The 144,179-nt window shown below is 45.0% G+C and overlaps 4 protein-coding genes across 13 annotated transcripts; 3 read left to right on the top strand and 1 right to left on the bottom strand.

Annotated features, from left to right (window-relative positions):
- The first annotated feature begins 33,111 nt into the window (after positions 1-33,111).
- Positions 33,112-35,349, top strand: LOC133909955 (sugar transport protein MST8-like). The gene is made up of 4 exons (XM_062352479.1): positions 33,112-33,241; positions 33,340-33,662; positions 34,176-34,684; positions 35,049-35,349. Exons 1-4 carry the CDS (start codon positions 33,112-33,114, stop codon positions 35,347-35,349), a joined length of 1,263 nt encoding a protein of 420 aa, XP_062208463.1.
- Positions 35,350-48,597: 13,248 nt separating this feature from the next.
- On the top strand, positions 48,598-55,762 carry LOC133904885 (uncharacterized). 10 transcript variants are annotated; one of them, XR_009907522.1, is made up of 8 exons: positions 49,132-49,200; positions 53,000-53,069; positions 53,573-53,652; positions 53,807-53,871; positions 53,998-54,065; positions 54,398-54,473; positions 54,567-55,254; positions 55,395-55,762. XR_009907522.1 is itself a non-coding variant. In XM_062346527.1 (1 exon), exon 1 carries the CDS (start codon positions 48,761-48,763, stop codon positions 49,127-49,129), a length of 369 nt encoding a protein of 122 aa, XP_062202511.1. In that variant the 5' UTR covers positions 48,599-48,760; the 3' UTR covers positions 49,130-49,240. The 10 variants fall into 10 exon arrangements, 1 of the variants encoding a protein (XP_062202511.1); XR_009907525.1 differs by having other exon boundaries at positions 53,961-54,065; XR_009907526.1 differs by having other exon boundaries at positions 53,807-53,916.
- Positions 55,763-76,532: 20,770 nt separating this feature from the next.
- On the bottom strand, positions 76,533-78,085 carry LOC133904231 (uncharacterized). Its single transcript, XM_062345693.1, has 4 exons — positions 77,934-78,085; positions 77,303-77,861; positions 76,889-77,230; positions 76,533-76,634 (listed from the first exon to the last, which is right to left on the bottom strand). Exons 1-4 carry the CDS (start codon positions 78,083-78,085, stop codon positions 76,533-76,535), a joined length of 1,155 nt encoding a protein of 384 aa, XP_062201677.1.
- Positions 78,086-82,310: 4,225 nt separating this feature from the next.
- LOC133904854 (uncharacterized) lies at positions 82,311-93,469 on the top strand. The gene is made up of 10 exons (XM_062346470.1): positions 82,311-82,440; positions 89,311-89,471; positions 89,819-89,950; positions 90,043-90,093; positions 90,365-90,461; positions 91,193-91,239; positions 91,412-91,628; positions 92,100-92,229; positions 92,324-92,366; positions 93,243-93,469. Exons 1-10 carry the CDS (start codon positions 82,374-82,376, stop codon positions 93,315-93,317), a joined length of 1,020 nt encoding a protein of 339 aa, XP_062202454.1. The 5' UTR covers positions 82,311-82,373; the 3' UTR covers positions 93,318-93,469.
- Positions 93,470-144,179: the final 50,710 nt, after the last annotated feature.

The following is a 144,179-nucleotide window of genomic DNA, read 5'->3' as shown; positions in this document are numbered from 1 at the left end:
CACTAGCCGGCAGTGTTGCCATTTTCTAGAATATACCAATTTTCGCCGGACACTCAGTCCTCTACCAAATCTAGGGTTTCCTCCTCCTCAACCACCACCCCCTTCTATGTCGACGCGCCACCTCATCCTCCAAAAACCACTGAGACATCGGCCCCTCCATTGACCTCCGACGGCGTCGCCCCTTCCACCGATGCGCCACCCCAGGCTCATCCTCACTCCATCGATGCATCACCCTAGGACCCTCCTCCCAGCACTGATGCGCCGCCCCTCCTCCTCCACCACTGCAAGCTGACATGCCACCTTCTCCTCCACTCTAACGCGCACTGCCAACCGCTGATGCGCCACCCCCTTCTCTGACCTTCGACATGTCACTCCTTCACTGACGCACCACTCTGGGCTCATCCTTGCTCCATCAACACACCGGTCCCTCCACTGAGCTCCTATGTGTCGCCCTGGGATCCTCCTTCCAGCACTGACGCGCCGCCCGCCTCCTCCTCCACCACCAGCCAATGCTCCGCCTTCTCCTCGACTCCGACACGCACTACCAACTACCAACCGCTGACGCACCGCCCCCTCCTCCATCATCACCTCCACCTCAGGCTCCACCAGTGCCTCCTCCTCTTCCTATGTTAGGATGAATGTGGATGAATTATCTTGAATGCAAGTGCACTTTTCTAATACATCTCTAAAAAATGTGCATGCAAATAGATTTGCTAGGTTTTAATTATATGTCTATGTAGCTCTGACAAATGTCTAGCAAACAACCTTCATCACCGTCAACCGGGACAAGCACAACAACAACTAGCCGAGGTTCTAGAACTAGAAACTAGCTTCCGGATACCAAGTTGACTATCATAGAGGTTGACACAATGAGGTTCCCACTAGCTCCCAAGAAAACAACAAATTCATATAGGAACATCTGCGGCATCCTTGTGAGACAGTGGATCCATATCACTATAAGATCATGATCGAAAGTCCCAGACAACCAAAAAGATGATCTCGAGGTCCCAGAGGACATGAAGGAGGTCATGAAACACCATGCGTTGATGAAGATGGGCATACTCTGAAAAAGGTTCAAGTCAAAACTGGTCACCGAGTATGTACTTCCAAACGAAAGCCTTTTGAATGAATATATGTTCCTTATTCCTGAGGTGTGGGATGAATTTGTGTCCATGAAGACCACCGATGAGTTCAGGTGCTCTAGTCAAGCCCATAAAGAACGACAAAGTAGGAATGAGCATCCACACCAACTCAGCACAACCGGATGTGTGGGAAAAAGGCTGCAATGGGAACAGGAGGATGGAGAGGTGTGAAGAGCATATACTGCCCCACCATTTTCACACATTAACGATCCACGTTTCAGTAATTGGGCAAGAGCATGTGGATCTGTTAATTTAGATGGCACTATCAGTTTTAGGAATGAAGGAGATGCGAAGGTCGCACGCACCATGGTACCTTACAATCCTCTCTTCATTCCAACTTAAATGCATATGTTCGAACTAAAACTTCAAATGACTAATATTTTTCATCACCATGTTGGAAGAACTGAGTGCCGAGTCTTCACAAGGCGAGGTAGAATCAACATTTGCCTTCAATATCCTTACCAAGGCACTCAGAAACCCAGAACATCCTGGCTGGACTCGAGGGTATGGGGCTACTGTTCCTTGGAAGGTAGGGCTTACCTCTTACGCCTTTGAGTAAAGATGACCAAATGGGCCAATCGAGCCAGCCCGGCACGGCCCAGCTCAGCACGACCCAAAATCGGCACAGCCCGATTGGCCCATTTACTGTAACGGGCCGTGCCGTGCCAGCCCGCGTGCCGAGTCGGCGGCCAACGGCACAGCCCAGCTATCACCGTGCTATGCCGGGCTGGCCCACGGCACAGTCGGCATGATGGGCCCAGCCGCCACGATGGGCCCGTTCGGCACGACGGGCCCGTTCGGCACGACGGGCCCAGTCGGCACGGTGGAGGCATGACGGGCCCGTTTGGCACGATGGGTCCGACGGCACGGTGGAGGCACGATGGGCCAGGTCGGCACGGGAAGGCACGACGAGCCCGGCTGGCACGGTGGAGGCACGCTCGGCCCGTCAGCACTCTGAAAATAGGAAAAAAATAAAAAAAAAAATAGCTAAAAAATCCAAAAAAACAATAAAAATATAGAAAATAATACATAAGAGCTTTATTGATTGGTTGCCTCGTTAAAAACCTTTCTACTAGAAGGAAAAAAGAGTACAACCTATGATTATGCTCCGAAAATTACATGGTTTCATTAGAAACCCTAGAATTTTGCTTGCAATATTTAATATGCTTCCTCAAGTGTCCCATTCCATTTGGAGATCTGGCACCTAATTCTTTGCTGCATATATTACACTTAGCAAATCTTACCTGTTCCCCGTTAATTTCTCTAAAGACCTTTTCAAAATGTTGCCACACCCATAGCCATGCACGCGAGTTCTCGGCGTCTTGATCCATAAATTGAAATATGGAATTCGTTTCTTGATGTGAAGTGGCTACTGGCTACTTGGCTAGCAACTAGGAAAAGAGAGATGGGTGGCCGATGAGAATACATGAAGTTTAAGATGGTATTTATAGGCCAAGATGGGAGGAGAGGTGGGTGGGGGTGGGGCTGTGGGGGTTATTTAAAAAAAATAAACAAAAAACATGAATAAAATAAAAAAACTTAGAAATAATAGGGGCACATGATTAATTCTAAAATTGAGCTTTATTGATAGGTTGCCTCATTAAAAACCTTTCTAGCAAAGGAAAAAAGAGTACAACCTAGCTCAGAAAATTTGAAATTACACGTTCTCATCAGCATCTAGATACAAATTTTTGAATGATTCTTCAAGCTTAGTGTTTTCTGCAGTGTGTTGCATTCGTGCTTCAGCTTGTTCCCAATCCTTTACTATGGTGAGTATTTCAACCATCTCACTTGACAGATTTGTTCTTCTCTCTTCGATTATCCTTCCAGTAAGACTGAAGGCAGCCTCCGAAGAACCTGCACCAAATATTTTCCCCCACGTTATCGTCTTCTTACTTGTTGTGGGTGCTAGTGGAGGTCGTTGCAGGCGAACTCCGCCATACTTTGTTTTATATTTACTATAAACTTTGAATAACTTAGAATGAACATTAGTATAATAATTAGAATAATCGTGGCCAAGAGCATCACCTAGAATTGCGAGAACTCTACAGAAAGCTGCAATTTTAGCTCTAGGATCTAAAATCAAGGCAAAGGTGTACAACAAAGGAATTTCTTTCCAATACTTTAAGAATTTAGATTTCATAGCAACTACACAATCTCTTAGAAGATTGTCATTTTCATAGTTGTTTAAATGAGTAGCAATTTCAACAATATTATGCACTACTAAACAAGATGTTGGATAATAAACTCCTGATAAACTCACAGTTGAATCATAAAAAAATTCAAGAAACTCCAGTATCCTTTCAGCAACATACCAATGCGCTTCCGTGAGTAAAGTTTGACCCCCATGCTGATGGTAATGTGTATGAATAAACACACCAAATGTGCTCTTATATGGTATAATATTTTTAAGCATCAAGAAAGTAGAGTTCCATCTCACCGGCATGTCCAGAGCAAACTTACGTGGACGCACACCCATTGCAACACAATACTATTTATATGCTGTAATTTGTTGGTTAGAGGAGTTCACAAAAGATATTGCAATACGAAAATCATCTAAGTATTGTGACAACCTCTTCAAACCGGATTTTACTATAAGATTGATAATATGACAAGCACAACGTTGATGTAACAAGAAAGATTCAGCATAGGTACTAAACAACGGAGTAAGAATATCCATTGCTCTAGAATTTGCACCGGTATTATCTAAAGTGATAGAAAATATTTTATTCGTCAGACCAAAGTCTGCAACTACTTGAGATATTTTTTCAGCAATATTTTCACCGGTATGCGCGTTGTTAATCAAACAAAAACCTATTATTCTCTTTTCTAATTCCCAATCATTATTAACAAAATGAGCAACCACACTAAGATAATCCTCTCTAGCCCTACCTGCCCATATGTCCGAGGTCAAAGCAACTGAAAATGTACATGTTTGCAACATTTCTTTAAGCTTGTTACGACACGCATTGTAATATTTTACCATATCCCTACTAGTTGTCTGTCTAGAAATATGCGTAAACCTAGGATTATGAGCTTGCTTAACGTAATCTTCAAATGCAGCAGACTCACCAATATTGAGCGGTAGATCCGCTCTTGCAATGAAGTAACATAGCTCTTTTCGAGCATTGGCAGAGTCGTACTCCCAATGACGAACAGAGCCGTCGGGGTTGTACTGCAACACCGTCTGCTTCATGGCTGCTCCACTCTTTCGCTTGCAACTTGTGGCGTGCCTCTTGAAGTGCCCCGTTCCACCCGAGGGCTTTGCAGATAATTCATGTTTGCAAATATAACACCTAGAATACCTGACATTTACCCCATCTTCCTCTTTGTAGAACCTTTCAAAGTCTTGCCAAACTTCGGAAGTACCGGCTCTTGATCTTTTAGACCCGGTGCTTGCTAATGTGTGCGCACTTGTAGAGCCTGACGATGGAACTGCTACTGCATCACCTGCATGTGAACCAACCGGAGGTTCACCGTCGGGTCCATCATCACCTGCAGCACTAGTATCAAAGGGGTCATAGTCCCCTATGAGTCCTTGGAGAAAAAAAATTATGATCTATGGATGTATCATGATCACCGGCATCCATGATCAATGTCGAATGACACTATAAAAATTACAAATATTCAAAGTTAGAAATAATCAAGTAATAAAACTAATAATAAAATAAGACTCAACAACGATGCAAAAAAATCACCAAGATTTCTTTAACTTCAAGACAGCAAGTCAACAGGATGACGGTTTTGGAATTGCTCGGATTTTTTTGCAACAATTCAAACTAATTTTGCCAAATTATCGTAAATTCTCAGGAACTTTGAGACAAGAATGAGAGCAGGAAACAAGAGAGAAAATGGTGTTGCTGGTGTGGAATGGAAGGGCAGGGTGCTCCTCTATTTATAAGTGAAAAATGGTGATTTTTGCAATTTTTTTCAATTTTTTTGGAGCTCAAACGATCACAAAACGACTATAAAATTCAAAAATATCGGGTTAACGGGTTAAACGGGCTGTTCCCGGCCCGTCGGCCCGTTTAACCTGTTAACCCGCGTGCCCCCGCGTGCCCCCGCCGGCCCGTCGTGCCCCCACGTGCCGGCCAGGCCGTGCCCCGAGCGCTGGGCCGTGCCGTGGGCCGCCACGTGCCGAGCCGGCGCGGTGGGCCGTGCCATGCCGTGACGGGCCATCCGTGCAGTGCTGGGCCGTCCGTGCCCGGGCTGTGCCGTGCCGTGTGGGCCGCCGCGTGCCCGAGCCAGGCCGTGCCGTGCCGGGCCGTGCCCGTGCCGGCCTGGGCCGGGCCGGACCCGTGCCAACCCGACTCGGCCAGGCCGTGCCGTGCCGACCCACTGTGCCGCGCGCTCGGCCTAGGCACGGCCCGTGGCCTTGTGCCGTGCTGGCCCGGCCCATCTCGGCTAAGGCCGGGCCATGCCTGGGCTGTGCCTACAGTGCCGTGCCTCGGGCCGACCCAGTAGGCACGGTCCATTTGGACATCTTTACCTTTGAGTACAAGAAGCATAAGAAGAACAAGGCGGAACGAGAGGCACACTTGAAGGAAGAGTTGAAAGAAGAGGTTATAGGAGAGGTGCAGTTAGAACTTGAAGCGAAACTGTGTGAAGAGTTGTCACACATAAGGATAGAGACTCAACAACAGCAAACTGTGTCAAGCGTCTGTTGCTCCGATGGAAGCAAACCCTACACAATGTAGGAGCAATTGTGCATCAACAGAATGGAGCAAGTACAAAAGGATGATCCTTACAGCATCGACCACTTAGAGGCGGCAACATCGTGCATCCGACATGTTAGGTCGACCCTACATTCAGTGTGGATGCTACCACGGACCTGGCATTCCGTCCCACACCAGATACCCTAGTGCACAGAGCCCAGTTGCTCTATGGATATGCAAATGTATCAGTGGATCATGTTTGTGACAGCTTTGTTGGCTATCCTTTGGATGTGCCTCCCTTGGATGAAATTATGACGTTAGGTGCAGCACGTGGAAGTTCCATCCAATGGCTGAAGCACGATATCTTAATAAAACTAGTCCCTCATCCATCTCTTCCACCACCTCCAGCACCTGTCCATGACCAATTTGAAGTCTACTTCCTGGATTTTAATGATTCTCCTATTGATGAAGTACCACCACGACTGCCGCTAGTCAAAACCAAGGCTCAAACAGCTCCTATAACGAACACTATGATAAATACATGAGGAAAGGCAAAGGCCAAAAGCTCATTGGACCCGAAGAAGCTGCAACCAAGTAGTTTCTTGCTTGGTAGGCCATTGGTTGGTGATGATGAATTAAACATGATGGGTATAGCTTGCCAGTGCTTGCATGCATGGTACATGGAGATGATGAACTCCAAGAGATCCAATCGGCCAACAAGCATAGATTCCAAACACAGCTTCGAGCCTTTTCAAACACATACAACACTCATCTCTATTGGCTTCAATGATTTGTACAACCTATACAATTTGAATGCTTTGGACATGTCACTCCTCAAATGCTTTTGTATGTAAGTACCTTCTTCTATTATCTATACTCCAGTAATTAACGAAGAAAAATTCTTAAGAACAACTCTTGTCAATTTCATGGCTATGTTTATGGAAGCAAAACAGAATAAATACGCGGTCGGTTTCATGGACCCATGAATAGTGAACACGACAATGATAGCAGCTCATTCTAATAATATCGTGGAATACTTGAATCGCTACCTCACGAGCTATGACGATAGGTACTACATAATGCTACCTTACAATCAAGAGTAAGTGCTTGTAACTATTCACTATTCTTCTCTTATAATTCAAAATATGGTAATTAATCATAACTAATTACGTCCCTACATCAACCATTGAATCCTTGCAGTCATAGTACCTAAATGGAGCAAGGTTATATACCTTGACTCCCTTCAAACGAAAAAGCACGATTTCACTCGTCTTAGCGATGTAATCAACAGGGTGTGGGATCGTATGTTGCAAGTGGAGGCAAGCACAAGGATAATACGATCAATTTGTCACCTAGGTTTGATAACCCGTGCCCCCAACAACCTAGTTATAGCAACACATGTGCTTTCTTTGTTTGTCACCACATGAAAATTCTTATAAGTCACGTGATTCAATCTGATCCTGAGGTTTGTTAACTCACACTACTTATGAAATTTCCATCGCCAATACCATTGCGAATAACATGTACTTACAATACTCTTTTCTACGATTATCAGGTTGCATGAAAGATAGATAAGGTCGACCTGAGTGATATTAGAGGAAGGCTAGTCACTTTCATATTCTTAAGCGTCATCAACAAAAAAGGATCTTTTCACAACAGATGAAGCAAACTAATTATTACTGTGTTGTAAATATTTGCTTTGAATAGTTCACATAATTATAGTCGGTTCTTTACCTCTCAGTTTTGTACTTGCCACATCTTTTTTATGTGCACTACCCACTTTACCTTTTGTTATTATTAATTATTGCAGCTTTCAATTGAAGACTCAAAGTTCGTTGGCTGTGGCGGGCTGCAAGTGTTCACTTTGAAATTTTACTTGCATATTGTATTTTTTATGAACTTATTGTGAACTGTGATGTGCAATTATATGCACTGTGATATGTCGGTGATTATATGAATTGTGGTATATACGCAATTCTGTGAACTTGTGATGTTGAATTTTCTGAATGCATGTGATATGTATATGATCTGCCATTTTTCATAAGGCATAGCTAGCAAGACCTGAGGCTAGCCAATAAAACAAAAAAAATCAAAAGAAAAAACCTACATCTCTAAGGGTTCATCACGACAAACCATTAGAGATGAGGTCACCACAGTTATTGATAAGCCTCTTACCACCCATTACAGATATATCATCTGTAACGGTTCATAAAGCAAAGCCATGTATATGTAACGGTTCATAAAGCAAAGCCGTTAGAGATGACTGCATGACGCCATTGGCGGGGCACTCATCTGTAACGGTTCGTGATAAGATGACTACGTCACTATCGGTTGTTCACCCATTAGAGATAAGCCTTCCTCATCACTAACCAATTGTCTCTATCGGTTCGTCCTACCGTTAGAGATAGCCTTTACGATGAGGTGCTCGCTAGTAGTTGTTAAGGATGCGGGTTTCTATAATTATATGGGGGTAACCTCTTTATCTTGGGCTGTCGAAGGTTGCCATAAACATTGTGATCTTAGTATTTTGTGGTGGTGCTTCAGTTGCTAGTTTATGTGATAAATGCTTCTTCCCAATCATTATACTGCAATGCGCTAGGTAGTAGGGTAAGTTAGCCTTAGCTTTTAATTTGACTGGACCATTTTCAATATTCGCTGATAACTTGTTGACCCTCTGACTTGGTGTGAAGCGACGACAAGAAGATTGTGCGGGGACGTAGAGGTCCTTGTCTTTGTAACTGAAGCTCCAAAGTGAAGATAGCGCACAAGCGACTAGAAGATAGGTTAGTGGTGAGACATCGTCTTGTTAGTTTGGTGGCTCATCGTTTTTGAGATCTTATTTTGGGGACTTGGTATCTCAAGAGTCGTGACAGGAAGATACTTAACGACCATAAACATATCCTTTGTGAAACTCCAACGTGGGTTAGGAGTGACTAGTGTGCTACCGATACCACAAGATATAAATCCCTTGTGTCGAGTTTATCTCTTTATATTATTTACGTTTTCGTATTTACATTCTTACAATTTACCTTGCTAGAGTAGGATATAATTCTCTTGAGCGGTAGAGTGGATACTATGTGAATCTAGAACACATTTAGATATAATTTAAAATAAATTTATTTTCTGAATTTTTTTAGAGCTATTAATTTTTAAATATTCTAATTCGCTCCTCCTTTAAAACGTTACCATTCTTCACACCACGCTCGTGGAGTCTCGTGATACTTGATTTGCGGGGTGTTCGACTACTTTTCATTGATGATTCACCAAACATGATTCACCAACCACCTGCCTGTAGAGAGACGTGTATATCCACTTGCTATGTAGACAGAGAAGGGTCAGATTTAGAGCAAAGAACGAGCTCAACCACATTCTAAAGGAATGGAATAAATCAAACCTACACAAAAAGCCAAAAGAAAAAAGAGACGAATCATAGAGAGGAGAAGGGAAAAGATCTCACCGTGAGGACAGATCGCAACTAAGATTTCAACTATATATTCTCTGTATATACATCTCTTAGAGATTGATACTTTAAAGAATTATTGAATTCGCATCAAAATAGATCTAACTTCGAATCCATAAGAGATTTACAACATACAAAAATAGCAAAATTGCATGAAAAAGACCCTGTGACCAAGGTACTATAACGCAGGCGCACAAACACCAAAATAGCAGTTAAAAAAAACCACAAAACAGCAAACTTGCATGAAAAAAAGGTTGTGAGAAAACATGTGTAACGCAGGCGCATGGACACCAGTTGAGAGATCGGAAGCAACCTTATGAGACAGGCACAAACTCGAGATATGTACCCTTCAAATGAGTGCTCTTACAACTTGGAAGGACCCGACAAAGAATCTCCAGCTATATACTCTTTCAGTCCGGTGATATAATCTCCAGCTAAGTGCTCTTACAACTTGGAAGGACCCGACAAAGAATCTCCAGCTATATACTCTTTCAGTCCGGTGATATAATCTCCAGCTATATGCTCTTACAACACTGGCTTTACTGCCTAACTGATTAAACAGTCTATATGAAAATAGCACTATACCACTGTAGACAAAGTACAATATAGCTAGGCAAGCAAGCAAGGAAAGTCCTAACATAACAAAAAAACCATATTCCTTAATGAGATCTTACACAATTGGTTATACATGTGGCTAGCTGGGTGATATGCAAAAAATTGCAAGTGAAACAACATCTGAATTATTTGATATGGCTCTACAGACCAAACCTAACAGATCCGATTTCATTTTTTCTTAGATCCTATAACTGCCCAAATGCAAAAGCTGATGAAACAAATGGAAATACGATCGAATTGCTAAAACAATAACCAAATTCTCATGGATAACAAAACACTGGCAGGCACATAACCGTGTTAATATGAGCAGTGAAGTTGCTAAAACCAATAGACTTGCAAGCACTGATCATAAAATGAGATGGCAGCACAGCACAATCTTAAATAACCTGCATTCATACGCGTTACAGAGTGTACTATCTTGATCATAGTAAGTCAGCTGTAGATATTCTAAAAAAAACCTAAAATACAGTATTCTGGTGATATGTCATTATTACCTCATAATTTTAGGTAGAATTACAGCTGCACACACGCAGAAAATTACACGCAGGGGAATAATTACCTCATAATGCAATATGCTTAGCAAGCTTAGATCATCGGTAGAAATCGAGCAGTGGTCGGCTATCGTTCACGAGCTTAGAGCTTATTTAATTGTTCACAAAGATAATAACATTGTTGGGTTGTACGAGTGTGAGGATGAGATGAGATGTGGGTGCTAGGGGTAGGTCAGGAAAGAAGTTCCGGATGTCATAGACCGCTTGCATCGATTAAACACCATCTGTTATTGCAATTGACTCTAGCACTTTCTGTAGTTACCACATTTCAAGATAATGGTAAGATAAGCTAAATACATGTTGTAGTTGTGACATTTTGGCTTGTTGATCTATGGTGCCAGGGGCATAATAGGCTTGTAGAGGTCTCTAGTTTGCTTGAGAAGTAGTTCTAGTTACCTCCACACCTATAGGTGCATGTTCAAACGATCAGGGCTCAATTGGAAAAGGTTGTCACAAGTACTCTTGTGTGTACTTTAGCGGGTAGACAAGTCGAATGGTCCTCGTGTCGTGTAGGTAAAGCGGTACCCCTGTAAGATATAAGATCAATTCGAATTGCCATGCTCCCAATTATGAGCATGCTTCTATCCATTTGCATCAATCGTAGAGCTTCAATATCAGGATGTTGTAATGGAATGTTGGGAAATGGTAGCGAGGTCTGATGACAAAGTTAAGATGGTTTTCATGGCAGATATGATATGTTGGTAATCTCAGGATAGAAAGGTATTTTCAGCTAGGTTACAGAAGCTCACACTTGAGTCCAAATTGCTTTTGCATTATAAATTCATTTAACCTCTATGGCCGATTTCTTGCTACACATCCTCAAATGCGTTCTCCTTGGAGTCGGGTTATTATTAAGTACCCATTATAGATTAAGTCTTGCGAGTATCTTCGTACTCACGTTGCTTTGCTTTTCAGATGAGGAAGAGTTAGTGTTCGGCTACTTCACATCCTTTGTGCTATCTACTTGTGGGATGTCTTTTGGGTTGGTGCTTATGGGCACATAGCACTACACATCCTTTGTCGTTCATGTGCTATTTCCGCTACGTAGTGACTTTGACCTGTTCGGAGATAAAATTGTCTTTTATCCTCCTAGTGTTCGCTTATGTAAATTATTGTGAAATTGTAATCACTTAAAAAATAGTAATCTAATTTTATTACGTCTTAATATAGTGAATCATGTTGTAAAGGTATGTATTCCGATCTTGGATATAAAACACATACCAGGACTATCAGGATGGTATTCTGATTAATCATTGTAGTCGTGATTATGTAAATGATCGACTTAATGATTATTAGAATACTATTTGGATGGTTCCCCACATCATGGTACTAGAGCAAGGTTTAATGAAGTAGCCTAAAAATACTTATGATGGGTTAAGAAAGATTGTCAACCCTACTAAAACAACCCACTAAAGTTATCTTTGTATCCTAAGTGTTTGCTCTATTTTATTCCCTAACTTGTCTTAGAGCTTTCCATATCTACTTTGCTAAAAATATTTTTAATCTTGATCTCTAACTCATCTCTTTCTTAATGGGTTAAGGATGGCCGCTCTTGCATTGGTGATGCTACTCGTGCTGAGGGTGTGGAAGGTTTTTGCGCACTCCTTCGTGGGATGCTTTGGCATGCAAATTTCACCTATGCGCTAGAGTATGCGGTGTATGCTCGAAGAGTTGGGCCCGACTTGGTGGACTACTTGGCTACCACGGACATTCAGGCGTGAATCATTGAAGGCAGGACCAATCCCCACTACATTGAATCAATTGGAACTTCGAAAGAAATGGCCGTTCAAGCGGTGGCATACAAGGCGATGGCTACCCTTCATAGTGAGTTACTGGTTCTATGAGGATGGCCTTTCATCTACTTTCTCATCTAGGGCAACAACGTTAACATCTTTAAAGATGTTCCGAATGCGGCCCCATTGAATGAGCACCGCATGGTAGAGTTGGTTCGCTCCTTGGACCAATCCTACCATTGCGTGGTGGCTGAGCTGTGGGAGATGTGAAGGCGTTACAACCGACTGCAACACGAGATGGAGTTGCAAGTGCGCCACGTACTGATGAACTGTGGGGTGTTGTATGGAGAGGACCATATGACACCGTATGGTATGGTGCCTCAGACTCACCACTTTCCGATGGTACAAGGCACACGAGGTACCTCGTCCCCGTGGCCGAGGTGCGAGGGCATCTAATGGGTTGCAAGTGCCCCAATTCCACGATCGGGCGTTACAAGGGAAATGATGTTAGATGAATCACAACATCTCACGCACTCTGATGCCATTGATGATACAAGCTCTCCTCAATGTCATCTCTTGGATGAATTCTAGAAGACTTTGTTAGGGATCCTTACCATGAGTGTTTTTAAGTGTTCGAGTTAAGACTCGTGTAATAGGGTGTAGCTTCTTTTCTGTGAACTTCTGAATGATTAAGTTAGCTATGCTATACCCCTAAGTGTAACTATTGTTGTATGCTGCACTAAATTGTTTGGTTTTGCATTGTGTTGTTCCTTATTATAATGTCCTTGTGATTTATGTTGCATCGACACAATCGACGAAAATGTAAGAAGTAAGGAACGCATCCCGATGGTGATAAATATCGGGGGGCTCAACCAGTGCAAGGTAGGTGCCTCGTGTGTCACGTACGGTGATGGTATGGGAAATGAATACGGTAACGATAACGTATGAATATCTACCATGCTATTGGGGTCGTGGTCATCTACCATACGATGTTCATTATGGTCGTCTACCTATGTGGTGATTATATGGGGTGTCCCATAAGACGATAGTACGGGAAGTAAATACGTTGGCAACAATGTATGAAACGTCGCTTGTGTGGCAAGTTGCACAAGCACCGTTCGCACAAATACTATTTCTTTCTCATGCGAAGGGTGATTTTTAGTGGTCATAATTTTATAAATGCCTGTGATGATTGTGGTATTGATGCTTGTGGGCAGTGATGAACTAGAGGAAGATACGTGTATATAGGGATCGAGCATACTTTCATTCCTATCTATCATGATGCACGCATTACTTATCGTGGGCTTTAAGGAGCCCGACCGCATTCATGTCGTCCTAAATTCCTATTTGTTGTCTCTCTTGTCAAGATCTTGTTGTCACTAATTTTAGAATTTATGGTAGGATGAGGACCAGTAGCAATTTATTGGGTGATATTCCTGAGGGTTCCAACGAAAACAATCCTATGCCGCCTCCACCGCAGAGCATGACGGATGTCTTGATGCAAATTAAGCAAAACTGTCAAGCTCAGACCACTCTTCTTGAAGCTCTCGTGTGCAATACGGCCCCTAAATGAGGAGTTGGAGCAAAACGCCGTGATTACTACTCAGACTTTCTCCATACTAGTCCTTCCACCTTCACGCACGTCGAGGATCCTCTCGACATGAACCATTGGCTTCGTATCATCGAGCAAAAACTCACTCTCCTTCGGGGCGAGGACCATGAGAAGGCTCTGTTCTCTACCCACCAGCTTTAGGGTGATGCTGGCGCGTGGTGGACCAACCACTGTGTGACTTGGGCAGAGTTCGAACAAGCTTTCTCTGGCTATCACATTCCCAAGGGGATCATGAGAATCAAAAGGCGGGAATTCTTGGACCTCCAATAGGGAGGCAAATCTATTATGGAGTACATGTGAATGTTCAACCACTTGGGCCAATATGCACCAGAAGAAATCAACACTGACACAAGGAAGCAATATCGCTTTGTGAACGGTCTCACCTCCAAGATGCATGACCGTCTTTCAACTCATGAGTTTGCCAACTTTAACAAGTTGGTGAGCATCTCCCTCACAGTCGAGCACAATATGAAGAATCACAAGGAGAAGTAGAAGCGCAAGAAGGTTCCATTACCTTATGTGGGCGGGAACCCCCAACGCCCACGTACGGAGACTCAACCTCCTCCATCTCACATGTCAACTTCTGTTGCTCCATGACTAATGTGGGTACTGTGATGTTCATACTCCTCATCACAAAGATAGACTCCGAGACCTACCGGATCGCATGACTGGTGGCCCTGGAGGCCCATGCTACAAATGTGGGCGTGTTGGGCATTTCGCACGGGATTGCCATTTCACAAAGCCTGAAGTTGTGGTGACTACTCCAAGTTCACCACAATCAATGCAACCCCTTCAGCAAGCCTCCAAGGCTACGCAAATTCCCAAGCATGGCCGAGTGAACCACATCACCACCGAAGAAGCTCGAGAGGAAGACAATGTGCTCGTCGGTACGCTACTGGTGAATTCTCACCCTACCATTGCACTCTTTGATTCCGGAGCATCTCATTCATTCATCAAGGAGGGTTACGTCTTGCGTCACTATATGGTCACCGAGATCCTACCTTCTTCCTTCCACATTGATGCACCTAGTGCTGAGCTTCAAGCCAATCGAGTCATTCCTAAGGCCAAGATCCTCTTTGATGGGGTCTCATTCTCGGTGAACTTGATTGTTCTTGATAATAGGGGAGTTGATGTTATCCTGGGGATGAATTGGCTGACCAAATATAGTGCTCTTATTGATTGCTCTCGGAGGATCATCTCTCTCAAAAATTTGACTGGTGCCCGGATCCCACTGCACCTAAGAGAGGGGGTCCCCATCTTTATGCTTTGGAGGGTGCTGCAACCACATACCTCTTTAGTATCTCTGTGGTGTGTGAGTACCCAGATATTTTTTGGAGGAATTGCCGGGAATGCCACCCAACAAGGATATTGAGTTTGTCATCGAACTTGCGCCCGAAACAGCCCCGGTATCCAAACGACCCTATTGTATGCCTCCCAATGAATTAATGGAGTTAAAGAAACAATTGAAGAATTGCTTGATAAGGGTTCCATTCATCCGAGCTCCTCACCTTGGGGATGTTCGGCTATCTTTGTCAAGAAGAAAGATAACACCTTGAGCATATGCATTGATTATCGTCCTCTCAACACGGTCACCATCAAAAATAAATATCAACTTCCTCGTATCGACATCTTGTTTGATCAATTGACCGGTGCTTATTTCTTCCCCAAGATTGATCTAAGGTTGGGTTATCACCAAATAAAGATCCGATTGGAGGACGTTCCTAAAATGACTTTCTCTACCTGTTATGGACTATATGAGTATACTATCATGTCCTTTAGCCTGACAAATGCACCGGCATACTTCATGTATTTAATGAACACTATGTTCATGGAGGAGCTAGATTCCTTCGCCGTGATCTTCATCGATGATATCCTCATTTATTCCAAGACTGAAGCTGATCATGCCCAACATCTCCGAATCATTCTCGCAAGATCCCATAAACATCGTCTCTATGCCAAGTTTAGCAAATGCAAATTATGGCTCAAAGATGTTGCCTTCCTCAGTCATGTCCTTTCTAAAAATAGTGTCGCAGTCTACCCAAGCAAGGTTCAAGATGTGCTCAATTGGGTGTAATATCAAAGCGTCACCGATATCCGGAGTTTCCTTGGACTTGAAGGATACTACTGCTGGTTCATTGAGAACTTCTCCAAAATTGCCAAGCCCATTACTGAACTCTTGCAAAAGGGCGTAAAATTTACATGATCCAATGCTTGTGAACAAGCTTTCCAAAATTTGAAAAATCTTCTCACTACCGCTCCCCTCCTTGCTCAACCTAAAGTGAATAAGGGTTTCCACGTTTATTGTGATTCTTCCCGTATAGGTCCCGGTTGTGTTCTCATGCAAGAGAGCCGAGTCATCGTGTATGCTTCTCGCTAATAAAGCGTCATGAAGAAAATTATCCTACTAACGATTTAGAGCTTGCAACCGTTGTGCATACTCTAAAAATTTGGCATCACTACCTCCTTGCAAATCCTTGCAATATCTATACCGATCATAAGAGTCTCAAGTATATCTTCACTCAAGCCGATCTGAACAAGAGGCAAAGGAGATGGCTTGAATTGATAAAGGACTATGAATTGGAGGTTCATTATCATCCTGGCAAAGCGAACGCCGTTGCCGATGCCTTGGGAGAAAGGCTCGGTGCAATTGTCTTATAGTCAAGTCTAGAAATACCACACTTAGTGATGATTTTTGGAGACTTGGACTCGAGAGAGTGTCAGAGGAATTTCTCATGAATCTGGAAATTAAATCCACCCTCCTCAACCAAATTAAGCAAGCACAAAAAGAAGACACTGGTATGAAGAAAATCCATGACAGGATTGAGAAAGGGCAAGCTAGATGTTTTTCCGTGGAAAGTCAAGGTATTTTGTGGTTTGGAAAACTTCTTGTAGTTCCAAAGATTCCTGACCTAAGAAAGAAGATTTTAGATGAAGTTCATGATTCCTTGTTATCCATTCACCCAGGGAGTACCAAGATATACCAAGATCTCAAGCCAAGATTTTGGTGTACCCGTATGAAGCGTGAAATCGCTTGATAGGTCACTGTCAGTGACACAAGAACCAGGAGTCCCCGAGTCCTGAGGCCAGATCAGCAGTTCGCCACGTGGCGCCCTCCCGTGGGATCACCTCCGTGAGGTATGAGAAGACTAAGTCCCGGGAGAGGGTGCTCGGGGCCATAAATAGTGGTCCCCGAATACCCAAGTTCCCCAATGACCCGAGAAGACCAAGTGCCGAGAAGAGAGTGCTCGGGGCTGTGAACAATGGCCCCCGGGCACTCAAGTCCCCCGACGACCAGAAAAGCCAAGTGCTAGGAAGGGGGTGCTCGGGGCTGCGAATAGTGGCCCCCGAGCACCCGAGTACCCCGAAGATCCAAGGGAGTCAGTTCCGGGAGAGAGTGCTCGGGGCCTTGAACAGTGGCCCCCGAGCACTCAGTTCCCCCAGGACCCGAACATTCAGTTCCGGGAGAGAGTGCTCAGGGCCGTGAACAATGGCCCCCGAGCACTCGGTTCCCCGAGGACCAAGAAAGGGCATAGCCGGAAGAGAGTGCTCGGGGCTGTGAACAGTGATCCCCGAGCACTTGGTTCCCCGACGGCCTCAGAAGTCCTTCGCCGGTGGCCCCCACAGAGGTCCAGCGGTGAGGTGTCAACCAGTGAAAGGCCCGATGCTACATTTAAGAGGGCGCATGGCCTGTCACATCCAACTGCTCCCCCACGCTTGCTGACAGTCCCTGCCACGTTCTGGAAGGGGGCGTGGGGACATTTAATGCACGGGTCCCATCGTGGGACATCCAGCGCGCCTCGGGATAACATCACGAGACCCAAGGTGCCCCGCCTGCCGCCCTACTATGTCAGACTCACTCTGACCGGGCGGGCACGCTGGGCTGCTCGGTGGCTGCCCGGTGGGCCCTCCCTGCGGCGCTCGTTGAAGAACGGGATGATGACGAACAAGGCCGGATGGGGGCGCATTTTCAACCCTCCCCGTCACTTCGCGCAGCAGCCCATGATGGTTGCTTTCTATTTATGGCGCCTCGGAACTCGCGCCCTCCCTTTCTGGGCACACTACTGCTCGATGGGTATTTAAGGCGGGGCGGCCTCCCCGGAGAGGAAAAGTTAGAGACAGCCAAGTGAACGGAAGCTAGGCAAGACAGAAGCTCAGTACAAGCGCAGAAGCTCGGATCACCGAAGAACAAGGATCCCAAAGCTCTAGGCTAGACAAATATTCTTGTAACCAGCAATATCTCTGAGAGACATTCTCAGAGCATTTATAGCATACACACAAGAGTAGGGTGTTGCGCTCAGTGCGGCCTGAACCTGTCTAAAAACCTCCTGTGCATTTACTACTTCTGCATCCGATCATTCCATTCCATCTGCATCGCATTTACGCCCATTTATTTCATCTGCAAAACAGATTCAGAATCATCCCCCGAGCTGAATCTCAAAGGGGGTCCCTCCGGATCCCTGCTTGAGGAGTTCACCCTCCGACAGTCACCGAGTGTGATGTTTGCCAGAGAGTGAAAGCTGAACATCTCATGCAGGCTGGTACACTCCAATCTTTACTAATTCCCTCTTCGAAGTGAGAGGAAATCGATACGGATTTCATTACCAGACTACCTAAGACCCCTCAGGGGTATGACTCGATTTGGGTCATTGTGGACTCTTTAACCAAATTATCTCATTTCCTTCCTATCAAAACAACATTTTCTATCAAGCAATATGCGAAGCCATACCTCGCTCGAATTGTGTGCATTCATAGTGTTCCTCTGAAGATAGACTTTGACCGTGGTTCCATCTTTGTCTCTCACTTCTAGAAGAGCCTTCATGAAGTTATGGGAACTGAGCTTTTCCATAGCACCACCTACCATCCCCAAATCGATGATCAAACGGAGAGGATGAATCAAATACTTGAAGACATGTTGCAAGCTTGTGCTCTCATGTATGGAAATCAATGGGAGATTTGTTAGTCTTTTGCAGAGTGTTCCTACAGCAATAGCTACCAATCCAGTATTAAGATGTTGCCTTTCGAAGCTCTCTACGGAAGGAGATTCCAAACACCGTTAAATTGGTTCGAGTCTAGCGACAGAGCTTTTCTAGGCTCGGATTTGGTCAAAGAGACAAAAGAATATGTCCTGAGCATTCGTAAGTGTCTTCTCACCGCTCAATCTCATCAGAAAAGCTATACCAATCGTCGTCAACTTGAGCTTGTTTTCAAAATTGGATACTTCGTCTATCTCAATGTCTCACCTTTCAAGGGAATGCATCATTTCCAACTAAAAAGTTGGCGCCACATTATGTTGGCCCCTTCCAAATTATTGCCTTAACGGGCGAGGTGGCATATCAACTAGAGCTGTCTTCATCCCTCTCTGTCGTACACAACGTCTTCCATGTCTCTCAATTGAAGAAGTGTCTCCGTGTTCCAACCGAAGTTGTGATGATAGGTGACCAAGACCTTCAACCCGATCTTTCTTATTGCGAATACCTAATTCACATTCTTGATGAAGTTGAATGAAAGACGCAATGCAGATCAAGTAAATTCCTCAAGGTCCAATGGAGCAATCATACCAAAGATGAAGCAATGTGGGAACGTGAAGATCGACTTCGTGGAGATTATCTCGAGTTATTCTCCAACATATGAGTGTTACCTTCTATTCCTTACGGCGTGTTAGTCACGAAGCTCCTAGATTCACCATGCTCTCCCCTAAGCTCCCACGAATCTCAAGACGAGATTCTTTTAGGGGGGGGGGGGGGAGGGGAGGTTTGTCACATCCTAAATCTGTAAATATGTCATTAAGCATAATTGTGCATCATGAGCATCATGTTTAATTGTTAAGCATTTGAGGAGTGCTTGTTATTCTAATGTTGGATTAGTATTTGCTAAGTATTTTGAAAATACCCTACACTAGAGTTTTCATTTAGTTTAAGTCCCGCATAGGCGCGGCGGATAAATCCATTTAAAATGGGTTCATCTTGTTGTAATCGTTGTTCATAGTCTCAACGATTTTTTTTCGCAGCTGAATTTGGACTTGTCTCTCTAGCATGTGGGACCCACTAGCTGGCCCCACACCTCACCTCTCTCTCCCACTCGGCTGCACATCAGCAGCAGCCCCACTCCCTCTCCTCGCACCTCTCACTCTCACTCTCTCTTGCTCTCTCAACCAGCCAAGGAGCAAAAGAAAAGAATAGCTCTCCTTCCCTCTCTAGCTCTCATTCTCCCCCAAATATCTCCTTCAAGGGCAAGGATTTGAGGTACGCATGTCACACCATTCAAATCCCTAGCTCCTTAGCTACACATCCACCCAAGATTTTCTTGTATGCATAAAGTTTTGGGTGAGTTCCAATCAATTTCATCACCTTTGCTCCACTATATTTTTTTTTCAGCAGTTGTGTCCCCTCTTCCCCGAGCTTCTCCCATCGATTTATTCTTCAACCGGTGGTCACCAACCTCCAACAAGACCGTAGGTAAGTCCTTTAAGTTTTCCTAGGTGAGAATGCACGTTTGGTTTGGTTGGATTCGAGTTAGGAGCTGCGGTTGTCAAGTTGCATAGCATGCTCATTCTTGCTCTTTTATAGCTCGTAGGGAGATGTTTGATTGATCAAGAACTAGTGTTTATGTTTGTTCCAGTAGTAAACTAGGTTTAGAATCCATACTTTAGTTCCTTTACATGTTTGTGTGGTTTAGATTTCAACATGCAAGTCGAATCAATGGATGAATCGACGCAAAAATGTATCCTGTGGAACCCGAAAGTTTCAGATTTCAACCTAGAAGTTCCAAGTAACCCTAGCAGAAACCAACTGAGGAATCCTACCCAAAAGTTCTGGGTGTAACCCGGAAGTTCGGGGTTAAACCGAGCAAAGCCTAACCGAGAGCCCTCGTTCGGAGGAACACCAGAGGTTTTGACCATCCGGAAGTTCTGGCCTTAGCTTGGAAGTTCTGGATTAGTTTGATTTAGGATTTAACTGAGGACCATTGTCCGGAGGTTAAACTGGAAGTTCCAATACCTGGAAGTTCCGAGCTCAACCCAGAACTTCTGATTTCCTGTTAGAAGTTCTAATGTAGTTTAGATCTTAGAACTCGTTAGTCCTTTTGCGTGTCTTGTACTCTTAGCTTTGTACTTCATCCCCTTTTATTATGTATCTGAATACATCTTTGCACCTCATTCATGCTCATCGCATTGCGTGTGCTCTTCTTTAGAGAACGAAGGACCGGAGTGTGATGCGGGCATGCTCGGGGGTGATCAAGACTTTGTGGTTGTCAATTGTGAAGCCGAGCAGAAAGGCAAGCATCTAACGAAACTCCACTTATTACTTTGGATCATGTGATGTTAATGTGATAAATTATGCTTATGTATGTTTGCATGTTAGCGAGTTAATGTTGCTTTGTGGGTAGATCCTAACGTTGCATTGCCCTACCTTGACTTTGTTTATCCCTTGATCTATTGTAACCTGGCTGACTCTCATGTATTGGTCAAACATAAAATGAATATGATGTGCTTATCAAGCTTAGGTCATCGGTAGAAGTTGAGCGGTGGTTCGACCATAATTCGCGAGCTTAGGAATTATTTAATTATTCACAAAGATAATAATGATGTTGGGTTGTATGAGTGTGAGGATGAGACAAGATATGGACGGTGCTAGGGGTAGGTCGGGAACGGAGTCTCAGATGCCATAGACTATTGCATCGATTAAGCACCGTCCATTGTTGCAGTTGGCTCTAGCACTTTCCGTAGTTACCACATGTCGCTACATTGGAGGCGCAGACGGGGTCTGCGCACTCCGGAGCATTGCGCCTCTTCGGAACCTACCTTTGCCAGGGGGGGGGGGCTGTGGAGGACGCTGGGTGTATAGGTTCTCTGAAGGTGTAGGCTCGCCCGGGGCATCCCAAGTGTTGTCGAAGGAGATACCCTGGGACCAAGTCCAGGCGGGGACATTCTGGGGTTCGACCACCCAGAACCACTGAAAGGCAGCCTGCTTGGCTGTGACCTCAGCGCGACCTCTTCTGGTGCAACGAGATCTTCGCCATGTAGAGGTTGGAAGGGCTCCATGCCGTCTGGAGTTTCTGTACTGACCCAAGGTTCTGGGTCGGTCAAGACTGGAGGAGCGCCATCCCATATGGCAACAGGGCTAGAGGGTATACGTGATGCACACGACTGAGATGGCCACGCGTATGGTTGCATAGTTGTAACGGTGGATATGGAGGCTAGCATGTTGGTGGTTTTTCTGGTGGATTCCTACCTCTCTTAGCACTTCTGTGTCCGTGTCCCTACGGATGGCTCGCTATTTGACCAAGAGATCGTCTTGCCCCCATCAAGTACGACGAGAGTTTCTTCTAAGGAGGAGACTCAAGCTTGGAGATAATGTTTGAGAGGAAGGAACACCATGAATATATTGATCGTAAAAATATGGACTGGGCAAGAATGGAGTATCACAAGAAAACTTTGTGATTATGCTCCTTCGTGCTATGTTAAGCGTGTCCTTTTTTCTTGGCCCCTCTTCCAGGTGACCAAGACCCCCTATTTATAAGGCAATACGTAGCTTAGTATACAAGTTATCACGATGTACAAATATCTAGGACCTGATCGAATTACTAGGTCTTTTCCTGGATAACTACCTTTTACCCTACATACAAGATAAATATCTATCGTGGTAATTAAGTTGGTGCTTGCCCCCTGAGGGGTGAGTCGGCTGCCAATTACAGCCCGGTGCCACTCTGTCGGGGGTGTCAGGATGACTTGCATCGTGTTGGGGTGTCAGAATAAGCACCACTTGCACCGGTATTTATCACCCCGTTACCCCGCGTCAGGTCGACGGCAAAGATGGGGTGTCCTTTCTTCACCGATATTATCTTCGGAGGCCGTTTGCACCTTTAGGCTTCGAAAGGCCGCATGGGCACTGGAGGGGCGACCCGAAGGGTCCGCAGCCCCTAGGGATAAGGCCTCCTATTGAGTTCAAAGTCCGAAGGCTCCGGGGGTACTTGCTGTAGCTTTGAGTCTTCGAAAGGCCACGTACGAGCTAGAGAGGTGGCCCGCAGGGATTCGTAGCCTCCGGGGATGGGGCCTCCTATTGAGTCTGGAGGCCGAAGGCTCTGGAGGGACCTTTGATAGCGACTGCCAACCATTATCCTCAGGCTGGTCTATTTTCCCCCAACATGTACTGATCCCAAACCTCAACGCCTTCCGATCAGAGTTTCTTAAGGTCATCGACTAAAGGACTGAGGTACACATTGATATCATTGCCAGGTTATTTTGGTCCTGATATCAAGATCGACAATATAATGTATTTCTGATTGTTACAAAGTCAGGGTGGAATGTTGTAGATCGACAATACAACAGGCCAGATACTATGTGAGGTATTCGTATTACCAAATGAATTTATGCAATCTGTGCTCATAGCAAACCTAATATTTCTCAATTCTTCAGCGAACCAACCAAATGTGGAACCAACGATTCGCCACTGAGCGGAATCCACTAGATGCCGTATCATTACATCGTTGTGACGACCCTCCTTATGCCAACGCACCAATTAGGCCTCCTTTTTGTTGGCAAACAAAAGCTTCAAACAGAGAATTACATGAAAATACCACACCACATTCCTAGGAGATCATTTACTTTTATTGTCTCCGTCCCCATCACCACTGTCATTTCTACGCTTATATTGATGGGTTCCACACACGAAGCATTGATCCAACTCTGCATTCTCTCCACGAAACAAGATACAATTCTACTTACATGCATGTATTTTTTTCTATTTTCAGTCCTAAATGAAAAATACATACATGTAAGTAGAATTATATCTGAAAAATTATCTTCTTCGAGTCGTAGACGCCCTCGGCACCAAGTTTCCCTCCGGTAGCATGTCCCTTAGCAGATCCAGCAATGCTTCAAAACTCTTATCAGTCTAACCACGGGTTGACTTCAACTGTAGAAGCTTTAGGTTCCCAAATATCCGTGTGTACTTCTCTTTACAGTTAGGATAAAATAGCGTCTTGGAATCCTGTACAAATTCCTGAAATTTAGCAAACTCACCATTATTATACGCATCATGCCGCTCGATATCCCACACCATCTTGTCCACATTCTCCACAAAATCCTCGAGATCATTATCATTGAAGCCTAATATATTCATGTTCCTGAAATCATGATCCATATCATAAGGTTTAAGGGCTTGTTTGTTTGAGCTTCTGCTTTTGGTTTTTCGGAAAAGCTGGGCTTTTGGCTTTGCTAAAAAACTGCTTTTGGATTTTGTTTATTGGGTTTCACAATATTTTTTGACTTCTCAGCACACTACTTCTTAGAAAAGCTAGTCTTAGCTAGCTTCTCAGACTCTAGTTCATTTCCTTAGAAGCAGGCTTCTAACTTCTCCAAAAGCCACTTTTTAGCAAACCCGTTTATTTGGGCTTCTGGCTTCTAGACTTCTGACAGAAGCAGAAGCCAGAAGCAAGCTGAAACAAACAGGACCTAAGTCCTTGAGCCACATTGTCAGCATTGAGAGCTCGATCCGTCTCTCCCTCGTTAAGGCCTTCCTCGCCATGTTTGTTCCAACATGTATAATTCTCTTTAAATCCACGCATGACCAAGTGTGTATGGACATTGTCTGGTTTCAGGAATTTCTTATCATTCCTGCAATCGCGATATGGACAATACATTGTCGTTTTACCATGATCTTTCATATTCGCCTAAGCAGCACTCATGAAATACTTCACCCCGCTCAGGTACTCCGGACAAGTCTGGGTCTCAAGGTACATCCAACTTTTGTCTGCCATCTATAATGTAAAAACATTCATTATTCATTAACAATTACCTTAATTGGGTGATTAAAAATATGATTAAAAATTCTATACAATTACACTAGATATATGGCATGAAACGGTAGATCGGACAAACTTAGTATCAAATCTAAGATAAATGCAACTTACTTGTACTAAGATTTTGGATAAAGGTGCAAAATGGTCGATTACAACTTAAAGTAAAAAAAATCAAGATTAAATAGGGGTTAGGGGAGGACGAAAGTGGGAGATGCAAACCTTTAAAGACCTGGCAATAATTCAAACTTTAAATCAACAAAATATTGGAGAGTCTATGGAGAAACCGAACAAAATAGTCAGATCTATTGTGCGCACAGTACTATTGAGTCTGTTCTACGTGCACAATAGCTGGCCAGCTCTTATAATAAAGCTAAGTCATCGGTGACAGGTCGGAATACAACCCATCACATATACCAGTCATAAGTGATGGGTCGTAATATGACAATTCATTCATAACTCATGCAGGGAGACCCATCACTTCTGATCAGGTCATAAGCAACGGGTCGTAATATGACTGGTGTAGGGAGAACCGTTACTTATGACGAGGTTGTAAGTGACGGATCGTAACATGACGTGTCACTTATGACTGATATAGGGAGACCCGTCACTTAGGACCAGGTCAAAAGTGACGGTGTAGTTATGATCCATCACCTGTGATGAGTGACGGGTAATATTATAACCCACCACTGATGATCTATTTATCAGTGATGGGGCAATATCTGGTCTCGACCTAATGCTACATAAGTGACGGGTTGTATAATGATCTGTCAATAAATTATCTCATTTGTCTGTTTTTCACATAGTATTTACTCGATCCGACAAAGTTTGCAGACTTGCCTCTGCCTCCATGACATCTTCCTTTGTGAACCCCGCATCAATGTTTGTCTTCCTTTGTCGAGATGAGGCCATCGTTGTCTTGTTCATCCTCATCAGACCAAGTCTCATCGTCCAACAAAGGCCAGCGAGACTTGAGCTGAAGCCACAGACGTACTTCACCGGCGTTTTGGTCTCTAACACCGCCGCAGCAACCAATTTTGGACAACTCCTCCCCGCCACATCTTGCCATCTCCTCGGAAACAGTACGCTCCTCCGGGAGATCATGCTCCGCCAGAGATTGATATGCCTCATCGCGTCACTCCTTACTGTCCGACGTACGTCATCGATGTTAGGAAACCTAGCAAATTACGTATGGAAGTGAGCCCGTCTCGAATCCTAGTAGGATTGGAGTCCAACTCTTAGGGGTTTTTGATTCTTTATATACAGGGGGAGACCCCTCATTGTAAAACACAGAAAATAGATCGATAAAGAACAGATAGCTTTTCCCCTATGCCTGTGTCTCCTTTTTCAATTGTTCTCTCAGGGAACCATTGGACTACACTCGGTAGCAACAGTTCCTCAACACGTTATTAGCATGAAGCTCTGCCGGAGATCAAGCTAGCGAAACGAATCTGCCTACACCGATCTGCACTACATCGACATCATCGTCAAGCGGGCAGGTCTTTGGCCTAGCCTATATGCCCTACGCGACACGAATTATTCGCAAGAATGGAAAGGTACAATCGTTTTGGTACGTACCCTAGCCACTACTGTTTTGCGTCAAATAGATCTGAAATCGCAGCACATGAACCGTAGTGAATCGCATGAACAGTAGCAATTCTTCCCATCGAATAGATCGATTCGCAACAGTAGTCTTCGATCTAAATCTCATCGGCAACAGTATGCATACAGAAAAAGCCCCAAACAAGCAGCGGCCACGCCATAGAAAACTCATGTCCAGCGCTGTCTGCGGCGTCGCCGACCGCCCCCACCTGGCTCTCGCCCTCCCTACCACCACAAGAAAGCTTTTCTTCCGCTGCAGCGTCGCCTCCACCATGGACGCGGCGTCGGCAAGCTCCCCGGACGCCGAGAAGAAGACGACGACCGCCTTCATGGCAGGCTCGACAGGGCGCACCGGCAAGCGCGTCATGGAGAAGCTTCTGGCGAGAAGCCTGCCCCAGGACCCCAACCTTCAGCTCGTCAGAGCTGACGTGACAGAGAGCGTCGACAAGCTCGCCGAGGCGGTGCATGGCGTCAACACCGTCGTCTACGCGACGGGGTTCCGGCGGTCTTTTGACCCTAGCCGCCACCTTTTCCGTGTCGGCCGAAAGAAAAGAAAAAGTGCCCGGCCTGATGCTACAGTAACCGGCGGAATAAATTAAAAAAAAGGAAAAAGGGAGTTTTTGCATTTAAACCCTCAGATTTTTCAGTTTTTGAGCGCTTTTTTGGTTTTCTTTTGGGTAGTTCTGAAAATTGCCAAAAACCATGTTTTGCATAGAAAATCCCCCAGAATCCGAATTTAGTACTTATTTTAGTTTTTATGCAATACTTAATTCCTTTATTATGTTTTCTATGCTGTTAATTATTGTTTTACTGGTCAAAAATTGCCTGTTATGCATTTAAATTCAGTAAAATTCACATAATAGCATAGAAAATATCGAAAATTGCAGCACTTCAATTTAGCAACATGATGCAACTTTACTAGTAGTAATGTTTGCGTTATTAAAAAAAATGTAGATGGCTGGCATCACGAACAAGGAGTTCGTTGAGCTGAGTGCTGATGGCCGCAAGTGGGCATCGGATGTCCGGATCTTACTTGGAGCAAAGAGGCTCCGCGCTGCAATTGGTCTGGGAACAAGCAATACAACAGTTCCCACGGAGGATGAGAATGATCAAGCTCTTCATTTTCTCCGTTATCATCTCTCTCCCACTCTGAAGGATGAGTACATGGCAGTGACCAACGCTAAGGCACTATGGGACGCACTGAAGGAGCGTTTTGAGCACCTTAAGTACACCATCAAGCCTCTAGCAGAGCAAGAATGGGTCCGGCTCCGTTTCTGTGACTTTAAGCATGTCAGAGAGTACAACTCCACACTGCACCGTATATGCACACTACTGTGTCTCTGTGGGAAAGAGATCACAGAAGAGGAGAAAATTGAGAAGACTCTCTCCACTTTCTACCCGAATGCGGCAGAATCCGCAAGCAATCACCATCAATTGAATTACAAGAAGTATTCAGAATTGATTGATGTGTTGTAACTCAATGAAGTTCATGACGAAGTCATAAACAAGAACTTATTATCCCAGCCGCAAGGAAGGAGTAGTGGACTAGAAGTCAATCAACTCTCTTTCAAAGCGCGCAAGATCCGCAATAAGAAGCGAGAGAAGGGAGGAAAGAAAGTGGTGACAGGCAAAGTCAAGCCTAGTGATAATAACGGCAAGACAAAGAAAAAAGTCAAGCCTTATGGTGAGCAAAATTAGACATGCTTTAAGTGCGGTGTTTGGGGCCATTGGTCCCGCATTTGCAAAGCACCTAAGCATGTTGTGGAAGCATACCAGAAGAAGAAGAAGGATCAACCAGAAGCACACCTCACCATAGCAGTGGGGATGGAAGTGGACAAAGCACCAGTCTCTGAAGAGAAAGCATATCTCATGGAAGTTGATAACACTTCAGAACTGGTAGTGGAAGACCTCCCAATGGATAATGCAGAGGCCTCCACTTTGCCCTCTTCAACTGCCATAGTAGATGCCGAAATGAATGAAGCGGAAAACAAAGCCATTGAAGATGAAGTGGCCAAATGTTTTGCAGACTCTATCTAGAATTAGAGTAATTAGCCATTTATTTAGTTAGTTACTGAATTTAGGAGGATTGAATAAATGTAAGCTCTAGAAGAGCGGAACTTAGCTGCAAATAATTTTTTGATAGTATATATATAAAGTATTTAGTCTTTGTGCTACTTTCTTGCATGTGAATGATTGAATGCTTTATTTATAGAATATGTGTGGCGCCCGCATGGAGGAAGTGTGTATCTTAAGAGAAAAGAAGTATTTCCATTCTATCAGAAATAGCTCTGGAAAAGTAATGACTGTCACTGGTAGTGACAAATGCATAGTTGGATCTGTAAGATCCACAGTCACACTACCTATGGGAACTACTTTGCACATTGAAGAAGCATTGCTGTACCCTGAATCTACAAGGAATCTCTTAAGTTTTAAAGACATTCGCGCTAACGGTTTCCATGTAGAAACTGGTGAAGAAAATGATAGGGAGTACCTATACATCACTAAGCGTGATAGTGAAGAAAGAATATTAGAAAAACTTCCCTCCATGAGCAGTGGCTTGTACTACACCCGTATTAGAGCACCTGAAGTGTTCACTACCTTAAAGACTGTATTCCGTAGTGCAGAATTATTCTCTCTATGGCATGATAGATTAGGTCACCCTGGTCTTAGAATGATGAGGAGCATAATTACTAACTCACAAGATCATGGCATAAATGTGAAGATTTTTCCGAATCATGAAGATTTTGTATGCCCTGCATGTGCTACCGGAAAATTAATAGTGAGACCATATGTCTTGAAGGTATAGGATGAAATCCCTGCATTCCTGGACAGAATCCAGGGGGATATTTGTGGTCCTATTCAGCTGCTTTCTGGCCCGTTTCGGTACTTTATGATGTTAATAGACGCGTCCTCAAAGTGGTCGCATGTATGTTTATTATCTACTCGTAACCACACCTTTGCAAAGTTGATCTCGTAGATCATACAAATCAGGAATAATTTTCCGGATCATCGAGTGAAGTCCATTAGAATGGACAATGCTAGAGAATTTACTTCGAAAGCGTTCGATGATTATTGCACTCGTATGGGGATTAAAGTTGAACATTCTGTACCGCATGTCCACACCCAGAATGGACTAGCCGAAGCACTGATCAAGAGAATAAAGTTCATTGCTAGACCGTTGTTGCAGCACTGTAATTTGCCTGCTACATGTTGGGGACATGCAATCTTGCATGCAGCTGCCCTCATTAATTACAGACCCTCCTCCTACAACATCCATTCACCTATGCAACTAGTGCAAGGGATGATCCCGAAGATTTCCCATTTACGCAAATTTGGATGTATGGTTTATGTGCCGATACCGCCGCCACAGTGGACTGCTATGGGGCCTTTGCGAAAAGTTGGAATCTATGTCGGTTATGAGACTACATCCATAATCCGATATTTAGAACCAGCAACTGGAAATCTGCATACGGCCCGCTTCGCTGACTGCATTTTTTATGAAAATAATTTTCGTCATTAGGGGGAGGAAATAAACCCTTAGATGAGAAATACCGGGAAATTATATGGCAGGCTGAAGGAATTGCGGCACATGATCCTCGCACTAGTGAAGCAAATGATGAAGTACAGAAAATCATCAACTTACAGAAATTAGCAAACAATCTGCCTGATCATTTTTGTGATTTGAAGAGCGTGACTAAGTCGCATGTGCCTGCACGCAATGCACCGGAGAGGGTGGAAGCACCAAAAGAAGGTACCCCTCATCTTGTCCTAGGAGCTCCGAAAAATAATAAAAGGACAAGAAATCTGGTTACTCAAGTCCCAAATAGCCGGAGACGTCTGGCGAAAGTGAGAAATGAGTGAGAGCTTACCACAGCCGATCACAAAAGTACCCCAAAGGAAAAAGAAGGGGAGCCAGTTGAGACCTGGCGATGGTATGGAACCTCAGAAAATAGGCATACCAGATTTGAATCTTCCCACGCAGGAAGAAACCAGCAAAAATGCGCGCGCTGAAATCAACGCTGGTAAACTGGTAAACTAAAGGCCCTTGCCCCAAATCATGAAGAGCAAGATGAAGAAGCACCTGAAAGTTTAGCCCATGATGAAATAGCAATAAACTATGTGAATTCAGGGGAATCCTGGAATAGAGCAACCACGATAGTCGACACATACTTTGCAAATAAAATTGCCACAGTCATAAATCATGACCCTGAGCCTGCATCGCTCGCTAAATGTAGAATGAGGTCAGATTGGGAAGACTGGCAGAAGGCAATAACAGCTTAACTGTTGTCCCTGAACAAAAGAGAGGTCTTTGGACCAGTATGCTGCACACCTCCCCCACATCAAACCAGTGGGATACAAGTGGGTTTTTGTTCGTAAGAGGAATGAAAGGAATGAAATTGTGAGGTACAAAGTATGAATAGTGGCACAAGGTTTCACTCAACGAACAGGCGTTGATTATGAAGAAACCTATTCCCCGGTGATGGGCGGAATTACCTTTAGATATTTAATCTCGATGGCAGTCAACCTAGAGTTGAAAATGAAGTTGATGGATGTTGTGACCACATATCTTTATGGGAGCCTAGATTCGGACATTTATATGAAGGTACCTGAAGGAATACCATTGCCGAATCAGGATAGAGGAAATTGACACCTTTATAGCGTACAATTGAAGAAGTCGTTGTATGGGTTGAAACAGTCAGGTAGAATATGGTACAATCGTTTGAGTGAATTTTTTGAAAAGCGAGGCTACACAAATAGCACGGATTGTCCCTGTGTGTTCATAAGAAGGTCCCAGAATGGATTTTTCATAATATCTGTATATGTAGATGATCTGAATATCATCGGTACAGAAGAAGATATTGAAGAAGCAAGTTCATACCTGAAGTCTGAATTCGAAATGAAAGATTTGGGTAAAACCAAATTCTGCTTGGGCCTGCAGCTAGAGCATATGGAAGATGGGATCTTTATACATCAGTCAAACTACACTCAGAAGGTGTTAGAGCGATTTGGTTTTGAAAAATCATTTCCAGCTAAAACCCCCATGGTCGGAAGATCATTACAAGCAGATCAAGATCCTTATAGACCTAGAGAAGAGGGGGAGGAAGTATTGGGACCGAAATTCCCATACTTAAGTGCAATAGATGCACTGATGTATCTGGCTAATTGCACTAGGCCAGATATAGCATTTGCAGTAAACCTACTTGCACGGTACAGTGCAGAGCCCACTAAAAGACACTGGAAGGGCTTGAAGGATATTCTGCGTTACTTGCAAGGTAGCAAAGATCTAGGCATGTTCTACAGAAAGAATCAGGATCTAAGTTTTGTTGGATACGCGGATGCTAGGTACTTGTCAGACCCGCATACAGCGAAATCACAGACTGGCTATATTTTCCTATGTGGTGGAACTGCAATTTCTTGAAAATCGTCAAAGCAGAGTCTTGTATCGACTTCGACGAACCACTTAGAAATAATAGCTCTATATGAAGCTGTACGAGAATGCGCATGGCTTAGAAGAGTGATCAATCACGTCCAGCAGACATATGGCTTGGACACTACTAACACCCCTACCATTATCTATAAAGATAATACTGCATGTGTCGCACAAGTGCAAACAAGATATATGAAAAGTAACTTAACGAAACATATCAACCCCAAGTTCTTTTATGCTCATGAATTGCATAAAATGAACGAAATAAAGGTAATGCATACCAAGTCGTGTGAGAATCTTGCAGATTTATTCACTAAGTCTCTCCCGGTATCTAGTTTTGAAAGATGTGTTTGTGGCATTGGGATGATGAGGCTTAGAGAGTTGCACAGTTCATGGGGGATATTTCACATAACACCGATAAGAAGAATTAAATCTTAGTCAAGAAGATTAAGTACCCAAGGTTAATCATGAAGATTACTTGAAGCATTTGGATGAATTGTACTCTTTTTCCCTTATATGAGTTTTCCTGAAGTTTCTCATGGCAAGGTTTTTAATGAGGCAATTCGTGTGACCATATCGCGAGCTATATACTCTTTCTCCTAATTTTTCCCACTGGGTTTTTGGGGAGTTTTGATGAGACATATGTATTCTGCAAGAAGTGCCCAAGGGAGAGTGTTAGGAAACCTAGCAGATTACGTATGGAAGTGGGCCCGTCTCGAATCCTAGTAGGATTGGAGTCCAACTCTTAGGGGTTTTTGGTTCTTTATATACAGGGGAAGACCCCTCATTGTAACACACAGAAAACAGATCAATAAAGAACAGACAGCTTTTCCCCTACGTTTGTGTCTCATTTTTCAATTGTTCTCTCGGAGAACCATTGGACTACACTCGGTAGCAACAGTTCTTCAACAACCGAAACTTTTTTTTTTCTTGGTGAGAACTGAAAAGACAAAAGACCGGACATTTAATTCGTGCATGTTTAGAACCAGCGATTCGTACTTAATTGCTTCGAATAGATTCAAACTAAACCCGCAAGCTACTGTGTGACCCGCAAAAAAAAAACAGCAAGCTGGGTAGCCGATCGACACGATCACTACTGTTTGACCCGCAGGCCGCATGCAGTCGAACTCGACCACGTTCGCACGTGTAGAGATTGACGACGATCCTATTTTTCTGCATGCATGCGTACGAGATGAGAGGGAGAAGCGGCGGTTTCTGATCTGAGGTTGTTATTACTACATTGTTATCGCGTAGGTCCGAGGGACTCGATCGGTCGGTTGTGACTTAGCGGCCGGCTCGGAGCGTAGGAAAACCGATCGAGCCGAAACATTAGATATCTTTATTTAATCGATTTACTTGTGGATTTATTGGATGATGATATAGGATGGATTGATAGGGCTCTATCTCTTACAGTAGCTCTTAAACTTCTTGTATAAATACGTACGTAGTACGCCCCCTAACTCATCCGCCTACTTTCTTCTCTTCCCCTTGTTGAGTTTGTTGTTGCAGTGCATCGATCATGGCGGGCGGCGGCAGCCTCAACGAGAAGCACAAGCAATACCCGGGGAAGATGACGATCTTCGTCTTCCTCGCCTGCCTCGTAGCCTCCTCCGGCGGGCTCATCTTCGGATACGACATCGGCATCTCCGGTACGTGCTGTGCGCATGCATGCATCAACCATGGGTCTGTTGAGCTCTACTCCGGCTGACATGCATCAGCTAACTAATTACGAAACGAACGCGTGCAGGTGGCGTGACGTCGATGGACCCGTTCCTGATCAGCTTCTTCCCGTCGGTGTACGCCAAGGAGCAGGAGGTGGTGGAGACGAACCAGTACTGCAAGTTCGACAGCGTGATGCTCACGCTCTTCACCTCCTCGCTCTACCTCGCCGCGCTCGTCGCCTCTCTCTTCGCCGGCTACATCACCAAGAAGTGCGGCCGCAGGGTGTCCATGCTCGGCGGAGGCATCATCTTCCTCTTAGGCGCCATCCTCAACGGACTGGCAAAGAACGTCGCGATGCTCATCATCGGCAGGATCTTCCTCGGCATCGGCGTTGGCTTCAGCAATCAGGTGACAATTATTTTTTTCTTTTTTTTTCTTTGCACGTAATGTTTAACCTGTATGCATCCCTGCGTAAGTCAGCCAGATCTGCCATAATTAAGATCGGATCTGATTGTTTGTAAATTAAAAAAATCGGATCTAACAGATAGCACAGTACAACTAGTTCGCATGTAAAGCTTCTGAACACATGCGCATGCATATGCACGCATGCTGGGAATGCAAAATTCATGTAGGGAAGGGAGTTGTTGACATGCATGCAGGTCAACTGGATACTTTGCGTCGTTTTCGAGATTAGGTTTATAGCATGAGTGCGTTGTGCGTAACTTAACTCCCGGTGTTCCGTTAAACGATCTGCTAGTCCTATATGATAGGATCTGATACGGATTGGATATGTATTTGACTTCATCAAAATCATGCATGTACATTGTACGCTTGCATGCATGCGAATAGGCCATTAATTTAGACAGGTTATTCGTATAGTATTCACGTGTGCGGCGTGCCCGTGTCAATGTTCCCGTGCAGTCTGTGCCGCTGTACCTGTCGGAGATGGCGCCAGCGAAGATGCGCGGCATGCTCAACATCAGCTTCCAGCTCATGATCACCATCGGCATCCTCGCCGCCAACTTCATCAACTACTTCACGGCAAAGATCTCCGGCGGCTGGGGCTGGCGCATCAGCCTCGGCCTCGCCGCCGTCCCGGCCGCGATCATGGCCGGTGGCTCCATCTTCCTCCCGGACACGCCCAACTCACTCGTCGCCCGCGGCAAGGAGCAGGAGGCCCGCGCCATGCTCCGCCGCATCCGCGGCACAGAGGACGTCGGCCTTGAGTTCGACGACCTCGTCGCGGCCAGTGAGGCCACCAAGGCCATCGAGAACCCGTGGAGTACCCTCCTGGAGCGCCGATACCGGCCGCAACTGGCGATGGCCTTCCTCATCCCGACGCTGCAGCAGCTCACCGGCATCAACGTGGTCATGTTCTATGCCCCGGTTCTCTTTAAGACCATCGGCTTTGGTGGCACCGCCTCGCTCATGTCTGCCGTCATCACCGGCGGCGTCAACATGATCGCCACCTTCGTTTCCATAGCCACCGTCGACCGCCTCGGCCGCCGCAAACTCCTTCTCCAGGGCGGCACCCAAATGATCATTGCTCAGGTACATACATACCTACAAAATTCATTATTTTACTAGCAGCAACAATGTCGAACACTGTGCCAATAACATGTCAATAAATAATGTGGTGCAGTTCGTGCTTGGGACGCTAATCGCGATCAAGTTCGGAACGAGCGGCGTGGCAGACATCTCGCGGTCGTACGCGATCTGGGTGGTGGTGTGCATCTGCGTGTTCGTGTCGGCGTTCGCGTGGTCGTGGGGGCCGCTGGGGTGGCTGGTGCCGAGCGAGATATTCCCGCTGGAGATCCGGTCGGCGGCACAGAGCGCGGTCGTCGTCTTCAATATGACCTTCACCTTCGTAATCGCGCAGATCTTCCTCATGCTGCTCTGCCGTCTCAAATTCGGCCTCTTCTACTTCTTCGGCACATGGGAGATCATCATGACGATCTTCGTCTACTTCTTCCTGCCGGAGACCAAGGGGATCCCCATCGAGGAGATGGACAGAATCTGGGGAAAGCACTGGTACTGGAAGCGGTTCGTCAATGACGGCAACGGGAAGGTCGAGTTGACATCCACGGCCGTATGACGGATGTGCATGCATGGAGCCAATCTTACTTTTTCCTAGTTTTTTATCTTGAAGGGAACTGCTAAACCTTCTGGGTGCTTACTATGGTTTTGCCTTCATTAGGGTTTAATTTCGGGAGGGATATGCTTTGATGAGCGTCTAGTGTCATACCTGTCCTGCTGGTAAATAATACGATTGTTGAAGAATGAAGAATGACTCAGTCTAAATGACTCCGTCCTAATTGTAATTAGTCTTGATTGTTAGAGGTTTACATGAAGCAGCCTCTAGGTTATGAAGATCCACAGTACGAGAATCATGTTTGCAAACTAAAGAAAGAATTATATGGGCTCAAACAGGCCCCTCGTGCTTGGTATGCTCGGCTCATCTCAAAATTGAAAGAATTGGTATTCAAGCCATCTCGTGTAGATACTTCACTATTTATTTTTCGCACACATGATATTACTTTGTTTGTGCTTATTTATGTGGATGACATAATAGTCACAGGTTCCTCAAATCATGATGTGACATGCTTCTTTAGAAACTCCAGCTGGACTTTGCCATGTAGAATCTTGGAGAACTACACTACTTCCTTAGTATTGAGATTCAAAAAACAACAAAAAGTCTTCTACTCCCTCAAACTAAGTACATTTCAGACTTACTGAAGAAGTTCAACGTGACTCATTGCAAACCGGTGACTTCACCAATGTCAACTTCAGAAAAGCTGATGAAGACAGAAGGGAAGTTGTTATTGCCTGAAGATGCTTAAAAGTATCGAAATATCATTAGGGCTATGCAATACCTTACTCTCACCATGCCAGATATCACGTTCTATGTGAACCGAGTCTACCATTTCCTTGCAGCTCTAACAGATATTCATTGGGGAGCTATGAAATGTATTCTTTGGTATACCCAGTTTACTTCCACAACAGGGCTCCCCATCAACAGGTTGACATCAGAAGCACCTTCATAGATACTAATTGGGTGGGGTGCCCGGATGATAAACGGTCCACAAGTAGTTTTGCTATTTATCTTGGCACTGATCTCATCTCATGGAGCTCTCGGAAACAAACTACAATATCCTGATCAAGTACGAAGTCAGAATACAACACTCTAGCGAATGCCACCGCCGAGATCATATGGGTTCAGTCACTTCTTGGTGAGCTTGGGTTATATCAAGGCAAGGCATCATGTCTTTGGTGAGACAAGTTGGGGGTGACTTATCTGTCGGCTAATCATGCGTTTCATGCTCATACTAAAAACATTGAGGTCGACTTTCATTTTGTGTGGGAGCGTGTGGCACAAAAATCTTTGGACATCTGGTTCATTCTAAACTCGGCTGAGATTGAGGGAGGCTGTTGAAGAATGAAGAATAACTCAGTCTAAATGACTCGGTCTTGATTGTTAGCGCGTTGGTCAGCACATTATTGTCATCGCCTAGATTGTAGATCATAACTGTATCATGCGTGACTCAGTAGATGTTAGAGCTAACTAATTCCTAAGTTGCAGCTATTATTGTTGCATATCCACCAATAGCTCTTGTGTCTATAAATACAGGCAGGGCCACACGGTTCATATGTGTGGATTTAGCATTTTCATCTCGATCTTCTTTAGACTTTCACAAGGATTCCAGTCATGTTGTTGAATCTGAAGAGTACCATGCGGCATTTACCACAAACGCAACAGAATGCTGCAAACTAAATAATCAAGTACCCACACGGCTGGTGTTTATAATAAAGAGCGAATCAAAATAATTCTATGTCTACCCCTAAAAAGTGTACACGGGACAACAAGCACTCTTAGATCATCTTATACATCCAAAACCCATATTTGATTGACGTCTACCACTGCAACCAATGGTCGAGATTGCATTGCCCCTCCCCCTCCCTACCCACACACACTTCACCCAATTACGTTGTGCACCCAATTAATTAGTCATCAATTAGGCCCCCAAACCACATCATTTAGTCATCACCGTTAGCTCGATTTCTATTCTAAATTAATGCGCAATTGATTTAGAATCCCTAATTAGATAGTCATCAATTTGGCTCAAAACCACCCAATTTCCCCTTCAAAATTAATGAGCGGTTAACTTAGAAACCATAATCAATTAGTCATCAATTAGACTACTCCCAATGTTTCAACATGGCTGGTTTTTAGATATTAATTAGGTGTTCACGTAAGCAAAAAGCTAATGTGATAAGTAATTTAAAAAGAAAAGAGAGATGGAGCTTGTTTCTTTGGAAGAAACCAACTCTTTGAGTAATTCTAGATGAATGTGAGATAATAAATTGCTTTAGGTGATCTCAAAAAATAAGCAACACACATTAATATATTGAAAGCTTATTTCTTAATCCCAATTTCTTACTCTCTCTCCTCTAAGATATTACTAAGAAACAAAATCTTAGGAGTGGTCTTAGGCTCAAAACCACCCAATCAATTAGGCCCCCAACCCACATTAATTAGTCCATTGTCTCGACCATCCACAACGGTCCATGGTGCTCTAATGGTGGTCCGGTTTAATATAGAAACCTCCAATCAATTTATCCATTAATTAGCCCCTAATCAAGTCACCACTAATGAACCCATCAGTAAATAGAGATAGCATTGCCCGGCCTAATCCCCTCGGTCTCCTCCCGCAAACCACACAGAAGCTCCTCCAGGCTCCGGCGGTGGCGGACGCGCTGTGTAGCAGTAGCTCAGCTACCGCGCCCCAGGCGACAAAGCGTCGTTTCCCACAGAACCCCGTGCTGCCGTGTATTTTTTTCCGTTTTGACCCTTTTTCGGACCGGCGGTAAAACTATTTTCAGTTTTGACCCCTCAGCTCCACGTCAGAGTCTCTGACGCGGATGTTAGCTATGTCCGCATCAGTAGTAATGGTGTGGATATTAGTGTCAGCGTGGCACGCTACGAGGAGCAATGCTGATAAAGATCTAACGTGGCTCATGCTCCGCGCCAAGAACTCCGACGCGGTCCTTTCATATCCCGCGCCACGAGATCTGGCACAGACCCCCCTACACATAAAGCCCCGCGCGGGCCCATCCTCCTTCCTCCAGTCTTCTTCCCTGATCGAACCGTAGACATGATGGCTTCCCCTCTCTCTCCCTCTTTGCCACCCCTCTCAAATCCGTATTTTTATTGGTTTTAACCGTGATTTATCATCGAAATCAGATTGTCAAGGTAAACTTGTCCATCTTCCTCCTCCGATTCTACCATATTCATGTGGGTTTGAGTGAAAACCCTAGATGTAATTTGTGGTACGAAATTGGTCGTTCTAGTCGATGAATTATGGTTTGGAATGGTTAGAAATGCAATGTAGGTTGCATATGATTGAATATTTATTCTGGAACAAAATTTGATACTACTTTTAAATGCTCGTATAATATGATGTTGTGATAGGTTACAATGTTGACATAGAATAAATTGATGAATTTGTGCAATGAATTTGCTCGTTGATGTAGTAGACAGTGAATTTGTGGGTTGAAGTTGTATGCAATGATTTTTTTAAAGAGGGTAACTAAGTTTATTACTAGGATTTGGTAGAGTTGAATGTAAAAATATTTAATTCATATCAAATTTATAATGGATTGATATTTATGCAGTTGTATGATATGATGAATAAAATGTGCAACTGTAATCATCTACTTTTGGGCTCATCTTGTTTTTCCGTATATGGGACTTGAGGTATAAACACGGGATATGCCAAGCATCACATTTCAATTTCCTATTTTACGTTTGATCAGCTAATTTGCCCAACTAGCTGATGTCAATGCCAGTTTAGCGCTCCCTTGAAGTTCTTTATAGGAAAAAAGTCAAATTACTCCCATGAACTATTCCTAGTATCCGGATAACTCCGACCATTAATCGTTTATTTAACTTCCTGAACTTTAAATACCGGATCACATAACCTTCTGGAGTGGTTTGTAACAACGGTTTTGATAATATGGATGTTACATCATCTGTTTTTACCATGTGGCTACCACGTCATCTCTCACGCGCATTTTGGAACCAAGTTAGCTCAAGCACTGGCAGAGCTTGACGCATATGGCATGAGTCGCCCGGCCCGAGAGAGAGGGAGGAGGATGGGAGGGAAGGAGAGGCCAGTGGGAGGGAGAGAAAGGCAGAGAGAAAGGCCGACTGGAGGGATGAGAGGCAGAGAGAGGCCAACTGGAGAGAGATGCTAGCAGGAGAGGGGTGAATAAGAAAAATATGATATATGGGTCTGCTTGTCACATGTGCACTGTCATATCAGCGAAAATGACATTGTGGCTATCACGTCAATGAAACCGTCGTCAGCAAAACCACTCAGAAAAATCACTCCAATAAGTTATGCGATCCAGTATTTAAAGTTCAAGAGCAGTTTTAAATTTAGAGTTATCTGGGAATAGTTTAGAGAAGTAATTTGGATTTTTTTTTCCTTCTTTATGATATTGCCCCTCTTGAAGTTCATTATAATATGAGAGTTCACATAATTGTACTGCTCAAAAAGCTCGAATAATTTGTCAAGTAAGATTTGTCTTACCAATTAGTCCACTAACTGTTTAACCAACGCTAGATTTTGTGTCATTGAACTTCACATTAAGTGATCCTCACCAGCCTCGAAGAGTCCGCGTGTAGAGTCGCTTCTATAATTAAGCCTATATGAACTTTATGTAGACCAGTAAAATTATTTCATTTCAGGTGATATGTATGCAACTTTTTGGAGCCTTGTACAGCCCACAAAAGAAAAAACGAACACTTCGCCTGAATATGTAATTATGACATCAGTTAATATATACCTTAAACGAAATTATAGTCTGCTTGCCTTGTAAGGACTGCTGGTTGGAGAAGACAGCAGAATGGATGCCAATCTCATTTGATTGAAGAAGAAAAGCAAAAAACAGTTCGTTTGAATAAGCATGACAGTGAGAGACATCTATTTACATAATTTGCCGAGCTAAAACAGTAAAACGCAACATCGCTTGGTGCTAACTAGAGAATGTACTCCTCTCTTAAAAAAAAAAACTAGAGAATGTACTGATGAATGCATCAGTTCCGTTTATGGCAGATGGGAGGATGATTTAGCTGACCAAATTCAATATGGTGCTGAGCTGCTGACACTATTCTCAAAACCGAGATTGCAAAAACATCTTTTTGTGCATAGATACTATAGTCAGGTGACGTGGCTATTGTCGTTCTTTGAAATAGTTTGAAATAAGTCTGTCTTCAACTACGATGACATGATATTGCTATTATTGATGGCATATAGTACCTTTGTAATTCATCGTTTGTGGTTAAAATTGAATATTGTGAAATAGTCATGTGGCTTCATTTTAAGTATGTATATACTCTCGAGATCATAGTATGATTATTGACACAATATTGTGAAATAGTTATGTGGCTTCATTTTAAGTAATGTGAAATAGCCATATGGCTTCATTTTAAAAGCATGCTCAATTTTCTTTCAGATAGCTGCATTATTTGTGTGTACAATTTCAGGGGTATCAAACATGCAAACGCGGAGCAAGAGATGACACGAAATGAGGCATTGCATTTTTTTCGAGTACATTGATATTTTGCCTCCTCAATAGTGTGTGATGGCCCCCGCGTCGCCGGGCGACTCGAGCGGACTCCTGAGCCCGCGCGCCGCCAACCCCCTCCCACCCCTTCTTCCACCTTGCCGTCACTTGAGCAAGACGCCAGAAGCCTATGCGGCTACAAGGACGGTGGCGGTGGGGCTACTTCCCCACCGTGGGCTTCGGGGGTGAACCCTAGCTGCCCAGATCTGGATGGTTGGTGGCGGTGACTGCAACGAAGGTGGTCCAAGGCGGCCTGGAGATTCCCGTTGAGTGGCCAGCTTTCAAGCGCAGTGGAGGTGGCGGAATCAACAGAAGGAAGGCAGGGGTGACGTCCTTGCTCGGCACCTCCAGATCTGGACATAATGGCGTATGGGTGTGGGGTCATTGGCTCAAGGAGGTGTGGCGATGCTGCCGTGAGTGAGCGAGGGCTAGAGTCGGTGTCAACATCAACGCACAAATCTGGCAGTGGTGAGCTAGGTGACATCCAGGACGCAGACCTCAAGCTTGCCTTGTCAGTGGCCTATGGTGGGTGAGAGGGCAGTGTCAAGAGGTGAAGAAGTGTGGGGGGCATCCGGATTTGCGCGTTTGAGCGGGCGACATTGTAGTGATGTCCCGTGCGGTGGTGTTGTGGCCATGCTGGTGGCTAGGAACGGCACGATGGTAATTGGTTTTGCTCACGTTGATCCGGATCCACGCAGCGATAGTGTAGTGGTGATGGTGCGTGCATGGTGTGGATCTTTGGCATTGTGGTGTGGTCGACAGGTGGAGTGTTGGACAACTAGTGGTGCTAGCAAGGACGATGGCAATGGAGGCCCTGGCAGCTCGGGTGAGGTTGCCAGGAATGAGGTGGCCATGAATAGCGGTTGAAGGTCATGGTGTGTCAGCATCCAAGAGCATTGGGGTTGTGATGACTGAGTCATGTGGAAGTACGATGGCTGGGTGGCGTGAGTCTCGCATGGTGATGGCCGCTCCGGTGCAGGCATGCCTTGTCTGACGGTTCAGGGCGAGCATTTTCTTGCATCCACGGTCCTGGGGCCAACGGTAGCGCAGCGGAGGTTGGGGCCACTTGCCGACGAGCAGTGCAATTGCCGACAGTAGGTGCTAGTGCGGTGGTGGTGGTCCTGCGGGGTGTGGTGGCTGCGTGACGTCTGGTCTTGCATGGCGGTGGCCAGTTCAATGAAGGGCAACTGTGATTGTGGCATCAGTCCTCCGTCGGGCGTGGCTTGTGCATTGCGACATGCAGGTGGCGGTCAGGTCGAGGTCGTGGGACAATGTGGCAAAGGGTGACCAAGGGGAATGGTGGCGCGTTGAAGGGAGGTTGGGCGTAGCTTGCAGGGCAGTGTCACGCATCCCCAATGGTGAGGCTCACTAGGTTCAATATGTGGTGTCCTACGGCGGGCGTGGGGTGGCGCACGCATGCAGTGATTGAGGCATCGAGTGGGCAGCGGCCTCAGAGGTGACCAGATATGGTGGTGCTCTAGGGCGGTGGTTTTGTGTGGTGCTGCAAAGGCACTGCGATGATGGGTCCTGCACAGTGGAGGCCTTCCCGGTGCAGTGTGGTGCGGTCTACTCCGCGGTGGCCTTCCGATGACTCACGGCCACGACCGGGGTTCGTCTTCAAGGTTAGGCTCCGGTTGGTTTTCAACACTCTTCTATGTTGTCGCAGTGACAGGGCAGTGGTTGGTCCCGTTTGGCGGTGGCTAGTGTGGCGTCCTGTCAAGGCATCCAAATCTGCATAGGGCCTAGGGCAGCGGTGACGGTTGGTCTTGCATTGCAACAACCAGTCCAATGCGGCAAGTGTTGAGTCGGTGGTGGTGCCGGTTCCTCGCGGCAATGGGCGGTGACACACTATGGTGGGAGTTGGGCTGTGGCGGCTTACCCTGCATGACGACAGTGAGTGCAGTGCGTCACAACTCACGCTTGTGTGCTGGCGATGGCGGTGGTGGGGAGGCCAATGTTGTAGCTGGTTTCTATGCTTTGGATGTGGTGAGGCTCAATGGCTCGATGACAGTCGATCACGCATAGCAACGGCTGATTTCGGCGCAAGGTGGTTGTGCTCTACGTTGCGGTAGGTCGTGGCATGGTGGTTCTCTTCAGTTGTCGGCACGTGTTGTGGATCTGTTGTCCATCTAGCTGAGTAGATAGTAGTTGTTATTTCTTGTTGCGGTTTAGCTTTTGCGTTTGTTGTTTTTCTTTCTTTTTCCTGATTATAGTCTGCCAGGGCTATACTTTGTATTTTTTTCTATATTAATAAAGCGCTGTCTGGTGCCGTTCGTTTAAAAAAAAACATGCAAACGCTAGGATTTTCATTAGTCTGATTTGACTCTGATTTCAAGTTTTATTTGGTGTTTGTTATTTTGTTATCAAACATGACTCTGACTTCAAACATGCGGTCAGGTTCTGTTTATATCTTCAAAATATTGCTTCTTTTAAGAAATGTGCAATCCACCAAGCTATGAACTGATTTATCTCTTTTTCTTTTTTTTGCCGAAGAATGGCTTGTTTCATATGATTGTCATGTATTAGTTAGTGTGATTTGAAACATGTATTGGTGTTTGTTATTTTGTTTTATTGAAGTTTGCGTGGACAAGTCACAAGGATGTGCGGCATACAATGTGTTGTTATTTTGCAACGTGCTTCACCCAGTAAACTATTTTATCTCGTGGAAATTTTTGGCTCCTATCACAACATTATTGAGTCCACGTGTGTTACACATGCACCGCCACCTCCCCTAGCCACCGACACAGACGATGTTAAGGTTGGAGTGGAACGGTGCCCCAAGGGGAGGGGCTACGTGCACGGCCATGTCGTCCCTATTGTTGCACGGAGAGTATCTCACCTGAATGGACTCCTTGGCCCTCTCGGCAGAGTGTTCGAGGAGGTCAGTGCGGACACGGTTGATCTTGATGAAGGTGTCCTGGAGAGTTTGAGGAGGTGGGGTAGAGGAAGTTGGCGATGCAGCAATTGGGTAGAGGTTAAGCGTATGGTAGCCCCCAGCACCAGTGGGTGTGGAGGGGGTGGGTGCTATGGGAGAAGAGGATGTCCATGTTCTTGGAGCAGCACGGGTAGTGGGCCTTAGTGCTTATGCAGCATATCTCGGGCTCATCGATAGAGGACGAGGACGATGAGCTGCCCCAGGAGCCAGAGGACTCTTACTTGCGCCACTCCTGCAAGCACAGGTGAGGTGAAGGCAGGGCAAAGGCGGTGGTGGCAGTGGCGAATGGGGAGCACTCGACGCTAGTTTGGGTGGAGGCGGTGCACGTGGTAGTACCTGTGAGGTGCCTCCACCGGAGGTGGCTGGACACGGCGGTGGCTGGTGGGTGGGTGCAGATTGATTCGAGAGAGGGAGGGGGAAGGGAGAGGGATTTTTTGTTAAACTTCCACTTCATCTTGTGAGCCGAATCTCTAAATCCTTCGAGTCCTGCAGACTCAAGTCACCTTTGGAATCAACTCCATTTGGGACCTTTCATGTTGATGATGATGTCATTAGGTACCTAAATAGTTGGATTTCACCCCCTGTCTTGCTCCAATCTTATAGGCCACCACCTTGTCATTGATCTTCTTCTTGAGGATGTAGGAGGTGTTCTTATTCTTGTGGTTGGTTTTGATGTAGGTATTGGAGATATTTTTATTCTTCTACACCTTCTTAAGTTATTTACATTGATAGGACTTGTGATCTTCTTCATGACAAATCTAGCAAGTCACATTTACTACCTCCGCAAGATTCTTCTTCGTGGACATTTCCACTTACCTTGAGCTACTCCCATGAACCATCAGCTAAAGCTCTTGCCCATGTCCACCAATATCCTGAGGATGTTCGACATTGCTTTGCTTGATTTTCTTAAGTCTTTGAGCTTTTTTACTTCTTGTTTGAGCTTATTGTTCTCCCTTGTAAGGTTAGCCTTAACACAGATAATTTAATTGCAAGTGGATGAGCATGATATAGCAATTAAATCATCATAAGTAGTAGAAGCATCCATTTTAGATTTAGCGTGAAAAATATAAATGAATAATTTCTTTGAGGCCTTAGATTGTAGCTCAAGACTTAAATTTCGCACTTAACTCTTCATGATCCTTGTTAAGTTGTATTTTGCTAACTAATTATTCATAATTAGCAACAAATGGAGCATGAGTTCCTTTAAGAATCTCAAATCTTTTGTTTAGTTTTCCTAAGGACTTTTGTTGCTCATATATTATCTTAACAAGCTCATTATATGTGGGACATTCGGAGTCAGAGTTGGAGTCATCATCACTCACATCATTTTTATTACCTTTGGTCATAAGGCACTTGTGTGATGATTATGAAGTGAATGAATTCTTCTTCTTGTGGAGAGTGCGGCCATCTTGCCACTATCTTCACCATCACTTGAGCTTAAGTCTTCATCCACACACTTTCCTATGCATAAATAGGTGTTTTTTCTTCCTTTCTCTTCCTTCTTTTCTTTATTGAGATTGCCTCGTGTCTTCTTCTTGGACTTGCTTGGACAATCAATGGCGAAATGCCCATTTTCTCCGCACTCAAAATAAGTCTTTTTGTGCTTTCTTGCTTTGAAGGCTAGGTCATTGATTGAAATTGGATATCCCTTGGATTTGATCTTTTTTGTGTACTTATCTAATTTCTCAATGACCTCGATGACTTTCGGATCAACTTCATCTTCATTTGAGTTATCTTGATCTTCTTCACTTGAGCTTAACTTTTCTTTCTTTCTTATCATCTTAATATATTCTTGTTTGCTTGCAAGAGCAAGACTCTTTTTGTCAGATGAAGAGGAAGCTTCATCACCCATCCTCATGTAGAGCTCATGTGCGATGAGCTTTCCAAGCACTTGTGTGGGTGTCATAGTCTTCTTGATTATGAAGAATTGTGATGATCTTGTTGTATTTTGGGCGAAGAAGAGCTTGAACCATTATGTTCATTACATCTTCATCCTTTACTTGTGTCAAACCTAGTTCATTGTGCTCATTGATAATAAGATTTAGGCGTGAGTACATATTATTTACATTTTCACGTGGAAACATGACAAAATCACTCGATTTATATTGGATGACATGGTATTTTTCTTCACACACATCTTTTGTACCATCATGAATTATAATGAACGTGATCCAAATATTATGTGTATTGGTGAGACTATAAATAAGATTAAAAATATCAATGCTACGAGAAAAAGTTAAGATGTTTTTAGCTATAGCATTGAATTGTAACTCATCTTTATCAGTTTTTATAGGATTGTTAGGCCTACTCAAGGGTTTCATGTCAACATTTGTAACTCTCCAAATATTAAAGCCTTTGGACTCTAGCTAGCAAGACATAAGAACTTTTTAAAAGGGAAAGTTTATGCTGTCAAAGTGTGGAGCTCTATCAATATCCATCCTATTTCCTAACATCACTTTCTCACTAGGTGGTGAAGCCTAAGAGTCCAAATATGAGTCGTAGACTCTGATATCAATTGTAAGGAACGGTGATGCCCTAAGAGGTGAGGGTGAATTAGAATCACTTAAAACCAAGGCTCAAATTCAACAAGATATACCTATTTCAATTTTTATTTAAATGTGTTTTAGGTTTATCTAGTGTTTGTATTACACTAAAACAAAGTTTTTTTTTAACTCTATGAACTAATCCTAACAACTACACATGGCAATTTTAGGAAAGGAAAATATTGAATAGTAAATACAAGAAATAATTATATAATTTAAAGGGTAAAATAGTGCAAACACTCGGCACAATGACTTTTTCCCATGGTATTGGTGGATTGTCATACACCTCTAGTCTACGTTAGAGCCCCTCGCAAGAGCCTAGAACCTCGATCGGATAACTTCGTGGATAGACAATAGATCTCCTCACTCACAAATGAGTCTCCTACTTGGCCTCTCCCATATGCTCACCGTCGTATTCATTATGATAGTGTTTTGCCATTTTGTATGGGCCACTCCTCCTACTCACAAAGCTTGTAGCCGCTCCATAACTTTCTCAGAGAGTCTCGCAAGACAACAACACCGCCAAGCCATCTAGGTGTCGATAAGTACCAAGAGTAACAAGTGTAGGTCACTTACTTTATCCAACTCTAGACTAATCACCTAGCTAGATGCACACTATGTCTAAACTAGCACTAATTAAATTCTTAATCTTGTGTTAATTACTTTGGTCTTCAATATGCTCAACTTTTGTGAAAAGAACTCTTCTCAAGTGTATATGTATGATCCTGACTCTAACACCCTCAAATGCTGGGGCGGCAGGGGGGGGTCTATTTATGGCCCCAACTTCCCAAACTAGCTGTTGCCTCATGGGCCAAGAGCAACTGTGAATATCAGATGATTTGGTGAGCATATTTTTTTTAGCATCGGAACATTCAGCGAGTGTAACAGAATCTAGCTGTTGGAGTCCACTATGACATCATCAGATCATCTTATAGTCTTTAATCTTCATCATTAGAACATTCGGTGAGTGTATCTTGCTAACTCCTAGCCAAGCAACCTCTCTGAATAAACTTTCTGGTGAACCCTCTGGTGTGCCCATCAGAATATCCAACGAGTATACTTCTCATCTTCCAGTGAGAACAACAGATCATCTGATGAGTGTTGGCATATGGACTTCTTTACCTGATCCCTCTCTGAAAACTTGTTTCAATGTAACCTTCCTGTGCACATTGAAACTTCCGATGAAACTTCTGGTATTCATATCGAATAATCTGGTGAGTGTAATGTGACATAGATTTTGTCCAATTCGATCTAACTATGTTCCGACTTCGATGACTTTTCTTTCTTAATATTATAAGTCTTCCTCTGGTTTATTAGAACTAGATAAGTCTAGTGTGCATCACTACTAGGTAACTAACGTAAAAACACTAAATTAAACTATTAAACTCAAACCCCTCTTTATAGTACAACTAAAGAAAATAAACCTATCTATATAAATGATGATTTTAACACTATAATCACTTGTTTAAATAATACGACCTTACATCTTCTTATAGCTCTTCTTTGACTTTGAATTACTACTCCTTTAGGGTATTTAATACCCTAAGTATGTCACATAAGCATGTAAGACTAAATCTTATATACTCGTAAACTAAGTAGTTATATAGACTATATTGACATATTCTGCTGGCACCTCGCCACCCAACCATGTCACCTGAAGCTGCGCGACCACAAAATTATACAACAACTGAACTGAACTGAAACTGAATTCGTTTCCGCGTAATCAGCAGCTCTAAGTTCGTTCGCATCACATGCGTAAACCACCGGAAGATACCACTACCACCACATTAATAATTTCCTCTGTCTCAAATTAAATCAAACCAAACCAAATCAACCACTTAGGCCGGTGCCTTTCTAGCCTTTTTTTTTCAAAAAACTTTTCTTCCAACTGAGCGAAAAATCTCCCGGCAATTGGCATTATTTCAACACACCACCGTTGACCTGGGCACTTAGAGCCTGTTTAGCTCAGTTTTTAATACTTAGAAGTAGACAGCTAAATCAAATAATCTGTTTTTAGAAATATTTGAGAAACAAAAGCTAATTTGGAGGAGTTTTTTTTAGCTTCTCAGAGATGATGTTCTGATGAGTATTATATATATTCTATATTTTATTCGTATCAAAAATCAATTTATAAATATTTTTTCTATAAATAACTTTTTAACAACAGCTTTTAAAATCAACAATTAGAAAAATCTCATTCCAACTAAGACTCTTAGATCCTCGTATAATCTCGCGTTTCTGTCCAAAAAGCACATATTCCCAACCACCAAAAGCCTCTCCTCTCCCTCCGTATTCTTCCCAACCATCGCTGAACTACCTCTCCTCCTCTGCTTCATAGCTCTCTCTGCTCCCCTGCCTCGACGCCAAGAACCCACCAGCTCGCTTAGCTACCTGCTGCCATGGACCGCTCCAAGTCGTACGCGGGCGGGCGCATGCAGATCGAGCCGTACCACGGCGGCGCGCGGCCGGACTTCCGGTCCTACTCCTACAGCGCCGGCGGGGGGATGTCGTCGTCGACGTCGTCGTACCCTTACCAGTACGAGTACGGCGGCAGCGCGGCAGGGGCAGCGAAGACGGCAGAGGCGGAGGTGAAGCGGAGCAAGTCGAAATGGCGGTGGCTGGCGCTGAGCGACCCGGACATTGAGCGGAAGCGGCGGGTGGCGGCATACAAGGCCTACGGCACGGAGGGGAAGGTGAAGGGCTCCTTCCGCAAGAGCTTCAAGTGGATCAAGGACCGCTACCTCCACCTCGTCCACGGATGGTCCTGAACTTACTATCACCTGCACCAACAACATGCCCTTCTGTTTCTGCCAGCTTTCTCTGTTCATGCCTGATCATGGTGAGTAAATAGTAAGAGAAAACATGCTTATTTGATTTTATTCTTCTTCTTGGATTTTGGTGTTGTTCTTGATCATACCAGTCAGTCAAGTGTTTGTTGCTGCAAACTTGCAATATTGTTCTTGGATGGATGGATCGATCAATGGGTGGTTGCTGTCACCACTTGATATATTCTCTATTTCTCTCTCAGTTCTAGATGAGTTAGCTGGGTTTAGGAGATGATCTTTTTACTTTATTTCTTGGTCAATAATTGCGTGCTGATGCAATTAGCATGCGTGCGAGGATTGAGTTATGTAGCTGCCTTGCGTGGAAGGGTGCAGGGATATCTGTATTTTGTTGGATCGATCGGTTGGCCTTGGCCATGACATAATCATATGCCTCTGCTTTGACGAGTTCTTGACACAAGTCTTCAATATTACTTTACTACTCCTAGTATATATAATACGATTATTGCATCGATCGATGTATATACAGCCGTGTGAAAACTCGTGGAGTAGTAGTACTATGGTGTCAACAAGAATAATTAGGCCTGAAGAATTGCTTTGCGAGGTGAATAGATGATGAATAATTGACGATGCATGCTTTGACAGAAGAATTGCCCATGGCGATCGTCTCAAAATTAAAGGGGGGAAAACGATGGCGATCGGCTCATCGAGCTGTTGCCGCGGCTCCGTGGAATCTCACGAGTGGTGCAAAAACTACTTTAGCCGTGGATCAGCTCGATGCCTCGATCCAACGACGACAAGGCCAATGGTCAATGCGTGCAGATATTCCCAGAGCGAGCACAGAGAGCGGAGCCCCTCAGCGGCTAAGTTACCTGAGCATGACGGCCCTGTCGCTGTTAGATAGATTATGACTAAAATTCAAAAATAAACAACATATGTATCATATATTATAAAAATAGATAATATATTATCATATTTACGAATTTAACACATGGATTCAGCACTTTATTTACCAAAAATATGATTTTAACATCTAAGTGCTGAATACGATACTGTTGCACCATATTCGACATATGAAGTAACGAAAATAACTATATTTGGTACATGAGATATCGAATACGGTGCACAGTGCCATATTTGATACCTCACACCCTTTACCATGCGCCGTGCTCCCGAGAAGAAAACTAGTAAGAGAAGCTAGGAAGCCAGAAGCCACATAAAAGTTCAAGTTCTTTTTATTTAACTCATGATTTTATTTAAAAGTTAAAAAATAGTCTAAAAATTATTAACATTTTCATGAGTAAATTTGACTCACTAGCAACCGTTTTAATTAGTTTCATCAAAAAATCTGAGCCAATATTTAATTAAAATTCTCCAAATAAACCAATTTTTATGAATTCTATAAATTTTATTGCCTCAAATAAATTCTCAAAAATCTAGAAAAAAATCACTAATATTCTTCTCATGTGATGTACTAATTTATAAAAATGTTTATCACTACAAATACATATAAATATAGCATTACAAAGGAACTTACTTTTTCACCAAATAACCTTGTGTTGAAAATATTTTTATAAATTAGTACATCACATGAGAAGAATATTAGTGATTTTTTCTATATTTTTGAGAATTTATTTGAGATATTAAAAATTGCTAGAATTTATAAAAGTTGACTTATTTAGAGAATTTTATTTAAATATTGGCTTAGGATTTTTGGATCAAACCATTTAATGGCTTATTTAGAGAATTTTATTTAAATATTGGCTTAGGATTTTTGGATTAAACCATTTAAAACGGGTTGCTAGTGAGCTCTAAATTGCTCATAAAAATATTTAGAATTTTTAAACTATTTTTATACTTCTAAATAAAATCATGAGTTAAATAAAAAATTTGAACTTTCATGTGCCTTCTAGCTTCTCTTTCTAGCTTCTTTTCTCGAGATTTGCGTACCGTAGAGGGTGTATTTAGTATTTGAGATACCAAATATGACAATATATATTATATTCGATATCTTATATATCGAATATAATGTAACAGTATAGTATTTTACACCTGAGATATCAAAATCATATTTTCGATAAATAAGATGTCGAGTACATATATTAAATCTGTCAATACGGGTAATATATTATCTATTTTTACACTATAAGGTACGCATATGGTCTATTTTTGAATTTTGGACGATAGATTATAGATATCACGCGCGTACGTAGCTGAAACCGAAAGTAAATCCAACTCGTTTGGCTTTGGAAACTTTGCATTCTTCCGAAGCTCTTTTTTTTCCATTGAGAAATATCTGTATATCTAGTATAGACATACATACACACTACATACGTACTCGTATAGTATCTATTGAAGACTGTAGATACAAAATTTGAAAATTGACAATATCACCATAGACGTTCCACCATCGGCGGTCATATCATCTATCACTGCAACTTTTTTACTTTAATGACACGTATAAGAAACAAATCTAAGATTTAATCTTTCCTACTTAAAAAATACCTAACCCATGTATCCTCAACTTTGTTCTGCCCTTCGTCTGCCCCCTATCTCCCCCGTCCTCTCATTCCTTCCTTCTTGTGTTCTGCTCCCCACCCCCGCCGCATCTTGCCCTCCCGCCGCATCTCAGCATCTCCGTTCCCCCGCATCTCACCCGCCTCACGCACTCGCGGTGGCTTTGAGGCCAACCTCGTGCCAGAATCCATGTTCCATATTTGAAGCGGGTTGACCGCGCACCCACGTCGACCTCGATCATCAACTCCGACGCCAGCCCCTCCACCGCCGACCTCACACACCCACGCCGACCTCAATCGTTGATGCCGATACCGACGCCAGCCGGCCTGCTACCGACCTCACACACCCACGTCGACCTCGATCGTTGACCTCGTGCAATAGCGCCAACCTCGATCACCAACGCTGAAGCTAGCCCTTCTGCCGCTGGCACTGGGTTGCCATGGACGCCCACGAGGAGCACGAGAATGACTCCTCCCCTGCGGCCACAAGGTTTGTGATTTTTTCCACTAATATGGAACTAACTGCAATGCCAATTCTTTGAAGTTCTACCCTCTATTTTTGTACTTATGATTCTTGTCCCTCGTTCTGAGTATGCCCTTTGTAGTTTAGTTATATGCAGTTTAATTTGTATGCACGACCAAAACCATTGTTTACGTGGTTAATTCTTATGTTCTCAGTCAATTTCTGATATCTAGGTTTGTGGTTTGGTATGAGTAATTCAGGGTGGAAAGGGGGTTGCGTGATATTGATGAATTTGAGGAAATTCTCGATGATATTAGGCCGATTTAATCTTGAGCTCGCTGGTCCTGCAACACCTGCAGTTTCATCTGTTGCGTGAGCTGGAATGCAAAGTTATGATTCGCGACAGCGTTCATTTTTTTCATTTTGGTTTAGACCGTTTAATTGGCTTTTCCATTTTCTCACTCCAATTTTGAATCTATGAACTATCGCATCCCATATTCCACTGTATTGGTTTGATCACTGAGTTAACCATTAGAGGTCCTGCTCTGCATGTTCAATCTATTTTCAATAGCTATTCTGTCCCATGGTGCATTGTTGAATCTATTTTCAATCTATAACAATCAGCAATCTTGTGGATTTGTTTAATGGTAGCGGAATTTACCTGCTATCTGTTTGCATCTTAAAAAAACTCATTATCCTTGTTAATCATGGTAACTATTTGCTATCAGGGAACAGAGCGGCTGCGGTATACAAAAAGATTGCATATTGCCGTTTGCAGGTTCGCTTGGCTAGCCCTTTTTGGTTTTTCTGCTTACCATTTCATGGGCCACGAAATTAAACTTAAGATACTTTTTACTGCCAATGTTTATTCTATAGGGAGATAGCAAGCATGGGATGCCTCTCCTTATGTCGGCTGCAAATTGCTACAAAAAGTTCTCACCACAAGGTACTTCGTTTCACACTTACCTAAGTATGATCAATTTCCTCCTTCGCTATTATTCTTTATTTCACACATATTTTCATAATATATTTCTAGACAGAAAGTACAATGCTATAGGTTGTGCATAGTTTTTAGAATTACCAATTATTGAAGCTAGAGAAACTCATCCAGATGAGAAAAATAACAAAGTTGTAAGTTATGCGATAGCTTGACCAAGTTATGTTGTTTTCTATGTTCCTTTTGGCTAAATATGTCTGCCTTGTTTCGGCTACCCTTTAAACATCTAGCAGGTAGTAAGCAAAATCTGCAATATCCTTTTAAAATTGTTTTCGATCTAAGAAACATTAAGACTATGTGTTGTAAGTACTTCTTTCTGCGATTTAACAAGGCAAATCGTTAATTGAATTTGGTCTCAGCGTCTGGCAATGCCACTTGAAGTTTGTTTCCATGGTATGACTGTTCATACTTCAACATGCTTTACTAACTTTTACATAAAATATTTGGTGCAGATGTTGCACAAGCACTTAACAGTGCTGCTAATCTTTTCTTGGAAATCGGCATATTGAACATGGCTGCAAGATACAACAAGGTGATACACTATTAATGATCATTTAATGTTATATGTGCACATGAATCCCTATATTGAACATGGCTGCGATTCTTCGTTATGGAAATGCTAATGCGTTGTGATCAAATTGATCTTAAAGTGCTGGAAACTTTTTGTATGTCTTCCTCTGTTTCAGATATTTTGGATGGCAGATCGTATGCAGATCCATGTGAAACGTGTTGATCCATATTGCAGCTAGAGGTGATATGATTTCAACGCGACTTGAGTTTGATTTTCTCCGTCTCAGTTAATATGGTTTACAATTTTTATTTTTATTTTTGAATTTAAAGATGCATGTTCGAAGTATTGAACAAAATCAATGTGCAGTTTCTATCTAAACTGGCTCCGTGGTCCTGATCTAGACGGCATCCGCGGTAACACCATTAGTTCACGAAGTAAGATTTTCTCCTATTTATACATGATCATATACCTAGACCGATATCTTCTTTCCTGTGCTTTATATGAAGAATACCTGAACAAACAAACTATTTTTGTGATGGAAAAAATAATCTACGAAATAGTAAGTATTTGATGTTTCCATTTTAGATTTCATGTTGTTTGTTTGTATTTGTATTTTGTCTCTATGTTGCTGTAAATATATAATTCTTTTGGATCTTATTTTCCTTTGTTAATATTAACAGCACATTGATGCGTGATGCTTTTCAAGCTGATTAATAATTTTATAGCTTCTCACTGCCTTGTGTTGATCGAGAACCTTCCCTTTTAGGAGGACGTGAGCCTATTCAATCACTTCTACAATTTCACCTTCTTCATTTGTCGTGAAAATGGGCAAAAGAGTATCAGTAAGACCCTTTATTCTCAAGAATGTCTGTTACTCTGGTGTACTTGTTATTGCCGTAGAGCACTAATCGGAATGCCCTTTTTCATGATTTTAGCCATTCAGAGAGCTGTGGTGGCATGGAGGATTGTTCTAAATGGAAGGTTTCGGTTGCTTGATCAGCCATTCAACTATGTATATACATGTCCATACTCTACTTTCCCCATTATAGATTAGTGTACATGTACCTTGTTGTGAGCACTGTTGTGAGACGGACATGTTCTAAAAATGTTGTTCTACAATTCAGCTTGCATTCTATTATTCTCTAGAGAAAATATTTGCCATGTCTTTTGGTAATTTTGTAGACCCTGATGGTTGCATAGTATCTTATGCCTCTACAGACAAACATCCTCCTACTCTGGAACGTGTTTGGAACATCTGCATTTCTCTTACATATCACTGCAATATAAAATAGATCATGAGTGTAGTCCATTTTTTGTCAGCAGATTATTATTCATGTGGCACTCAATCAATTATATTACCTCGTAAAAATTTTCATCTTCCGTTGCAGCATATGATGAGTAATATTCAATCCTATAAACAGGGCTTATAAGTTAGAACATAGAAGTTTAGGTGGTATTTTTTTTGTTTGTGCACTACTTTGTAAGTTTAAATGATAGACAACTTTTAAGTTATGCTAGGAGCTTATGATGTTCTTTCATTCGAAATGGTTTCTCTGTTAACCTCATTTTTTTTTCTTGAGCGGCGAGATGGTGGTGCCCCGTCGTCTGCATGCGAGCAGGAAGGTACAAGCCATGCCTCTATTTCCCGGAAGCTATGTCATAAATAGGAAAGTAGAATCCTCCCGACCTATACACATGCATATAATTTTATGATTAGTTTGATTCTGTTCCGGAGCTAACAATTTTTCTGTTTGCACATATAGATCTTTGTAGTTTCATGAGGTGCAGATGGATCACATGTACCATCGATGCTAGATCGTGTGTGCCAAGGTCATCTGGAAAGCGCTGATACGGGAGGGTTTTGATGCTTGTCCACTGCTATGGGCCATTCTAATGGATCAAATGGTAAATTAAATCTCCATATTTTGAAGGAGAACAATTCATGATCAGTATATTTAGGGGTTAAACTTTTGCAGTTCTTTGATTAGTTTAGACTGCTTGGTGCCCTTCATTACTGATTTGTGTGCTAGGTCGCCGTTATAGTTGTTGTAGCTATTTCTAATTAGTCATAATATTATATGTATTACGAAATTATTATTCTGTTATAAATATGTGAAAACTATATAAATGGGACATATTTTTTGTTCGTGCTTGTCGGTGTATCAGGAACTGGGGGTCCCCGAATCTTGAGGCCAGGCCAGCAATCCGCCACATAGCGCCATCCCGTGGAGTCTCCACCGTAAGGTGAAAAAGATCAAATCCCGGGAGAGGGCGCTCGGGGCCACAGTCGGTGGTCCCCGAGTACCCCAATTCCCCGATGATCCACGAAGTCTAAGTGCCGGGAAGAAAGTGCTCGGGAAGGTGTGCGGTGACCTCTGAGCACCCGAGTCCCCCGATGACCAGGAAGGCTAAGTACCGGGAGAAGTGTGCCCGGGGCCGCGAGCGGTGGCTCCCTGGGCACCCAAGTATCCCGAGGACCCACGAAGGAAGTTCCAGGAGAGAGTGCTCGGGGCTGTGTGCAGCAGCCCCCGAGCACTCGGTCCTCCGAGGATCCATACAAGTGTGCCCGGGAGAGAGTGCTCGGGGAGGTGAACAATACCCCTGAGCACTCGGTTCCCCGAGGATCAAGAAAGGGCATTCTCGGGAGAGAGTGCTCGGGGAGGTGTACAGTGACCCCCGAGCACTCGGTTCCCCGACGACCCAGAGAGCCCCCTGACAGTGGCCCCCGAGAGGCCCACCGATGAGGTGTCAGCCAGTCAAAAGCACAAGGCCGCATTTAAAGAGCGTGCGTGGCCTGTCACCTCCAACTACTCCCGCTGCGCTCGGTGTCAGTTCCTGCCACTTTCTGGCAGAAGGGCGTGGGGTCATTGAATGCACGGGTCCCATCCCGTGTCATCCGGCCCATCTCAGGATAACATCGTCAGGGCCGAGGCGTTCCGTCTGCCACGCTGCTGTGGCAGGAGAACAAGACAGGGCGGGCATGCCGGGCCGCTCTGCGGCTGCCCGGTGGGCCCTCTCCACGGCACCCGTTGCCAGTGCATTTATGGTGACGGACGACCGGGCGTGGGACGCATTTTTCCAGCCCTGGTCATTTCGCCCAGAGGAAATGATGACGCCCTTTCCATGTATGGTATCTCGGAACTCGTGCCCCCCTCCCGTTCGGGGTACGCTGCTGCCGGCAGGTATTTAAAGCAGCCGGCGGCACAGAAGAAAGCAAGTGTAGAAAAAAAAAGACAAGCTTCGAAAGAGGAAACAATTGCTCATAAACAGAGAAGAGAAGATCGAGAGCACAAAAAAAAAACCGACGGCTACACACAGGCCGAAGAACAAAGAGCCCTAGGCTCTAAGATAGATAAACATTCTTGTAACCAACAACATCCTTGAGTAACTTTCTCATGGCATTTATAGTATCCATACAGGAGTAGGGTGTTATGCCCCCGTGCGGCCCGAACCTGTCTAACCGCCGGTGCATTTACTCCGTTCCTCATTAGATCATTCCACCCCACCGGCCATCGCATTCATACCCATTTATTTCTCCGGCGAACATATTCAGAATCATCCCCCTGGCCAAATCTCTAAAAAGAGGTCCCCCAGGATCCCTGCGACAGGAGTTAATCCTCCGACAGTGCTGAAATGTGGTTTTCGTTGCAACGCACGAGCACCAATTAGCCATGGTTGTGTTCTTTTGCATTTTAGGTGAGCAAATTTATTACATATACGCAAATAAAAAACACCAATGTGTCTGTTGATCCTCGGCGATGAGGGGTTGCTACGATCTTATGATGTTTGCATAGTTTGTTAACTTGCAGGAATTAGAAATTTAATGGAGATGTATGATCGATGCTCTATATAGTTGGTCAACCAATTTGAGATCATGACGATGATGATTTAAATTTGTAATGAACCATGCAACACTGTTAATCGATCTATCGTTAGCCACGGTCTATCATCAGCCACGGTCGGGATTGCTTTGCCCAAGTTCTTGATGAATATTGATGGTGCATCAGGCGGGATAATGCTTCTAGGAATAGTGGGATTCTACATACTATTGCCCTTGATGATAGCAGTTATTTATTTGTCAAGGTCATCAAAGTATACTGGAAATTATGTCATGCATCAAACTCTGTCCACTTATTACTACTTTATGAAGCTATCCCTTGCTCCAAGGTATGAACTTGCGAACACCTCATTTTAATAATCTTGTTTTTTATATAAAATATTACACATAATATCTTACATGATCCTTGCAATATCGTTCATAGTTTGAAGGCTTTGCTTTCCTCCAACACAATTTTAGTTCTGAAGGGATCTCGACTCTTGAGGAAAGCATTGGCCCTCATGATTAAATACTTGAATTTTCAGCAATGTTTGGCTTTGCAGTAGAGGTAAGTACCTCTATTTTTTCATACCATTTTCAGATGGTGCTGGTAAATAAAGGTAGAGTAGTTTTAGAATTTTCTTCCTTTGCAGGTTAACCAATACTTAATTGAATACATATCAATTTTTTAGTGAGCTCAGAGTTCCCTAAAGCTGAAATTATAGTGTGGTTTAATCAATTTAGATCCCAATTCTTGGCTCCTGTTGCAAAATAGCTTTCTATTATAGCTCGTCGTGTTTCACTCCGTAAACTATATTATTTTGTATATATTTTTAGCTCTCGTTACAACACAACACCATCTCCTATAACCGTCCAACCGTTGAACTAACGCATCGATCGGCACATAGTGCTAATGGTGTTTCAGTGGAACACAACACCGGAACTCGTTAAGGGTTCGTTTGATTATCCCCTAGCTTGGCTGTATTAGTGAGCATAGCTCATTTGAGTCAGGCTAAGTGAATATAGTATTATTTGTTTAATTGGTTGGATATACTTAGGCTAGTGAAGAAGAGATTGTATTTAGTTGTTCATGTAGGTATATGTTACATGAGAATAAATAAAAAAGTAAGTGTTAATATAATGTTTATTTTATATAAATACATTATATAGTACTTAATTTATCATATTAAACTTTAATTTAATTTAAAATATACTAATATGAGTTAATACTTATTGATTATATGTGAATACCATCATTAACTAAGTCAGATCTACATCCTATGAGCCTAACTTTGGAGAAATAGTTTGTTTCTGGGTTTTTACTTAGGCTGTGTTTGGTTGAACTTTTGCTTACTAAGGCCAACTCCAGCGGACACCGTATCCGGGCCGGGAGAGGCATCCATGTCGGATGCGGGCCGTTCGGCGTGCGGCATTGGTCTCCAGCAGAGTCTTTATTGGGTTGAACAGCGATGCGGGGAGAGGCAACGAGTCGGCAAAATTGCGGACGAATGCGGCGACTGCATCATTGTGGGCGAGGGCAGTTGTGCGGCACTCGACACTCCCGCGGTGGGAAGGAAGCGGAGCTGGAGGGGGCGCGCAGAGGGGAGGCGGGCGGCGTCGGCGGTCGATGCAAGCGCGATGAAGCAGGCGACGCAGCCAAAGAGGAGGCGTCCCCGGGTCCGGAAGATTGGGCGGCGACGGATCTGGCGAGCCAGATCCCTGGATCCCCCCCTTCAGTTTGCTCCGCGACGCTCGCAGGTGGTCCCTGGTACGTCCTCTTCACTGCTTGTTGCCGGAAGGCGGGGTGGGGAGGGTGTCGATTGCGGTTGCGGTGCATAGGCGGTGGGCCGGAGGTCGTAGGCGGTGGGCGGAAGGGGTGGAGAGGGTGGGGTTTGGGGAGGTCGTAGTACGTCGCATCCGGCACCACGGCGGGGAGTCCGATTGTTGGGAGGTTGTTCGGAAATTTTGCTTGTATGGTACATTGGAGTGGGTCTGCAATTTGCATTTGTGGTCATGGCTTTTGAGCCGGTTGAAGGCGACGGTGGTCTTCGCCAGCATGAGGTCGGAGGCCCTTATTGTCCAGTTCGTGCAGGAGGTTGTAGTTGCAGCAGTGTAGGGGACAGTTGGGCGAAGGGCTGCATCTCGTGCAGAGATGCAGGGAGAAGGCAGTGGGACGATTTTGAGATGAAGGAGACAATAAGCTAGTATGTTGAATGCAATGTGTGCCATTTGCGCCGATTTTGTATGTTCATTGCCATGGTTGTGAGCTTATCTGTACAGGCATTGATTAATGGAATAGATGAACACAATTAGGGTGAAGCTATAGTGGTAATTTCTGCTGATCATGGCACTTCCATGGGATATGTTAGTTTGTCCTTCATCTGTTTTAGGAGCTGAATGTTCATACTCAATGTTTAGTTACTGCTTTGTTAATTTTAGTGGAGGCATTGTTGTATGGAATAGATGAACTCAATTTGGGTGAACCTTTTGTGCTATTTCCTGCTGATCATGGCTCTTCCATGGGATATGCTAGTTTGTCCTGCACCTGCTTTAGGAGGTTCATGGTTGTACCGAAGGTGTAGTTAGGGCAATGTTAGTTTCAGTGCAGGACTTGGTGTAGGGAACTGATGAACCGAAATAGGGTACATCTTCTGTGCTATTTTATGTGTTAGACTAAAGGGTGTGGTACTGCATTCCTGAATTTCCCTACAGGCTTTGATTAATGGACTAGATGAACCTTTCTAAATTGGAAGGACTGAATTGTAAGGTGCACTTGAACTGAATTGGATATAGGAAGTGTTGAACTGTACAGTACTTTGGGCATTCTTTAGAAACCTTGTCATTTCATTGCAGTAGGAAGGAAATGATGAACCACTTTTGTAGGCACTGTAGGTTGTTACCAACAAATAATTGGTTCTGTGCACCAACACAAGTGGTAGTTGCCAACACATGAAGTACATACATTTGTAGGCAATGAGGTAGGCCATGTTAGGTTTATCCTGTGGTTAGGTGAGATGGTTCCATAGTATGGGTTTGGGTGGAATGTCTTATGGAATATTGGATAGTATGCGTGTTGATGATTGGCCTCATTATAGATGGACGCTCCAGAGCTTACGGCCCTTCTGTCAATGCTCCAGGACAATGTGCAGGAGGCTGCACAAGCATTGAAGAAGGTTGCCGTCGACAATTTGACAACGGACAGCTGCCCTGCGGCCATGGATATGAATCGGGCTCTACTTGAGGTAGAGAGCATAGCTCAGGACTTGGAGCAGGTTGTGTTTCAGGTCGAAGATGCTTTGATCAGCGCTAGAGAAGCCGACCACTCAGCCACCGAAGACAACCTTAGCGTACCCGGCGTTCATGAAGCATCGGTTGCACCGGGCAGTGGAGAAGACGACGTACTGTCCGACGAGTGGAGCTCGGAGACCGTGTTATGTCCTGAGTCCGTCGAATAGTACTCCATTGAGTCTGATCGATCATGGAGGCTATAGGATGATATGTTGCCTAGAGGCTACTATAAGCCAAATAAAGTAGTATTGTGTGCTGTAAACTTATTTGAATCTTGTTTCAAACATGTTATGTACCCTCTCTAATATGGGATGCTACATGCTGCACTTGTTCTATACATGTTCGGTACATGCGCTTATACCTAAGTCTGCAGGGATTCTATGGAGTACGCAGATTTTCTGAGAGGAGACGATGATGCTATTCCATGGGATGATGTAGTACCACTGACCCAAGAAGGATTGAGTGCCACGCAGGCCCCAGCGCCCGTGGTGCAGAGTGAGGATGCACAAACAGAGGTAGCTGCTGGTGGAGGCCGTGGGCAGAGCTACACGATGAAGGAAGACCTACTACTTGTTTCTGCCTGGGTCAACGTTAGCATGGATCCGGTGGTGGGTTCGAACCAAAGTTTGGGCGCGTTTTGGCAGCGGATCAAGTCTTACTTCCACGAGTACAAACAATTCCCGTCCACTCGCAATAAGAAGCCCTTGCAAGGGAGGTGGGCATTCATTAACGGGATGGTACAAAAGTTTTGCGGCCACTACGCGCGTGCAATGCATAGTAGACGCAGCAGTACCACGGAGGGGGAGACGGTACGATGTTGTATGCTGCCTTCACATGTAACTTGTAAATGATTTTGCACTCGGCGTGTTCTATATGTTTCCTTGTTGTGCAGGTTGTTAAGGCTTGCAAAATGTTCCAGGCAGTTGAACATAAAGAGTTCACGTTGCTTCCTTGTTGGCGTGTGTCAGAGGATGAACTCCTGTCGCAGGGATCCCGAGAGACCCCTTTTTAGAGATTCGGCCGGGGGATGATCCTGGATAAGCTTGTCTGGGAAATAAGCGGGAACGGAAATAAATGCAGTGGCTGGTGGGAGATGATCGCCCTAGTGCGAGAAAGATGGGTGCCCCGGGGTTTAGACAGGTTCGGGCCGCGCGGAGGCGTAACACCCTACTCCTGTGTGTGTGTTATATCTCTTCTTGAAGGGAATTCTTCAAGAATGTATCTGTTACAGGGGTGAGCTACCTACAGAGAGCTTGAGGCTCTCGTGTTTAGCTTGGCTTTTGCTTGTTTGTGATGTTCTTCGCCTTTTTATCTGGGCTTCCTTGCCTTGTTCTTCTTGTTTTTCCGTCTGTCTACTGAGAGTGCCCTATCCTTTCCTTTTATAGGCGCGCTGACCTTGACTTATCCAGAATGGGAAAGAGGGGGCGCAAATACCAAGGTGCCACGGAGAAAGGCGTCATCATTCCGTCTTGGCGAAGTGACAGGGGCGGTGGAAAAATGCGGCGCGCATCCGACCACCCGCCACTGTGGATGCCCTCTGGCGCCATTAAGGGGGCCCATCGGGCAGCCTCAGAGGTGCCCGGTGCGCCCACCCTGTCTTGTTCTTCTGCCAGGGCAGGGTGGCAGGCGGAGCGCTTCGATTCTGGCAACGTTATCCCGAGGCATCCAGATGAAACGGGACGGGACCCGTGCATTTAATGGACCCACGCCCCCCTGCCAGTGCATGGTAGGGTCTGACACTGGGGCGTGGGCAGCTGAGAATGTCAGAATGTCAGGCCGCGTGTGCCTATTAAATGCGGCATTGGGCCCTTGACTGGCTGGCACCCCGACGATGGGACCCTTCGAGTCGTCGGACGATCTTGCGCTTCCTTCCCGGTATTTGGACTCTGCGGATCATCGGGGAACCGGGGTGCTCGGGAACCTAGAGGCTACGGCCCCGAGCACCTTCCCCCGGGACTTAGTTTCTTCTTCTCCTGCAGGGTGGACCCCGCGGGATGGTGACATGTGGCGGACGGCCGGTCCGGTCTTGGGACTCAGGGACCCCTGGTTCCTAATACACCGACAGTAGCCCCCGGGTCCATTGGTAGGCGACAGGACGGAGACTGCGAATGGGCCCTTCGTCGCGGCCGAGGCCGAGGCTAGTGCAGACGCCATGTGGCAGGCTTTCGAGAGGTGGTTTTTACGGACCCAGACCTCAAGTACCTCCCAACGGGAAAATGAATGGACGCGTGTCCACACAACTTCCGAAGGGTATGATGACCATACGGGCGGCACGCGCGGTCGCCGCGCAGATCGAGGAAAATACGCCTGGCAGCCGCTGATATCGCGCGATCGGCGGGAGATTCGCCTGGCAGTTACGTCGATCGAGGCGACGCTTCGCCGAGTGAACCGTTTGGGCGGCAGTTTTTGAACTTTGAGATATAAAAGGGGGAATGGATCGGTCCGTCCCCCTCTTTACGCTTTCTTGCTCTTGCGCTCTTGCCTTCTGTGTGCTCCGAAGCCCTTAGGAAATTCTCAGGCGACCGGAGCACTCTTCCTTCTCTCTCTTTCCACCGCCAAAACACCTTTCATTCTTGTTGAGATGACGAGGGTTGGAGGAGGACGCCGGGACAAGGCTTCGGACAGCATCTTGCCGGAGTCTCGTCTAAGGAACGAGGAGGCGGCGGACAAGATCAGGAAACTGCTGGTGCCGGAGGGGCAAGAAGGTGCCGTGGTGGTGACGCCGGCGAGCCCGACGCCAGCGACGACCGTCCCGGGGCGGATCGTCCTCTTCACCTCCTTTGTGGCGGCGGGGTTGGTGCCGCCGTTCTCCACCTTCTTCCTGCAAGTGCTGGAGACGTACGGCATTCAACTGGTGCACCTAAGCCCCAACTCTGTGGTGGTGTTGGCGGTCTTCGCGCATCTCTGCGAAATGTTCATGGGGGTGGCGCCGTCGGCGTCGCTGCTTCGCCATTTCTTCGTCCTTCGGCCGGTGGGGAAGAAGAGGGGGCACTCCACGGTGGACGTCGCGGGGTGCTGCAACCTTCGGCTCCGGAACGGCCTGGGGGATCATTACATTCCCCAGGTGCTGCGCAGCAAGTGGGAGGAGTGGCGACGGGACTGGTTCTTCATCGACGTCGACCCCGACGAGCGCCTCGAGCTGCCAGAGGCGGCGGCAGAACCTCGGTGATCGACGTGGGAGGTGCCGCCACCAGAAGATGCGAGGCTGAAGCCGGTGCTGGAGCGCATCCTGGAGCTGCGCGAGTCCGGGCTGACCTCCATCATGGTGGTCGTGGACTTCCTGCGCCGTCGGCTGGCGCCTTTGCGAGAGCGGGCCCGGCCGAGCTGGTTCTATACCGGGCCGGAGGACATCACCAGGACCCAGATCGGCGCGAGCTGGGATCTGGGGCAGGCGGAACTGCGGGGGATGACACGGGTGATCACCGGAACGGAGGACATGGGCCGGACGGAGCTCCCGTGGCCGGAGATGGCGCTCTGCGCCAACCCCAACCGGGTGGCCATTATGGCGGGGCTGCCGGAGTTCGACGCCCAGGGACCTGTGGATCGGCCAAGAAGCTGGAGTCCCGAGGCCTCCGAACTCCCCGGGCTGGAGGAGCTACTTGGCGAGGAGGTCGCTGGCAACTCGGCACGGGCTGGTGAAGGGGTCGCCGCAGGTAGCAGCCGCCGTGCCAGGGAGGAGGGCGCGACTGAAGTTGTCGAAGAGGTGGCACCGGGAGATCGGGGAAAGCGTCCCCGGGCCCTGATCCTAGTGCCAGACTCTCCGCCATCGCCAACGGCAGCGGCGGCATTTCCAGTGCTGGCACCGCGTCTGGTGCAGATGGTGCCTGCACCGGCGCCCGCGACCCGCATGACGGAAACCGAGACCCGCGCGGCGGCACACGAGGCCCGCCCGGTGGCGCCCGAGGCCCGCGCAGCGGTTCAGCCGAGCCCCCAGCGGAAGAGGCGGCGGGAGGAGTCCGGACCGACAGCGCCAGACCCGGACATCAGGCTCCCAGCGGCCAAATGGCGATATTGGTGAGTCTCCTTTCTTGCTTTTCCATGGGCATTAATGGCCCGAACTAAGCTTCAGCATTTTTCATTTGTCTCCCGTAGGCCGGCCGCAGGCGCTACTGCGACGGAGAAAGAGCGGGCGCTGAGACCAGAGCCGAGCCTGCCTGCCGTCGCGTCGGAGGCGGGCACCGGAACGGCGGAGGCGCCAATCGTCGTGGCGGCCAGCGGGAGAGAGACGGAGGCGGCGGCCGAGAGGAGGATGGAGCAAACGTCTGGATCCTTGGTGTCGGCGGAACCTTCCCCAGGCGCGGAGAGCCCGGGGCGGATGACGGTGGAGGTGGATGCCCTGCCGGGGCCGGCAGACAGGGCGGCCGATGCGGGAATGCGGCCGCTGTCCGAGTCTTCGGCGCCGGCGGAGCCTACCCCTGGCAGGCAGAGCCCGGGGCGGATGGCAGCGCGGGGCCCTGCAGAGAGCTCGGCCCCCCTGGAGGCACTCTGCGGAGAAGCCTGGGCCCCACCGGCGCCCGGCCAGCCCGCCGACCCTTTCCTGGCCGCCATTGAAGGCGTCAAAGTAGCGGTCGGGCGGCTGGGCGCAGCGGTGGATGCTAAGGAGGGGGAGCTTGAAGCTGAGCGCGCCCGCCTGGCGTTGGAGAAGGCGCAGCTGGCGGACGCCCAGGAGGAGGCCCGTGCAGCGGTCGCGCGGGAGCAGAAGCTTTTAGAAGACATCCGCGCGGAAGCCGCGCGGGAACAAGAAATTTTGAAGACCGTGCGGGCAGAGGCCGCGCGGGAACGAGAAGACGCCACCCGCCTGGCTGAGGCGTCGAAGCAGCAAGCTGCCGAGGCCCTTGCCAGGATGGGGCAGGCGCAGGAGAGGGAGATGGCAGTCGCAGCCCGGGAGCAGGCGGCGGAGGAGCGGCAAGCCGAGCTGACCCGCCGGGAGGGCGCGGTCGAGAAGACGCGCGCCGACCTCCAGCGCTGGGAAGACGACCTCCGGAAGATCAGAGAAGAGATCCACCGTTGGGAGGAGAACGTTTCCATCCGGGAGGTGGACAATGAGTTGTCGGCGTCGGATCTCGACACCCGGGAGAATTCGGTGGCCCAGAAGGAGGATGCGCTGGCCCGGCGGGAGGGCGAGCTGAGTCGCCGAGAAGGCGAACTGAGTCATTGAGAAGGCGAGGCTGACGCGGCGGCGGCGGCCATGGTGATCAGGGCGGAGCAGAACGCGAAGCATGAGGTGGAACTGGCCACCCGCGAACGTGCTTTATCCGAGATGGTGGCCAAGACGAAGCAGGCTGCCGCCCCCGCAGCAGTTGGCGGTTCTTCCGGTCCGGTCGGGAACCAGGGACTCGAGGCGCAGCTGCGGGCCGCCAAGGAGAAGCTCGAGACCGCCTTTGTCTCGCGGGTCAACCTCGAGCCTATGCTGGAAGATATACTCCGGCGGATGCGGCGGGCCGTAGAGAAGGGTGGTCTCGGACTGCTCGTTGAAGGCGAGAAGGGCGATGGCCCCGCACGACAAGTGTTGAGGCTGCAGCAGGTCTGCAAGCACCTCGAGGCCCTGCCTTGGGCAGTCCAGGAACTCGCCGCCCGGGAGGGACGTGGCTTGGCACATGCAGTGGCCGAGCACGTTCTGGCCTGCTACCGAAGCAGGGACCCAAACTTCCCGCTGGAGCCGGCGCGGGAGGGAGTGGTCGAGGCTGAGGGAGAGGCCGCCCGGGTAGCGGTCCGGAGTACCGCTGCCGTGGTGGCGGCCGGCTTCAGGCGAGAGGTGCCGCCGCCGCCAGCCCCCGGGGACGACTCAGAGGATTCAGCCGACGCCTCTGCGGCCGACTAGATCTTTTGTAGTCTTTTTTCATTTGTTGTCTTGATGAATGTAGATGTAGGAGTGAACTCTTAGAAAATGCCTTGTATATATCCTGTGAATATTAATGGCAGTTTTTCCTTGAGCTCGCAACTCCAATTTCTCTGAGTGTTTGATGCTTCTTCTGGAGTTTCACCTTGAAGTCCCGGGGAGTACTCAGTCGGGCCGTTCCCGACCTTCCCGTCCCCGAGGATAAAGTGGTCCTGATCGCTGTTGCTGGCGCAGTCGGCCTTCGAGCTCTCGCGAGTCCGCATTGCCTAAGTTAAGAACAAAGACACAGACTTCCTTGCCCGGGAGATGGATCAATCCCGCTCGGAACACGCCGTGCCTAGTGAACACTTTTTCACTTTGCAACCACTCAGAGAGTAGAAGGGAGACGCGTGCGGGCGAGAATGTGACCAAAAGTCCTCGCGGTCCAGTGGTGCCCGGGCTTAAAACGGGCCGGACCGAGCACTGACAGCCCGCCCCCGAGACCTGAGCTCCGGACTACCCGAGCAGCTCGAGCGATAGGATTACCCAGGGTACCCGAGGACTCGGTAGTGCTCGGGGTCCTTAAAAGCGGACCGAACACCACGACCACCACGAAGGGCTTCGGTCAGACATTACCGCACGCGCGCTACTCCTTTCTGCAAACCGTTCTGTCGTTCTGGAAAAAGTAGACGCGCGGCAGGGTTTTTGCGTGCGAGGAAACCACCTCACCAAACAGATTAAGGCGCGAGAGCCCCCGAGAATGACTCGGGAAGATAAATTTACTGAAAGCAGACTTGTCTGAATATAACCACTCACCGGACAGCTGTCGGCCTTCCGGCCCACCGATCCAGGAGGAGTGTGCTTCCGAGCTCGGGTGCCCGGGGACTTGATTCTTTCAACGGAGCACCCGAGTGCCCAGAGGCATACGAGGCTCCTAGGGTCGGGTGATCTCGACCTCCCATGCCTAAGTGGTAGGACCACCCGAGGACCCTTGGGGCCGACCAGAGACCGGGGCATTGAAGCCCTCGCGGTCGAGCTGCTCGTGATTGCCAGCCTGTGACTTAAGAGAGAATATAGAATTTTTTGTCTGGTGCGCTCTGTTAGCGCGGTACTTGCTATAGACTGCTCTCATTTTCGACCCGAGACCTCTCGAATACCCAAACCGGCGGACAAGAGCGGACAGAGGCATAACCCAGAGGTCCTATGGTTTGGTGGCGCCCGGGTATTACAGACCAGACCGAGCACCGACAGCCCGCTCCGGGGGCCCGAGCTCCGGACTACTCGAGCAGCTCGAGCGATGGGATTACCCAGAGCACCCCGAAACTTGGTAGTGCCCGGGAGCCTGTCACGACACTGAACACCACAGCCTACCATGCCGGACGTAAGTCAGCAGTGACTGCTCGCATGCATACCGATTGGGATTCTTTTATCAGCGGGGAAAATGAGAGAGCGAACTTTTTTCTCGCACAACCGAGCACCTCACCAGACAGATTAAACATACGGAATCCAGAAAAAGTATTTCGACACAGCGATTGCTTATTGAAATACTGAATGTACAATATTTACAAGGTTGGGTGATAGCGACTTACCCAAGGGGTCGGAGCCCTTGGACTACTTGGACGAGGAGAAGCCCCCGGCCTTGCCGACCTGAGCTGCGAGCACGACCATCTACGGGTAGAAGCGTCGGAGATGCTCGATATTCCACGGATTTGGGAGTGGCTGTCCCTCTTCCGTCGCTAACCTGAAAGAACCTGCCCGGGGGACCGCGATCACGGTGAAGGGACCTTCCCACACAAGGGATAGCTTATTCATTCCTTCGCACGACTGGACGCGTCGGAGAACTAGGTCTCCCACCTCGAGAGACCGGGCCCGGACATGGCGCAGATGATAACGCCGTAGACTCTGCTGGTACCGAGCCGCCCGGACAGCGGCACGCCGCCGGCGCTCTTCCAGGTAGTCCACGTCCTCGTGTCTCTGCTATTCCTGCTCACCCTCAGAGTATGCATGTACTCGAGGGGAGCCCAGAGTGAGCTCGGAGGGGAGGACTGCTTCGGTGCCATAGACGAGGAAGAACGGAGTCTCCCCGGTGGCGCGGCTTGGCGTAGTCTGATTAGCCCACAGCACGGCTGGCAGCTCGTCCACCCATCCCTTTCCGTGCTTAGCGAGCACGTTATAGGTCCGGGTTTTGAGGCCCTTCAGTATCTCCGCGTTGGCGCGCTCGACCTGCCCGTTACTCCGAGGATGAGCGACGGAAGCGAAGCAGAGCTTGATGCCGAGATCTTCGCAGTAGTCCCCGAACAAGGCACTAGTGAACTGGGTGCCGTTGTCGGTGATGATCCGGTTCGGGATGCCAAAGCGGCTGGCGATGCCGCGGATAAACTGGAGCGCCATGTTTTTTGTCACCTTGATGACTGGGACCGCCTCCGGCCACTTGGTGAACTTGTCGATAGCGACATATAGGTATGCATAGCCCCCGACTGCTCGCGGGAATGGACCCAGAATGTCCAAACCCCAGACCGCGAAAGGCCATGACAGGGGAATGGTATGAAGAGCCTGAGCTGGCTGGTGAATCTGCTTTGCATGGAACTGGCACGCCCTGCAGCGCCGAACCAGCTCGGAAGCATCCTGGAGAGCTGTAGGCCAGTAGAAACCTTGCCTGAAGGCCTTCCCGACCAACGTGCGGAACGATGAATGGCCACCACACTCGCCCTCGTGGACCTCAGCGAGAAGATCGCCGCCTTCTGCCCGGGAGATGCATTTCAAGAGGACACCTCCTGCGCTACGCCGGTAGAGATCCCCATCTACTATGGCATAGCGTCTGGACTACCGAGCAACTCTTTCGGCAGACGCCTCATCCTCGGGTAGGAACTTTTCTTTCAAGTACCCTCGGATGTCAGACATCCACGAGGCATCTTGAGAACATTCGGCGAGCACAGCGCACTCGCCGGACGGTGGCGCCCTGACGGGGCTTCCCACTGAGGGCACCGCCGGGGTCCCCTGAATTGAGTTCGAGGTTTCCCCTTCATCCTGTTCGGCAGGCAGGACGGAAGGCCGTGCGAGCCTTTCTTCAAAGACTCCGGTAGGGATGCGCGCACGTGAGGAGGCCAGGCGAGAAAGCTCGTCGGCCGGAGCATTGTCGCGGCGAGGGATATGCCGCAATTCGAGGCCGTCGAAGCGTCTCTCGAGCTTCCTGACTGCAGCCACGTACGCCGCCATTTGAGGATCCGTGCACTGGTACTCCTTGGATACCTGGTTGACGACCAGTTGGGAGTCCCCTTTAACCAGGAGGCGACGAATCCCGAGCCCCACCGTAGCCCGGAGGCCGGCGATGAGACCTTCATACTCCGCCATGTTGTTGGATGCGCGGAACTGCAACTGCACGACGTACCGGAGCTCTTCACCTGTTGGGGAGGTGAGAACCACTCCGGCCCCTGCGCTTTTCAGCGAGAGGGAGCCGTCGAAGTGCATGACCCAGTACCCGGGCGCGTCGTGCCCGGGATAGGCAGAGACCTCTTCTGGGATGACGCAGGGGACGGGCGTCCACTCTGCCAAGAAGTCAGAGAGCGCCTGGCTTTTGATTGCCTGACGACTGACGAAGTGTAGGTCGAACTTCGCCAGCTCTACTGCCCATTTGACAACGCGCCCGGTGCCTTCCCGGTTCCGGAGAATGGGTCCCAGTGGATAAGTGGTAACCACCGAGACCTTGTGCGCCTGGAAGTAATGGCGCAGCTTTCGGGAGGCAACGAGCACGGCATAGAGTAGCTTCTGCGCCTGGGGATACCTTGTATTGGCTTCCCGGAGGACTTCGCTGACGAAGTACACCGGTCGCTGTACCCGATGACCCAGGACGGCGGCTCCACCCGGGGGGCTACTGCAGCCCCCAGGGTTGGCGGCACGGTCGGGGCTGGCCGGGCACTCGGGCTCGACTCCTTGGCTGGGAAGAGTAGTGTGCTCGGGCTCGACCCCTTGCCCAGGGGGAGCCGCGAGGACAAGTGAGTGGTCGGGGGCCTCTGGGAGCTGGGACCCAGCACCCGGCCCCAAACACTCGTCGCGCTCTACCACCAGCACTATGCTCACGACCTGAGGAGTGGCCGAAACGTAGAGTAGTAGGGGCTCACCTTGAGAGGGAGCCACCAACACGGGTGGCGAAGTAAGGTACTTCTTTAAGTCGTGGAAGGCCTGCTCGGCCTCCGGCGTCCAGTCAAAACGACCGGATTTCTTCAGAAGCTTGAAGAGGGGGAGCCCTCGCTCCCTGAGCTTGGAGATGAAGCGCCCGAGGGCTGCCATGCAGCCGGCGAGGCGCTGGACCTCCTTGAGTCGAACCGGGGGTCGCATCTGCTCAATGGCCCGGATCTTCTCTGGATTGACCTCGATCCCTCGGCCAGAGACCAAGAAACCAAGGAGCTTGCCCGCTGGCACCCCGAAGACACACTTCTCCGGGTTGAGCTTGAGGCGGGTAGAACGGAGACTGTTGAAAGTCTCGGCAAGGTCCTCGAGCATGGTGGCACGGTCTCGGGTTTTGACCATGAGGTCGTCGATGTAAGCCTCGACGTTACGGCCAACCTGCGAGTCAAGAGTAATACGAATAGCGCGCTGGAAGGATGATCCAGCGTTGCGCAGGCCGAAAGGCATTGACATGTAGCAATAAGTCCCCACCGGGGTGGTAAAAGCAGTTTTTTCCTCGTCCCCTACGGCCATGCGAATCTGGTGATACCCAGAGTTTGCATCTAGAAAGCATAAAAGATCGCATCCCGCAGTTGAATCTATAATTTGATCAATATGAGGTAAGGGGAAGGGATCTTTAGGGCAAGCCTTATTTAGGTCGGTGTAGTCCACACACATGCGGAGCTTGCCATTGGCCTTTGGGACGATGACTGGGTTTGCTAACCAGTCGGGGTGGAGGACTTCTCGAATGAATCCGGCGTTGAGGAGCTTGCTGACCTGCTCGCGGATAAACTCCTGGCGCTCTGGCGCCTGCCGCCGGACCTTCTGCTTCACCGGGCGGGCGTCCGGACGCACCGCCAAGTGATGCTCGATCACCTCCCTAGGGATCCCGGGCATGTCGGACGGTTGCCAGGCAAACACGTCTACGTTAGCCCGAAGGAAGGCGACGAGCGCGCTTTCCTATTTGCTGCCCAGGTTGCTGCCGATACGGACAACCTGGGTAGCGTCTTCGCTCACCACGACCTCCTTCGTTGGAACAGAGGTGTCGGCGGCGAGTCGGGGTTTGGATGAAGAGGGTCCCGGGCCCCCTGTAGAGCCATCGACCTCGGCCTGCGCTGAGACCAGAGCCATGTATGACTGTTCAGCGCTGGAGATGGCGCCGCCGGAATCGGCGATCACAGAGATGGAGCCTGCGGGGCCGGGCATCTTAACCATAAGGTATGCATAATGCACGGCCATCATAAACTTGGCGAGCGCCGGACGCCCGAGGATGGCGTTGTAGGGGAGAGGGAGCTCCGCGACGTCGAAGAGGACGCACTCCGTGCGGAAGTTGTCCCGGCTCCCGAACGTGACAGGCAACTCAACCTGCCCGAGGGGCAGGGAGTGCCCAGGGGTCACTCCACAGAAAGGGAGCGACGGCTTTAGGCGTCGGGAAGACACCTGCAGCTTCTCAAAAGCCTCCTTGGAAAGGAGGTTGAGGCCGGCACCACCGTCGATCAGCACCCTGCCGACCTTGACATTGCAGACAGTGGGGGACACTACCAAAGGTAGTCGCCCCACGGCTGCAGTACTGGCGGGGTGATCAGCCATGCTGAACGTGATCGAAGTATCCGACCACCTTAGGGGCCTTGCGGCCTCCTCGCTCGGGGTTGCCGAGCATACCTCGCGTCGCATGACCTTGATGCCACGGCGCGAGGAAGGCGTATATGCGCCCCCGTCGATGAAGGCGACGGTGTGCTCGGGCTCCTGGAAGCCGAGCTCGGCGTTGTCGGGGGCGACCTCAGTATCGCCTCCTCCACGGGACTCGTCGCGCTCCCTCTGGCGCTGCTCCACGAGTCCTTTGACCGTACGACACTCCGTGAGGTCGTGCCATCTGGTCTGGTGTATGAGACACCATTTACCTGGCTCGGGCCCCGCGGGAGCGGGGGCCCTTGCTGGAGCGGGAGCTCGGCCAGGGGCCGGGGCTCTCGCTGGAGCTGGTGCCCTTGCTGGAGCCGGGGCCCTCGTAGGCACGGAGGCCCGAGGAGGAGCCCGAGCAGGGGCCCTGACGGGGCGTCGATCGACATCCGGCCGGCGCCCTTGCCGGTGATCGGGCTCTTGCGGCACCCTGTGAGCGGGGACCTGGGTTGGCTCAATGGGAGCGGCCTCGCGCTTCCTTCTTTTCTTCTTTTCCCGCTTGTCGGAGCGGGAAGAACTTGGCTGGTCGGAGGCGGGGCGAGGAGCATGCCACGCCCTGGCCTCCGCAGCCTTGGCGCACTTATCGGCCAGTGCGAAGAGTTCCGCAGTGGTCTCGATCTTGTGCGTACCTAGCTTTTCGAGCATCCGCTCATCGTGGACGCCCTGCCGGAAAGCAACAATAACAGCATGGGGGGCCACTCGTGGAATGGTGTTACGAACCTGGCTGAAACGCTGTATAAAGCGCCGTAGCGTCTCCCCTTCCTGCTGTTGGACGGCGTGAAGGTCGCACTCCAAACCGGGACGCGTAAACGTGCCCTGAAAGTTGGCCACGAACTGGTGGCACAGGTCATCCCAGGAGCCGATAGACCCTGGGGGTAAGTTCATAAGCCAAGAGCGGGCGGAGCCCCTCAGGGCAACATGAAAGTAGTTTGCCATCACCTTTTCGCTGCCTCCGGCCGCTTGGACGGCCGTTGTGTAGATCTGGAGGAACTCGACGGGGTCGATGGACCCGTCGTACTTCTCCGGCAGCTCGGGGCGGAACTTGGAAGGCCACCTGACCCGACGGAGCTCGGCAGTGAAGGCACGGCAACCGGTGCCGTACCCTGCAGCACGAGCGGGGGTCCTCGGTGGCGAGTGGCGGCGAGCCGGGGATCCCCGGTGGCCTTGGGCCGGGAGAGAGGAAGCCTGGTCCTCTGCCCCGACCCCCTGCCGGGTCTCCCGCTGACGCTCGAGAGTAACTCGGGCATCCTCGTGGCCCCTCCGCTCGTCAAGGCGCAGACGAAGGTCCCGGGCTTCAGACACGACCAGGGGGACGGCACTCCGCCTGGAGACCCCTCGGCCCGTGCGGGCGTTGCCCGTTGAGGAGCCGGCTCTGGCGGCACCATGCCGGGAAGTGGTGCGAGGACTCCTGGCCTACACCTGGCGACGAGCAGTGCCGACCAAAGCGACGACATCTTGTATCCACCGGCCTTCCGGAGTGTTCGGAGTGGCCTGAACGGGCGGGTGCCTAAGGAGAGCATGTGCTGCAAGCAGCGCGCTCCCTGGGCTGGCCTCGCTGAAAGCGAGCCCGCGTCGAGGTGGCACCCGACGCGGTCCAGAGGCGGACCTGGCGGCCGGGGTCCCGACCACCTGCTGGGGGTCGGAAAGTGCGTCGGCAGCGGCGGCGGCGGCCCTGATGGGCCCAGCGCCTTGATCCCCTTGAGCGGGAAAAACCGCGCACGTGGATGGTGGCTGTTGCTGGTACGCAGCAGCGACTGGGCCTCCTCTGGCGTCGGGCAGCGCCCCGTCACTGGAAGTGGAGCCGGAACGCTGGAGGCGATGCCCACCGGCCATCTTTTCCTGTGGGAAGAAAGCGAAACAAACAATCCAGGGATATTCCCCCTACCTGGCGCGCCAGCTGTCGGAGGATGAACTCCTGTCGCAGGGATCCCGAGAGACCCCTTTTTAGAGATTCGGCCGGGGGGATGATCCTGGATAAGCTTGTCTGGGAAATAAGCGGGAACGGAAATAAATGCAGTGGCTGGTGGGAGATGATCGCCCTAGTGCGAGAAAGATGGGTGCCCCGGGGTTTAGACAGGTTCGGGCCGCGCGGAGGCGTAACACCCTACTCCTGTGTGTGTGTTATATCTCTTCTTGAAGGGAATTCTTCAAGAATGTATCTATTACAGGGGTGAGCTACCTACAGAGAGCTTGAGGCTCTCGTGTTTAGCTTGGCTTTTGCTTGTTTGTGATGTTCTTCGCCTTTTTATCTGGGCTTCCTTGCCTTGTTCTCCTTGTTTTTCCGTCTGTCTACTGAGAGTGCCCTATCCTTTCCTTTTATAGGCGCGCCGACCTTGACTTATCCAGAATGGGAAAGAGGGGGCGCAAATACCAAGGTGCCACGGAGAAAGGCGTCATCATTCCGTCTTGGCGAAGTGACAGGGGCGGTGGAAAAATGCGGCGCGCATCCGACCACCCGCCACTGTGGATGCCCTCTGGCGCCATTAAGGGGGCCCACCGGGCAGCCTCAGAGGTGCCCGGTGCGCCCACCCTGTCTTGTTCTTCTGCCAGGGTAGGGTGGCAGGCGGAGCGCTTCGATTCTGGCAACGTTATCCCGAGGCATCCAAATGAAACGGGACGGGACCCGTGCATTTAATGGACCCACGCCCCCCTGCCAGTGCATGGCAGGGTCTGACACTGGGGCGTGGGCAGCTGAGAATGTCAGGATGTCAGGATGTCAGGCCGCGCGTGCCTATTAAATGCGGCATTGGGCCCTTGACTGGCTGGCACCCCGACGATGGGACCCTTCGAGTCGTCGGACGATCTTGCGCGAACCTTCGCCTTCCCGGTATTTGGACTCTGCGGATCATCGGGGAACCGGGGTGCTCGGGAACCTAGAGGCTACGGCCCCGAGCACCTTCCCCCGGGACTTAGTTTCTTCTTCTCCTGCAGGGTGGACCCCGCGGGATGGTGACATGTGGCGGACGGCCGGTCCGGTCTTGGGACTCAGGGACCCCTGGTTCCTAATACACCGACAGCGTGAATTGAGGCACCATCCGAAGTGGCAGTCCGAGGCGTCGAGGAAGAAGCAAAAGACGTCCAGCGCAGCAGAAGATGGCAGCCCGTCATCGACTCAGAACATGCAACCATCACAGGCTGCGGGAGTTCCACAAGAAACAGGTAGCGAAGGCACAGTACGAGCTAAGAGGCCTGTTGGCCGGAGCCGGTCCAAGGAATTAGGGCGCGGTTCGACGTCTTCCAACTCGCCGTCGGCACCAATGAAGGAAGTATTCGACAGGCAATTTAGTATGAAGGAAAAGTTCGAGAAGGAAAGGGCCGAGAGGTTCGCGGAGATGATGTATGTAGAGTGGCAACGCCTTCGCCTCGAGGAGGAGCGAATGCAACTAGAGAAGGTGAAGGAGGAGATGAGGATAATGAACATGGATTTATCGCAAATGGACGATGACCAAAAAGAGTATTACAAAAGTCTTCGTCAAAGTATCATTGCTGCTAGGCGCGCCTCATCGGGTTCTACTTTCTGAAATTTCAGGTTGTGAGCTAAACAATGTTTTTTCCTTCGGACTAATATGCCTTCCTTCGAGTATATGCTATTGTCAGACTTCTAAGGTTTTGACATGTAAGAGTCCAGTTTAAGACATGTGTTCTGAACTTATATGCAGTTTGTGTTCTGAAATATGAGGTTGAAAACTGATATTCTGTTGTCGTTCATTATGTGACCTGAATTTTCGGGCTATATGGTCTCCGTTTGGTCTGAATTTTTCAGGATCTGTTGTCATATTTGAGCTTCTGTTCTGAATTATGAAGTTGAGGTCTGCAATTGCAGCTTGTGTTCTGATATTTCAGATTGAAAACTGATATTCTGTTGTCGTCCATTATGTGATCTGAATTTTCGGGCTATATGGTCTCCGTTTGGTCTGAAATTTTCAGGATGTGCTGACAAATTTGAGCTTCTGTTCTGAATGATGAAGTTGTGGTCTGCCATTGCAGCTTGCTGTCTGAAATTTCAGGAAGTGGTCTCAAGTTGTCAGCTTGCGGTCTGAAATTAGAAGGCTCTATTGTCAAATGTCAGGTGTTGTTCTGAAATATCAGGTTTTCAACTCACGTTTCAGCGTGTGTGCTGCAAGGTCTTATCAAATTTCACGTTGTGGTGTCACATTTAAGCCTGTGGTCTGAAATTTCCAAAGATGTGGTCTCAAAGTTCAGATTGTGTCCTGAAATTTCAGATTGTGTTGTCAAATTCTGAATTTGCAGGATGACTAGCATACCAAACATAGTACATTGACAATCATGAACTACCACATTACAATGAAGATAATACGACACACTATCAGTACGAAGCACAGTACAATGCACTAAACGTGCAGCTCCATACCGATTACACAACGTAGGGAATGCGAAACATAGAGCATCCAATTACTACCATGACGCTAAAAGTCGCCTCCGTGTAACTGCCAAAGGTGTTCGACAAGGTCTTCCCGGAGATGAACATGTACCTGCTTGCATCGAATTGCATTGTACCGTTGGCTCAAGACCATCAATGGTGGCGTCACGTCGTGAGAAGCCTGCACGTCTTCACCTGCTCTCTCGTACACATAGTCCACATCGTCGTCTTCGCGCTCGTCTTCAATAATCATGTTGTGCATGATTATGCATGCGGTCATGATGGCGGACAAGGTTTCCTCGTCCCACAACCGTGTTGCCCCTCGAACAATGGGAAACCGCGACTGAAGTACTCCGAAGGCGCGCTCCACGTCCTTGCGAGCCGCCGCTTGTTGCACGACAAAGTGTTGCCGCTTGCGGCCGACAGGAGACGGAATGGGTTTCACAAACGTGGCCTATTCCGGATAAATTCCGTCAGCAAGGTAGTAACCCATTGTGTAGTCGTGATCATTGATTGTGTAATTAACCTTCGGTGCCTGTCCGGCGGCTAAGTCATCGAGGAGATGTGATCGGTGGAGGACATTGATGTCGTTTAGCGAACCAGGCATGCCGAAAAATGCATGCCAGATCCACAGGTCCTGCGATGCTACCGCCTCAAGAATGATAGTTGGAGCGTTAACATGCCCCGTGTAAGACCCTGCCCACGCCGTAGGGCAGTTCTTCCACCTCCAATGCATACAATCAACGCTTCCTAACATATCGGGGAAGCTTCTGCGCGAGTTGATGGCGAGCAACCTCGCAGTGTCCTCCTCATTAGGAGAACGAAGGTACTCATCGCCGAATGCCTGCACAACAGCATTGACGAAACGTCGCATACTCTCAATGATGGTGCTCTCACCAAGACGAAGGCACTCATCGAGAGAATCAGCCGGCGCATCGTATGCTAGCATACGAAATGCCGCAGTCACTTTTTGCAATGCCGATAGCCCAAGCTCTCCAGCTGCGTTTCTCCGCTGCACGAACCAGGGGTCCTTCTCTTCAACAGCTGCAACTATCTTCATAAACAGGTTGCGTTTCATCCGGAACCTGCAACAACGCACATGATTACGAACAACACACCCATTTTTTAAACATTAACACCTGCGAATGTAACAATACCTGCGTCGGAATATGTAGTCGGGGTACACGGGAGGATCGGCAAAGTAGTCGTTGAACAACCTCATATGGCCCTCGTGCCGGTACCGGTTGATACGCTTTCGACCTGGGACTGAGCCCCCCCCCCCACATGGTCGCCTCTCTGATTCCTCCATGTCGGCTTACCAAGCTCTCATACCCTCCATGAACAAATCATCTTCTTCATCGGACGAGTCGTTGGACGGGAAACACAACTCCCTCAAGTATTCCTTCCAAGCTTGCCGAGGATCCATTTAGCTACCTTGCATTTGCAACCATCCTCCTGCCTCCTTCTTATAGTGCCTCGAACAATCTTCTAGGGGAAACAAGCACCCTTCCTTCCACGAGAAGCCACTACTCCAAAACCTTCGTCTGCAAGCCACGTTGTCTTCTGCAACAAGCCCGACAAAATATCATACCTAATTTTACGAATTATAAAACCTAATGAATGTCAGCACAAATTTTCGACGTACCATTTATTTGCATAACATGGACCCCGAAAATTAAAAAAAAAATCCTGCAACGGCGGTTATGGCGGTTACCAACAAAACATTAAAAAACATGAAAGAGAAAATAGAGGTCCAGATATAAGGGTTCTGCTGAAGATGAATGGAATGAGGAAGGCTATAATAGTGATAGGGGATGCTGTAATAGTGTTTTTGAGGATGAAAATTTAGAGTATCTGCTGGAGTTAGCCTAAACGAAAGGAGTTTTTCTGATTTTTAGTGTACTAATAACCTAAAAATTTATCATAAAAATCAATAGCAAAAAATCATGAGCCAAAAAACTGAAAGCTAGCTTTTCAACCCAAAAACTAAAAGCATCAGCTCAACCAAACAGACCCCCAACCAGGTTAAAAAAGCCTCTTTTTTTTCATCCCATAAGCCATACCTAAAAATATATACTGATAATCAAATTACTTCTCTTATATCTTATAGACTAACTATATACACATAACCAAACGAACCCTAACTCACTAGCTTGCTCTCAAGGGCAAGCATTTTCCATTTTCTGCTGACACACGTGTTCCTTTCAGGGACAAAGCACCGAAACATTTTTGCAAATTTTTTTTAACCAAACCAATTGAACAAAAATTTGCATTGAAATTTTTTCAGAAAAAAATTGGCCAATTTGTTTTAAAAAATCACCGAACGTTTTTTTACAAAAAAAAAAGTCTGCAGAGAGCTTTTCACAAAAATCTTGCCGAAAACTTTTCACAAAAAATCACCAAAAAGTTTTTCACAAAATTCTGATAAAACGAAAAGAGAGCAGAAAGAGAGAAAATGTGATTGAGGAAACCTAAAACAATTGCAGAAATTTCTCAGAAATAAAATGGCCCAAAAAAGTTTTGCTTAAAAAAAAAGGAAGAGAGAGCAATTGACACATAGATGGCGGCGAGGTGCTGCCCTCACCGGCCACCGATGGTAAGTTACAAATGAGTTTCCGTGCTACTTATGAGAAGATAAAGTTTGTACCACACAAGGATCTTCTATGGATTGATTTGCGCATGCATATCTTTACGATTCTCTGGGGATATGAACTTTAATTGGCTAATTTATGATTGGTTCGGTTTTAAATTAAATATAACTAAGAAAGAGGCAAAAAGGACAAAAAGCGAAATCTTATTTTATCGGATGTCACCGAAGAGACAAAAGCGAAATCTTATCAGTGGCGCGAAGCTGTAGGCGGGAAAATGGAGCCCAATACACTGGGCCTGAATTGGGCTTTTAGTTGATCACACCAGAATTTTTTTTATATTTTTTTCTTTAATAATTTCAAGAATACACATCTGTTTAAAAAAACTCATATCTAACCTATCGTCGTCCGTTCAACGGGCGAGATGTTATGGACCTAGACTTCTGCAGCTTTTATGCGATTTAATTAATCGGAGAGAGATAGATCTCGCCCGTTCACTGGGCGAGATGAAGTTCTCATTCGCTGAACGGGCGAGACCTTGATCTTGCCCATTCAGCAGGCGACATCTTGTACTCGCCCACTGAATGAGCGATATGTGCATATATATAGGAAATTTTATTTGTAATCTCTACATATGTGCATATAAATTTGTTTAGACGAAAATTTGAAAAGTAGTGCAACTTCCAAAAGATCCGCTGGGAATATCTGGACGATAAGTCTCCATCTTTTCCACCAACCCAGTAGATATTGTCTTGCACCCGGCAGTCTGTCTTTCCATAATGCATGCTTCGCTTAGCGATGGAGTACTACATGTCATTGTAATGTGTCGTAGATTGTGTGCGAGTAGGGTACAAGTCGATGCATATTGCCTTACGTACTGTAGCCACAGACAGGCAATAAATTGCTTATGATGACCCTTGTATATGATGTACTTTAATTTCTTCAATAAAATGTCTGAAATTTATCACTCTGTAATCACGTTATTTCTAATCCCACTGATTTCATAGGATTCTCTGTCTTCCATACAGAGGCACTAATAACTCGTTGCTGAACTTTTACAAAATGAAGTGACCACACCAAATATCATCTTTCACAGAAAATCTCTATCTACCATCAATGCCACAACTTTTTCAGCTTTCACAAGAAATCATATGCTCCAGCCCCCTGCTAAGTCCATATACCCAGTCCGTGCACCAGCCCTCAGCCACTATAAATAACCCCACCCCCATCCATGTGTACATCACTCCTTCCTCAACTCTCGCAACAGCAGTGTTTTTTTCAGCTCCACCAAGCCCACCTAAAAAACATTGGGAGATTTCTATCTCCCAGGGGGTCCAACCGTCGATGTGCTTCTATGGAGACCCTTGTAGGCTTCGTGAGTCTCAGAATATCTCCTACACATATGTGTGCCAACTATCAGTACGACAATCCTTGACCCTGACCGTACGAGTACCCACTGGTAGAGCGGCATAGATCACTCATGTGGCACTTTCCATTTGATTTAATGCAATGTCTTACTAATCTCTCATCTTCTTTTGTTTGTCGAGTCGCTTCCATCTATCTGTGACTTTATGGAATGGCTAGACATAGAGCAAGATAAGCATCAGAAACGGTGGGTCGATATGAGCATGTGCTGGAGGAGGGAAGTATACGAACGCCGGGAGTACGAGCAACAGTAGGAGGAACTCCGGCTAAAACATCGGGAGGAGGAGCGCATGAGATAGGCAGTGGCGGAGAGCGCTAAGGCTGAAGCACGCGAAGCAGAGAGGGAAAGGAAACGGGAGAGAGCTCGTCGGGCTAAGGAGCAGGACCTCGATGCCCTGAGAAAGGGAAAATATCATAGATGCACTCAGTAGAGAGCATCTATTGTAATCGGCTTATTTTCATTCCCTAAGGCATGTTAGGTATAGTAGCAGCACGTTATTAGGTTAGTCTTCAGGCGTACCGTACATGCCAATATTTGTTGTCGTGATAAACTCCATGTCCCATAAAATATTTGTCAATGTATGTTACCTCCGTGCCGGGTTCTATACTAAATATGCACTATTTTTCAAATTTTCGTCTAAACAAATTTATATGCACATACATAGAGATTACAAATAAAATTTCCTATATATATGCACATATCGCTCATTTAGTGGGCAAGTACAAGATGTCGCCCGCTGAATGGGCGAGATCAAGGTCTCGCCCATTCAGTGAGCGAGAACTTCATCTCGCTCAGTGAACGGGCGAGATCTACATCTCTCTGATTAATTAAATCGCATAAAAGCCGCAGACGCCTGGACTCACAACATCTCACCCGTTCAACGGGCGACGGTAGATTAGATATAGGTTTTTTAAACAGACGTGAATTCTTGAAATTATTAAAAAATATATATATATATATATATATATATATAGGAAAACTAGTATGTACTCTTGGGTGTATGTACTCCCACCTCTCATATACCACTTTTACACATGAGTTATACTTCTTTATCACTTTAAATATACTTCATTAGTAATTATAAGATACTACAATACAAATCCCACGAAATTTTTTATGAAATTCCATGATTTTTATCTTAATTTGCGTATATACTTCTTTTATGTATAAAAAAGAGTATATAGCAAAAATGAAAGGCTAACATTGAATTTTTTTTCATACAACTCATATTGGAGTATCTTAGAATTAGTATTAGAGTATACTAAAAATGATAAAAGAGTATAAAGTGTTTGTTTAGGTGGTATATTGCATGTGGGAGTACATACTCCTAGGAGTATAGAATAGGTGTCATATATATATATATATATATATATATATATATAAATTCATCACACCAAGGCCCATCTCGCAAACTGGGGCCCATCCGAGACCCAAGCCCAGACGCGGAGCAGTAGCAACCGCCGTCGCAGCACCGGCGCGGCTAGGTACTAGAGCAAGCCTAGGCGTAGGACGGTCCCCTCCCGCCCCCTCCCCCCTTTCCTCTCCTGTCCCCTCCCCCGGCGAGCGAGCGGGAGGGGATCGCGATGGCCTCCCACCATTCCGAGCCCCCCGACCCCGTCGCTTTCGGCGCCGACGGCGACGCCCCCTCAGGTACCGCGCCTGTCCCTCTCGAGCCTCCCGGTGCTCTGGCTCCCCAAGTGCTGCTCCGCTCGCGACGTAGATAGTGGGGTTTCCGGTGACCGCGATCCTGTTGCTCCGGTGCCCCGTTTCGGTTGGGGGCGCCTCGGATTCGCGCTCAGAGCGCTGATGCTGTGCGGCACGAGCTCGTGCATGTGTCTATGTGTATCTGCGGGGCGCGCTGACAGACCTCAGGAATTCAGAGAAAACACGAAGTCTAAACTAGAGTGGAGTTTAAGACAAGATACAGTGGAATCAAGAAGAAATCCAATCTGCACATGATCCAAGGAATAGAACTACACTAAGCTATGGATATTTTTTAGTTCTTCATTAACTTCTCCACAGCAACAACCAGTTCAATTATAGCTTACAGCTCACGCAGCCCTAAGGCGTCAAAGTAAACAAGAAACATGAGAAATGTCTTTCAGAGGTGAAAACGTAAAACTCCTGTAGCTGTCCGATTCTAGGCAGTCTTCAGAACGAACCCTTGGATGCAAGCCACTTGATTTGAACCAGTACCACCACCAGCAGGCCTCCTGCAGCCCAACTCCGAATCTCTGAACTTTTCTGAGACTGAATTCTCAGGTCTTGACAGCGCCTCCTCATTAGCAAGCAGCTCGTCCTCAAGGTGCAAAATTAGGAAAAACTTTGCGCATGAATGGAACATCTTCCCAAGTAGTATCTTCAGGTGAAAGATTAAGCCACTGAATCAGCCATTGTGCAACAGGCTCACCCCTCCTTGGAACCACCCTTCGGTCTAAGATTGTAATTGGTTCAGTTTTCAGCTTTCCATCCTCTCTTACCAGTGACACTCCAGGCATTGGAATTGCTTTTCCCCCACATGCTTCTTCAGTTGATTGACGTGGAACACAGGGTGTATGGCTGCCTCTTCTGGTAATAACAGTTTGTATGCCACCTGACCAATCTTCTCTAGCACCCTGGAAGGGCCATAGAACTTTGATCTGAGCTTCAGTGGCCCTTTGAGCCCTAAAGCATTATGTCTATAAGGTTGAATCTTCAAATAGACCATATCTCCCACTTCGAATGTCCTCTCACTTCTTCTCTTATCAACATACTTTTTCATTCTTTCTTGTGCTTCCAGCAAATTTTCTTTGAGTTTTCTCAACATGTCTTCCTTTTGAGTGATTGTTACTTTGGCCTTCTCAGTGACATTGCAGGGAATCGAAAATTCTCCAATTTGTGGAGGGGGATAGCCATACAAAGCTTGGAATGGGCTGACCTTTAGTGAGGTATGGTAGGAGGTGCTGTACCACCATTCTGCTGTAGACAGCCAAGAATACCACTCCTTAGGTTCCATGAACACCATGCTTCTGAGATATGCTTCTACTCATTGATTGACTCTCTCTGTCTAGCCATCAGTTTGTGGATGATGACATATCCTGAACCTCAGATCAACCTTCAAGCTTTTGAAAATCTCCTGAAACAACCTGCTTGTGAAGATGCTATCTCTATCACTGACAATGGAGAGTGACACTCCATGCAGTTTGAACACATGATCCATGAAGAGCTGGACAACATGTTGGAATGTGTAGGGATGTGCTAGAGCCATGAAATGGGCATATTTTGTTAGCCTATCCACAACAACAAAGATTACATCATTCCCTCTTGATTTAGGCAAACCCTCAATGCATGCTCAAATGTGCCCAGGCCAGGTCTGGAATTTCCAAAGGATTCAGTAGCCCTGGTATGTTTATGTGTTCAGATTTTGTGACTTGGCAGACAGGACATTCAATGATGAACTTCTCCACTTGAGCTTTCAGCCTTGGCCAGTAAAATACTTTCTTGAGTCGGTGATATGTCACCCTCATTCCAGAGTGTCCACCCACAGCTGAGGCATGAAAGTTGTGGAGAATCCTTTCTCTCAATTCAGTAGATTCTCCAACATACATTCTTCTATTATATTTAATGACACCATCTTCGACTACAATCCCTTCACCTTGGACTGATCCTAGTCTATCAGATTCCAATATTTTCAGACATTGGGGGTCTGTCTCATAACTGAGCTTAACATCATTTACGCACTCAGGTTTGAGTACTGTGATGGCTTGACATGAAACCCCTCTTCTTGATAGGGCATCAGCCACTAGGTTCTCTTTTCCCTTCTTGTACTCCACTGTATAGTCAAATTCCAGCAGTTTTAGTAGGAGTTTGTGCTGTATTCCATCCATAAGTTTTTGTGTGGTTATGTATTTCAAACTTTGCTGATCAGTTTTGATAACCACCTTGCTCCCTAGCAGATAGTGTCTCCATTTCTTAAGAGCCTCCAAGATTGCTAATGCTTCCTTGTCATACACAGACTGAGCAGCTGCCTTGGGTCCCAAAGTTTTGCTGAAATAAGTTATGGGCCTTCCTGACTGCATTGAAACAACCCTAATTCCAGAATGGCAGGCATCAGACTCCAACACAAAGGGCTGGCTGAAGTCTGGCAAAGCCAATACAGGACAAGTAGTCAGTTCTTTTCAGTAGTTCAAAAGCTTCTGTATGAGATGTGTCCCAAACAAAACTTCCTTTCTTCAAAAGATCAAATAAAGGCCTGTAGATCTGACCATAGTTCTTGACAAATCTCCTATAATAGCCTGTCAGTCTTAAAAATCCCTTCAATTGAGTTATGTTTTCAAGCTTAGGCCAATTGAGGATGTCAGATACTTTGATGGATTAGTAGCTACCCCACTTCCACTAATTATGTGGCCTAAATACTCCACTTGGTTAACAGAAAATACACATTTTCTTATCTTAGGAAACAGCTGGTTCTCTCTAAGAATTTCCAGGGTGCTCCTAACATGCTCTTGATGATTAGCTTCATTACTGTTATAAACTAGAATGTCATTAAAGAACACAAGAATAAACTTACCCAAGTGTGGAGCAAAGATAGTATTCATGAGAGTTTGAAATATTGCAGGAGCATTAGTTAATCTAAATGGCATGACTGTGTATTCATAATGCCCCAAGTGAGTTCTAAAAGCTGTTTTTGGTATATCCTCCACCATCATCCTGATTTGGTGATACCCTGACCAAAGGTCTAATTTGGTGAATGTTGTGGCTCCATGAAGAGCATCCAATATGTCTTCAATGACTAGCTTGGGAAATTTATTCTTGATGGTGAGTGAGTTCAATTCCTGGTAATCCACACAAAGCCTCCATGACCCATCCTTCTTTCGCACCATTACAGCTGGGGATGAATAAGGACTAATGCTAGGTCTTATCACCCTGGACTCAGTCAAAGCTTTAATCAATTCTTCCATACCTGCTCTTTTGTAATGAGGAACCCTATAGGGCCTTAGATTGGGAGGTTCAGACCCTGGCTAAAGGTGGATAGCATGGTCACAACTTCTTTTTGGAGGCATCCCCTTTGGCTCTTGAAACACATAAGCAAATTCTTGAATTGTGGACTTCAGTGTTTCAGGAACTCTAGTCTCTCTTTCCTCTGCGAAGATGTGCACCATGTTTATCCTGATGATGCAGCCCATTACTTCAGTCCTCAGCATTTTTTCCAATTTGTTGGGCTTCACCAGGTAGGTGCTCCTGGGAATTGTGTGATCACTGAACATTATCTGGTTTCCATCTTTGGTGATGATAAATTCCCTTGTCTGTAGATCTAGACTCACAGGACTATGGTCATATAACCAATCTGCACCCAGAATAACATCATATCCTTTGAGTTTTAGCAATTTGAAGGTACTGCTAAACCAAGTTCCCTGTACGCTGTATTTTAGTTCTTTGACTACAGTGTCCATCACCAATTCCCCTCCATCAGCCACAGTGACCTTTGTGTTGTCCACATGACTAAGATGGCAGTTACTCTTCACAGCAAATTCATGGTTCATGAATGTGTCAGTACTACCACTATCCACTAAAGCACATACTTTGATTCCCTTTACATATATGATCAATGAGAAAGTGAGAGGGCTAGAAGTTCCCCTTATCGCATGAGTGGACAACATCATGATTTGCTCCTGCTCCTCCTGCTGGAAGGTGGTGGTGCTGACTGGTACCTCAGTGGGTTCTGGGGGCTGTTACAAAAGGTTGTTGGGTATTCAGTTCTCCCTCTTCCTCATCAACCTCTTCCCCAGACTTCTCCATTAGAAGAGCATGTAACCTCTTCTTAACTTTGCAGTTCTGCTGAGGACTCCTAGGCTCTTGACAAAATCAACAGGTCTTTCTGTCCCTTTCCACTCTGCTAGGCTTGTCATTTGAATTTCCTTCCTTGGGTGGATAGTTCTTGTTTGAGTTCAGGATTGGAGGATTTGGCTTTGTACTCACCATGGGTTTCTTGAATTGGTTGGGCATCTCTAAATGCTTTGCATACCAATAAGCCTCAAGTAGATTGTTTGGCTGATGACATGTCACTTGATGTTGAATATGATTTTTTAGGCCACCTATGAAACAGCTCAAAAAGAAAGACTCTTGCATGTATGGGTGTTTTCTCTTCAATAGTGCCATACATTCCTCAAATTTATCTATGTATTGTGGGACAGACCCATACTGCTGCAAGTTCTGAAATTTTGAGACAGCTTCATGAATTCCAAGAGGAGAGAACCTGTCTTGCATCATTCTACTTAATTGCTCCCAGGTGATCATATACCATGGCACCCCCAAGCTAACAAACCAATTCTCAGCTCTGTCAATGATGTGAGCGGTGGCAAGGTTCACCCATTGACTGTAGGGAGTTCCAGTAATATCAAAAAAATCTCTCACACTGTCTGATCCAGCTGCCAGGGTTCTCAACCAAATGGGGGTATCTCCAGACGTGGCCCTTTTATCACCGCCTCTACATAGATTGGATTCCGAGCTTGTGCTGCATCTCCTTGATTTCATTGGAATCCTATTATCTGAACTCCAGAATATTGCCCCTCTCTATTAATAAATTCTGGTCCCCCTGCCATACAACTTCCTAATCCATATGGATTGTATCTGGGTAAACAAGCATGTCTAGGATCCCTCAAAGGAGCTACAGTGGGTAAAACAGATGCACTGTATATTGGCAAATCCACTGGGCATGACAATTACACAAGTCCACCCATCTGACCACTAGAAGACTCCCCCATTCCCTGACTAATCTGAACATTAACAGCAGTAGTTGAGTTTAAGGTTAGAGTGTTGTTACCATCCACTGGAGGAATCAGCTGTGAGCTGGTAGTTGATGCTTCACCCCTCACATCTGAGTCAGTAGGTCGATCTGATGGCCTAGCAAGCCCCATGAGTAACAGCCTTTTGATTTCCGCCATCTCTGACTTTAGCTCTTTCAGATCCGTCAAATCCTTCTTCATCTCATCGATCTCAGCCTGCAGAAATTCTTCTCCCGTGGTGCTCATCTCTGATGGAACAATCTGTTGTCTTGTCCTAACCATGCACCTGCACCCCAAGGCAGCTTGGATTTCTCCTCACCGTAAGCCTTGGAATGATTGTCTACCGCCGCCTAAACTCGGAGATCGGTCGAGGAATTTTACGCTCGGACCTGCCGAACAACCCAAACCTGAATCCGAGTTCCCACCGTCACCACCGCAGCAAGAACCAGCCTTGGCTCCAGGAATTTTACGTGTGAACAATTGCCACGCAACCCTCGCCTCGATTGGATCTCCTGCAAGCTTGTTCGCCGAGGAGCTCTACGGTTCTGATTTCCTGTTGACAGACCTCAGGAATTCAGAGAAAACACGAAGTCTGAACTAGAGTGGAGTTTAAGGCTAGATACAGTGGAATCAAGAAGAAATTCAATCTGCACATGACCCGAGGAATAGAACTACACTAAGCTAGGGATAATATTTAGTTCTTCATTAACTTCTCCACAACAACAACCAGTTCAATTATAGCTTACAGCTCACGCAGCCCTAAGGTGCCAAATGGAATACGAAAATGTAAACAGGAAACATGAGAAATGTCTTTCAGAGGTGAAAATGTAAAACTACTGTAGCCGTCCGATTCTAGGCAGTCTTCAGAATGAACCCTTGGATGCAAGTCACTTGATTTGAACCGGTACCGCCACCAGCAGGCCTCCTGCAACCCAACTCTGAAACTCTGAACTTTTCTGAGACTGAATTCTCAGGTCTTGACACACGCGCCCGCGTTGGTGTGCGTTCCTCTTAGGGTTCTGGGAGTTCATTGACTCGTTGAATACCTGTGTTTTGTTTTCTACCCCGCTGTGTTGATTCGAGCCTTTTTTGTCGTGGTTTAGTCCCTAGGGTTTTAGGGCTGGTAATGTTGTGATGCAGATACTCCTCGCTTTGATTGCGCAGCTAGCTGTTCCATGCGGGTTGCTCTAGGGACCGGGGTTTTAGTGGAATTGCCGACGATTTTGCGTGTACTGTTGAAATGCCAATAGTTCTGTGAGTTTTGTATGCAAATAATTTGTAGAGATCCTAGTGCCTCGTCTTCTTATAATTTGTTCCCCAATCTGCTGCTGATAGGTGCTTGCTAATAGCCTTCATCAGCCCTCTGTTTGTTTGCATTGATGGTCAATTGGTGGTGTAGCTTCATTGTGTCTGAAATTCTGGAATGAGACGATTCTGATGATTCCAAGTAGCATGTACCTGATGCATTACTCTTTACTTAATAACTTGATAATGGGTTCATAATTTCTGATTATTCCAATCGCATGTACCTGATACATTTACTTAATAATAATTTGGTAGTGGAATTGGTCTCATCTAGCTAGCTATGTGTTTCTTGGGAGATTTTCACTCTTGGGGAATGGTTCTCTTGGTCAGAACTCGGAACTGTTTTTGTCAGTATCTTACTTCCCCTTGATTTGATGTCTCTTTTTGTAGCACATGTATCGATGAAGCAAACTTAGTTTGCTATGTTGTCACCATTTGAGTTCTATTGCAGATATTAACCCAGAATTGCCATCCCCACCCTATCATATTGTTACCAAACCTGGTCAACTCCCAGTTGAGTTTCTTGAACCCTCCGCTGACCAGAAGTTGGTAATTGGATTTGACTGCGAAGGTGTTGACCTCTGCCGCAATGGTGCTCTTTGTATCATGCAGGTGAGCTGAGAGCCTAAGATAAAGTTTAGGAGGCAGGGCATATTTGTGTTACAAACTTGTGTTTCAATATTATGACCTTGCAAACTGTATGCTTCAGCCATATATTATGTAAAGCCGTCCACTATCACATTATGTTTTATTTACTGTTCTTCCTAACTAGATTATCGTTACAATAATTCTGCTTGAAATGCTACCTTATTACCTTAAAGTGTGACACATTCGCATGTATATTTTCAACTAACTTCTTAAATATGCATGTATTCTGTCTTTTAGAGGCAATTTGATTGTTCAAATCTCTATCCTTTTATGCTAATGCAAAATGTTTTTGCTGGTTATCTTCATTTCAGCTTGCATTTCCTGATGCTGTTTACTTAGTTGATGCTATTGAGGGTGGAAAAGAACTCATTGAAGCTTGTAAACCCGCACTTGAGTCTGATCATATCACCAAAGTTATTCATGATTGTAAAAGAGACAGCGAGGTGCCTAACTACAAGTTTGTGAACTTTTAGCATTTCCTTATAACTTTTTTTTGCCTCGAATAACTTGTTTAGATTTTTATAATTTTTTGCAGGCTTTGTATTTTCAGTTTGGCATCAAATTGCATAATGTGATGGATACACAGGTGATCACCATATGTATTTACTCACTTATAGGAAAAGCATTCAGTAACTTTCATGAGAAAAATACTTTCCCTGTAGTACCCAAGTATTATAGTGTCCTCTTCTTTTGCAAAAAAATTAGGACTGAGCATTATCATTAATTAGAGAGACCATTTACTCTGCAAGCACTTATGTAACGTACCCTTTTATAGAGAGCTTTCTGTAGTACATGCTAAGGATATCGTGGTTATTCTTCGCATGATGCAAGACTTCAATTACAACTATTGTGTGCAGATTGCTTATTCTCTGATAGAAGACCAGGAAGGAAAAAAGAGAACATTTGATGATTACATATCTTTCGTCAGCCTCCTTGCTGATCCTCGGTATTGTGGTACTTACTATAATTCACTGATTCGAGCTGTCTGTTTTTTCTTGAATGATAGCAGACCATTTTACATATTTTCGTTGGTATATTTGCTGTCTGCAAAATTCACTTTATATTGTGAAATCTAGTCCTGAAGAAATACATTATAAATTTGAGCTGTGCCTAGTGCTTAACCTTGACCTATGTGCTTATGTCACATGTCATGACAACTCTTGGAAGTGTTTGTCCACAATTCTTGTTGACACGATTAGATAGTTTGTTTTTTTATGTAGGTGGACTTTATGCCATATTCATTCATTGTGTATATATGATTAGGATGCTAGCTATTTTTCATTTGTAAATATGACAAACTTAGATGATGCCTTCATTTGATTTTTTACTTTCGTAATCCATAAACTTGCAAATATGTTAAAAAAATCAGAATGTGCTTTCAATCCCATGTTAGTTGTATTGAGTGATGTGTCTGGGGATATGGGCTATTCTTGGGCTCGAGTAGCAGGTTAGCACGATAGAAGAACAATTCAGCAATATGAATCGGACACCCGAATCTGAGTCGGATTTTGACATCAGTGTCCATGTTCAGGTAACACTGGTTACTGTCAAACATCATATCAGTAAAACCTGCTTTTACACACTGTAGATGTTCAGTCAGTGTATGATGGAGTGCAGCTCATTATATTCTTTTTTTACTGTTTGATTGTCCGTATGATGTGATACTGTGGTATTGCTTTATGTAGGCATACCATATCCTGAAAAGGAAGAAGTCCGTACCCTTCTAAGGCAGGTTAGCGACCTGTGATGAAATTATTAAACTTTGAACATTATGGGTCTGAAGATATGAAATATTGTGTTTACTTTCTATGATAATGTCTGGCCGTATGATGTTATATATATATTTTTGATAATATACTTTCCTGAGGAATGCTGACAAATGATAGTAATTTGATGGATTTCAGGATCCTAACTTTTGGACAATTAGGCCCTTGTCTGATATGATGGTTCGAGCAGCCACAGATGATGTCCGCTTCCTTCTCAATATACATGAGAAAATGATGGAGAAGTTAAGCAAAGTATCTTTATGGCGTCTGGCAGTTCGCAGTGAACTATATTGTAGGTGCTTTTGCATAAATGACAACCAGTTTGCAGATTGGCCACCTCTTCCTCCTATCCCTGGTCAGTGCATCTATGATTTTTATACCCTTCTGTTCGAAATTAAGGAGCTTGTGTCATGCTAAAATCCAGTTTACTTGTTGCTTTGAGCCTTTCAGATAAATGTGAATATAATAACCGTGATTGTTATATGGGTTGACTGTAGGGCTGTCCAAAGCTGCTTACAGAACCTATATAAAAATTGTTTGTTGTGGTTAGCGAGGCACACTACAGCAAACAACCGTAGCAAAGTCAGCTTTGCATGGATTGGAAGAATTGGGTTTGAACAGCCCTAGTTGACAGTAGGCAGATAGTGTTGTGGAGTAACTTAAAACTTTGACAACCTTGCTTGGTCCTAAATATAAGATCTACTAACATGACATGGATGTGTTTGCATTGCTTTCTTTGATTCCTTGAACAAAGATATCAAACAAATTGATAGAACATTGTTGGCATTGCAGAGCATTTGTGCTGATTGATATTTGTGACCAACAGATGACATTGGAGCTGATGTTTATGTTCCTGAAGTGGATATCCTATCAGTCTTAGATGTGCCTCCTGGGAAAATGGGACGTGTTATTGGCAGAAAAGGATCGTCGATAATGGCTGTGAAAGAATCTTGCAAGTAAACATCTTAAGTCTGACTTTGTAAATATCCCATACTTTATGCTGTAAAATTTCATTGATCTTCTTTCTCCTTTTTTGGCTTCTATCTACAGCGTTGAAATCCATATCGGAGGTGCTAAGGGACCTCCAGACAGGGTAGGTTTCCCAGAGACTTTTTTTCTGCCAATAATATACTCATCAGTTACTATAGTCATGTTCGGCTGTGCTGAATTGCTGATCCAGCCTTCTTGCTAGAATAAATGAACTGCAATAGCTACAGTTCTGTAGAAACCAACAAGGGCCTTGTTTAGTAATAAACCATAAGATATTATTGTCAACGATAATCTCAGAACATTGTGCTGCTAACTCATTTCTGAATTCTGAATTGGAAATGGCTGGTACTATCACAAACATGTGACAGGATGGAGTCCCACCACACACATTGTTCTTAACAGGAAATAGTTTTAAATGATCTGTAGTTCTGCATCAATATTGCTGATTTTTTTAATTTTGTTTCACTCTATGGAGAATTGGGCTTCATTCTTTATCTTCACTGCCAGATTTCCTACAATGTCAGACTGTTATCTTAAGGTGATTACTTGAACAGATATATCTTAAGGTGATTACTTGAACAGATATATCTAACTTAAGCTGATCAGTACCACGGTAGGCTGTACTGGGCTAGGATTTGGATCCAAATGAAACTTTTATGTCCCATCACCACACTATGCAAGCCTATAAATGTCTTAATCATGACGTTTCAATTATTTCCAGCTGTATGCACCTGCATGGCGACACTTAGTTAGAAAACAATTGCTGATAGAGTGTTAATGTAGATAATGAAATCACACTAGGAGGTTCTTCCTAACTTACGAAAAGGATGGCACAAGAAAGGGGGTTACCTACACTACAGATACATTGAATAGTCGTCTGTTCTCTTCCGTTTATAAGCTCCTATCGTTCTGCAGCTACTGAACCAAATGAACATATTGTTAACTATACCGATCCTCATGTTATCTCTGTGCAATGTAGGTGTTCGTCATTGGACCAGTGAAGGAAGTCAGGAAGGCTGAGGCCATCCTCAGAGGCCGAATGCTGGAGTTTTAGGGATGCTCCCCTTTGTGACACAGGCTTGAACTGCTATATCTTTTGAAGTCAAAAGGAGATATACAAAAGTGTACGCTTTCCGTGTGTCTAATGGATCTCTGATCCTTGACATGAACCAAACAAAATAAAAGAGTTGAAGGCAACTTCCCATATGTCAGTGTTCTACATGCTCTGCTCTCTTTAGTCCTAACACCTCCATCATGTTAAAAATCTCTGGTCTGTGTCGGTTGACGCATCAGGATCCGGAAGCCTCTACATGTGCATTAAACATGGCGATGATCGCCCTAATTGAGGCGCATTGATTTGGGTCACCTGGTCCAGTTGCTTAAGCGGGTGACCACCAGAAAGAAGGATCTGGAATGGGTCCTACCACCACCGTTAGGTCCGTTGCGCAAGATTTAGTTCGGAGATCTCGCTTTGATTGCTGATGGCAACTTGGGAGCTGAGAACGAATTTGCTATGCTTTGCTTGGATGTCCGGCTAAAGCTCATTCAAGGGGGAGGCGAGGCGAGGCCACTGGATGCATCAACTAGATGCTGGCCAGAAATCAATTCGGACTTGGCAACAAACCGGATGGACCCGGCACGGCGATGGATACGTCGCAGGAGGACCACTTTTGTTTCACTGTTCCTTGTGTGATCGATGAACTATCACTTCTCACCACTGTTCCTCGTGTGTTTAGTCGTTTAATCAGCTCCCAGCTCTTCCTCCCTTTTCACCATCATCTTCTGATTTTTTTCTTATACCTTGGCTGTCTCCTCTAATGTTCGGTATAATCTTGTTTGGGTGCGGACTTTTGATATTTTGTCACAATACAAATTCAATACTAGTCGGATGTTTTCGAGCATCACACAATATCCAAATTCCACATAATCACAGCAGTAGTGTTTGGTTAGAGAGTGATGTGAGATACGATGATTTTATTCATGTATTAAGTATGTGATGATTTTATTTATATATATATGCTTGTTTGGTGGGTGAGATGAAATGAGTTTATTTTAGTATCTCGAGTCTACCGTCAGTGTCATGTTCGAAGTGGGACAGCTGTATTCTACTATTTTTTAAGAACAGCTCAGTCCTGAGTTTTTAAAGAATATTCCCTTATTTCGAACTATCTTATCTCACTACTCTCGATCCAAACATCTCAAAAATAGGATAGATCCACTATGTCCCATTCTGTCTTATGAACCAAACACTATCTTACAGCACATTATAGTAGATGGTTTGGTAAAGACTACTGATGCTACTGGAATATACACTATCCAAAATCCATATACATTACTATAGAACCGGTAAAAAAAAAACGTTCTATCAATACCGGTTCTTAATCTCCCGCATGCGAACAAATAATTGAGCCACTAAGAACCAGCACTGAGACAGGCTATCAACCGACATTGATACATTTTCAGTCGCAGATAGTTCGTTTCAGTACCAGTTCCATCCACCAATCGGTACTGATGTTTGGTACAGTATAAAGTCCACCTTCTGCCTTAAGCCTGACCAGAACATAGCAAGAACGTGCCAAAGGAGAATAGCATCGACTGTCATTTTTGCTCTTCTTGCGGTTGGAGCATTCAAAATTTGGAAGAGTCAAGGTGCTTTAAGGTTCTAAGAGCCCCAAATAAAACGTAGGTGGTTTTATTCTGTGACATAAACGCTACATAGTATTTGAAGAAGCGACAAACGAGTTGTCTGATACGAAGTTGGACCTACCACCCATAATATATCCAACTCCTCCATGATCGCCGTCACCACTACCATCACCAAGAAGATTTCCAACTCCCCCCCTACGAAACTCGCCATGACTACCACCAAGAGAGCCAACTCCTCCCTCTCGGAAGTCACCACCACTACCACCAAGAGAGCCAACCCCTCCCTTTAAAGTCGACATCAGGTGCACAATCTAAGGGCTCATTTGGCTGCCGGAATCGATTCAGATTCTCGACCAATTCAAGGAATCTGGCAACCAAACAGTTGAGGAAGAAACGTTTCTGGGCCGTGAGATTCTTGAATCGGTAGAGTATCGGTGAGAGGCTGTTTCTCCTGTTTTCTTGCCGAGTCTACCCCCGGCACCGAGCTTCGCCCCCGTCGCTGCCGAGCGCCACTTGCCCCTACCCCTGCCCCCGAGCACTACTCGCTCGGCCACGCCTGCCCGCACGAAGCTCACTTGGCCGTGCTTGCCCGCCCGCCTGCCGCTTGCTCGGCCGCCCCCGCCTGCCTGCCGCTCCCGCCCACCCGATGCCTAGTGACGCTCGCCCCACGCCGAGGTCTACCCGCTCGCCCGCCCAATCACAGCACTACGTGTTCGGGGGAGAGAGAGGGGGGGGGGGAGGAAGGGATAAAGGAGTGAGTGGATAAGGGAGAGAGAGATGAGAGAGGGAGAAATAGAGATATTATTTGTGTTAAAAGAAAAATTAAATAAAAACAAAAAACATATTAGCAAAGGGTAAAATGGTCAATTGCACCACAATCCTCACTGAATCCAGACAGCTAGCCAAACGATTTCTAGAAGTAATTCCGATTCACTAGAGAAACGTTTATAGAAAAAATCTGGAACTGAAACGTTTCTACGAGAATCTGAATCCGTACCAAATGCACTCTAAGAATTTGAATTCATCTCAAAAATTGACTTCATCCTAGAAGCAAAGGCCACATAAGAAGGTGACAACATCTGAGAAGTTGCCTTATAAACAAACTGCAGAGGAAACCAGAGCGATAGTGTACTCCAATGTTAAGAAATTCTTACAAAAGGCAAAACCTGAGAAGAAAATATCAATCCGTATAGAAACGTAGAAGTTTTTCTTAAAAATGGCAACACATGTTGGGCCTAAGCGTAAATGAGACTAAGAGCGCATCAGTAGAAAGAAATACTTGAAGGAGTTTTCGATCGAATAGATAATACAAGAACAAAATTTAGAAAGATTTCTCGAAGAATTCAAAATGATAAGAGAGTAATTTCTAGACGAGTCCATGGCAAAAAAGCAACCGAGAGATGAAAATTTAAGCTAGGAGAACAGTTGGTCGCGCCAGACGTGTGGAACAACATAACATTTTAACTTTGGAAATTCCATCTGTGGTACATGGAGTCGAGGGAGTGTATTCTGAAGCTACAACCGAAGAAATACATACTTTTACCCTACCACTTTGGGTATGTGTTTCTCTCTATAAATGTTTTAATCTTTTTGAGCAATACAACGTTACAAATTAGGATCAACTAACCTATAGTAACCTATGTGCATTTTTCACTGGATCCTCTTGATCATCCGGCTAGACATTAGCAAGATCATTGTCGTGAACTCATAAAATAATCCAAAAGAAACCTACCAACCTGTCTAAAAGGTAAGCTCGATCATTTCATTATTGCTCTTGTAATCTTTGATTTGATTGAATCTAATTCTACTTACGATAATAATCACCCACATAAAGAGTGTACACATGATATATCAAGAAGAGTGTTAGACGTCGGCCATACAGAAAAGAATAGATAGTTCGATATGATTTTTCTTGTAGGAAGCAAGGTTTGAGCAGTAATTTATGTGCTTTTATGTAATGAAATTTATGCACAGATTCACCGGGGACGCGTCGCTACACGTGACCGATGTTGAGATAGGCGGCACACATATTGATGATTAATTTCCATGTTTGATACGCGCTCATAAGGATTGATTTCTTTAATTTTTGAAATTGCAGCTCCTCAAGCTAGTCACAAATCGACTCTTGCCTATTAAAATCAACGCACTTCAAGAATAACTTATCGAGTTCATCAATAATTAAGTCATCAGTCTAACCAGCTAGCACCATGAACTTAGTTGGTCAATCTTGTTACCTTCATCTAACAAGAAAAGACAGAGTTTAGACCATTCAATTAACAAGAAATCTTAAACTTCCTATCCTTGTTGTAATAAAACTTGACATGTATACGGTGTATATATACTGTGATGAGATTTGATGTTTTATGACTTAAATTTATATGTACTTATATATATATACTGCGATTAAATTTGATGTATCATGAATTAAATTTATACGTGTATTTCTATAAATATACTGTATACTATTGGTGGTAACGGTTATAATTTGAAAATGGATACGGTATTGATGACAACCACCAAAATTTGAAAAGATCGAGAAACACCTATTACTACTGGTTGGATCCACGAAACAGCAGTAATGCTGATTTTCAGTGACAGTTCTATACTTGACATTGATAATTACAGATGATGATTTTGAACCGTTATTGATGACCAGTTTTGTATTAGTGGTGATAGTAAACCTCGTGGCTGTGCATCTCCGCCCTTGAAATGGGAAATTTCACCCGAACGATTTGCATCTATGGTCCGAGGATGAACGCCGCCGTGCTTTCACATCGGCGACCGGTTAGTCACACTACACCAAAATATCTCATCAGTGTCGGTTCAAAATCGTCATTAGTAACGGGTTTTGAACCGACACTGATTACTCAACATTGATAGTCACTAACTATCAGTGTCGGATATGGAACCGGCACTAATAGTCCGTATCGATTCAACGTTTTTTGGCTGAAAAAAGTTTCATTTTTTTTTCACGACCAGAGGTCGCCCACCTGATCACGCCCAATATTCGCAAAGTCACGTGATATTTGCTCGCATACGGTAACAAAGACTTGGACTCAAGACCTCATAGCCTGAGCATACGTATGACCCCCTCTAACCATCTCAGCTATCGTCCATTGGTGAGTATAGTAGGAAAATAAATCTTTTTGACATCTTCTGATCGAATATTTGTATAGCTATTTGGATATCTAAATGATCTTAAATAAAATAGTGATCAACTACAAAGTTGTAGATATCTTCGAGAGCTACAATTTTTATATAAAGTTTTTTCCCTATCCGACTTCGTGTGAAAAAATTATGAATTTTTTAATGTGAGCTGGCATCGATAACTGCTGCAACTTTATTATAATTATTTGGGTATTTAAATGACCTCAAATTAAAAAGTTCTCAACTATAAAGTTGTAATATCATCGAGAGCTATGATTTTCATATAATTTTTTTTCCATCCGACTTCGTGTGAAAAAGTTATGAAATTTTTAAAATGAGCTGTGACAGTAACAATTATCGGTGCTGGTTCGTAACTCGTGTCTAAACTGGCACTGATAGTGACTGTATCAGTGCCGATTCGTCGCTGAAACTGACACTGATAATAACTATCAGTGCCGATTTTTATTTCCTCAGTTATTTTTCGCGTGCTAGAATTTAAGAACCAGTACTGATACGTCTTCAGTGCCGATTACTATTAAATCAATACTGATAAGACGTTACATATATGATGTTCTGTAGTAATATTAGTCGGATCCGTCATCATCTGCCCCCAGCGGCGGCCGAGCGCGATCGGGACGGCGTCGTCGGACGTGTGATGAGGCGACCAAAAGCTAGCGACGGGCGCGCGCTTGGCTCCTCTCTTCGGGTGCTCATCGGGATTGGTACGCGCGCCCACGAGGTCGCGTGGGCCGCGCGCACATAACTCGCAACACCCAAGCGACCGACGGCGACGGCTGGCTGGTGGTCCTGTCCGGCGGAGGGCGCCGCTGTGATGCGGGCTCTATCGGCCGGAAAGGGGTGTGGCACCCCATTTTGCCAATTCCAAGTGGTTAGTGTGGCTTCTCTAGGCATTACATGTCATATATAAATCCATTAATTGTGTTTGATTGAATGATTTTAGTGCACTCCTCGGAGTCGACCTGATTAAGATGGAGCGCTGCAGCAACTATTATGGCATGGACTGAGGTGAAACACTGACCTTTAATTAGTTCCATATGCACGTCGAGTAGAAGTCATAATAAAAAGTAACAGTTTGAATACGCTGGAGTTTTCCAAGAATGTACACACGTTTCACCATCCCATGACATCACGGAAACCACAAAGAAAAATGTGCTTGACCAAGCCTTAAACATATAAAGAGATAAAACGCCGTGTATACTTACTTAGGAATGGAAATTACATCTTATATATACTACTTGGTAACATGGAATCTCAAATATTTATGATGAAATAAAAATAACAGATAGTAAATGAGTCCATCAGTCATTAATTAATTCCGAGACTTTCAGTGAGAGAGATGAGGACTAGGGTTTTGGGGGGTAACCGGGTAAGTGAGAGATGGAGACTTTCAGTCAGAGTGAGGGTGATCGGAAACTTTGGATAAGCAATCAACCTCCTTTTGATCGATGTACAAAAGTCCTGTAATTCTATAAAGATTCGAATATTTGGCCAATATCGTTACTGTCCAATAAGCATTAGCCGTCAAGTGAATTGTCAATTGTCATCTATCAGCTACTTACCGCTACCTAGGAAGAAATTTTCAACTTTGGAGACAGAATTAGTTGGGATAACATTACAGTTATATCTCTTTAAACTCCTTTTGGTTAGGGTGGATGGAGGTTGAAAAGCCAGATAGGGATGGGCATCTGGCAAGCCAAGAGGGAAATTGTGCTCATCCATCCTCACTATATACACGGGATGCGACACTTCAGTGACCCAAAACAAGGGTCCCCACACAAGGGGCTGCAGAAAAGTATTAGGTGAAACAAGGGTCCCCGGCAGATCAAGTGCTTGATCTCATAACTGGGACCTGGTGTGGATCAATTTTCTGATTTTTCTTGGTCTCTTTTACCTTGAGCCTTTGAGCTTCCTTTACAGTTTACACACAAAAGCAAATCAACTTGATATTTCCATTTCTCAAGCCATAATTTGTAATATCAGGACAGGCGACAGCACTAAACAAGGTTCGTCTAGTAAAGCTATCTTAGGACCATTTGAAAAGTGGAAACTTTTTTTTTTTTGCATGTGAATCGAAAAATTAATATATGACAAAAAATACGGCAAATTCATGGGTTCCAAACAAGCCTGGGTATCAAGCCAAGGAGGAGGTTGGACGGGGGAGAAGGCAATGACAAAAGAGAAGAGCATATGTGAAAGATCAACGCAAGGGTTTAATTGAGGTCAATTTCCTAGCGGCACCACTTCAACTAGGTGGATTGGCGCGCCTATATTGCGCCTATTTTTGTTGGATATAGCATGACAAAAGAAGACTAGAAAAATTAGATTCACCAATTTTGGGCATCTTAATATTTATTTATGAATTTATCAATATTTAATACATTCATTTAATTATTAAAAAGACAGTGTTACTTTCATACATGCACATAATTTTAACATATAGATGATAGTAATACGAACCTAAATAAATTTGTTTCATATTTTTTTTGAGTTTTAGATGTTTTTCTATGCATTTTAGATTATTTTAGCTAATTTATCAATATAACTATTATTACTTTCGCTATTTTCTGGAATTTCACAAAAAAGTATGTATACACACCTACATATACGTATGTGTATACGTATGCATACATATAAGTATATATATACATATACATATACATATACACATATGTATCCGTATCCATATATATGGATGTATACATACGTGAGACCCATATAAACAGTATCTACGGTAACTTTGACCTCTAGAATTGTTTCAAATCTTTACCATGTAATATATGTAATATATTAGTCAATCACTGATGTGGCTGCCGTCACCCTATACAGATTACACTCCAAGAAAGCAAATTTTATAGGATCCTGTCCTACGAAGGACCCTCTCCTCTGTGATGACACATGTCCACTTCCTCTCTCTTCTCTTCAGCCTAACCATTGGATCACAAAATAGGTGACATACATGAGGTCTTCAGTCCAGCCATTAGATCACAGAATGGATGACATGAATGAAATCTTATGAGAGTCTTTCTAGATAGGATCCTATAGAATTTACTTCCACACTTTAAATGGTATTAAAAGGCCATGAATCAAGTTGGGCTTGAAAATCGACTGTTAAGTTGACCTAATTTAAAGATGGTTCCATCAGACGACGAGAAAGGCAACAAAACTGTTTTCAAGAATTGAATTGAATTGGCACTACGCGTACTTATGAACATAATAATCAACACATATACTGGAATTAACTGGCAGCGCTATAAAATCCTATAGGATTAAGGGAAGTACTTGTACCGAGGTGTACGTCTCCCTCAAACATGTGCATCATGCATGGACCAAATAACTTGAATCAAAGTAGCTGCAACATGCAAACGATCTCGAGCTGATCCATGGAAATTACACGGTCCCGGATCTCTGGATCATATGAGACCCAACTACAAAATGGCACTACGTGCATTGTAGGACTGCTCGATCGCACAGCTGCTTGTAGATGCTTTAACATACTTTGGTCCGGGGTAGTTAAACCCTGCAGTACGGGTGGCTGGCTATAGATGCATGCATGCGTGAAGTTAGCATATATACCTCAGCTGGCTAGGTTACTTGAGTGCAAGTGCAACCTGCCTACCCATACTGTTGATATAGAAACCGAAGTTATACTTTTTTAATCTAAAAACTGCATTCATGCAGCTAGCGATTCTCTGAGTAGATTCAAAGCATCAGCACACCTCGAGTGCTATACATGCAGAGGCTTGCCATGATTGATCGATTCGCTGGCTGTTTGCTCGAGTGCCTGAGAGTGTCTGGAACGTAGAAACTTTGTAGATAATAATATCATAGATGCTCTAAAGTTTCTTTGTTTTCTAACACTACAATCCACTTAGAGCCTGAGTTTGAGACAGACACTCACACCAAAAAAAAAAAAACAGAGTGGAAGCTATTATTTCAAAGGAAAAATGGTGCAGAAAACAAAAATATTTCAGAGGAACCAACTTTGCTAACCAACCAGAGCTTGCTTCTGTACACGATGTTGTACAAAAACAAATTAGGCTCTTGTAATGAAAAATTGATATTAGTATTACTCCAGATATGAAATTTACGTGTCGATTAAATTGCGCGGTTATAAAGCATTGGAAAATATTTATATTCTCCCTTTTCAACGATAACTGCACTTGCCCTCCACCCAGCTCTTGTCTCTTTGCCTGCACACATGAAGGCTTCTATATTTCTTTATTTCTAAGGCTGCGCCACAAACTCTTCACTGCTACTCTAGCATGCATGCTCCCAACTTGTCGTCTACCTCTCACAAGCTAGCATATAGATATATGGGCACAGAATGCTGCAGAGATTTCTATGTGCATCTTGTAAAAATAAAATTATGTGCCCCTCCAAGTCTCACTCTTATTGTGTCTTTCCCCTTGGTGTATACTGCTCTGACTATAGCTATATATCTGTAGTTATATTTTAAAATATATAAAAATACTAGCTATATATCTGTGGTTAGTTACAAGTTCTGTTAAAACTTGCCGCTGTTCGATCAGACATTCCAAAGCGGCAGCAGCCATCAGCCTCTTTCTGTTGTTTTCTGCCTTGTCGTCATCACATTTCTGGAGATAGAAAGATAGATAGATAGATCATCAAGGATGTCCTCTCCCCCTTGTCTAATTCTCCATTAGTCCTTTTTTTCGTCTCCTAAATTTATCACATGCATGTGTCATGTGCTTAATAATTTGCGGGTAATTGAAGAGGAAGTCCTCTTTAATCAATGAATATTTGACCTAGCTAGTACATAAACAGAAACCAAGCTACTCAATCGGTCGGTTTTTAATTTGTTCAGAAACTGAAATTGGCACAAGAACATTTTTAATTTGGAATGTTGCTTTACCACATGCACAGAGAGCTAGGCAGAAAACACTATATACCCAAAGCATATGTTTGTGTTTGAGATCCGTGTTAGCTCAAACAGCAGTTAAGAAAATGGTTTAAGCAGAAACTGTTGCAAGAATCATACGGAAGTTGCACATATGATATACTCCTCCGTCCATTTTTATAAGACGTAGTATTTTGGTTTAGAAAAATCTTCAAAAGTAGAATTTGACATTTATTTTTATTTCAATATTTATCAATTGTTACAAATAAACATCATATTAAAAGCACTTTGGAAATATGAATCTATCTATACAACTTAAATATGTATATAATTTGACTAATTATTGGTCAAAACTTATTAACATTGACTTTTCTAAATCAAGATATGCCTTATAAAAGTAGACCTAGGGAGTAGTAGGTATGCCAGTTGACCCATAGTTACTACCACTACTACGGAAAATCGACACTATAGCTGGCTTACTAGCCGGCAGTATGTAACGAGCAGTGAAGCCTAGGATGTCATCACTGCCGATGTTTTTGGACCGGTAGGGAAGCCTTTTTCTAGCACAAAAAAGAAAAAGAAAATAAATCCATCCGTCGTGCCGCCACCGGACATCGCTGCGCTCACCGTCTTGCCCGCCGCCGCCGCCACCAGACCTCGCCATGCTCGCCGCCATCAGACCTCGCCGTATTGCTTACAAACAATCACAGAACATTCACAAATTCACATAACATTCACAAAAATCACAAAATCATAGAACAATCGTAAACAATCGCAATCACAAATATTCTCACCCACACACATTTGGTAATCACAAACATTCACAAAAATCAAGAAAAGCAATCACAGCTGCTCGGCCGCCCACTGCCGTCTGCTGTAGCTGCCGTGCTATGCAGCCACCGAAACTAGCCGGCGACGAACTTGAGCTCCTCAACGCGCAACGCGAAGGCCTCAACCTTAGAGATGACCCTTATGGTGCGCGTGGAGAGCAGGAAGTTGACGCTAGCCTTGGGGTCGAGCACCCACGTGAGCAGCTCATTGCCGCAGAAGTCCCCTTCCTTGAGCAGGCATTGGTTGTAGAACCCCATGCGGCCGCCATTGTTGGTGGAGCTCTTGAGGCGGCCCTGGATGATGAGGAGCATCTCGTCGACGGGGCCCCCCTTACAGACGATGTAGGTGAACTCCGTGCAGAGGCTGGGCTTAAGGAGCTCGCAGATGGCCTCGAGGCCGGTGGACTCCTTGGATTGGATTGCGAGGCCGGTAGGAGAGGATAAGGGAGAGAGCAAGCCAGATGTGGCCGGTGGGGAGGATAAGGTAGCCGAACGTGAGAGATAAGAGGGGGGGGGGGAGGGCGAACGTGAGCTTTTGTGAGCAAAAGTCGGTTGGAATAGAAATTCGGGTCCGACCACCCCTTCACTATCGGTTGGTACTATAAACCAGTAGTGAAGGGCATCACTGCCAGCTCAATTTATCAGTCGGTAGTGATTCCCCTTGTTACTGTTTTATATTAGCTGATTTTTCTTGCAAGGCATATGGACCGGTAGTAAAGCACCATCATTGCTGACTCATTAGGAACCGATAATGATGGGCTGGCATATATGGCCAGTTTTGTAGTAGTGTACTTGGATGAGGCCACCGGTGCAAATTAAAAATGGCACCACCCTAAGGGTTTGTTTGGATGACCCAAACCCCGCTGGGATCCTAGCCCATTTCATGGGGATAATCTGACCCATGGTTTGGCTCCCCCTTTAATGTCTGGCCACAATTTGGATACCACGCAGGCCAAAAGTTCCCTGGGCCTTTCTTCCCCCAAACTCGTCCTTCCATAGGGAAAAAATAAACACCTCCCAACTCGTGATTTTCTTTCCCGCCGCTCTCTTGCTTGGTCTACCCGATCTCACGATTCATCATCCCTGTTGTCGACCCCCACCTCCACATCTGCCATGCCACCTGCACCTCCTTCACAACCACGTGCGAGCGAGTCACTACCGGCGGTGTTTTCCTACTCATGCTCTCCCTCGCCACTGGTGGCCTCACAACCTCATCTCTCTCCAGTGACCATCTCTCCGCTCCGACAACGCATTTGGCTTTGGTGAGTCATCACCACTTGAGCATGGTATCTCGGCATCAGGGCTTCCTGTAATGGTACGAAATTTTCTTCGTCCTCTCCTCTCCTCTCTTTTCTCTAGGGTTCTACTGCTCATATTCACCATGTTTCGAGGAAGGAGATGAGAAGGAGTTCATGTGACTTACCCAAATCCATCAATTCGTTGCAAATCCAAAAGAGTTTGTGAGGGATCTATCAATTCTTGTATAATGCAGATATGATGTTGCTTGATTCACAGTTCAATCATTCTCTGTACTTGCGGATTAAGATGCTTGCAGGAATTAATTAGCTAACAGTGTGAATGGATGATTAGTTATACAGATTAATTGGATCAGAAGCATGCAGTAGGGCTACAGATTGTTACATGTCTTAGATGTTTGTATATGAATGTGGTTTTGCTGAATCAGTGCAGATTAGAGTACTTCCTTTAAGCAATTTGTGATTGTTACAAGTACTTATTTTCCTTTCCTTACTTGAAGTCTCTGAATTTTCTCCAACTTTTTGAATTCTTTGCTTCTTCATGAATTAACTGAATCAACACCTCCCCAGCCCCGCGTCTCCCAGATGACAGCAGGGAAAGTCCCTTGGGGTTGAGGGGGAATTCATTTGCACAAAAAAAAAATCCCCTTTGTGATTTAATTACACATGGTTTTTCCTCATTAGCACCCAAACCAGCCCTAAGTGGGCCACACCGTCTTCCCATGCAATGCTAGCCCCACATCATACATTCCTAACTTCCTTGTAATAATATCTCTTGCTTGCCTCCCATCAATAAACACCTACCACGACTGTTAGAAAATGGTAAAATTCACAACATAATTGTATATATAAGGGAGCGAGGGGTGGAATATGATCTACATCCTAAAAAATGCAACTAAATCCTCAAAATTACTAGGTCAATCCCCCATTTAGGTCTGTACCATTAACTTAAGGGTTTTGAACCAAATCCACCGTGCCGAGATAAGCGATACGTATGTTTAATTAAGGGCATGTTTGGCAAAGCTCCATCTCCAAGAGTTCTTAGAGATGAATATTCCTAGCTCTAGAAATTCTTAGAGCTAGAGCTGGGGACAAACTGGGGATGTTTGAGTGAGCCATCTTATTCATATTTTTGTTAGGCCTTAATCTCCCTAAGACATGATTACTAACCCTCAAAACTGAACACCTTCATTAGTTGTGGAAGTGTGATACTGACCTGAGCCCTGAGCAGTAATTGGGTCTTGAAGATGGCGTGGGGTAGATGGTGATGGAGTGTGATCAGGTGATGTAGTGATGCCGGTGTGAGGAAGAAGTCATTGGCCTAGTGTTGCTAATCGCTAGCATGTAGTTGTGGATGAAGCAGTGGTGGTCTTCACCCCGTTAACAGCACCCTTAAGGATCGGTTAGGGTTTTGGGTGTAGGACAGACGGCTGATTTTTGTGAGTTGATGACTTGTTACTATCGGGCTTCCCTTGTCTGGTTTTATGGTGCTGCATGGAGGTGGGACCGCAACCAACATGTTGGTTAGCGCCCCCGATCGTGGTGCTCGTGGAGTCTGAGCTCCCCAAATATTTCGGTTTATAGGATTAGTTGTCTGAGATCAATCTAGCATTCTCCCCCTTGATCGTAAGGCTAACATCATAAGCTCACTCTCAATGAAATAATACACCAAGGCAAAGCTTTACAACGGTTGATGAAATACCACTGAAACCCAAATACCTATAGTATACCACTCCATCTCGAAATGGAAATTCGTTATGGTTAATGAGAGTTGCTTTGCTTTATGATCCTCTTATCCAGAATCATAGGCTTTTCAATAACCACATGGCAGCAACATAATCACAAAAAAAATATGGGGTGGTAAGTCTTTAGTTAGCGGCGCCACAAGCATTGACTTATTACTTATGTGCTTGACACTAATTGCTTGATCCTAGATTCTATCTTTCACAACATGATACTTAATGTTGATATGTTTGGCATCATCACTTGTTACTCATATAGAAACTGAGCATAACATAAGTGGTTTCATAATGCTATCTTACATTCTTAATTCTAGGATAATATAAGTTCTTTAGTCATACAACCTGCTTGGTAGCCTCATAACATGCTACAAACTCAGCTTGCATTGTTGACGATGCCGTAAGTATCTGTTTGGAGCTTTTCCACGAGATAGCTCCTCTAGAGAGGGTGAGGATAAAACATATCTGGTTTTCCTTATTATCCACACACCTCACAAACAGATTCTTAAGCATGAGTATGTTGTACTTATTGCCTTGCGAATAGTGAAGGACTTTCTACATGACTTTCCAGTGGTCCAATCCATGATTTGACTGATGTCTGCCAAGTATCCCAGTTGTGAAAACTAAATCAAGGTGCATACATAATGCTTCTTACAGCTGAAGTATAAGGAATCAACTTTATCGATCAATTTCATAATGGTTTATTAGACATCGCATATCAGAATATCCCAAACTTATTGCCCTTAACAGTAGGAGCATGCGAGACAAAGAATTTATGCACATTGTATTTCTTCAGCACCCTATCCATGTATGCCTTTGGACCTATCTTGATGAACATTATGGGGAACTGTCCAAATAACATTCGAGCTAATCATTAGGACGATCATTTTTCCATAATCATGCCCATAACGATTAACCATAATACCACACCGGTAGTCCTGACATGTGTTTACTTCTAGGATCGAAACACATGCCATTACAACAAGCACATCATCATAAGATATGATAAAGAGAGAGTAATTAAATTAAGTTACAAGTCCTTAAGTAGATTTAACTTTACATCAAAATACATAACCTGAACATTTGCTAGAGTAGCTACGCAGCGGAATAAGTTACATAACGATAAAAGATGGGTAGCACCATTTTCCCTAAGACGCCACCCCCAAATAACAACTCATGAGTAGAATGACACTACTCCCGCTCGTCACCAACATCGGCGGGCGTAAAATAGCCAAAAACCAAATCTTTCTCACTGAAAAGCAAATAAAGCATGTGAGTACGAACGTACTCGCAGACTTAATCCATAAAGGGTACTTATAAATAGCCCGACTCCAATGGGTAATCAGCAAGGACTCAACCATAAAGGTTAAGTAACTTCACATGCAAAAGCGATTTGGACTCAAGTGTAAGCATCTACATCTAACCAAACACCCTTGTATTATGAGACCATCAACATAAAAAAGCTGTAACTTTTCATTAACATCACCAGCTATGTCCCAATATTCCATCACAACATCTCAATAATAGAACTCTAACGTTGATGTAAATGGATAGAAGCATACTCATAATTGAGAGCGCGATAATTTGAATTGATCTTACACCCTGTAGGGGTACATCTTTACCCACATGACACAATGACCATTCGGCTTGTGTCACCCGCTAAGGTGCACACAAGGGGGTACGGTCAACCTTTTCCAATTGATCTCCGACCATTTGAACATGCACCTATAGGTGCGGAGGTCCACTATGGCTACTCTCGGAGCACCCTAGTTACGCCTAAAGGTGTGGAGGTAGCTAGAACTAGTTTCCGAGCAAACTAGATACCACTATAAGCCTATTATACCCACAACACTTTTACGACGTTACCTCTACAAGCATATTATGCCCACGACATCATAGGCTAACAAGCCAAAATGTCACAGCTACAAAAGATATTCAGCTTATCTACCATTATATTGACATGTGGTAACTACTGAAAATGCTAAAGTTAACTACAACAATAGACGGTGCTTAATCGATTCAAGTGAGCCTATAGCATCCGAGACTCCCTTCTCGATCCATCCCTATTGCCCATTCGAATCTCATCTCATCCGCACTGACTTATACATCCCATCATCATCATTGTATTTATGAAATAAGAATAAGTCCTAAGCTCGTGAACGATGGTCAAACCACCTCTCGACTTCTACCGATGACCTAAGCCTTACTAAACATGACATATTCATTTTAAGTTAGACCATTAAGTGCTATACCCAGGATTACAATGGATTAGGAGATAACAATACCAAGTATGGGTAATGCAACAATTAAAATCTAGTCCCAAAAACCCAACCTCGACTAACTATCATGTGTGACATACATATAGCATACTTTATCAAATTAAAGGCAACATATGATCCAAAATAATGTGCTCAACAAGCTTAGATGCTTGCCTTGGTGCACAATTGCTTCACACACAAAATCATAATCAGGTTCCACCTCCAGAATACCCCTGTCGCTCCCCAGTTCGTCGATAGCTAAAAGGAAGAACCTTGCATCACAATCAATGTGACAAAATGCTATGAGAAATGCACCAAATGCCATGAAAATTTAATGGGAGATGTGGTACTGAGTAAAGATCAAAATGCAACAAGATTCACTCAGATTGTAGTACATATGCTCATGGTATAAATGATTTATTTAAGGTATGTCCAAAAAGAACTTTAATTAAGCTAGCTATCAAGATTAAATGAGCTTAAATAATTTAAACAACACTTTCATACCAAATTATATTTTTGGTAAATATCACTAATCATAAATTGAATTTTCCAAGTGGTTTCATAATTTTAGGACATGGTATTAATTAATTATTATTTAATTAAACTAAACACATTTAATTAATTAATTATCAAAAAGTATTTCGGGAGTTCTAACATTTTTAACAGGTAGTTCATACTCATATGAAGCTAACGCAACCAGTTTCATGATTTTTGAAGTTAGTATGAATTAATTACAAAATATGCAAGATATCAGCATAGTAAATAAAAAGGAAAATCATCTGATCAACAGTAACATCGAAAGTTCTGATCATCTGAACACCCGATGTGGTTAGAACATCTGGTGTTTTAAAAAAATGGGGTTCTCGGGTTGCAGCTCTATTCAATCGGAAGTTCGGGTATAAAAGTCAGAACTTCTACGAAAACGAGGCTCTCGGTTGGGTTAACTCGAGGTTAACCGAAAGTTCCGATCCAAAATTTAGAACTTCTGATCCTTCCAGTTTGCCTAATTTCATGAAGAACCCATGGTCGATTCGATTGTGTGTCTCCCTAACTCAAAGAAAAGGTGGTTTTGCACTAGTACATTGCTCTATTGAACCTTGAGAAACTTAAATGAATTGTGTCGTGTCTTCCATTCGGCTTCATCAAGAATGCGAATAGGATGCTCGCAATAAGAAAGGTCGGGCTGAAGGTCTTGGTCACCCACTGTCACAACTTCAGTTGGAACATAGAGACACTTTTTCAATTGCAAGACATGGAAGACATTATGCACAGTGGAGAGAGATGGAGGTAGCTCCAGTTGAACACAACATAACGTGGTGCCAACTTTCCTTTTATTTAGAAATGTTGTGTTCGTCTGAGGAGAGAGACCTTAAGATAGACAAAATCTCCAATTTTGAACACAAGCTCACGTCGACAACGATCGTCATAGCTTTTCTGACGAGATTGAGCTGTGTGAAGGTTCTTGCAAATGGTTCGGACATGCTCTTTTGCTTCTTTGACCAAATCTGGGCCCAGAAAGGCTCTTTCGCCAGACTTGAACCAATTCAGAGGCATTTGACACCTCCTTCCATAAAGCGCTTCGAATGGGGGCATCTTGATGCTCAATTGGAAATTATTATTGTAGGAGAATTTAGCAAATGACAAGCAAATCTCCCATTGCTTTCCATACGTGAGAGCACAAGCTCGCAACATATCTTCAGGTATTTGATTCACTCTCTCTGTTTGACCATCGGTTTAGGGATGGTAGGCAGTGCTATGGAAAAGCTCAGTTCCCATGGTTTCATGAAGGCTCTTCCAGAAATGAGATACAAAGATGAAACCATGGTTGGAGACTATCTTCATAGGAACACCATGAAGACAAATAATTCGAGCGAGATATAGCTCCGCATATTGCTTGACAGAGTACGTGGTTTTGACGGGAAGGAAATGGGCTGATTTAGTCAACCGGTCCACAATGACCCAAATTGAGTCATACCCTCGAGAGGTCTTAGGAAACCCGGTAATGAAATCCATATCGATTTCCTCCCACTTCCAAGAGGGAATAGGTAAGGGTTGGAGCGTACCAGCTGGCTTGAGATGTTCGGCTTTGGCTCTCTGGCAAACGTCACAGTCGTTGACATAACGAGTGATCTCACACTTCATGCGGATCCACCAAAATCTCTACTTGAGGTCTTGGTATATTTTGGTACTCCCCTGCTGAATGGATAACAAAGAATCATGAGCTTCATCCAAAATTTTATTTTTTAGCTCAGGAACCTTAGGAACTACTAGACATCTTTCGAGCCACAAAGTGCCTTGATCATCCATGGAAAAGCATCTAGCTTGCCCTTTCTTAATCTTGTCATGGATTTTCTTCATGCCGGCACCTTCCTTTTGTGCTTCCTTGATTTGGTTGATGATGGTGGATTTGATCTCTAGATTTGCAAGAAATCCTTCTGATACCATCTTGAGTCCAAGCCTCCGAAAATCATCACAAAGTGTGGCATTCCCGGGCTTAACCATAAGACAATTTGCATTGAGCCTCTCTGCTCAAAGCATCGGCAACGATTTTTGCTTTTCTGGGATGATAATGAACCTCCAATTTATAGTTCTTGATCAATTAAAGCCATCTCGTTTACCTCATGTTGAGGTTAGCTTGAGTGAAGATATACTTAAGACTCTTGTGATCGGTATAGATATTGCAAAGATTTCCAAGGAGGTAGTTGTGCTAGATTTTTAGAGCATGCACAACGGCTGCAAGCTTTAAATCGTGGGTAGGATAATTTCCTTCATGGCGCTTTAATTGGCGAGAAGCATAGGTGACGACTCGGCCCTCTTGCATGAGAACACAACCGAGGCCTATGCGGGAAGCATCACAATAAACATCAAAACTCTTATCTACAGCTGGTTGAGAAAGGACGGGCGCAGTAGTGAGAAGACTCTTCAAGGTTTGGGAAGTTCGCTCACAAGAATCAGACCATACAAAATTCATGCCCTTCTGCAAGAGTCCAGTCATGGGCTTAGCAATTCTGGAGAAGTTCTCAATGAACCAGCTGTAGTATCCCGCAAATCCAAGAAAACTTCGTATGTCGGTGACGTTTTGTGGTTGCCTCCAATTGAGCACATATTGAACCTTGTTTGGGTCAACAACGACACCATTTTCAGATAGGACGTAGCCAAGAAAGGCAACTTCTTTGAGCCAGAATTCGCATTTGCTAAACTTGGCATAGAGACGATGTTCACGGAGCCTTTCAAAAATGACTCGAAGATGTTGGGCATGTTCTTCTTTGGTCTTGGAATAAACAAGGATATCATCGATGAAGATTACAATGAAAGAATCCAACTCCTCCTTGAACACGATGTTCATTAAATACATGAAGTAGGCCAATGCATTGGTTAGGCCGAAGGACATGATGGTATACTCATAGAGTCTATAGCGAGTAGAGAAAGTTGTTTTGGGAACGTCCTTCGATCGGATTTTTATTTGGTGATAACTCAACCTTAGATCAATCTTGGAAAAGAAACGAGGACAGATCAATTGATCAAACAAGATATCAATGCGGGGAAGGGGATATTTAATTTTGATAGTTTTCGTGTTGAGAGGACGATAATCAATGCACATCTTCAAGGTGTTGTCCTTCTTCTTGACAAAGATAGTCGGGCACCCCCAAGGTGAGGAGCTCGGATGAATGAAAACCTTCTCCAGTAATTCCTTTAATTGTTTCTTCAACTCCATTAATTCATTGGCAGGCATACGATAGGGCCTTTTAGACACCGGGGCCTTTTCGGGTGTGAGTTCAATGACAAATTTAACATCCCAGTTGGGAGGCAACCCCGGTAATTCCTCAGGAAAAGCATCCCGGTACTCGCAAACCACGGGGATATTCCAGAGGTCCGTGGTTGCAGCACCCTCTAAAGCATAAAGATGGGGACCACCCTCTACTTGGTGGAGGGGGATCTGGACACCAGCTGAATTTTTGAGAGAGACGATCCTCCGTGCACAATTGATAAGAGCACCATTTTGGTTAACCAATTCATCCCTAAGATGACATCTATCCCTCTGGTGTCAATCAAGATCAAGTTTGCGAGAAAGGGGACCTTATCGATGAGAATCTTTACCATCAAAACTATTTGATCGGCATGCATTTCTGCACCAGGCGCATCTATGTGGAAAGTGGTGGAAGTGGCTGGGTGACAAGATTATGACACAAGACATAATCCTCCTTGATGAACAAATGAGATGCATTGGAATCAAAAAGTACGATGGCGGGTTGAGAGTTTACAAGTAGCGTACCCATAAGCATGCCATCATCCTCTTGAGCTTCTTCAGCGGTGATGTTGTTCACCCTGCCACGCTTGGGAACTTGGGTAGCCTTAGATGCCTACTGAGAGGGTTGCACTGGTAGTGGTGGTCTTGAAGCAGCCACCACAACTCCTGGCTTTGAGAATCAGCAATCACGTGCAAAGTGCCTGACATGCCAACAATTGTAACACATGCCGCCAGGGCCACCAGTCACACTTCCTTGTGATCCCAAAGGCCTTGCAGTCTGTCCTTGCTATGAGGGGTAGGGACGTGGTGCCACCCACATAGGTTGTGGAGCAGCCGAAGTCGTCGTATGAGATGGAGGAGGTTGACTCCCCATTCGCGGGCATTAATAACTTTCACCCACAAAGGGTGATGGGACCCCCTTACGCTTTTTCTCCTCCTGGTGGTTCTTAACCTTGTGTTCGACTGTGAGAGAGGTGCTTACCAACTTGTTGAAGTTGGCGAACTCATGCGCGGAGAGTCGGTCTTGCATCTTGGATGAGAGACCACTCACGGAATGATATTGCTTCCTCTCGTCAGTGTTGACTTCTTCCGGTGCATATTGTGTAAGGTGGTTAAACACCTGCACATACTCCATTACTGACTTGCCCCTCTGCTGGAGGTCCAGGAATTCCCGCTTCTTGATTTCTATCATCCTCTTGGGAATGTGATAATCATGGAAGGCTTGGCGGAACTTCGCCCAAGAGACGCGATGATCGGCGGCGTGCATGGCAAGATAGTTCATCCACCATGCACCGGCCGCACCTTGGAGTTGATGTGTGACAAAGATGACCTTCTCGTGGTCCTTGCACCAAAGGAGAGCAATTTATGCTCGATGGTGTTAAGCCAATGGTCCGCAGCGAGAGGATCCTTAGTTCCCTTGAAGGTGAGAGGACTAGTACGGAGAAAATCCGATTAGTCATCACGACGCCTGGTTCCTCCTCCTCCTTGAGGGGCTAGATTGTGCATGAGTGCCTCAAGCAAAGTGGTCTATGCTTGGCAATTCTGCTCGATTTGCAAGAGCACATCTGCCATGCTCGACGACGAAGGCGGTACAGGATTGTTCTCGTTGGAACCCTCAAGAAGATCACCCGCATTGTTGTGGGTCCTCATCCTGCCGTCAATTCTAAGATTAGTGATGACAAGATCTTAACAAGAAAAATAACGAAAAGCAATTTAGGATGACAAGGAATGGATAAACAACATGAATGTAGTCGGGCTCCTTAAAGCCCATGATAACTAGTTGCGTGAAAAATGAGAGATAGGAAATGAAGTATGCTCGATCCTTATCTACGCATTTCTTTCTCGAGTGCATTACTCCCCAAACAAACATAAAAATCTCAATCATCACCCTTCACGCAAGAAAGAAAGGTTTTTCACGCAAATGGTGCTTGTGCAACTCACCACACAAGTGACGTTTCATACGTTGTTGCCAACGTATTCACTTCCCGTACCTTTTCCTTACGGGACATTTCATGTAAGCGCCACATTGGTAGATGATCATAACTACCATCGTATGGTAGATGTTCATATGCTATTTCTAATGTATTCACTTACCGTACCATCACCGTACGGGACACACCAGACCCCTGCCTCATGTTGGTTGAGCCCCAGATATCAACCGCTATCAGGATGCGTCCCTTACCTTCTTACCTTTGTCATCGATTGCGTTGATGCAACATGAGTAAAATGACAACACAATAAATAGCAATCAATAGAATTGAAAGACATATTAAACAATCATAATACTCAAACAACACAAAGGTACATCATACAAGTCTCATACATAGGGCATAGTATAGCTAAATTTTAATCGGCCATAAGTTTCGCGAAAAGAAACTACGACCTATTACATAATTCTTAAATCCACCGACTTAACACCACCCACGATACGGATCCCGAACAAAGTCCTCCAGAAATTCATCCAAGAGATGATGTTGGGGGGGGGGGGAGCCCGTGTTGTCAATGGCATCAGGGTGGGCGAGAGGCTGTGACTCACCTAACAACATTTCCCTTATGTAGCCCTAGTTGTGGAACTGCAGCACCTGCAACCCATTGGATGCCCTTGCACCTCGGCCATGGGGATGAGGTACCCGTGTGCCCTAAACCACTGGAAAGCGGTGAGTCTGAGGTGCCATGGCATATGGCATCATATGGCCCTCTCCATACAACACCCTGCGGTTCACCAATCCGCAGGACACTTGTGGTTCCATCGCGTGTTGTAGCTGATTGTACGCGTTCGCGTCTCCCAAAGCTTGGCCACCACACAATAGTAGGATTAGTCCAAGGAGCAAACCAACTCTACCATACGGTGCTCATTTAGAGGGGCTGCATCTAGGACATCTTCGAAGTAGTCGACGCTGTTGCCCCAAATTGGAGCGTAGATGAATGGCCATCCATGGAGAACTGGCAACTCATCTCGAAGGACAACCATTGCCTTATACACCACAGCTTGGACCTCCATTTCTTCCGAAGTTCCAACTGCCTTAGAGTAGTGGGGATTAGCCCCACCTTCGATAATTCTCGCCCAAATATCTACGATCACAAAGTAGTCCACCAAATATGGCATGACTCCTCGAGCATACACCACGTACTCCGACGCATAGGTGAAGTTCATGCGCCAAAGCATCTCATGGAGTAGTGCAGGAAAACCTTCCACCCTCGGCACGAGTAACCATCACCAACATAAGAGAGGTCATCCTTAAGCCATTAAGAAAGAGATGAGTTAGAATTCATGTTTAAGTAGATTATTAACAAACAGAGGTACGAAAAGCTCTAAGATAAGATGAGGAATAAAATAGAGGAAACACTTAGGAACTAGATAAACTTTAGTGGGTTGTCTTAGCGAGGTTGACATATTTTATTAACCCATCCTAAGAATTTTTATGCTACTTTATTAAAACTGGCTCTGATGCCACGCTGTGGGGAACTGTCTAAATAGTATTCGAGCTAAACATTAGGATGATCATTTTTCCATAATCACACCCATAATGATTAACTGGAATAACATCCTGGTAGTCCTAACATGTGTTTACTTCCAGGAGCAGAACACACGTCTTTACAACAAGCACATCATCATAAGGCATGATAAAGGGCGAGTAATTAAATTGATTCACAAGTCTTTAAGTAGATTTAACTTTACATAAAAATACATAACCCGAACATTTTCTAGAGTAGCTACGTAACAGAATAAGTTACATAACAATAAAAGATGGGTAGCACCATTTGCTAAGTTACCTAAGCCTTGCTAAGCATGACATATTCATTTTAAGTTAGACCATTGAGTGCGATACCCAAGATTACAATGGATTAAGGGATAACAATACCAAGTAGGGGTAATGCAACAATTAGAATCTCCTCCAAATAACCTGACCTTAACTAACTATCATGCGTGACATACATATAGCATATTTTATCAAATTAAAGACAACATATGATCCAAAATAATGGGTGCAACATACTTAGATGCTTGTCTTGGTGCACAGTTGCTTCACATAAAAATCATCAGGTTCCACCCCCAGAATACTCATGTCGCTCTCTGGTTCCTTGGTCACTAAAAGGAAGAACCATGCATCACAGTCAACATGACAAAATGCTATGAGAAATGCACCAAATTCCATGAAAATTTAATGTGGGATGTGGTACTAAGTAAATATCAAAATGCAACAAGATTCTCTCATATTGTAGTACATATGCTCATGGTATAAATGATTTATTTAAGGTCAATCCAAAAAGGACCTTAATTAAGCTAGCTATCAAGATTAAATGAGCTTCAATAATTTAAACAGATCTTTCATACCAAAGTACATTTTTCGTATATATCACTGATCATAACTTGAATTGTCCAAGTGGTTTCATAATTTTAGGATGTGGTATTAATTAACTATAATTTAATTAAACTGAAATGCATTTAATTAATTAATTAATTACCAGAAAGTATTTTGGGAGTTCCAACATTTTTAACAGGTAGTTAGTACTCATATGAAGCTAACACAACTGATTTCATGATTTTTGGAATTAGTGTGAATTAATTAAGAAATATACAAACTATTAGCAAAGTAAAAAAAAAAAAAATCGTCTGATGAACAGTAACTTCGGAAGTTCTGATTATCGGGTCGGAACATCCGATGTGGTAGGAACATCTGGTGTTTTACAAAAATGAGGCTCTCAGGATGAAGCTCTATTCAATCGAAAGTTCCGGTATAAAAGTTAGAACTTCTGATCGGGTCAAATATTCCAGACTTATACGAAAATGAGGCTCTTGGTTGGATTAACTCGAGGTTAACCGAAAGTTCTGATCGAAAATTCAGAACTTCCGATGCTTCTAGTTTGCCAATTTCACGAAGAACCTTAGGTCGATTCGATTGCATGTCTCACTAACTCAAAGAAAAGGTGGTTTTGCACTAGTACATGGGTTCTAGTCTTCATCCAACAACAAAATACACACGAATCCCTAGCTCTATCTCATCCATTCTCCTCCTACTATCTCCATTTCATCAAGAATAAAAAGTACTTCGCAACCTCAAGAATACAATTGCAAATCCTATCCAAAGCCAAATGAATTCGTGCATTCCCACCATAGGAGCCTAAGGAACTTACCCAACATTCCTTGTTGCGATTGGTGACCTTTGGTTGCGGAAGAAAAAGAGGAAATGGCTTGGAGAAGAGAAACCAAGGTACTGAAATTTCAAAAAAAGAGGGGTGACGAAAATTGATTGCAAAACCTCAAAATCTCCATGCATGCAAGAATTTATTGGATGGATAGAGAGCTAGAGAGGTGGGGAACTCGGTGGTGTGACATGCAAACCTTGCTTTAGCTTCTAGAAGGCAGATTTTTGAGGTGGAGAGGGAGAGCTTGTGAGCGAGGAGGAAGAGGGAGCTGCTGCCTTGCTTTCTTGGGTAGCTCGGGTGGGAGGGGAGAGAGTGAGAGAGTGACGAAGGGGTGGGCTGCTGGTGGAGCCGAGTGGGAGAGGGGGAAAAGGTGTGGGAATGGCCAGGGGGTCCCACTCGATAGAGAGAAGCTAATTTCAGCTCTGAACTTTTATAAAAGAAACATGAGTAGCGATTCTAACATCGGGTATTTTCAAAAATACAAAGCCATTATCAAACCACCATTTTAATTAACAAGCAAATAAAAAATGCTTAACAATTAAACATGATGCTTTTATTGCTAATGATGTATGATTATGGTCAATGATATGATTAAGGAATTGAGACGTGACAAACATCAATACAAAGAACCTAAAAGCTTCACCGAGATCCTTCTTATGACTAAGATGATAAATTTTCCCCTTCTAAACTTTACTTAAATGCAGTTGTCAATTTCCTTATGATTTGAACCAAAACGAAAAGAAACATTAGGTGAGTTTTATTATAGTCAATCCCTTCTCTTTGAGCCTTGCTTTGAACCTTTCAATGTTTCCTTAGAGTCACGCTTTATTTTGTAGACTCATTTACAGCCTACTGTTTTGGCTCTGTCAGGAATTTCTACTAAGTTTCATTCATCATTATCGCTCATAGACTTTATACGAATTGGGACTATTGAGGCTCATCGTTAGGTGCTTCATTAGGAATTTCAGAAACCTCAACAACTCCCCCTCAACCTATGCAATGTTAAGAGTTAGAGAAATCTAAAGGGTGAAGAATCACTTCCTTAATGAGATACTTTATTCTCCCCCTCGAAATGTGGCCTAAAAGACAATGTACAATTTTGAATAAGTCTCATTATTCACATTATAGACATTCAGAGATACCAAAAATTCACTTAGAGGAAACAAGACTAATAATTTCTGAATTTAGACTTAATGATATAATTATTGTCTCCAAAATTACATCAATAACCATAATCGTCCAATGAAGAACCTAAAGTAAGATTCCTCCATATGGAAGGAACATGAAAACATCATTAAATTGAAGAATGAAGCCGCTATATAATACTAATGGAAGTAATCTTATGGCTTCAACTTCTACTTTATTCTTTTGGCAACTCTAAGACTTTGCTCTCCCAATCTTAAGGGTCTCACGATATGGAATGCCCTTTCTTGCAAGCCACTTCAGGAAACCAACATAGTCTTTCTGATAATTTCCTTTCTTGTTGCAGAAGTGGTAGACATCATCATCAGTTTCTTCAGTCTCAAGAGCAGAAGGAGCACGTGCCTGGGGCGACCTCTACGCTGTCTTATCGTGCTTAGCGGTGAAATACAACTTCTTCTTAGATTTATAATCTGCTTGGAATTTCTTTTTGTTCCTAGGGCTTCTTATTTGATTAATAAAATTTTTATTTTTAGCCCTTAATCTCTATTCCTCTTGGCCATACATCACGATCAAATCGCTCATGGTCCATTTCTCCTTCTGAGTATTGTAGCGGATCTTGAAGGGAGAAACCTCACGAGGGAGAGAGGTCAAAATGAAGTGGAAAAGAAAACCCTAAGATATTTCCATGTCCATGCCCTTTAGCTTGGCAGCCATGTCCGTCATCATCATGATGTGCTCTCTTATGCTACCAGACCCATAATTAGTGTTGAGAAGTTTTTGAATATGTGTACTGGCATAAACCTTGTAGGTGCCTTTGAATTGCTCCTCAATAGATGCCAAGTACGTCTTAGCTTTCTGTGAGTTAGGAATTGCTCCACTTATAGCATCTCAGATCGAGTTCCTCATTATCATAAGTGACATGCGATTGGATCGCTCCCACTTCCCAGAAAGTGCATCATAAGTTTTCTTTAGTTGGTCATAATTCTCCATGCTAATGGCAGGAGCAGCGGGAGTGTCAATCCTGAGTGCATAGTCAAGGTCCAAAATGCCAAGGACAACCATCACTTTAGCTTTCCTAGCGGGAAAGTTATTCCTTGTAAGTTGATATATGCCGTTAATTGTGGCGGCAACAGAGGAAGCGTTAAGAGCTGAGGAAAAGATTTGACAAGACTAGAGAATCATCATGCAATAATATTTGCACAATATTAACCCTACATTGGTCTGATTAAAATCATGGAAAACTCAATTCCAATCCGTATCACCGTTGGGCAGAAACGATAAAGAATTGAATAAATGAAAAATAAATTACACATAATTACAATCAACGTTAATTAGAAAGTAATTATGGACCTTCGTCAAATTAATTGTAAAACACATTATCACAAACAGCGTTGGTCAGTATGCAATCATTGCTAAAATTGCATCAAAGTTCTCTAAATAAATTTTCCCATTGATTCTAGTTTATCATAAGAAATATTCATAAATTTTGGTTCATAAAATATCATTATTTGTGCCTCATTAGTTAATTAAACCAGTTCATAAAAGAAAAAATATTAAGTTCACTGGAAAAATTCCAGTGCTTTAAACATTATTTATTTTGGCTCATAATTTCATTATACCAGTGTCAAAAATCACTGGAAATTCTAAATAAATAGAAAATCCCAACAACTTCATATTTCTCCCAGACCAAAATGGCACAATCCACCTCATCAACCGTGCGGTCCGGAAGTGCACGAGCACGCCAGCCCAACATCGTGTGCGGCTCATCCTCCACGCGTCGGCGTGAGCTTTTCCTATGCCAGCCCAGCTCTCTTGTGTGCACTCTAGCCTGCGATGCTAGCCCACATCACCTAGACCGGCTTGTTGAATCTCGACCGCCCATCTCAATCCGATGGTTGCTCGCCATTATTGACGAATCAAAAACCACCGCACCGGCCAGAAATCCTAAACCTAAATCCATTTCCCCTTCCTCCCTCCACTTTGGCTGCGACATCCAAGAGCCAGTGGTGGATTCCGACGTCGCATGGCCATCGGCCCTATACTGAGAGAGAGACGGAGAGAGAGAGTTAGGAAAGGCGGTGATGCCGCTGATTTGTACACCGGCGTGCGTGACTTTTGTTGCGCGCACCGCCATCGGTGGAGTTGCAGTGGCGCCCAATGAGTGCAAGGAGTAAAGGAGGAGGGTCTTTGGCATACTCTGATGTGCCAAGGAGACACAATGCCAGTGCGGAGATGCCCCCTAGCTGAGTAATCCATGTGCGCGACAGAGACGCTGAGGAGGAGGAGAATCTGTCGGTGAAGAACGGGAGATGACGACGGTTCTCTACGATGATGACGACAACAATACGTAAGTATCACCTGCCCCCTTTAGTTTTTAGGGATTGGGATTTGAGAATTGACTTTGGATTTGGGGATTTGCTTTAAGGTTATTGGGGATTTCTCTTAGGTTCTTTAAAAAAAGATTGCTTCCCCTCCTTCTCTATGCTGCTTGAGACCTAAAGACCCCCGTCGAAAATCAATTGTCCTGATCTGAGCTCAACTCATCCCTAATAGACTTCAATCCGATCCCAAAACCCACCTAAACACACAAACATCATGGACATCATCTAACTCATGATCCAAAAACTCTGATTAATTATCAAAATACATTAACCCGAGCCTAATCCAACATAAACACATGCACATAAATATATAAACATCTAATTCATAAACAATTAACATTAATCCTAAACTAATTAGGCTGAACCACTCATACCCGAAAGCATAAAAACATCAAAACATGAGCAATTAGGGCGTAATTGTTCTGAACCAAAGCCAAAACTATCTAATCATGAGCATAATCATTTAATAGAGGCTAAACGCCATCGATCCGAAACTAACTAAGGCTAATAATAAACCATTAATACTAAATGATGAACTAATTGAGCTTAACTCATCATTAGATGGTGCTAAAGGTTCTAAACCGAGACAAAAAGGGCTAATTCATCATTAACCAAGATAAAAAAAAACACCTTAATTCTATACCAACAGGGCTAAATTAACATTAATCATCACTAATCTGAGAGCAATTAAGCCTTAATCCAATCTAATTGGATTCAATTGGGGCTAGCACGGTTCTAATGCCAAATGTTAGGCCTTAATCTCCCTAAGACATGATTACTAACCCTCACAACCGAACACATTTATTAGTTACAGAAGCGTGATACTAACCTGAGCCCTGAGCAGCCACTGGGTCTTGAAGATGGCTTGGGGTAGATGGTGATGTAGTGGATGCCGGCATGAGGAAAAAGTCACTAGCCTGGTGTTGTTGATCGCCAGCATGTAGTTGTGGATGAAGCGGTGGTGGTCGACGGCTGATTAACAACCATAAAAGTATAAACCACTTTATTTTAGCTTACAAGCTCTAGTATGAATCCTGGAGTTGGAGCTATGCCAAATATTCTCTAAACTTTATGGATATGAATATTTGAACGAGCCATTTTCGTCCAACCTAACAAATAAAAATTTCCTCTTAAGTATCACTATTACAGAACTGACCACATATGTTGGCCCATCACTGCCGGTACCTAATGGGTCGGCAGTGATGGGGCACCATTGCAGGGTCAAAAGCCATGTGGGAAGAATTAGCCAATGTAGCTTACGAACCAGCAGTGATGAAGGGCATCACTGCCGGCTAAAGAGTTGAGCTGGCAGTGATGCTTCACTACCTGGTGAGGGCATTGGCCCACAGTGATACCTGAACTATTACTGTCGGTTCTAGCCACGAACCGGCAGTGATAGTTCGTCAAGTGTCACTACAAGTTTATGTTATGAAGATGCAGTGATAATGGATATCACTGCTGGCTCATGTGACGAGCCGACAATGATAATGGATGACAACATATCTTAAAAATTCATAATTTTTTCATACGAACTCAGATGAAGAAAAACTTTACATGAAAATTGTAGTCATCGACGAGATCTATAACTTTATAGTTGAAAACTTTTTAATTTGAGATCATTTAATATCCAAATAATCTTAACAAAGTTCCAGTCATGGTCGATGATAGCTAATCCTAAAAAATTCATAACTTTTCATACGAAGTTAGATGAAGACAAACTTTACATGAAAATTATAGCTCTCGATGAGATCTAGAACTTTGTAGTTGATTATTTTTTATTTGAAGCCGTATAGATGCACAAATAAATGTCTAAAACTGGTACAAAGGCAGCCACATACTTGACCAGAAACTTTTGGCTTAGATCTAGTGTAAAATTAGTAGGAATCATTGAAAAAGCCACACACAAGGCTATAAAGTTGAAGATAGCAAATTTAAAGATTTTTATCGAGAGTTTGGTAACTCAGATTGATAAAATGTCTACACAGCATTGACTTTTAGTTGTAGCACTATGTCTCAAAAAAATATCAGATAAATTTACAAAGGTCAGTTTTCGCAAAAAAAAAACTTCAGAGGCCCTGTCGACAATATTATGAGCCCTTTTTAGGGTCAATGAAGGTACATGTCTAAAAACATGCATTTATTTCAAATGTGCCTCACCATTAGCTTCGAAAGTAGAGGTCGAACATCAAAATCAAACTCTGTGTGCAAAAGTTATGGCTATTTTACTGAACATTGCATGAATTTGACACAAACTCTTATATACGGAGTCAGATGGAGACAAACTTTAAATGAACATTGTATAACGCGACGAGATGTATAACTTTGTAATTGATAACTTTTTCAATTAAGATCATTTAGATGTCCAAATAGTTGTTCAAATATTTGATGAGAAGATGTTAAAATGATTGATTTTGCTTCTATACTTAAGAACAAATGAGAGGTGAGATGGTTAGAGGGGTCACTTCGAGTGCTGAGGTCACGAGTTCGAGTCCTGATCCACACGTGCATGAAAAATCTGTCGAACTGTGGCTGGTTGAGTGACTGGTCAGATGAGCGGTGGCTAGTCGGTGCCTTGGGACAAATAATTTTTTTCCCGCTTTTTTCAAGCAAAAAAATATCGATTCAGGGACCTAGAGGGTTGAACTATCATTGCCAGCTAAAGGCTTCAGCCCGCAGTGATAGTCAACAAACACTATCGGCTGAAGGCAGTGATAACACTTTCACTACCGGTCCCTAGCCTGGTAGTAATAGTCAGGGACTATCACTGCTCATTGTCCACTTTCAGCTCTAAAATCGGGAGTGAACACCACTTTAAAACCAACAGTGAAACTATTTTTTTAGTAATGTATGTCTTTACAGAGAAAACATACCCCTGAAGTCCTTAACTTCCCTAGCTCCAAACCTACACACCAATATTAATTTTCCCAGGAAACTACAAATACCCTATACAAATCACTTCAAGTTGCATATACACCTCTACAGGTAAAATAGTTCTATTTTCACTCGATTAATCTAAGCCCGGCACAAAATCTCTCGTAATGGTTCTTACTCGAGGCTGTATCGACATATTTACCATAACGTGACCTTGAATGTTGTGCGCAAGCTGACACATGTGAAGTAAGTGATGGGGAAGTTTTTACTACATACCAAAACCAATTGAACTTGTTGTTTGGTCTAGTCCACAAAGTGAATTGAGATTAAAAAAAATCAATCAGGTAGGCTTCAGTGCACAGTTAAAACCCTCAACATTCCCTGGTTCCCTTGTTTACAGCCTGCTTGGAGCACGTAAGGTTACATCGTAGAACATACGTTGAGGGGTCATCGTCGAAGCACCCTTATATATGAGGGTTAGATTTGTAGGATGCTAAGTGTCATTGTATCAGGTAAAAGGGTACCCTGATTAATAGGCTCCGCAGGTTACCTAACAACTAAAAGAGCAAACTTCCCGAGGTCTGGTCGATCGTGGGACCACAACGACCAGTCTAATGCCTGCACGACCAGTCTCCCTATACCATCGCTTACACACACGACCAGCCCCACTGGTCACAGGGCCATATTTGATGCAATTTTTCTAGAGCGCAGTTGCTAATATTCATTCAAGTGTTTTTTTCCAAGATGCCAGCACCAGAGGACGAAGTCATGGACGGCGCATTTGGGCATTATCTCATCCCCTAGCATTAAATGCTGCGAGATAGAACTTTGCAGGCCAGCACGGTGGCGTACGGAGGATGGGACGTTATCAGCATCCTGACCAGGCAAGTGGACGGGGTCAGCGCAGAAGGACACCGTCTCGTCCTATAGCATTAAATGCTACAGGATAGAACTTTGCAGGCTGACACGGTGGCGCACGGCTGATGAGACGTCATCAGCAGCCCGACCAGGCAAGTGGATGGTGTCGGCGCAAAAGGATATTATCCCGTCCTGTAGCATTAAATGCCGCGAGGTGGAACTTTGCAGACTAGCACAACGGTGCACGGCAACAAGATGTATGGTGCCCTTAGAGCAAGTGGGAACGCCTGGTCTTTCGTAATGATGGTTTGGATTAGATATTAGGATGAGCAAAGATCTTCTGTTTGGACCCACATGTAAGTTCTCCTCCTCCCTACTATATAAAGGGATGATGACCTCGTTTCTAAAGACGGACAAAAAAAAAGAACCGGGGAACTAGCGAGAACATCATCTGTAATCAATTAAGATCCTTCATAACACACACATAACGTAGGGCTATTATCCTCCGGGATGCCCGAACCTTTATAACTCCTTGTGTCCCCTAGTTCACCACACACACACCCGTTTCCTGAAACCCCGTCCACGCGCCCACTGTCTAGCATACCCCAAAATCATTTTCAGAGATTTACCCTCTATATTTGGTACGCTAGGTAGGGGGCGCATTTTGTCGTTTTAGAAAGTTTGAAAAAACTTGACCAGGCCACCCATGGCTGAATACACAACAATGGTTGAGTCCCATTCCAAGGACCCCGACCGTCGCGAGGTGTTTGTCATGGGGTACCACCCGGATGAACCCAGAGTGCTCCAGGCATGGGACACCGAGCCGGAGTCCGAGAGCTCTGAGATCCAACACGAGGTCTACATGGCGGACCATACAGCGGGAGGCATGGAGGGCCCAAACGCCTCAAACGCCGGTGACGAACCCCCAGCTTTACGCCCAGAGGGAAACTAGCCTGGCGCCAAACAAGCAGGTGCTTCAAGAAAACCTCCGCATCCCCAACATCATCGTGAGGAGCCCCTACACATAGCACAGTTCATGATGGTGTCGTCGCCTAGGCCATCGTACCACCTAAACGCCGAGGGCTCCCCACATCGCGACTTATAGCCATTTTGTGCCCAGCGTCTCGATTGTGAGACCCTGATGCTGGCGCAAAACCTACATACCCTGCGGATCCTCCTCAGCCACCCACCGGTACCTGTACCGGAGGGCTCGCTTGTGGCACCATGGCTGCGTGATCTTGCCCTCCTGGTTGAGATCGCCCTACACCAGACCACATCAATATGCACCGCGCCTATCGCAAGGGCCGGTGAGGGTCACGGTCACCAGGGGTCACAACAGGGCCCACGATGGAATAGGTCCCCTGCTCTCCCAACAACGGGGAGTACTCGTGGACCACCTCCACATCAGGACAACCAACCCTTCGACCTGCGTAACTCTCTGCGCCAACGTGATCTCTAGGGCATGATCCAGACCTAGGTGGCCACTAGAGAGTAGGAGGACAGGGCTCGGTGTGAGCAGGAAAAGGGCAAGTAGCCCTACCGCACGCCTTCCCCCAACAGGGAGGCATCAGACGGCTCCACCCTTTCGTCGGGACCCCAAGACCACCATCTCTCTCACCGGGCGCACGCCGCCACCCAACAACGAGTGCCCCCCTTTACAGGACAGGGTGTAACTCCCTATCCATCAGGTTACGTGAAGTACGCTGGTCGGACAAGTTCCGGCCGGTCCCTAACCGAGAAGTATGATGGCTCCACCAACCAAGAAGAATTCTTGCAGATCTACACCACCATGGTGCAAGCTGCGGGAGGCCATGGGAAGGTTATAGCCAACTATTTCCCTACTGCTCTAACCGGTTCCACTTGGTCTTGGCTGATGAACCTCCCCTGTGGTTTGGTTCACTCCTTGGAGGATCTACGTGACCAGCTCATCGTTAACTTCTAGGGGACCTACGCCCGACCAGGGGTCGAGGACGACCTATATCAGATCCGGCAGTGATAAGGAGAGTCATTGCGAGACTTCATCCGGTGTCTCACTGAACACCGGAACACCATTCCAAGAATCACGGGAGAATCCATGATCATAGAGTTTAAACGGGGGCTCAAAGACCAGAAAATGGTTGAGAAGCTGGCCACCCAGGTAATCCGAAGCACAACCGACCTCTTCGAGCTCGCGGATAAGTGTGCGTAGGCCGCCGAGGCCCGGGAATGATAGATCAACACCATGTCGTGACCTACATCCGAACGGCCTGCCCCTACCAAAGGGGTCGACCGGAAGGACAAGAAGAGTAAGCGCAAGGCTGGACCTCCTGAAGTCTTGGTGGTCAAGCAAACCACCCTAACATGCCGGTGCTTCGAAAAGAAAGACGGGAAAAAGGGTTGGGGCTACTGCCTGATCCAACGTACGGACGCCCATGACCTGACTGAATGCAAGGTCGTGCGAGGCATCATCGACCAGGAGCTCAGAGAGCACAAGTACATGCAAGGTGGTGACGATAAGGATGGGGCCGCCCCCGACCAGTCGGCACTAAGGTACCAGCAGGCCGATCATATGGTCCATCATATATTCGGAGACACAGCGATATATTCATCTAATAGGGAATACAAGTCGGTGGTTCGAGAGGTGTGGGCAACCACATCAGACCCATGCCCGCGCTTGAAGTGGTCGGAGGTCCCGCTCACTTTTAGCTAGGCTGACCACCTCATGTGTGTACGATGCCCTGGTCACCACCCCATTGTGGTTGAACCCACGGTGCAAAACATCCTCTTAGGTCGTGTGCTCATCGATGATGGAAGCTCGGTCAACCTTCTCTTCGCCGACCCACTAGACGCCCTGTAGATTCCGAGAAGCTCGTTGAGGCCATCCCCACCTTTCTTAAGGATCACTCCAGGATCCTCGGCCAAGCCACTAGGGCAAATTGAGTTGCCCGTCACCTTCGGCTCGCCAGACAACTTCAGGACCGAAAGAGTCCTTTTCGATGTTGCCGACTTCGGGACTACGTATAACGCGATCCCACGACGACTAGCGATGGCCCAGTTTATGGCCATTACCCACTATGCATACCAGGTGATAAAAATCCCTGGGCCAACAAGTGCCATCACCATTGCTCGCAATGCCAAGACAACCCTGCACTGCGACAAGAGGAGCCTTGATATGGTCGAACTGATTCCTGGGTCGCATCCCGTGACCACAGAACCCAGTGGCCGACCAGAAAAAGTCCATATCATCACCAGCCCCGACAATCGGCTCAAGGCAGTGAGTCTGGATGACACCAACCCGACCAGGTCGGTCCAAATAGGGGCCGCCCTGGACCCCAAATAGAAACTCGCACTCATCACCTTCCTCTGGGTGAACGCGGACGTCTTTTCATGGAGTCCATCTGATATGCCCGAAGTCCCTAGGGGTGTGATCGAGCACAAGCTATCCATGCGACCAAACGTACGACTAGTAAAGCAGAAGGCGCATTGGTTTGCAGTCAACCAAAAGGAAGCACTTCATTAGGAGATCGGCAAGTTCCTCGAAGCAGGCTTCATAAGGGAGGTGCAGTACCCAGAATGGCTAGCTAATCTAGTCATGGTCCGGAAGCACAATGGTAGGTGGAGAATGTGCATCGACTTCACTGACCTTAACAAGACATGCCCGAAGGATCTTTTCCCACTTCCCCGAATCGATTAGCTGGTTGACTCAACTGCTGATAGTGATCTATTATGTTTCTTAGATGCACGATCGGGGTACCATCAAATTAGTATGTATAGGGAAGATGAGGAAAAAATAGCTTTTTTACACCCTTTGAGGTCTTTTGCTATGTAAAAATGCCTTTTGGCTTAAAAAGCGTTGGTGCCACTTACCAACAGTGTATTCAACTCGTTCTCCGACCACAGCTCAGAAGAAACGTCGAGGCATACGTAGACAATGTGGTCATCAAAAGCAAAACCAAGACAGGCCTGATCGTAGATCTCCAAGAAACATTTGACAATCTCCAAAAGTACCGCATAAAGCTGAACCCGGAGAAGTGTACGTTTGGAGTTTCATCAGGGAAGTTGCTCGGGATCCTCGTATCCCAACGGGGGATAGAAGGAAACCCTGACAAGATCAGAGCAATCAACCAAATGCGATCCCCGACCAGGTTAAAAGAGGTTTAGAAGCTAACAGGATGCATTGATGCTTTAAGCAGGTTCATCTCAAGGCTAGGAGAAAGGGGACTGCCGCTCTTCAAACTCCTGAAGAAAAATAACCTCTTCTAGTGGACGCCAGAGGTAGAAGCAGCATTCCAAGAGCTCAAAATGTACATGTCCTCCCCTCCCATACTAACCGCGCCTCTCCCCAACGAGGAGCTCTTGCTCTATGTTGCCTCAACACCACAGGTCGCAAGCGTGGTCCACGTCGTCGAATGGGATGGCCTCCAGTGACCAATATATTACGTCAGCGATGTCCTGCATGACGCAAAGGCTCAGGACCCACAGGCTCAGACACTGCTATATGTCATCCTAATAGCCACTCGCAAGCTCAGACACTATTTTCAGGCTCACAAAATCAAGGTGATTTTCTCATTCTCAATTAGGGAAATTCTCCATAATAGAGATGCGATAGGAAGAACGGCAAAATGGGCAGTAGAGCTCGGGGGATTCGATCTCCAGTTCACCCCCCTCCCCCGAACTTCTATCAAGTCCCAGGCGCTGGCTGATTTTGTAGCCGAGTGGTTGTTCTTCGAGTTCGAGCAGGTACCACGACTAGAGGCAGATGAGCACTGGATCATGCACTTTGATGGCTCATTCACACTAAAGGGATCTAGGGCAGGAGTGGTTCTAACCTCACCCACCGGTGATATCCTCAGGTACATAGTTCAATTACATTTTCTAGCAACTAATAACACTGCTGAATATGAGGGCCTTTTGTCTGGAACGCGAGCAGCCTCCACACTTGGGATTAAAAGACTGTTAGCGATAAGGACTCGCTTCTAGTGATGAACCAGGTGCAAAAGGAATTTCAATGCTCTGACCCGACGATGGCGGCATACCTCGCCAAAGTGAGAAGACTAGAGCGATGCGTCATCGGCTTTAAGGTCAAGCATGTCCCTCACAAGGACAACTTCCTAACCGATGAGCTAGCCCGTCTAGCTTCTTCTCGTCAACCAATCCCGGTTGGAGTCTTTGAAGAAAGACTCCCACGACCATCCACCGTGGTCTCAGGCCAAGGTGAAGGGGACGCTCCGCTCGTAAACGAAACACCCAAGGCAACACCTTTAGAGTCAACACTTCCCTTGGTTCCATCGGCCTCGGGCGGCCATCATGTGGTCGTCCTGCTCAGTTTAGGTATGACTTGGATGGATTAGATCTCAGACTACCTTCAGAATCGAGCAGCCCCTGACGATGATGCATTAGCAGAAAAGGTCTCGCAACAAGCCTGCAGATACTCCCTGGTAGAGGGATGCCTCTTCCGCTGAGGGAGCAACGGCCTTTTACTGAAATGCATCACTCAGAAAGAAGGGAGCACAGTGCTCTTTGATATCCATGGAGGCATATGTGGTAGCCACACTTTGTACCGCACCCTAGTCAGAAAAGTGTTCCGGTAAGGATTTTATTGGCCCACTGCCCTTTAGGATGCCTACGAGCTGGTGAAACAGTACGAGTCATGTCAGTACCATAGACGAAATACCAACCTACCAGCCCAGGCACTGCAAACTATACCACCAGGCGGGTTTGAATTCCTGTTCGTGGACATCGACAAATTCACTAAGTGGATCGAGGTCGAACCCGTCAGGAACATCACCGCCACAACAGCGATTAAGTTCATACGTGGGCTGGTAGTGCGATTTGGCAGTCCAAACCGCATAATCATGGACAATGGAACTCAATTCACCAGTAGTGCTTTCCAAGACTATTGCGATGAAATTGGGACCAAGGTTTGCTATGCGTCTGTGGCTCATGCGCAAAGCAACAGATAGGTCAAAAGGGCGAACAGGATGGTACTACAAGGGATCAAAACTAGGGTCTTTGACCGGCTTAAAAGCTATTCAAGGTATTGGGCGGATGAACTCCCCGTAGTACTTTGGTCGCTGCGGACGACCCCCAGCCGCGCTACGGCCGAGACCCCTTTGTTCTTGGTCTTTGGCGTGGAGTCCATGCTCCCCTCAGAAATTGCCCTCTAGTCATCTCGAGTCAGCAACTACTCGAACAACGATCATGTGGCGCGACGAGAGGATGACATAAACCTGATCGAAGAGTTCTACGATCATGCTCTAATTTGAGCCGCCCGATATCAGTAGAGCCTCAGACGCTACCACGACCAGAACGTGTGAGAATGGACACTAGTTGTAGGTGACCTTGTCCTTAGGCAAATTCAGAATAAGGTAGGTCAGAACAAGCTCTCCCCCAAGTGGGAAGGACCCTACAAGGTGGTCGATGTCACCTGGCCTGGTGCGGTCAGGTTAGCCATGGAGGAGGGCCAGGAATTACACAACTCCTGGAACATTGCCCTGTTGCACAAGTTATATGTGTAGGGTTGCTCGAAAACAGGCCAGTTTCTCTATTTTTGCAGTGCCTTCCGGACGAGCTGTAAGTTCTAAGATTAAAAAAACTAGACTCCTTGTTTTGTAGGACTCCCTGACCGGCAATGGGCTCTCAATAGGTTAATTCTCCAACCACAACATGCAACCACACTTAACAGCCATTACAGGATCCGCCAAACAACAAGGCACCCTAGAACAGTACCAAGCCTCATCTCGCATGATAACAGGGGTACGAACGGCCGGAAGCAACAAACACAAAGCAACACACCCTCACTCGAGCCGAGCACTGGTCACCACCGACGGGCTCGTCGAGCTATGATCCATTCTACACCCCAGAACCTGACTAGCAAGCGGGATGGGACAAAGAAGGGCATCATGAAACCTCAACATTTTCCATTCATAAAAAGGAAGGGTTACAAGCCAACTAGTTACATCCAATCGGACCAACTATACTGGTACATGCTTGCCCTATCCTCCCTGGCTCAAGTAACTAACGTGAAGTTGACAGAAAGAGTCCGCCAGACTCTCATCTTACCTACCTCTGAACGAGTCAAGAAACCTCTTATACTCCTCCCTGGAACGGCAGCTCACCGCTCTAGGGATCGAGTGATGACCTGCATAAGGGCTAGGGAGGGAGGCTGAGGCAAAGGCCCCACTGGAGCTGATGACCGACCCCAGCGCACCCTGAAGACCTCTCTTCCTCTTCATCTCCAACTTTTTCTCTTCATCGATCTCCTTCTCCAGAAGGTACTAATCGGTCCACTCTTGTCATCAGAAATATCGATTACCTCAGCCGACGGATTGAAAGGACAATGATGTCACCTAGAGGGGGGGCTTGAATAAGCATTTTTACACAAATTTGTCCCCTTTTTCCGTTGGCCTAAACTTGTACTGAAAAATAAATCCTAAATATGCTAGGCTCAACTAGTGCACAATCACCCAAATAAGTGTGAAAGTATCCGGGTGAAAAAAATTATTCAATTCTAGCAAAAGATATGCAAGAAAATATTAATTGAAAACCCTAAAACACCGTTCACTGGAGTATCCAGGTTCATCCGGACACTCCGGGTTGTACAGTTCCGGACCTCCAGGTAAATCCGGAATCTCCGGGGTCTGTACAGAAACGAGCTCGAGACTGAAATTAAACAGTGCCTAAAGAGTTCTAGCTCAAACCAAATGAAATCGTGTGTTCTAATTTATGATGCCAAGTAGATCCACGGAGAATCTACAATCAAAAATACACAAACGAGTAGATCGAGCAATATACACAAATATTGAGCAAGAACTCAAATGTAAACAAACCGAAGTGGTGACACAAAGATTTGTTTCCCGAAGATCGGATTCACCACCATGAATCCTACGTTTCCGTTGAGGAAGCTCCAACGAGTCGGGTCTCTTTCAACCGCTTTTCTCGATCTACTAGCTTTATCTCTTCCCTTGCTGAGGCGAGATCGACCTTCACAAATTTTCCTGCGGCTCACCACACACAAGGGAGCTCGCCGGGCAACACCTAGCCGGCTAGGAGGCTTCACCTCCAAGAGTAACAAATGCTTCACAAACTTCTTGCCGATGAACTCAAGTACTTAAGATTGGATTTAGCTCACTTGCACTCAATCTTCCAATCTGTCAACCCAACTCATTTTTCTTCTCAAATCTCTCACTAAAATGGAGTGGGAAGGAGTTCTTTTGGCTCTAAAAGGTTTTTCTTTCATGCCCTTGCAGCAGCTTCAAAGGATGGAGGTGAGAGAGTATTTATAGCCCACTTCAAAAAACTAGCCATTACAGGCTTTTCTAGCCTAACCCGGAGACTTCGGGTTGGCACAAGAACGCTTAACCGAGAACCCTGGCCGGAACTCAACCCAAAGACTCCAGAACCCGGAGTATCCGGGTCCACCCGGAGACTCCAGGTGAACTAAACAGCCCCAAACTGAGACTTCCCCTTGGAACCGCACTCGGAAACTCCAGACAACCCGGAGAATCCAGGTTCAGCACAGCTAGCCCTCTAAAAACGGTGATAATGTTTGATCACGAAGTCCGATTTCGATGAATTTGGACTCTATGGAAAGCTTATTCAGAGGGATACACATCTCAACTGAATTCATGATCTCAAACACATTGGATCAAATTAGTAACACTTCGAAACGCAATTCAGACATTTACACACTTTCCGCACCGGGATTTCTAAAAAGAACCCTCACTTGGGTTTTGTTAGAAACTCTTGAGCACTGAGACACGATAATTAGCTCTACATTGCATCCCTCTTAATAGTGCAGCATACATATACTCAAATTCAAAGATTAAATTCGTTTGAACCACTTTGAGCCTTTGAATAACTTTCAAGTACCGCTTCTTTCATTGAAACCTTAAGGGTTGCCAACTTCCATATAATCTTCACTCCATCTCTTCTTGATTCTTCATATGATTAATGCGAATCATTCATAGGTTTCCATGGCCTCACACAATCCATTAGCGCAAAGCCTTCACTCACTCTTCACCACTGCCTTGGTCCTTCGGTGCCAAGCCATTTGCTTGCCCTTCATCATGGATGGTCCATCTCAGCCGAGTCTTGCTTGCCCTTCACCATCTTGCCATAGAAAACCATTTTGTATTCGACATCTTCAAGTAATTTACTTTATCAAATATGGAGTCCACTCTTGTTCTTTACTCTTGGCATACATGATTTCAATTCAACTTATGCCTTCTTATGGATCCTAACCCCAACTCACTCTCAAGCACAAAACACATGGGTTAGTCCATAAAACCTAATTGACAACTTTTGTACCTTAAGTTACTCGATCTCCACACGTAACTTATTAGCCTTCATGCATATTGTCAATCTTCATATAGAACCTAACCCCACTCATTCTCAAGCACAGTGCACGGGTTAGTCCATAAAACTCTATCGACAATAACATACCTTTAGTTACTTGATCAACACAAGTAACTTAGTCTTCAAGTTTATTGCCAATCTTACTGAGCTTTTCCTTCTCCTTATGAGCATCACTAAGAGCTCAATGACAACGATATATTTCTTTTGTTCTCATGGTATTTCTCAAGAAATCTATGATTTATCACTTATGCATCTCATATGGAATAACCTAATAACAATTCTTAACATAATTGTTAGTCCATAAGTATTGTCATCACTTACCCGAGCATCACTTAGAACTCATTCATCTTGATGCATTTTCAATCTCCCCATTCACCTAGAGCTCATGCATATCTCTCAATGCATTACCTATTGAACAACCTACTAACAAACTCAACACCATTATTAGTCCATAGGTATTGTCATTAATTACCAAAACCACACATAAGGGCTAGATGCACTTTTAGGGATCCACCCGGGCAGGAGAGCAAGAAGGGCCAGCAGAAGGCGACCTTCTTTGGAAGAGCGGAAGCTTGATGGTCGCCACCACCAGTCTTGCAAGCATCGACCCCAACCTTGCAGGCGCATCCGCAACAAAATCCGACTCTGAAAACACCTCGGTAGGCGGATCCAGAGGCAGAGGCAACTCTACCTCCACCGAGTCATCCAAGATCATCAACCCCTCCGACGATGAAGGAAAGGAGTATGCCATGGCCTGAGGGTCTGCCTACACTACGGAGCAAAGCACGAGATAGGATAGAGACGGATGGGCTCTAGGTACTGGAAGACCTGAAGGGAGGAGGATCGGAAGGCAAGGGGGTGGATCGAAAGGCCATCAAAGACTCGTCTTTTAAAAACCCGTAGTGGCTCCCTAACCAGCGCGGCATTCAAAACACTCGAAACCCAAGGGGACGTGCTCATGGATCCAAGAGTCCTTCAGGTCCAGCGGCAATCAATGTCTCTCCTCTCATCCCCCCTATTTTTCTCTCTCGGGACACTTAAGCCTCCCCACATGACACGAAATTCAGAGTCGAGCTTTGGGAACTGACGACACCGAACGACCACTCCCTGGTGGACTACGTTTACCCGGGACCCAAGTGGCACAACCAGGTCGACCATGGTCATGGGGAGGGTTGGGGGCTACTGTCAGTGTATTAAGTAAAGGGGTACCCTGGCTAATGGGCTCCGCAAGGGACCTAACAACTAGAGGAGCATACTCCCCGAGCTCTAGTCGATCGTGCAACCATAGCGACCAGTCTAACACCTGCACGTCCAGTCTCCCTATATCATCGCTTACACCTACGACCAGCCCCACTGGTCGCAGGGCCAGATTTGACGCAACCTATCTAGAGCACAGTTGCTAATATCCACTCAAGTGTTTTCTTTTCCCAGGCACCAGCACCAGAGGACGAAGTCATGGACGGCGCAGTTGGGCATTATCCTATCCCATAGCATTAAATGTTGCGGGATAGAACTTTGTAGGCCGGCACAATGGTGCACGGCGGATGGGACGTTGTCAGCAACCCGACCAGGCAAGTGGACGGGGTCGATGTAGAAGGACATTGTCCCGTCCTGTAGCATTAAATACTGCAGGGTAGAACTTTGCAGACCAGCACGGTGGCGCACGGCGTTTGGGACGCCATTAGCAGCCCGACCAGGCAAGTGGATGGGGTCGGCGCAAAAGGACCTTGTCCCATCCCGTAGCATTAAATGCCGCAGGGTGGAACTTTGCAGACCAGCATAGCAGCGCACGACAACAAGATGCATGATGCCCTCAGAGCAAGTGGGCACACCTGGTCCTCCGTAATGATGGTTTGGATTAGATATTAGGATGAGCAGATGTTTTCTGTTTGGATCCATATGTAAGTTCTCCTCCTCCCTACTATATAAAGAGACGAGAACCTCGTTCCTAAAGACAGACGAAAAAAGAACCAGGAAACTAGCGAGAATATCATCTGTAATCAACTGTGATCCTTCATAACATACACATGACGTAGGGCTATTATCCTGCTAGAGGCCCGAACCTGTATAACTGCTTGTGTCCCCTAGTTCACCACACACACCTATTTCTTGAAACCCGACCATGCGTCCACTGTCCAGCATACACTGGAATCATTGTCAGGGATTTACCCTCAACACTAAGTGTAACTATTTTATTTGTATGTGGTATTTGCGACTAGAAAGAATTTAGAGGTGTGTATTTACATTTTTTTTCTTAATTTCTCATTGGACCTAGGGTCTATTTGAATTATAATTATATTTGTCACGTCTAGTTTATTCAGTCTTAGGTACCTCCAGCAGGATTGGCAAAGCCGATCCATATCCCAGTGTTGTGGTCTTTGCCCATCCAGCCGATCCGTATCATCTCCAGAGGAATCCGTTTCGCCTGCTACAGGGAAGCGGGAGAGAAGAGAGGAACCGCATTTTTGCAGGAGAAAGGAGGATGTTGTATTACTGTGCACAACAGATGACCATGGGTCGTAGAAGAAATCGAAAGTAATAGAAGATATGAAATAGAGTAGCTGCTGAAGATGAAAAAATAGATGATGCTGTAATAGTATTATAGATGATAAATTTTTAGAGTATTTACTGGAGATGACCTTAGTTTTATAAGGCAGTATTTTGTTACTGCCCTATTCCAGTTTGTCTAATTTTTTAGCCTCATGATCTACTTGTCATAGAGACAATATTTTGCCAAAGTTTATCTGAGGTTAGTTGGTTAATGTTTTACCACATAAGTATGATAAGTTTAAACTTAGGCGACAATATAAGGCAAAATTAGTTACGAACCAAACGGATAAATGGCATAAAATCTGGTTGCTCCACAGTAGAAAAGTACAAACACTGTAACGAAGTGACATCATGGGATGCTACCCTAGCTTGTGTCACTGTCATACGGCCAGGTTGACACTTACTCATGCAGTGATACTAGTACGCACGATCTGTTCTGCACCGCTCATATTTACGCCGGCCAGTACGAGTGTTTAGCTGCAAGCCCGGCCAGTGACCCAGCTACCCCGATAGCTCTTGTGTTCGACAGTGCACTAGCCTACCACCATATGTCGGGCACTTGCACGTATACATCCTCTTGCATTGCAGGTAATATATATATATATATATATATATATATATATATATATATATATATAACCTATATATATATATATATATATATACTAGTACGGCCTATCTATATGATGCCATATATGCATCGTGCATGCATGTTTGCCTGTGGAATAAATCTGCAGCACACATACATGAAGCCATGAAAGTGCCCAAACTTATTAAAGCTGTCAGTCAGTGCAGTAAAAAGTGAAAAAACCTTTTTCTACCTCTCTCCTTTTCTGGGCAGTACATTAATATTTACAGTATATATATACTACTACGACCTACCTCGCTCGTTCTTTTCTGTCTTTTGTCATTTGCAGTAGACAATGGTAATGATGATTTAAATATTGCAAATGACAATGATCTTACTTCTGTTGAAGATACAAATGGTAACACTTTTATTGAAGATACAAATGGTACTGTGTTTTTTTTAACTATGTTCTATGTTCCTTTTAATTCTGTTATGTTCTTTTTAAAAAAATGACTTATTTATTTTTTAACTATGTTGTCACGATTGCTTAACAGATAATGCAAACAAATAGTGATGACACTAAAAGAGCCATATGCACGATGCTTTCAGAGAGAACATCTCCAGACATATTACATCATGGAGTAACAAGTTCAATAGTTGCGGATACAGGCGTTCCCAGGAGAGTTGTGCAGCGTATATGGGAGAAAGGAAAGCTAGCAGGGGGAGTTCACGGTGTTGTTTGTACAAGGACAGACCACTACGATTTGAGTCTTCGGTCTCCTTTGTAGCTCACTGACAGGCCACTCTCTTGTGTTCATCCACAGTGCATTGACGAGCCACTCTCTCACCCTCCTCCTCCTGGGCACGCTTACGAGACGCTGCTTCTTGCTCCTCTGCAACACATAGCTAACGGCTAGCCTCTCATCCTCCTCCTACTGGGCACAGTTACGGTCCGTTGCTTCTGGCTCCTCCTTCGCATCATCATTGGAAGGTCATTCTGTCGAAGAGTCGTCCAACGGTACCAACTCCAAAAGCAGGTCGAAGGCCACAGCAGGATCCTCCAGACCAAGCTACTGACTTGCATACAATGAGACACATATTTAATGTAAATCAATAATAAATACACCTTCATTAATACATAGTAATTCATGTCCTTTATTAATACATAGTAATTAATATCCTTCATTAAAATGGTGTCATTTGGCGATATATAAGTTATCTAACCCCTTGGTAGCCTTCCTCTTTGTCGCATACTCTCTACTAAAAGTACAAAATCATTTGAAGATCTCTCACGCGTCGACGACACGATCGGTTCACGAAACTTGCTGTATGGGTTGATGAAGGACGATGATGGCATCGAGGAGGGCTGGGATGGCGGGCTTGGGGTTGTCTGTGCGGGCTCGTGGTCCACCAACAGCGTTGGAGAGGACAAGGCGGAGGCGGGGGTGGTGGCACTTGAGGACAACATGGGAAGAAATTCGGCAGAAGGAGGAAAAAATTTCTAAGTCCGGAGGGAGAACGCGGTGCATCGGTTATATAAGGGTGTCCTTCACTGCCGGCACACCCTATGTGCTAGCAGTGAAGGGGGGATTCACTGCCGGCCCATAACGTTAGCTGGCAGTGAAACCCCCACCTTCACTACCTGCACACATTTGAGCGGGCAATGAAGACAACCTTCACTACCAGCTCAAATGTATGCCGGTAGTGAAGGGGGGATTCACTGTCGGGCCATGAAGTCAGCTAGCAGTGACCCCCCCCCCCCCGGGTGTGCTGTGAGGTATTTTTTTTATTCTGAGCACAAGCGTCGAACTTGCAATGTCTGACCCTAGCTGGGACAAACAAACTAACCACCACACTACTCAAGTGTATTCGATTGTTATCGTACCATCTACATTTATTAACATTCTTTTGACCCCCAATCCTAATACATATTTATTTTAATTTGAACTTGCCATATACCAAGATTAAGTTTGTTATATACCTAAATTTCATGGGTAATTAAGTTTACTATATACCAAAACTAAGTTTGCTATATACCTAAATGGAAAATAAATATTGTTGGATCTTGCTAATTAATTAAATAATATAATTGGAACTTCCTATATATCTTAATTTCATAGATAAATATTTTAAATCATTAAAAATTGAAAAGAAATATGCTCATAACTATAGCTAATTTAAAACAATAGTAAAGATACCTTTATTAATACATAGTAATACATAATAATTAATACAATTTAGCTACTTTGTCTTAATGATTCGCCCTTCGTTATGATCATGGCGTACATAGGGAGGTTCGTCGGTGTCTTTCATGGGACCTAGGTCGACATCCTCTCTGAAAGAAGGTAGCACGTTGAATTGATTGTAGTCTTTCTCGTCAACGACATTCTTCACTTCAACAATCCTTCTTTTTCCTTGATGAATCACGTGGCGCTCCTCCTTATTAGTCGAGTCCCGTACAATAGGTTCCTTTTCCAAAATTTTACATAGAAGACTTGTATAACATCATTTGCAAGTACGAATGGTTCTTCGCTATATCCAATGAGTTTTTGGTCTACTATAGTCATACCATACTTGTCGATATTCATGCCCCTTGGATTCTGACCCATTGGCACCAGAAAAAAGGAACCTTTAACACTCAATAGTCGAGCTCCCAGATCTCCTCTATGAATCAGTAGTTTGTCTCTCTATTTCCATTGTAGTCATAAGCATCTATACGAATGCCACTATTTTGGTTGGCGCTCTTATTATCCTAAGCTCTCGTATAAATGTATAGTCATTTATGTCATATCCTTGGAATGTGAGGATTATAGTTGACGGTTTGTGAGCCAATACATTAAACTGAGCACACTCTATCTGCTTATCCATCACCTATCTACATAACCAGACGCCAAAATGATCTCGGTGCTCTAGTGTGATCCAAACATCAGACTTCCCTGGTTTTTTGGTGCATAGCATCTTCTGGTGTTCTTCGATATACGTGTCAACTACAACTGATTGTTGCAGAACTACGAAATGTACTTGCGTGAATGAAATAGGGTCGTTAGTGTGGAATGAGTTTGCACCTATCGTCCATTTCCCCTGTAGCATCCCCTCATGGTGAGATACAGACACCAATCGATTTGAGATTCATATAGTCAACGCAGAAATCAATAACCTCCTCGGTTCCCCAGCCTTCAGCCATGCAGCCTTCTAGCCGATTTCGGTTACAAACATATTTCTTCAGAACTCCCATTAACCTCTCAAAAGGATACATCTAATGCAGAAACATGGGGCCAAGAATCTGTATCTCTTTCACAATGTGAACAATGAGATACACCATGATGCCAAAAAAATGATGGAGGGAAACATGTCTCAAGCTGTGATAGAGTCTCGATAACATCTTCCTATAGCTTATCTAGCTTGGTCAGATCAATGGCCTTCTGTGATATCGTGTTGAAGAATGAACACAGCTTTATGATTGGGTTTCAGACCTTTGGCGGTAGAATACCTCTAATTGCATTTGAAAGCATCTGTGTCATCATCACATGACAATCATGATACTTTATGCCAGTAAATTTTAAATCTTTCATGTTTACTAGTCTTTTTATGTTGGCGGAGTAATCAGATGGACCTTTGATTCCATGCAAGCACTTGCACATTGCAATTTTCTCTGCCTTGATCAAATTGTAGCTAATAGGACCAAGATATTTGTCGCCTTCTTGTATATCTTCAAGATGTAGATTATGTCTTAGTTTCAAACATTTCAGGTCCTTCCGTGCTTGGAGTGTATCTTTTGTTTTGCTAGGTATGCCTAGTAACGTACCAATCAAGCTATCACACAGGTTCTTCTTGATGTGGATGACATCGATTGCGTGTCGAACCACCAAATATGGCCAATAAGCTAAGTCATAAAAAATATATATTTCTTTTTCAACATAGGAGCTATAAGATTAGATTTCGGAACCGGTGTACTCCCGCGTCCCTTTCCAAGGATTACCCTAAGTCCCTTTACCATCTCATATACATGTCTCCTAGTGCGATGCTTAGGAGATGATCGAGTCTCAACTTTTCCATTAAAAGCTCTCCTATTGTTGTGGTACGGGTAATCCGTGTGAAGAAATTTAAGATGACCTAGGTACACCATTCTTCGGTTGTTTTTTAGCCACAAGCTCTCTATTTCATCCAAGCAATGCAGGCATACATAGTATCATTTGACAGTCTGGCATGATAGGTTGCCAAGGGCTCGCCAATTCTGGATTGTTACGAACAGCATTGCGCGTAGGGTGAAATTCTCTCTTTTGTATGCATCCCATACTTGCATACCATCGTTCCATAGTATTACAAGACCTTCCATTAATAGTTTCAAGTAGACATCGATATCGTTGCTAGGTTGCCTCGGCCCTGGTATCAGCACCAGCTTTATAATGTACTTTCGCTTCATACACAACCAAGGAGGAAGGTTGTAGATTCATATAGTCACAGGCCAAGTGCTATGACTACTGCTCATGTTACCGAATGATTTATCCCATCCGTACTCAACCCAAATCTTATATTCCTTGCATCTTCTGCAAAAGGCTCTTGTATTTCCTATCGATATTTCTCCACTGCATAAAATTAGTGGGGTGTCTCAGCATTCCATTATCCTTGCGCTCCTTGACGTGCCATCACATCAGTTCAGCATGCCTTTTGTTCATGAATAAACACTCCCAATGGTGGACTATAAGAAAATACCGCATCACCTTGATGGGAGGTCTTTTCTTCTTTCCTTCACCATCGATATCATCGCCGTCACGCATGTACTGTGTTGCACCACAGATGAGACACGCTTCCAAGTTTGTATGCTCTCCGCGATACAACATGCAATCGTTTGGACATGCATGTATTTTTTGCACTTCCAACCCTAATGGGCACACAACCCTAATGGGCACACAACCCTAATGGGCACATTTCCCTTTGAAAGCAACTTCTTCAAGAACAGTAACAACTATGTGAACCTTGTATCAGACCACACGTTGCTTTCCTTCAATTGTAGCAGCGAAAGCACGGTACACAACTTTGTGTGCTCCTTCTCACAGCCTGGGAACAATAGTGTTTTAGAGTCCTCTACCATACGCTGGAACTTTGAAAACTCTCTTTCATTGGTGAAGTTTCCCTCCCCATCACGCAACATCTGCTCTAGATCATCAGCGTCGGCGTCGTCCAACATCTCATCTAGATCATCATCGACCAACGTATCTCCGGCAGGTGACATATCGGTGTATTCGTCAGCCAGTATATCAGTGCACAAGTCTTCGTCTTCTCTACCAATGTATTGCCCTTCCTGTACGATCTCAGCTTCAACATGCTCGGTCCAACGGGTATAGCCAGGCATAAAGCCTCTTGGCATCAAGTGGTAATATATCTGCTGGGTGGTAGAAAACTGCTTCTTGTTCTCGCAATCGACGCATGGACAACACATGTATTGAGACTATGTATTTGACTTGTGCGCCGCGGTTGCTACCAGAAAATACTCCACACTATTCTAGTACTCTGCACTCACATAGCTAGTATCGTACATCCATATTCTATCCATCCACAATTATATCATTATTGTAAATCCAAATTCATAACATCTAAAATATTTTGCAATCACCAACAAATAAATTATCTTGCCATCTCCTACTGGCAATTGGCCCGGGTTGGTGGAGCCGTCTTTTGTATGCTTTCGCGTCCGCTTCCGATAAGTGTTTGTTGGTGCCATCCCTAGAAATTTTTATTATTATTCAACCCTTACATGCATGATATACATATAGCTATAACTTATTAAAAGTAAACATCACATTCACCCTCGGGATCAACCTCATGATACTCTGCAATGTCATTCTCTAAATAGCGGTAAAGTGCATCGAAATGACAATGAATGAAATGTCATGAGATGTGATCCAAACAACATGAAATTTGGTAGAGATGTATTACATGAGGTTATGAATGCAGTAGAGGAAGAATCATATCAATTAGAGTTCATTTGCGCACTTAATTAACCAAATTATATGCTTGCTATTTTTAAATCCAAAATTAAATGAGGTAGTTCAAACAAACTCACATGAGAGAAGTACTCAACATGGCAAAAGGTATTTTTACCGTGTAAGGTATACATAGAGAAGACCTAAAAAAATAGTTTCGTATTTTATGATTTTTATTAATTTATGTAGAAATTAATCAAGTTTAAAAGGCTTAATCAAGATTAATAAAGAATTAGTGCTAAACAAACATTTCATGCTTGAAATATATTTTTCTTGTACAAAGCATGACAACAGAAGATTAACAAAGTTTGATCGACCAATTTTGGATATTTCAAGATTTAATTATGGATTAACAAGTTGCAACATGTTTAATGAAATACAGGTATTTCAGTGAACATTTCATTCATGCATGTATTTTTATCATGTAGATGGTGAAAAAAAAAGGAACAAACTTTGTTTCATATTTTTCTGAGCTTTAGATATTATTCTACAAATTATAGATTATTTCAGTCGATTTATCAATAAAACTAATTTTGCTTTTGGAATTTTCTAGATTTTTCAATCGTTGTTGACC

The sequence above is a fragment of the Phragmites australis genome, chromosome 2 (genome assembly GCF_958298935.1).
Source record: "Phragmites australis chromosome 2, lpPhrAust1.1, whole genome shotgun sequence".
Taxonomy (NCBI): domain Eukaryota; kingdom Viridiplantae; phylum Streptophyta; class Magnoliopsida; order Poales; family Poaceae; genus Phragmites; species Phragmites australis.
This window is presented reverse-complemented; position numbering and strand designations above follow the sequence as displayed.

What these genes read in the sequence shown, in the direction of transcription:
- LOC133909955 (XM_062352479.1), top strand. Translation starts at nt 33,112, where the DNA reads ATGGCGGGCGGCGGCAGCCTCAACGAGAAGCACAAGCAATACCCGGGG. An exon ending in ATACGACATCGGCATCTCCG is followed by an intron (nt 33,242 to 33,339) that starts GTACGTGCTGTG and finishes GAACGCGTGCAG; the next exon opens with GTGGCGTGACGTCGATGGAC. An exon ending in GCGTTGGCTTCAGCAATCAG is followed by an intron (nt 33,663 to 34,175) that starts GTGACAATTATT and finishes GTTCCCGTGCAG; the next exon opens with TCTGTGCCGCTGTACCTGTC.
- LOC133904885 (XM_062346527.1), top strand. Translation starts at nt 48,761, where the DNA reads ATGGACCGCTCCAAGTCGTACGCGGGCGGGCGCATGCAGATCGAGCCG.
- LOC133904231 (XM_062345693.1), bottom strand. Translation starts at nt 78,085, where the DNA reads ATGGAGGAATCAGAGAGGCGACCATGTGGGGGGGGGGGCTCAGTCCCA. An exon ending in GACTACATATTCCGACGCAG is followed by an intron (nt 77,862 to 77,933) that starts GTATTGTTACAT and finishes GCGTTGTTGCAG; the next exon opens with GTTCCGGATGAAACGCAACC. An exon ending in CCGCCGGACAGGCACCGAAG is followed by an intron (nt 77,231 to 77,302) that starts GTTAATTACACA and finishes TATCCGGAATAG; the next exon opens with GCCACGTTTGTGAAACCCAT.
- LOC133904854 (XM_062346470.1), top strand. Translation starts at nt 82,374, where the DNA reads ATGGCCTCCCACCATTCCGAGCCCCCCGACCCCGTCGCTTTCGGCGCC. An exon ending in TCCGTACCCTTCTAAGGCAG is followed by an intron (nt 91,240 to 91,411) that starts GTTAGCGACCTG and finishes GATGGATTTCAG; the next exon opens with GATCCTAACTTTTGGACAAT. An exon ending in ACCTCTTCCTCCTATCCCTG is followed by an intron (nt 91,629 to 92,099) that starts GTCAGTGCATCT and finishes TGTGACCAACAG; the next exon opens with ATGACATTGGAGCTGATGTT.